The sequence below is a fragment of the Centroberyx affinis genome, unplaced genomic scaffold, assembly GCF_046629955.1.
Source record: "Centroberyx affinis isolate AG114_WGS23_722 - 3 ecotype Tasmania unplaced genomic scaffold, CSIRO-AGI_Caff_v1 ptg000171l_1, whole genome shotgun sequence".
Taxonomy (NCBI): domain Eukaryota; kingdom Metazoa; phylum Chordata; class Actinopteri; order Beryciformes; family Berycidae; genus Centroberyx; species Centroberyx affinis.
The window spans coordinates 960,874-1,105,052 of NW_027278868.1; the positions used below are offsets into that span (position 1 = coordinate 960,874).

At 43.0% G+C, this 144,179-nt stretch overlaps 5 protein-coding genes across 8 annotated transcripts; 3 read left to right on the top strand and 2 right to left on the bottom strand.

Annotated features, from left to right (window-relative positions):
• Nucleotides 1-370: 370 nt before the first annotated feature.
• Nucleotides 371-16,007, bottom strand: nid1a (nidogen 1a). Its single transcript, XM_071534502.1, has 20 exons — nt 15,759-16,007; nt 13,223-13,525; nt 12,790-13,016; nt 12,400-12,710; nt 12,084-12,224; nt 11,466-11,717; nt 10,941-11,141; nt 10,379-10,612; nt 10,008-10,145; nt 9,239-9,367; nt 8,146-8,289; nt 7,457-7,576; nt 6,696-6,917; nt 5,379-5,551; nt 4,348-4,474; nt 4,039-4,210; nt 3,571-3,728; nt 3,368-3,491; nt 2,204-2,316; nt 371-949 (listed from the first exon to the last, which is right to left on the bottom strand). The coding sequence occupies exons 1-20, from the start codon at nt 15,960-15,962 to the stop codon at nt 819-821; spliced, it is 3,624 nt and encodes a 1,207-aa protein (XP_071390603.1). The 5' UTR covers nt 15,963-16,007; the 3' UTR covers nt 371-818.
• A 3,448-nt stretch (nt 16,008-19,455) lies between these two features.
• On the top strand, nt 19,456-23,987 carry gpr137ba (G protein-coupled receptor 137Ba). Its single transcript, XM_071534826.1, has 7 exons — nt 19,456-20,108; nt 21,025-21,074; nt 21,702-21,924; nt 22,472-22,618; nt 22,939-23,067; nt 23,208-23,329; nt 23,466-23,987. The coding sequence occupies exons 1-7, from the start codon at nt 19,722-19,724 to the stop codon at nt 23,578-23,580; spliced, it is 1,173 nt and encodes a 390-aa protein (XP_071390927.1). The 5' UTR covers nt 19,456-19,721; the 3' UTR covers nt 23,581-23,987.
• Nucleotides 23,988-28,065: 4,078 nt separating this feature from the next.
• egln1a (egl-9 family hypoxia-inducible factor 1a) lies at nt 28,066-44,019 on the bottom strand. Of its 4 annotated transcripts, none has more exons than XM_071534558.1 (6): nt 43,526-44,019; nt 43,026-43,396; nt 32,888-33,007; nt 28,984-29,120; nt 28,826-28,893; nt 28,067-28,636 (listed from the first exon to the last, which is right to left on the bottom strand). In XM_071534558.1, the coding sequence occupies exons 1-6, from the start codon at nt 43,734-43,736 to the stop codon at nt 28,581-28,583; spliced, it is 963 nt and encodes a 320-aa protein (XP_071390659.1). In that variant the 5' UTR covers nt 43,737-44,019; the 3' UTR covers nt 28,067-28,580. The 4 variants fall into 4 exon arrangements, with proteins under 4 accessions (XP_071390645.1, XP_071390659.1, XP_071390652.1 ...); XM_071534551.1 differs by having other exon boundaries at nt 43,026-43,402; nt 43,508-44,019; XM_071534537.1 differs by having other exon boundaries at nt 43,026-44,019.
• Nucleotides 44,020-46,248: 2,229 nt separating this feature from the next.
• Nucleotides 46,249-54,249, top strand: tsnax (translin-associated factor X). Its single transcript, XM_071534951.1, has 6 exons — nt 46,249-46,570; nt 47,086-47,175; nt 47,290-47,404; nt 48,206-48,336; nt 52,495-52,616; nt 53,184-54,249. Exons 1-6 carry the CDS (start codon nt 46,555-46,557, stop codon nt 53,562-53,564), a joined length of 855 nt encoding a protein of 284 aa, XP_071391052.1. The 5' UTR covers nt 46,249-46,554; the 3' UTR covers nt 53,565-54,249.
• Nucleotides 54,250-57,907: 3,658 nt separating this feature from the next.
• disc1 (DISC1 scaffold protein) lies at nt 57,908-100,274 on the top strand. The gene is made up of 14 exons (XM_071534814.1): nt 57,908-58,397; nt 62,486-63,510; nt 65,673-65,742; nt 67,926-68,082; nt 69,098-69,194; nt 69,728-69,960; nt 72,589-72,643; nt 75,097-75,199; nt 75,391-75,579; nt 82,579-82,639; nt 89,000-89,243; nt 92,936-92,980; nt 96,599-96,722; nt 98,842-100,274. The coding sequence occupies exons 1-14, from the start codon at nt 58,328-58,330 to the stop codon at nt 99,054-99,056; spliced, it is 2,688 nt and encodes an 895-aa protein (XP_071390915.1). The 5' UTR covers nt 57,908-58,327; the 3' UTR covers nt 99,057-100,274.
• The last annotated feature ends 43,905 nt before the right edge of the window (nt 100,275-144,179 follow it).

Below are 144,179 nucleotides of genomic sequence, written 5' to 3' on the forward strand. Positions count from 1 at the left end.
TAATATTCCCTGTACTAACCATCCCCTTCGCATCAACATATGATACCACAGTGACCCACTGTTAAACAAAAATTAAAATAAGCTTAGAATTTTAGACGAAATAGATCATTATTTATACCTGCAAACTAATCCTACAAATCCGAATCTTAATTTTACGGCGTGTCCAGAGTGAATAATGTCTCATTGGAATGTAAATAGAGAGTAAATAGAGAGTATCATAATGCCACTGACTGAACTACAGTTTGGGATGCAGTGTAAAGTAATCCAATGGCGACATCTAGCGCAAAACAGCGCCAAAGCTGTATTTGTAATACACCCTAATAAACACATGATGGCGCTATTATTACAGCCACAGACACATCACACAAGCTTGTTATAAAAAACTTTTATTCATTCGTTGCCCAGCATGTAAACTCATCCCAGCGGCTTATACAGACACGTTTTAGTCATATTCCTCTATAATACTTCCATGGGATAGCCTATGGGATAATCCGAACATGCCACAGTGTAACAAACTGACACGAGATGATGTAATTCATTGCTGTGATGAATTTCACATTAAATTATTTATCCCTTGAGTTTTTTTTTCTCAGTGTATGTGCACTCGGGAAACAAAAAAAAAGTGTTTATATTTACAATTCAGAAAGGCGATTGTGAATTTATAAAGGAAGTTTAAAAGAATAGATAACACTGAGCAATAAAAAAAAAAGGCACAGCAATTCACCTCTGGGGTTTCAGTGGCATGTTCAACAGCTACAGTTTAGTACGCTGAGTGGCTCCTAGTTGGCCGTCGGACATTAAAGCGGTGTCACCTCCTCTCAGTACCTGCTGTCCCTCTCCACGCAGCTCACACCCACCGCGTTGTCGGGACACTTGCAGGAGCGGCCGGTGGGCGTGGCTAAACAGAGGTGAGTGCAGCCCCCGTTGTTCACAGCGCAGTAGTTTTGTCCTGGCGGGGGAAAACAACACACATTAACTCTCTTTCAAACAATAGGCTACATCCAGTAAATTATAATACTAGCATTTTGCGAAATTAAAGGGAATATGTGTAATTTCTGGTTCAATGCTGGCCTATCGTTCAGCGTTGTCATTGCAACAACATCATCAGATCATCATTAGCATGGTGACGCCGGTTGGACTGTTTCAGAATCAACAACAATGAACGTTATATCATGTTTTACCGAGATGGCACATTTTTTGTTCAATGGGGGCTTGCCATGATTAGGATACTGACATTACCAAGATTCCTGTTGTCTGGATATTTGGAACATATCCAAGGTAAGGAGAAATGGGCTGGTCCAAAATTCAAGCTGTTTGGATTATTATATACATGCCGAATTTACCAGAACACCCTACCAATTAGCAGTGAAGTCTCAAATTATGTTTTCCTATGTGTGTTGTTTGCGATACGTAAGGCAAAAACAATTGCCAGATTTTTGATTGGAGCTTGGCATGGCAGGGGGGCCTTCAAACAACAACAAAAACACACAGCCTCAGCCCGCGCCTGTGTTTTTGAATGCAGAAATCTCCGCAGCACGTGCGCTGTGGCTGTTCACTGTTTCACTCACTACCATTCGGGGAACCTCTGATGATACTCAGCCTACTAGTCATATTGTGCTTCAGTAAAGCAGAAATATTACACATAGACCCTTTAAACAGCACCAGAATTCAGACAGGCTCTCTCTTGTCTATTAACCTTAGAATTGAGGGAAACACTTAGCAAACTCCAGATGTCGGAGGCCCCCTTCCCTCGGCTCCACATTCCCTGGCTTTATGCAATCTTATCTAGGGGGAGGATGAGGCCTGCTGCTGCTATATGCAGTAACCTCAATCATCCCTTCACTTCATGATGAATACGAGCTGGGGAATTCCTCCTATCAGGAGCGCATCAGCAATCTCTCCGCTTACTGGGATACTGGGCTTCAGTTGCACTACCTGGTACTAAAGAGGAATGGGAATAGGTAATAAGTCTGACTCAGAGGTAACCCCCAAATATGCGAGGGTCACGCCATTTCTAAGAATTGCTTTTTAGTGGGGCCGCCCATCAGTGCTAGATGCAATACGATTCTTTAAGATGACAACAGGCATGAAAAGACCAAGCGCGTTCACTCAGCATGCCCTGGGTGAATTAAAGGTTCGAAACATTTTCAAAACTTTGAAAGCACACAGACAGGACTAGGAAGGCAACAAGTGGAGTGTTTACCGGACGGACACTGGGCGTAGGCTGTAGTGATGCCGTATAGTTTGGTGCGTTTCTGTGGCTGGAACTCATCTGTCTCTCTTCCGGCATAGTGGTCCACTGCAACCACTGCGTCCCTGTTGTAAACACAATCGACACAAGTTGTTGAGCAATCTGGGGCCGTCCCACATTGAGAAATAGTTAGCTGCTAGCCCCCGTGTTTTGTCTAAAGTCAGGGTTTCGACGATGGGAGTGAGAAGAGGTTCAGTTAGGCTTCTTAATCGTACTGACATAGTTTCTTGTACTTAAACTGCCCAAGTGTCTACCCTCCCCACTCCTCCACCTCCCGACCTTCTCTAGACAGGCTGCATCCCTGGTGAGATCAGAGGGAGGCCCCGGACAGGTCACTCACACATGCTCAAGACGATGAGAAATTGCAAGCAGCTGTCACTTTTTAAGTAGCCTCCTTGACTCCCCATCCCTGTTCAGGAGTGAACATACGTAGACTGAATCAGGCACATGGGGAGGGAACTCCACACTCTGCAGAGCGGGAGTGTCAGAGCCTGGGAGAACATCAAGGCTTAATGCTTTTCAGTGTGGTGTTGAAGTCTGAGGAGCTGTTTGACCTCTGACCCGGCCTCTCCCTCCTCTAAAGTGACACCTTGACAGATCCGGATTCCTACACTACACAGCGGACCGTACATAAAGGCTGCATTCTGCCCCTGATGCTGTAACACCCTTGGGCCTCATTTATTTAAAAAATGTCTTTGATTCTTTGACTTTGTTCTTCATTCCACCTTGTGATGATTTCAAAGTATTCGATATTTTAAAAATCCAGTAATGACATTCTTACCTTGGGTAATGATGGAAATTACTGGCTTCTATTTCGGAAAATTGGAGAATGTCAATGTATCCCACTTATTATGACATAAAGATAAATTTTTCTTAGACCTCTGGCTAAACCCCAAAAATAAAATGTTATACCTTTTATAAATGAGGCACCACAAGCCTAAAAAATACCAATTTATCTAAACATTACACCTACATAAATATTAATTTATTGGAATAATAAAAAAAGTAGTCCAGCTTGTACATTCCATTTTTCTTTTATGTACACCCCATCGCACGGGCTAAAAAGTTGGATTTCAAAAACACTTGTAATCATAAGACTAATACGATGAGCCATACCTCCTCCAGTCAGTGTAGTAGATGTTCTTCCCATGAGATGTAATTCCAAAAGGATACTGGACCCCCTCCATAACCTTTCTGCGGTCGCCCCGGCCGGGATTCATGCACTCCATTTTGTGTGTGCCTACAGGCAAGAGATCACACCCAGTTCTGATTACAAGGTAGACATCACCTCTTAGGCGAGTCGTCGGTATGAAACCTACCTGCGTCTGCCCAGCAAAGCAGAGAGCTGTGGGGGTCGTAGGTCAAGCCATTGGGTAGGCCGAGATCGTCCTTGACCAGCACCCTTCTGTTGGAACCATCCATGTAAGACGTCTCGATCTTGGGGGCGTCTCGGTTCCAGTCGGACCAGTACAGGTTTCTGTTGAAGGGACAGGAGTGCAATTAGCTCACTGTTAAATTGAGCAACAAACCATGAGAGGCTGGGAGAGATTTTAGAGCAGCCAAGAGGCATTGTTGTGTCTCAGCCAATCAGAACTGAGGATGAGCACAATCCGTATTATATATTTGCTTTGACAACAATATACTATGAACCTTAAAAGGACACTTAGAGAGTGATACGCTGGTAGTTACAGAAGCTTCAAGGGTTCACTCTTATGGTATCTCACTCTGTTAGTTCCAGCAACCACCCTGTGTCAAAGCTAAACAGTTTCAGATCACACATTACACACCCATTGGGGGGGTCAGTGATAATAGCGCGGGGGTTCACAAGGTCCGAGTCTATAATGACGCGTCGCTGAGAGCCGTCCAGAGAGGCCACCTCAATGCGATCCTTCACAGAGTCTGTCCAGAACATCGTTCGGCCCAGGTGGTCGATGGCAATGCCTTCTGGGCTGTCCAGATCTGTTGAGTGGTTGAATGATACATGTCAGTTATTTTCCTTCCTCTGATTTTACACATGACTGAAAATGAAAGTGAGTGAGCTAGTGACATGAACAACAGATGTGAAGGTGTGAAAGTGAAAGGAACAGTGACCCTACCTGATTTAATGACTGCGATGGGCTCTCCCCCCTGGATGTTGGCCTTGCTGATGGAGGGAGATGTGATTTCCGTCCAGTACACCATTTTCTCCACACAGTCGTAGGCCACACCGATGATTACCTTCTCCTGCGGAAAGGTCAGCAACCAACAATCTTTGAAGTGCAGTTTGTTCGAAGAAGAACGCTTCAAGGCAAAAACGCTCAACAGATGGGACTGTGGGTTTCCCGACATTAACGTCTAGACATAAATTCAAACAAACAGAGTGGTCCTAAAACCACACAGAGCGTGAGCAGCTCCACCAAACCTCAGGCCAGCTGCTTTGGAAATCGCCGTAACAAGAAAATGCAGTTTGCAATTCCAAAGATGTTGCACTGATGTTAGCAATTAGTGTGAATGTCACCATGTGCCTCTTATAAAGACCGAGCCTCCAATGCACGAGGGAGATGGGGAAATCTCAGAGGTAGAGTGCAAAGGGAATGGAATGGAGTGAGATGCTGAGCTGCTGGTGTTTACACCAGTTAGAAATCCCACATAGTGTCCTGGCTGTGAGGGATTGGATTGTTTTGTCCAGCATAATCTGAATGGTCACACATACCAAACTGTCCTGGCTTGACATTGTGTTTGAGATAGATATAATTTAGTGTTATAGTATTCTTAAACTCGCAGCTGCAGTGCAAAATACATTTCCTCCGAGGAGTAAAGTGCTTATTGTCCAGTTATGGTTTTAAATGCAACATATTTTCTAGGCCAGAATGGGACAAAAACAGACCAAACTACAGCAAAATATTCCCAGACAAACTCGCAGTACTCGGGAATTCCTACATTCTTACAAAGGAAATACGGATCATACAGAAGCAATGCCACAATCCTGCAAGCCATTAAAACCACTTGAGAGCAGTCTCAACCAACTGAAACCACATAAAGGATCTACGACCAAAATAAGATAAATTCAGATCGCATGAACTCTCTCAAACCAACCACAGGAATTCCTCTGCACAGGATGTGTTGCAGTGCATGTAGAGAAGCTTACAGGTAGGTGGAGGACAGCCTTGGCCTCGTTCTTCTTCATGTCATAGCCTTCCAGGGGGACGTACTCTATCCTGCCGCTCTGGGCGAACATCAGGTGTGTTCCTGGAGGCAGGGGGTGGACATCAGGTCGGGGGGTGGGTCCCACCGGCGGTCGCACCCCATCGTGGTCAATACCTAGTAAACACCAACAGAATCAGGGATGTAGTGTAAATTCATTGTATAAGTGATAATAAGTCATACAAAACTGATATATGAAGATAGTGTCTTTTATGGGACAAAAATGAATGTTTTCCTGAATCCCTTCCTTGTTTGCTGATTGGTCATAGATAATCTGCCTTTTAACTCACTCTAACACCGCATCAATGAAACGAATGGTAGAGCATGACTTAAAAACACATGAGTCCACTCAAGAAGGTCTTAAATATGGAACTTAGTTTATCACCTTTAATAGTACTTCTTGGAGATTACTCCAATCTCCAGTTTAACTCAGTACATTCAGCTGATTTCTTTGGGTTGGCCACGACGGCAGCAAAAAAGTGTATTTTGTCTAAATGGATTGCTGAGGACCCCCCTACTCACTCACAGTGGGTAAACAAACTCAACTACTGTATGCCCTTAGAAAAGATTACGTATAATGTAAGAGGTAACCCACAGAGATTTCTAAAAACATGGCAAGCCTGGATTGACTTCCTAGAAATATAATTTGGTAAACCTGTACTGCTTCACCACTTTGCTCCCTCTTTTATTATTATCATTATTTTTATTTTATTTTATTTTATTTTTTACTTATTTTCCTTTTTATACTGACACTGCAATCTTCCTGCAGACTATAAGACGCTCATGTGTATATGTATATGAGGTTACACGTATTCGAGTATGTGTGTGTATGTACAGTATGTATGTGTTTGTGTTTGCTTGTGTGCATGTGATTACCTACTTGGTCACCCGCCAGTATTTATCTGTATATACGAATTAGCAGAAATGTGTAACTGAATGGAAGATGTGAATTACAGGCTGCATGTGCTTCGTGAATTGTAGACTGTATGTTGTAACACAGGTTAAATGGAATGCATCTGTCTGTACCGAATATAGAACGCATCCTTGATGTTTGAGAGAGTAGTCCGTTATACCGCATGTACCAAGTAATAGAATTTGGAAGATATGCTGTAACTAAGTTGAATCCATTATTCTTATTTTACTTTTCCTTCATTTTATTTGTAATTATTTTTTTGTTAACGTGTATAACGTGAAATGCTCAATAAAAACAATGTTAAAAAAAAACCAAAACACATGAGTCTTTCAATGGGGAGTCACTCACACATCGGTCTGCTGCCAGGACCGGAGCGAGTCCCGTGGATCTCCTGCCCATTTCGGTCCACACACCAGCAGTATCCAGTGCTGCCGTGGCACTGCATGGGCTCATAGGCCCCTTGCTCATCACAGGTAGGGATGAATGCACCGACGGGGGGCCGGGGCCCCCGCGGCACGGACTCACCCAGGACACTCTCCCTGTGGCTCTCACACTGTGTTTTTGTCCTCTCTGAAGAGGAGAAATAAAAAAACATAAGCTAAGAAATTATACATCCCCAGACCTGAAACAATACTCTGATCATATTTATAAGCTAATTCATTTGTTATATACTGTATATATATGACACTTTATGTTTGCTGCTGCTTTCAATTTGGCCACACAAAGCCCATGTAAGGCTTGACAAATTCCTATCGCTATCCAAAAAAAAAAGAAGACAGGTTCCAGCTGGCACCAATAGACGCTGGCAGGGAACTCAATTCCAAAGAAAACTCCTGCCCAAAATGGTGGAATAATCAATGCTGAGCCTGAAAATTATATCTTTTCTTTTTTTTTTTCTTCTATTTTCTTAAGTCTAGAACTAGATCAAAGAAAACAATTACTATCAAACTGCAGTCGAAACTGCAGTGATAGACATCTAAACTTGCAAATTTGTAGCAACCCAGACTGACTGTTACCAGACTGAATACTAAATCAAGCCAACTGACAACAGTGTACTGATGGATGCCGGCTTCACTTGTCAAGAAGTCATGGCATTCCAGTGGACTTACCTGAGGAGCAGTAGAAGCCGTCACCATAGTAACCTGGCCTGCACTGGCAGGTAAAGGATCCCTGAGTGTTGTAACAGACGGCGTCCTGATGGCACCTGCCTGGCTGGCACTCATCTATGTCTTCAGGCAGGAGCAAGAGAAATACAGGGAAGAGTCAGCCATCTACTGTACAAGCTAAAATATTTGGTGCATGTTTAAGTGGTCATGTCCTTCTTTGGCTCTGGATCTCCAGTATTATCCAGATCAGCCTATGCCCAAAACTGGCCTCTGAGTGCAGAACATGCAGCAAAGGTGTGGAGGGAATGGAAACTATGAATGAGTGCTACTGGGGACCGGCCAAGTCAACTATACGCCGACTCAAACTGCCCATCTGCTTTTCATGTCTCACTGTTCAATCAGTCCAGATGTATTGCCTAACTACCTTCACCTCCCCCACTGAGCAGATGGTTTACCAATTATTGTCCATGTAGTGGAATGTACAAGCTGAACTACTTGTATTACGTCAAATGTCACAATAATAAATAGTAAAGTTAAGTGTTTAAAGGAATTATCTATAATGTACACTGCTACATTTCATTCAGTGTGAATTATCTGCAAATACCTTCTCATATAGTTAATGCTGCAGATTCTGTAACCATTGAGTGAAGCTCGTTTTTTTAAATACACTAGTCTCTTAGCGTAATCTCTACCTTGACAGACTCGGCCATCCCCTATGAACCCTGGCAGACAGGAGCAGATGTAGCCCGAGCCTCCAGTGTAGCTGCACTGAGCGCGCTCAGGAATGTCACAGTTATGGGAGCCCCCTTCACAGTGATCCACAGGTCGGTTTACCTCTGGAGAGAAGAGACAGGGCTATCGTTATAGTAACATCATAACAACATAAATAATAACACTGTATTACTTTCATCTGTAAATTGTTTGGGTACAGTAAGCAGGTGGAGATCTACATGAGAACCTGTATAAATGATCAGACATCACATCATCAATTTTAACAGTTTTACATCTAGTGTTTAACCAAGACATAAACAGTTCAAGGCAAAGAGTACACATGCAGACAGTTTGTGTGGGTTCCTGGTAAATGTCTTTCTGAGTAAGAAACAACTGAGTCAGAGGGAAGAAACTGCTCATGCGCATTTGTGAAATCACTGTGTCCGGTTGTGCAGGCCACTCATGGGCCAAATAGTATGTGCAAATGGTTTTCTTCATTTTGTTTTAATGTACTTAGGTGCCAAATAGGTAGGGTTGCCTCACAGGACAACATGATGACCAGAAAAGTCAGAAAATTATTCAAAAAGTATTTGCTAAAATCAATCTGGTATACTTTTTTGTGATTAACAATTTACTGGACTGAACTGTCCTGATGTGGTAAATTCCACCCATCTTGTGCTTCAAACAAATGCTACATATTATTTTCAAATACTATTTGGCCAAGGCCTGGTGCACATGTACACACACAGACACACACGCACACACACACACGCACACACACACACTGTGGACCTGAACACTTTTTACACTTACACACAATTACACTTTCTACAGTATAATCTCTCAAATTATAATATCACTATGCCACGGTAGGTTCTATGTGGTCTGCATGTACTTAAATAAGTATACATGTGTTTGTCTTGTACACCCACTGTCTACTTTATATTCTAATGTGTTTTATTATAGTTTATGTTCCTGTGTTTACTTTTGTATGTCTGAACTTGTACATCCCAACCACCAGGTGAGATTTCTGGAGCATGTAATTGTACTTGGCAACACACAAATACCACTTACCAACACAGGTCTGCCCATCACTGGCGAACTGGTAGCCATCCACACATTCACAGCGGAAAGTCCCGGGCTGGTTATTGCAGATGGCATGGGAGCCGCAGGTCTGAGGAGTCTCTCTGCACTCATCAATGTCTGATAAGGATATGTACAAAATGTCATTGGCTTTTAAAATGTCAGGAGCTTTGAAGTCTTGATTTCTTAATTAAATGTCCTTTATTATCAGATGTCCAAAGATCATAGAGGAGAGCTCAATCAGATTTCCTAATTACAAATGTTTCTAGATAGAATCTTTTCTGTGTCTGAAAGACATCCTTCCCTTTTCTACTGTATGTAGCCTGGAGCTCTTCCTGTCTGGCCCCTAGCCCAAAAAAACTCTGGATGTATAGAGACTGGGCTGGGAATGGAGACCAAACTGGATATGTTAACCTTTGATTGAATGTTTGGTCTGGGACCCTGGGACCCTGGGACCCTGGCTCTGTTTACAGCGGGGGGCTCCCTGTGCTAATTGGCAAGATTGCCCAGTTCCCCAGGAAGGAAGGCGTTACAAATTATTCAGATGAGAAATTAAATGATGGCTCTGAACAGACACAGAAACATTTTTCTCTCATTTACTTTCAAGTAGGACAGAGCAAACTGGGTCACAGGAAAAAATATCAATCATCAAAATCAAGAGGCTAATGCTGTCCATACTATGCCCGCTTTGTCTCCCAAAAAAAATCATGCATTTATGTATTTACTATGGACCTTCTTCGTATCAATGCCTCAGTCATACCATAACATGTGCGACCGTCGCCGTTGAATCCGGCAGCACACTCGCAGGTGAACTGAGTTCCCTGTCCAGGTCGGCAAACAGCGTTGGTGTCACAGCCATGTCTCCCAGTAAAGCACGGGTTCTCCTCTGGCTGTCCTCCTGAGCAGGGCATGTATATTTTAGGATACTGTCAGCAAAACGTTGGTGCGTCATCATGATCGTCATACAACTTGCGTAATGTGATGAGAAACACTGCTACCATTCAACAAACACCCTTTCTATCAGTATAACAGAGAGTCTGAGAGGATGTGATATGTTGTAAACCAGGAAGGATGTGAAGTCAGACCAAAACAGGAAGACTAATAAGACAAGAATAACCTCCATGACCTTACCGTTGACATCCCCGATCTTGTTGCTCATGGCGAAGCGGATGAGTTGATTGTTGGCGTCGTACATGACAAAGACCTGGTCCACGGTGAGCATCTGGGTGGGTTGTGTGGCTCTGGAGGCCTCGTCGTGCTGGCAGCTCTGGAAGGTGATGGTCTGGCGCCACTGATATTTCCTGGTGTCAGTGGAGCCGTCGGGGAAGCTCACCACGTAGTCCCGGGTGGAGGACGAGGTGATCACTGGGAGGTATGGTAGACAGGTCAGAAACAAGCAGATGAGTCTGTAATGATTCCTCTATATCCACCCAGCCTAGGGGTTTAGCTATGACTATGAAAACAGAGACTTGGACATCACTTAGGATGACAATCCAAAACGCACCAATAGATACACATGAAGAGGTACTAGCAAGGTACACACATTCCCATCCAAACCACAAATTTTTAGACCTTAATGGACCAAATCAGAACCATCTATTTTGTATTTTCGTTGGTCTGTCATGATGTTAAGTTGAAGTTCCCACAAATGTTTAGTGTGAAGACTCGATTCTCCGTTCGGGCTGTGTCTTACAGTTGTGGCTGTACTGGTAGATCTCGGAGTAGCGGTCAATCTGCACGGTGGAGCCGCGGGGCACCTCGGGGACCCGGCCTTCCAGGGAGGTGCTCACCGCCAGGTGGTCGTGTTCGTCGATGCCTTTGAACTCTTGCCTGATGGTCAGCTTCTCGTTCCCTGGCAGAAAGGTCACCTCAGCCTGCCGCGTGAACTCTCCCCCTACAGAGGACGGAGAAGAGGAGGTTAATGTGAAGACAAACATACGGTGGCCCTGAGTGAACTTTGGCCCGCTGTCCTCTCTCTCAGCTGAGGTAATGTGAGGGGAATTCAGCTGGACAGAGTAAGTGGAACTGCAGCTGGACGGTGTCTGTGGCTGCAGCAGCGCTAACAGTTGTGTACCGAGAGTTAGGCTCATAAAACATAATCCATCATCGCGGTCATCACCGTAAAAACTAGAATGAAACATGAAAAACTGAAATGATAACTCAATGGACCTCACATTGTCATGATTTGTCTGTCCAATTGCAGAAATCGTTCCCTCACCTATAATACTGAAGCCATTCTTGAAGCCAGGCTGCTCCAGAGCGAACGCCCACCCGATCACGCCGCCAAGGCCCGACAGTGGCTGAAGGGAGGGGCCAAGGCTGTCGGGGATGTCGCTGATGGCCACGTAGGAACGCCCGTCATTAACCACTACGTACGAGTGTAGATCGTTGCTGGTGAACTCCACTGGAGAGGGAGAGTTGCCCACATGCACCTTTCCATGCACTTTACCATTCATCCTCTGGGGCTTCCCTGCAAAAATCAAAATAACTTTAAAGCACTAGGCAAGATTTTTTATGTAAAAATACATCACAAAGTAGGGCTGCAACAGAGAAGAGTGCCCCATCCCTACTGATTGAGACCCCATAGATTTGCTCTATTTGCTCTAATAAATTTCAGGTGTCAGGTATGGACACTGGTAGGAAATGTTTTTACATGTTTCCTGGGTAATGAAGTACATTAAAAACATCAAACAGTAATTTCCTGCTGCCACCTGGGGCCGCCAATGTTCGAATTTGCCTAGTGAAGCTTTAGTTATGTCACTCAACAGTGTCAATCCTGCAGCAGACTTCGATGTAACTACTTAAAGCGGGGGGGGGGGGGGGGGGGCACACGTACCTTCTGCCACACACTGGAATCCATTGCCATAGAAACCAGGCCTGCAGTGACAACAGTATCCACTAGAGTAGTCCTTGCAGTCAGCGAAGGTGGAGCACTTCTTTCCACTGTTCGCACACGTCCCAAAGTTGTATGAGTACACTGTAAGGAGAGAAAACAGGCATGGTAAGACTATGATTGGAGTAGCTAATTGATTTAATAACCAGCACTCATGAGAAAAGCAGCATTTTTAAATTGGATTCCAAAGGTGTGGTGAGAAATCTACCACAAACAGCTGGGAAAAGACATTGTCAGTTCTTTGCTCCTGTGGACCCACCATCTACATTTATGTCTCCGCCGTCCACCACCACCACTTCAGGGTTCACGGGCTGAAAGTCCACCTGTTGTGGCTGGAACTGAACCGGGTGGACTAAGATCTGGCCCTCTGGCTCATAGGAAGGGTACTCCACTTGCTGTCCGCCAGGATACACAGGCATCTCTGGTTCAGCGTCCTCGTAGCCCTCTGGGACCCTCTGCTGCGAGGCTTCAGTAGGCAGGTCAGTGACCTCACCTGGAGCCACGTTGGTAAAGTAGGGAGAAGTTCCAATCTCGTACACCCATACCCCCCGCAGCCCAGAGTTGGTCTCCCTAGAAAGGGAAAGATGCTGATTTAGTGATCTTGAAATTTTATCTAGCCAACAACACTGGTCAGGAAACGGTCACTTACTCTGTTAAAGCCCTGACGGATGCCTCGTCGTCAGTGGTGATGCGGTAGTACGGTCCCTGACTGGAAAACAGGAAACCATTGACCAGGCCCTTACTGAAGCCAGCCTGCACGATCACACTTCCATCCCCTACTGGCGTGGAAGAAAACTGCATCCCATCTCTTGGGTAAAGCACAATGGCATATGAGGCAGTCTCCAGGGATGCAATCACCAGCTGGAAGGTGTTTCTCTGTGAAATATAACATTAAAGGATGTACATGACCAATTAGAATTAAAAAAGTGTGCCCCCAGATCACTGACTAGCAATGTGATGCTCACCTATGATGCATAACACCATGCTCACCTATGATGCATAACACATGTATCGTATCGTATCGTATCGTATCGTATCGTATCGTATCGTATCGTATCGTATCGTATCGTATCGTATCGTACCTTCTTGTCAACGCCATCTCCTCTGCTTTGAGGTTCATGGGTGGCGACATCTACCCAGGTGATCACCACAGCATGGGTGGGATCTACTTCATCATCCTCGGGGAAAGCCCTGTTGATGTGGTCGGCTGCCTGTCGCCGGGCAGCGGGACTGTTGTCCTGACGGAAGAAAACTTTCCCCACACCATCGCTTGTGTCCAGGTCTCCTTGCAGAGCTGCAATCATGGCAAACTTTGGGGGCATTTTGCCAAGATATGTCGACTCACTTGATGGCTGTGTTGTGGCAACAAAGCCATTGGTGTTGATCTGAAATTAAAAACTCAAGTTAGTAATGGGAATAACAAGAGCTCAGATGACCATAACACCGTATGACTTTTACAGATTCTTTACAACGAAACTAGGATAACACATGCAAGGACTCTTCCACCGCAGAGGCAAACACTGTCAGGTTTGACCCACTTTGATCTCTATTCCAAACTCATTAGACTAATGATCCGAGTCAGCTGCTCTGTCCCACAAAAGCACTAATGAACAAACAAGATGTCATTTAATACGGCATTTTACACACTTAGAGAGTTTAACGTGAGCACATGCAGGGCTTGTAAAAAAAAAAAAAGAAAAAGCTAGAAAACACACACACTGCACACACACTACACAAGGGGCTCCTCCACTTCCTGACCAGCCGGGGGAAAACAAGCGCACTATTCCTGGCCAGGGCCACACAGTTTCCTGTCCTTGCCCCTGACGTTCCAGCCCCAGAGAGCCCAAAGATTACACACTAATCTTCATTACAGAAACTTCCTGCCGAAATGCAAGATAGAGCTGGGAAAATGATCAGGGATCCCGATCTCACTGAACTATTGCAGTCACTATGAGAGATCTGAAACGTTAATGTATCGCTGTTCATACCAGGATTTGATAGAATCTGAATCACATTCAGGAGGAGACAATGAAACCGAGAAGCCTTCCTGATTATTAGAGAAAGTCTTTTTTCCTATAAACATGTCTGGCCTAAAAAAGCATTACTGTTCCCCCACAGGGCATAGACAGTTCAGGGCAGGCACCGACTGTCTCATATTGAGCTTCATGAATGAAAAGATTCTGCAGGCCATCTTGACGCCACTAGAGAAATATGTTTGTGGTAGGTGATGCAGGCCTAATTTGGACCTAGTCTGCAAAGGGAAAAACCCCTAGTCTGCCTGTCATAATAAAGAATTAAATGTTTCTTCTCAAACTCAGGCTCATGCTTTAACCATGAGTCTCATGACTCCACAGTTCTCTGATAGGAGCTGAGACTCAGAATATGAAAGGCCTTTCTCTACAAGGCAAAACTGAGTCTATTAAAGCTGCATGACTGACAATAGTAATGAGTAAAGATTCTGGAATCAAAGATGAAATTATCTACTATCTATCTATCTATCAAAGCATTGTTATGATTGGCCAATCTTGCGCTGGTAGTAAATTAATGTTTTTCAGACCTTTATAGATAAAATCCTTTGTAAAATAGAAATAGGATTTATTGCTTAAATGCATAAATATTAAGAGAACTACAGGAAAATCTGATAGACTATGATATTGGCCTCTTTTTCAAAATACATGGACAAAGCTGAGGCAAATGTTCAGTGCTTAATTTAAAAATATCTTTTGTATGAAATTACTCTGATAGCATAATCTACAACGCAATTGAAACAAGGATGCGGCATTTTTCTTTGAAAAGGAGATTCAGAGCGGATAAAGGCCTATTTGTCTGTCCAACACAATAGTGCAGCTTTGAGCCAAATGTTGCTATTGCTCTTTTTCCAAGTCTATTAAACACTCCACCCGGTAACTACAAACAGCAAGAGGTAGCCTACTGTTTCTTTATCATGACAAAAATATTTGCCTGTGGACAAACATTTCATCATTTTGCTTAGTTTAGAATAATTATTTAGAGATTATTTAGGCCATATCCTCCTAAAAGTATGAACATGAACATTGAGATAAACTGAGCAACAACTATCATACTCAAAATCTCAACGTGCCATTTCAGCCTAACATAACAATGAAGTACATATTTGGTTCACAGTATGTCTGTGACCACACTCCCCCGCTGAGGGGTATGTGAGGGGTCATAAGTGTATGTATTTGGGATGGATTGCAAAATAAGGTCCTTTCAGTACTTTGGCCCTGGGTCAACAGTAAAACGATAACCTCGGGGGAAGCTGTAAGAATGCGCGACCACATGCATTCCACAAGGTATTGCAGCCACTATGATAAACAAATCAGAATTTCCAAATGCCCAGGAGTGAAAAAAACTGCATACTCAGTCCCAGGTGCGTTTCGCAACTTCCAGACCTAATCTGAAGATGAATGAACAGGCTGAAATGAGAAACTCCTTCTCCTTTCTGTGTATCAGGGTCCCTGGGTCACTACTGTATGCGCAATTGCGCAAGATGGATATTCTCACTGTTTCCAGTTTACCCAAGCGTACACCGCGTGCGTTTACATCAGAATGACCATGGCTGATGAATCTAGCGTAGCAAGTTTGGGGTGAACTTACAAAGATGTTGTCGAAAGTGCCATCATAAAACAAGACTGGCTTGTCCAATGAAAGTTGGTGCGTCTGGTCGTTCCCTGGTTCCAGTATCTGGTCTCTTGCGCTTGGACCGAACGGGAAAAGCTCTCCCCGTGTTACACTGTGCACCGACACCACAAGTCCCAGAAGAGTCACACAGACAAGCCGTCCTTGCTCCTGCCAACCCATTGCCGGTGTTTTCGAGAGCGTTGGGCAGTCGTAAGGTTTCTCGAAGCCAGGTTAAAGGGAGAGTGACGCACGGGCTCTTCTACGGAGGGAGATAGTCCAGTAGGGCTGGAGAGACATGGGCGGAGCGTTGCTTCCAGAGAACAACCAACACACTCCTAGAAAGAGGAATGAGAGGTATACAGTCCCTTTCTTGTTGTTTCTAACTCACACTCGTGATTTGATGTGATATGATCTTGATTCTACATGGGCCTGATCGAGTTTAGTTTATTGAGTAATAACCAGAAGTATGCTGTGATGGCGTTTAGGCCCACTTTGGAAAAAAAAAAAAAAAGCAGAGCATGACAAGAGTTGTAGGGGCTGGTTCAAAGGTGCAGAGGATAGAGGCAGACACTTGGAGGCACGGGAGTCAGTTTCACCTCAAATCCCTTGTTTTAAACTCTAACTTGCAACATGGGAATAATGAGGGCAAGAAAGAACAGCCGAGCCAGTGTTGCCTACACAGTGCAGGCCGGCCATCTGAGTGTGGACGGTCAGGTATTATAATACAGGGGCCAGTGTGTGGGATTGAGGTTCCAAAGTGTCTCCAGAAGGACAACACTGGAGCTGTGTCTGTGTTGGGAGATTTGGACGCGGGCCAAGAGGCCATCAGAGCATAGACATCAGAGCATGGACCAGTTCCTGGCAACAGAGCCCCCATGGCCAATTTGATTGAAACATTATATAAAGGACAATATCACAGAGCACTGTACCATACACTAATCATTTGAGGCATGCCGCAGTGGCTATCAAACCCCACCCCAGCTGGGATAATGAGGGGCATGCTGGTAATGTGGATGCTTGGACTTGGGGTTGTTTTGGCTTTGTTGTCTGATAAAACATAAGGCATGAACAGCCACAGTAGGTATTTTGCTGCTCTCTGCCCCCCAAATATTGGAATTCTCTGGACTGTTGGAGAGTCCAGAGTCTGTCAGTTGAACCCAACACACCTCAGTCTGCTGTTAGCAGTCATCTGAGCCAATGGTTCTCAAGTGGTTTCATGTTACAGACCCTCAAATAGATACACATAAGGCCACCAACCCCCATTTGATCAGATTTTATGTATGAGAGGGTTCTGCTGCTGTTGATTTTGTATTGAGTTGTGCGAGTGTCTACACGGTGGAGATAACAGTGGTGAGAGTGAAACCTGTGATTAGAATAGTCATCCTCACACATTCTCTAAAAGGGATCATTTCTGGAGAATTTAATTATAGTGACATTAAACTATTGCTCATTTTGCTTGAGGCTTCCCCTCACCCCCACCCCCACCCCTCCCCTCCCAATGACTCCCAGGGGTCCCAAGACTATGACAGACACTGGTCTAGAGTAGTGGTTCCCAAAGTGCTTCACTATTATGTCACAGATTGTGTATAAGGATGGCTGTTTTGTTCATAGGTTTCACTCTCCATCCTACTGGTATGACCTCACCCACTGTATATACAGTTAAATAATTCTGCACCAAGTCATATCTAATACCAAAAATCTTCTCAGATGGCGTTCCATAGGAGAGAATCTTAAATCTTATTAATTGGGATGTGTGGTCTGATGTGGATGAATTTGCGGTGTCCTTGGTATGAAGAAGTTTGGTAGTGCCTAGCTCAAATTTAGCCACAATCAAGACTTCACACACACTGTAGCCTCCACAGCCTCTCCAGTCTGAATACAGTTTAAAGGTGCCACCTGCTGGTCACTTTGTGGAATCTGCATCTCTTGTTTCAAAATTGACTTTCTCCACCAACTAAAATAAAAAAAAAAAAAACATTTCCTGAGATGAATATAAACAGATATTGGTAGATTCCGATCACTAATATAAGCATTTAGCTATTCTATACTTCAACAAAATATTCCAAGGCTAATTTTCAAGCATTTGAAATACTGTGGAACACAAAAACCCCCCCAAAAAAACCATAAATTAATCACATGACTTGCCAATGGTGCTATTATGTGTGACACTGGTATTATAAAATGACAGCAGTTCATCCACTATTTAAACTAATACTGTCCTCAATATGATAACATTGTTGGGCTACACATAGGGCCCCTGTTCCCAGTGGCTGATGGGATATTTACCCTGGGCCCTGTGATGTCATTAGCTGTGACCTGTTAGTGTTTGAGTGAGTCTGTTTTCTCTGACCATGTTGCCTGGGAACCAGTGGACTGTGATCTAATGGGACCATGGTAGGAAACTGTGAACACACGAGTTTTGATGGCAGAGTGGCTGTCTAATTATTTTGTATCACATTCATTCATTCATTCATTCATTCATTCAGTCTTTTTTCCAAATCTTTTGTTTCTTTTATTCGAAAACGCTTGTGATGACTCAACTCCATACTATACTAGATCCCCCTCATTTTCTATTTCTTCCACTTCAGTTCTCTCTTTTTGGTCAGACTGTTCATTTTGAAAAGGATTAACTAAAAACACAGTGTGCACTTAGGTTTTAGAAGAAAACAAAGCTCGTCTTAAGCGCAAAACACATTTCTGAGGGGCTGAACAAAATATTTTATCTAAAAAAAACCCAAAGCTTTTCTATTCAAAGTGTAATCTCGCAGACAAGAGGAAAGTAGGCTAGCTGACAACGTCCTTTTTTGGGGTGGGTGGTGGCGGCGGCGGGTGCAGAATGACTGATGTATTGGTGGAGTCAAAGGTGAGGTAGAGTGACCTCCATCCTTGGCTTTCCTCGTGTTCACATGCCCCCGTCCTGCAAAACAACAAAACCCCACTACTACCAACCATAATAAACTCCGCTGAGCTTTGTGTGTAGATTAGCAGCTTCTTTCTGGATCCTAAACCAAGTTCTGCTGGGAGCCGACTCTCATCTGCCCTGAAGTTGTCTATTTGAGCATAATTTGTAGCTGTTTTCACCCATAACACTTGAATGTTATGTTTGCGCTCTTCTTTCACAGCATAGTAACTCAGTGATACCATACATAGTAGCTTTTTCACTGATATTATTTATGCCGTTTTGCTTTTGCCGTTGCCAAGTTGTAGTTTAATAATTAAATACATCAACTTTATTTATAATATGTTTGATGTGTTGCATTGATTATTGCACACCAACTTTACAGTGTTGAGTGGTGAAATAAGAGAGTTGAGAAATAAAACATGTGGAGGTTATTTTGTATATGATGGTTTTTTCATGTTTAAAATGCCATGTTAATAGAATGGAAGTAAATAAAAGCAGCATCTCTAGGGAACTGAGCTGTGGTGGGAAGCCCCAGCAGAGGGTTAAAGGTACAGTAGCATGCGTCAGCTGGTGCGTAGCGTAGCGTAAGGGACGGGGGGGCGGGGGGGGCGGTGGGCAGTATGAGGGGAGGTGGTCCTTGCACCGAGCTCCCAGCTACAGCTACAGCTACAGCGCAGCTTCCTGCACTGCTCCTGACAAACGGCTCATTCTCGACACTGATCATGTGCCTCGGCCTCTGGCTCGCGCAGCGCTGCAGCAGGAAGTCAGCCTTGTTCTCTCCCCCCCTGCCTCTCTCCTCTCCCTGCTCCTGACACCCCCCCTCCCTCCGATTTCACACCCTCTCTCTCCCTCCTCATCCTCTTTCTCTCTCTCTCTCTCTCTGCCGGGCGTGAGAGCAGCCTGTGCGTGCAGAGCTGTAGTCGAGGCAGACGGGGAGGGAGGGGGGAAGAGACAAGGGAATCAGCCACGAACACCGCAGAGGAGAGGAGAGGCCCCCTGCTTTTGCTTCCTTCTCTCCGGCGCAGGGAGAGCTAGACATGGAGGCCCTGGTTAGGGAGAGGGAGAAGGAGCAGCCGCCGGAGGACGAGTCCCTGCCTCCCCCCACCCTCAGCCCGGCCGTGCCCCCCTACGTCACGCTGGGCCTGACGGTGGTGTACACCGTCTTCTACTCTCTGCTCTTCGTCTTCATCTACGTCCAGCTCTGGCTGGTCCTGCGCTACCGACACAAGCGCTTCAGCTACCAGACCGTGTTCCTGTTCCTGTGCCTGCTGTGGTCGGCCCTGCGCACCGTGCTCTTCTCCTTCTACTTCAGGAACTTTGTGACGGCCAACACTCTGGGTCCCTTTCCATTCTGGCTGCTCTACTGCTTTCCTGTCTGCCTGCAGTTCTTCACCCTCAGCCTCATGAACCTTTACTTTGCACAGGTGAGTGGGCTTGAACAGGGAGTGGGTTTCATGTGTATACAGTGTGTCACTTTTTTGCACCTGTAGCTTTGTCCTGGCAAGTATGGTATTCTGAGAATTGAGTCTGAAGAGATCGGTAGAGATTCGGGAACCACTGCTTTACTGATTTCAGCTCACACAGAACTGCCTGTCCGGTAAGTGAGACCATTAACACTTCATGTGAACCAGAGGCTGGAACTTTTTGACACTGGGGGGCATTGGCCAAAATGTAAGGCAGTTGTGGGTTGCCAGCAATAAAATAGTATTATACATTGATTATTTAGAGATAGAACAATTAACTTAAAGCTTGTTGAGTCTTATATCTTCAAAATCACACTTCCTGCTTTACCTGAGAGTTCCACTTGGAAAAAGCCCTGCAAGGTTTACCATTTACCATAACGCTCTTATCGTCACCAATATTACGACACCTGACAGCAAGAAGAAGTTTGCCTTCCAAAGACTGTCTGGTAAACACTGTGCATTGTTTCAATATTGTAATAAAAGTATGTACCAGTATAATACACTCACATTCACATCAGCTACAAAGTGCAGTGTAATGCATCATTGCTTTATCTGTTTATGTAATCCAAACAGCAGATCATACTGATCTCTGCTTTAGCCTCTACCTAATGCTTATTTTAGCATAACCCTGCTGTGCTGATTTGAGTAACAGTTGCGGGTGACAAGTGGTAAGTGAGATACAAAGCCTTACGTGTGGCACTGTGATGTCTGGCAACTGCGTATCTGCACTTCAAACTAGGCTATTTTGAATAGACAGGTTCCTGTTTCAGAAGAATGTCTTGGTTCTCCTGAGGAGCCAGAATACAGAAGTGAAAACGGACTGATGCATTTGCATAGTGCAATGAAATTATTTTTAAAAATGATTTTCTCCTGACAGGTTGTTTTCAAGGCAAAGTCAAAATATGCACCAGAGCTTGTGAGATACAGGTAAGACCAATCACTGGAAAATCTCTGCAACACTTTATTTGGATAGTCCAGTGTTGGTACTCAACTATCAGGTGACAAAAAGTAGAAGTTCAACAAAATATCACATGCTTATTTGGTACATCTCTAACCCTGACCTTAGCCTAACCCTAACCCCATTCTAAACCTAAACCCAACCCTAACCTGACACCATTTCTAACATTAACCCCAACCCTAAGATTAACCCTAGCCCAGACACTGAATATCTATAGACTACTTTTCACTTGAAACTCAGTTGACTTTTTAGTGACATATTATAGTCACTTGATATGAGTATCAACATTGAACTATCCAAATAAAGTGTGACCAAAATCTTTAGTGGAAAATTTGCATGAATCAATCTCATATTCCAAATTATATGCCAATCGGAAGAATTACCGTTTGTTTTGTAATTCATTTATGGAAGACTTTGAATGATATTTTACTATAATTTTGGCGGAAAACACTATGGAGGAACAAAATTATGTGAAATGTATTGACTAAAGTAGATCAAAGTGAAAATAATAGCTGAAGTGTGCATTATAATAACTTCTGCAATGCATAAGTGTGTAATAACACTGAGTTCCTCTATTCTCATGACCTGATCCCCAGGCTGCCGCTGTACCTGCTCTTCCTGTCCATCAGCCTGGTGTTTCTGGTAGTGAACCTGGCGTGTGCCCTGCTGGTGAGGATGTCCTCCGCAGAGGCCCAGACCGTTGTGCTAGTGAGGGTCGCCATCAACGACACACTCTTTGTGCTGTGCGCCGTCTCGCTCTCCCTGTGCCTTTACAAGATCGCCAAGATGTCACTGGCCAACATTTACCTGGAGTCCAAGGTTGGCAACACAGTGAACATTTGAAAAAGTAGAGGAAAATCAAATAAGAGAGGCTGTGGATACGCTTTCTGAAATCACAACAAAAATGGTTCCTGAAATCAAACACTATTGTAGGCTACATATAGCACATTTGTATGAAGATGCACTTTTCTACATAATTTATGCTTTGCACATAGTGAGTGTTCCCTAGCAACGCAGTGTCTTTCTTATGCATGACTGAGTATACTGTGTGCATGTGTAAGCTTGAAGAACAGCACAGGTGGGCGGCCATTTTTGGGTGATGTAATTTCACAGTCACCAGCAGCATGATGGACAGGTATTGAGATAAAGAAAAGCATCTTTAAATGAAGGCTTTCATTCCAGTTACCAACCATCAACTATTTTGAGAAAGAACTGTCACCGGAAACTCATGACTCATTCCTTGAAAAAATACAGTCAATCCTATCCTTAGATTCCACTGAGGTTTTCTTTCATTTAGCTAATTCTTCCTTAAAGTGGATGTGTCGTTGATATCTGACTTTGCATTGAAACTCTTATATGTGTGCAGGGGACGTCAGTGTGCCAGGTGACAGTCATAGGAGCCACCGTCATCCTCTTGTACGCTTCGAGGGCCTGCTACAATCTGGTCGTCCTGGGTCTCTCCAACAAGAGTATTAACTCCTTTGACTACGACTGGTACAATGTTTCAGACCAGGTAAACCACCAAAGGTCAAATGCCTTAAATTTACTGAAAAATAATGTGAAAAGGATGTGCCTTTTTCCAAAGCAAAGTTCAGACCAATACCAACTTGAACATAACTTGGACATAACTTTTTTGATGTAGATTTATAGTATAGCCTACACCAGCGTAAGTGGTACCAAATTACATAACTTAAGGTCTTTTAAGGAAAAAGCAGAAATTAACACTTTTGAAAATATTACAGATTTTTGTATATATTAGTGGTTGTTTGCCTTGTGATGATCACAGACTAGTACTTTACCCACCTTTTCATTCTCCACTGCATTTCCTCTCAGGCAGACTTGCGGTCGACTCTGGGTGATGCTGGCTACATTGTCTTCGGGGTGATCTTGTTTGTATGGGAGCTGCTCCCCACTTCTCTGGTAGTTTTCTTCTTCAGAGTCCGGCGGCCCAGCCAAGACAGGGTGAGCTGAGGAATTACCTTGTCTTATTTGCCATAAACAAGTGGGTTTTGTATTGCCATCAATTCCCATCATATTCCACGACATATCTTCCTAAATGCTGCATATCTAATGCTTAATGTTATGTCCGGCTTGGCCTGCAGAGTGGCTCGGGGCTCCCAGGTCACGTCTTCTCCTCCAGGGCTTATTTCTTCGACAACCCACGCCGCTACGACAGTGACGACGACCTGGCGTGGAGCATCATCCCCCAGAACATCCAAGCCAGGTGACACCGCTACAAAACCCTGATATGATCCCCAAAACAGTGCACGGGTTATAGGAATACGGTAAAGGGTAGAAGGGTTAAAGGGCGTGCTTTCAACAACAGGATTTAATGGATGTGTGTCTTGTTTTCATCCCAGTTTGGCGGCTGACAGTTACGAGTGGGGGAGCCGGAGCAGCAGCATCACTGCCTACATCGGAGGGGAAGACGCTCTCCACCTCCCTCCGCCTCCAGAGGAGCTCAACCCTTACTGACTGAAGCTCCCAGCGGCTCCCTTTGACCTGTGGCTTGTTTTTTTGCACACTCTTCCCCTCTGATGATGACTTCAGAGGCTGACAGACTGAGGCACACGGGGCTCGACGTCCCCCCCACCCCCACCCCCCCCCCACCCGACTCGATACATTCTATTTTACATTTTCTATTTTGTCTAGAAAACAGAGTTAACAGACTTTTCCCATGGCCAGTACCAGTATATGAAGGTCCTCTTCCAGGGAATTAATTTGCACACTCTTTGTACAAAACTATTATCTTATTCTGACTACTCCTAAAAGTTTTTCACTGTATAGTTTATGAGAACACTGCTTAATATATTTCTGAATCTTTTTATGTAATATGTGCTGTGTTATTATTTTAATGTATTGCATATGGACACATGTACTCTTTCATACAAATTTGTTTATATAGATGAGAGATTCATTAAATTCCTGATAAATACAGTTTATATGCTGTGACAAAATCAGTTCATTTTCAGTATCACAAATAATTTAGTGATAGTTTCAGAGAGATCAACTAGATCGAGGTGCTGCCCATTAAAGGATAAGGCCGGTGTTTTTTAATGCATTGATTACCGTCAACAAATCCTATGAAAATAACAAAATCAGCAATGATTTTGTTTCGTCAACAAATCTCGTCCATGTAGCCGGTGCCCAATGAAGCCATGTCCCAGCAGCCATAGAACTCCATTGTATTAAAAAAACGATTAAAAACCCGTCAAAGAGCCATGCCGTTGCTCTGGGCAGCATATTTCATCATTGCCATGCACCGGGCCGACCGACTTTTTCCTCAAACAACTTAATAAGCCGGCTGTAAACACGTTTGCGATCTCAGGAAAGTAGTTCCGTAGCACCGAAAATAGTCCCCGGCGTAATGAAGAATTTGTTCCCATTTGAATTTGATTTAGTAATGACTACAACAGCCTGACTTTTCGTGGTAACAGTTAGCGATTTTTAAAATGTAAACTATGTCTTTGTGAGCTGTATTTCAAGGTTTTTAGCTTACAATTGGAGCCAATGACTTCCAGGTTGACAGCTAAAAATGGTACGTGGGAAGTCAGAAAGTAATGGGAGTAGAGCAAACGCATTGTTGATTTTGTTATTTTCATGGGATTTGTTGACGGTAAACAATGCATTAAAAAATACCAGCCTTATCCTTTAAACTGTCAGTGAAGAGAACAAAAAAGTTAGGTGCAATGCTCGCTCAGTAGAAAAATATAGACTATTTATTGCACTAAAAGCAATAAATGGAGTGCAATAAATGAAGTGATAATGTCATGCATTAAATAGAGTGATAGTTTCAGAAGAAGGCAATTCTCTAGCATAGCAACATGTCTAACCAGCAAGTCACATGGAATATTCTAGTGCATTACATTGTAAAGATGCCTCGTCACAGCTCTACGTCAGTAAGTCAATATGTAAACAAAGTAAGTGGTGGGGTGACAGTGTTTCAACAGAGGGCGCCATACCACAATCAACATTACTCCTGGGGTGATTGGAGCCACTTGTGTCACCCTGTTGGAAAGAAATGCTCACACAAACACTAAATGTCATAGATTAACAGAAAAACTACCCATCAGTTAGACTGTTAACATGAAAATGACAAGCTTTCAGTATCTCTTCCACCTCTGTCAGACAGCAGGCACAGCATCACACTATATACTGTAGACAATTTTTACATAATAGGCTGTGCTTGTTTATAGGATTTTTAAACTGTGACATACATTTCTTTAAATATAAAGGTGGGTAAACTATGATGATCATCATAAGCCGATAAACCAGCAATACGGGCAAAAAACAATGACATTGACAGAATAGTATCAATAGTATAAATTTATGTTCTATTTTCACTCTCAAAAGTACAAGCATACAAGCTATAACTTCCATAAGCAAAGAAGGAAGTTGTTTTGAATCTGTTATAATTTTTGTAAACAAATAACACTCCACGGTATAAATGAGCAGGATTGCCAGCCTAATTCTAGGGTGCTGCTGGTTCCATATATCAGGGAAGATATTGTCCAAAGGTTAGATAATGACAGAAAAGTCTAACTTCTCCATGCACTCAGTGGCCACTTGGCTCTAGGCACACCTCTACGTTTATGCAAACAGCTCTCTTAAAGGGTGTTTCAGCCCTCAACGCTGTCTTACAGGTGACAGGCGGGGCCAAGGATAACTTGGTAACTCCTCCTAATGTAATACTCCCATGCTCCTCCCACAAAACATGTTCTACATCAGTGATTCCCAACCTTTTTCATATCAAGGACCCCTAATTTAGTCCATATTAGGGCCACAAACCCCCATTTGATGAGATTTTGTCTCTCGGACCCAAATCTGACAATATCTTTTATTGCTAGATATGATTTTGTCCAGAATTCCATGACTATCTGTATTGTAGGTAGAGAGATAACAATGAAACTATGATCAAAACAGTCATTCTTCTACATTCTCTAATTGTGTAAATGAAATAATGGTGAAGTTTAACAATTCATCAATTTGCTGAGGATCCCCTGGAACCCCCTCAAGGACCCCTGGTGGTCCCCGGACCCCTTGTTGAGAACCACTGTTCTACATCATCTAAGGCTGGAGGCTGGAGATACATTAGAAAACTTTTTAAATGCTAAAGCATTGCATCATACATAACAGCTGATTTTACAAATTGGTTGGTCTCTCCGTGGTAGATAAGATAGCACTAAAAGATTAGGCATGCACGGGTATCACAAATTTAACAATAAAACAGATTATCCTGCTGACTCCTGATATGTCACTGAGGTCAGGACCTCTAATCTCAAATGAACTTGTGTGATCCAACATGAATTAATATGTATTAATATGTGCCTGAATGCAACATGCATTAATATGCACTGAAAAAAACAAACAGAATTTGGGTAAAGCTGTGTGGCTAGAGAGAATCAACATGGGCTGTGGTGAGTCGGCTTTATCAGGAAAAAGTAAAGTAATCTAGGTTAGTAACTGACATTAAATGTAGGACACACATTCCCAAAGCTTTTAATTTTGCGCACCTTACATAGGTACCCATTACTATCATGAATATAATTTTTTAATATTTTAACTTTTTGGCCTCCTTTCACTGTAAACTGGCTCTCACTGGCTAATAGCAGTCTCCACTGACACTACAGGACTTGTTCAGGACCCTGCAGATGTTGGGTTATAAATATCATACATGTTGGATATTTTCGGGGCGGTTCAGATCAGTCTGCAAATCAGTCGTGTGATTAAGATTGAATCTGTAAACCCCTCACACTACCAGATCATCTGTGCCGGCCATCCTCCGATTCATCACAAACAAAGCATCCGATCAGGATTTCCTCTCCTGTTGTTAGGATGTCCCGACAGCTGCAGTCCCGAGGGTGAAAATGCTGAAAACAAGAGGAGCCAGAGGAGAATGGCAAGACTCGTTCAAGCTAACTGGGGTGTCACAGCTCTGCAGATAACATCTCAGTACAACAGTGGTGTGCAGAAGGGCATCTCTGACCACACATCTAGTTGAACCTACAGCAGCTGAAGACCACGCCAACTTCCACTCCAGGGTCAAGCTTTTTTTTTTTTTCTTAATAGCTTTAATCTGATACAATTCATTGGAATGGAGAACAGTTGAAACTGTAGTCCAGAATTTGACATGAAAGCTGAAGCATCTTCCTCATAAAAGAACATTTCTTACCATTTCAGCAAAGGCAGATCAACCTAACCCTAACCCATACATTTTGCCATTCTCCCCAGTTTTTTTGACAAGAGCTGTTTCACTTCCAAGTTGAGTGAATTCTGAATGTATATATTTACCCCTGAAATTTATAGTAACTTGTCCTTTATCATATGATTAAGGGCGTACAGTATGTATAATACATAATGTATAAACATTCATGTTTCATATGAAAAACAGATTTTGAAGGAAAATAATTTTCTCATTGGTGAGGAGTGCTTAATCATGTTTAGAGTTTGCCTTGAAAGAGCAAACCCACAACATGCTTATAAACTGGATTTTTGTATAGAATTGATTTTCTGAGGAAATCAAATTTTGTGTTTTTTTAATAGCATACTTATTGGAGGACAAGAATACTCTTATGTTTCTGAAAGGCAACACAGTCTGCTAATGTGTAAGAGTATGTGATTTGTCAATGCTCTAAAATTCAGCAATACTACTAGGTGCACTGCTAGTAAACCTCCTGCAGAGGACAGTGTGAAACAACAAATGGTGCCAAGACGACACCAGGCAAGGCAATATGTACATATGGATTGTGAACTCTAACCACAAGCCTGAGAGTCTAGTTTTTTCCTCTAGAAGTTTAATAGAGTCCATGGTCATAATACTGATTACACTTCTGTAAGCTAGAACTTGGTACTGATCCAAATAGTTTATGTGAATGACAGGAGAGAGGGAGTAGGGAGAGCGAGACCACAAATGGCACGGATAGCATTCTGAAGTCTTGCAAATGAACTCAAACTAAAGCCAGAAGTACTTTCAGAAAAAGGTGTTTTTAATTCAGATCACTCCTCATGTTATCAAAAACTCGAGCACATTTTACCATAGCTTATAACAGCTTATTCCATGTGAAAAGCATTAACACATCAAGCATATGCAGAACACTGTACCTTAAGGAATTAACTGCAAAAACCAATATGCGAAAGAATGAAGAGTCTTTCTGAGCTTGGTTTCTGTCTTGAGTTATTTTCTAAAAATGTCAGCTTTAACAGAAGCGTTCCTCACCAAAAAGGCGAAAGGAAAAAAACGGACAGTCCCTTGCAGCACAATGTCATGACATTCAAGGTCAGCTGGGTTGCCCAGGTTTGTCGAAAAGTGAGTAGAAATCACTGTATTTGTTTTCCTTTCTCCACACGCATTGATCTTCCACCCACACTAGCAGAGTCTGCTGTTCAGCCATGTACACACGCACACGCTCACTATATAGGCCACTTTCTCAGGACAGAGCACTTAATGGCTGTTTGTAGAGGACTTGGGCTTCCCACTAGCTGGGATCTGATGGTTTGTTGAGTTCCACCTTTACTCCTTTTTCTCCAGCACCTGGACACACAAAGAGGAGAAAGAAAAGAAAAGCCACCCACTTGTGTTGTAATTGTGCGCTACATGGAAGTGGATAATGTCAACAAACACACAAAACGATGGCGTAAAAAAGCGTAGAGAAAAAAAACACATAGTGTAAGGCTGAGATAACAGGAACAGGATGAGATGGTTTTGCACATCAAAGCCTACCTGTTAAGTATTTCTCTTTAGCTCTGGCTCGCTCGTCTGCGTCAAAATACCACACTGTGATGGCATACCTGCGGAGACAGAGAAGACGGTCAGAGGGAGGAGGAGAGATCAGCGTGTCACATGTGTTCGACATGCACAGGCCGGTGCGGGGCGCTGACCTGGTGGCGTAGGCGGGCTGGACCTCGTGAGGGTTTCGTCTGTCCGACCAGAAGAACAGCAGCCGGTCAAATTTGGGCTCAATGTCGGCAAACTGGGCCTTTCCTTCTGGGAAGATTCGAAGAAGGCCGCCGTGTTCCTGGAAGACCAGAACAAGAAGAAACAATCTCATTGTGTATACAAATCAGGACAAAGCAATAGCAGGAAGGTAAGGAGAAACTGTAGGAAGCAGACACTAAGTGGAGCCTTTGCAATGGAGCTCACCATGTTTTGGGATTTGATTCCCATAGTGGTCACCCACATTCAGAAATAGGTAAGCATTCAGGGTAAAGGGTAAGTAAGCAAATAAAAGTACCCTCTAAAAACTGCATATATGCATGCATATATGAAATATATTACAGAGACGCCATTCAACTACACAGCATATATGAGGCTTGTTAAATTATAAACATAGGACGACAATGTTAAGGAAAAGGGTTGTCCAGCTCCAAGGACTAGGAGGAAAGCTCAGGATAGGAAGCAGCAGCGGGGGACGGCTTTCCTGTGGAGGGATGGGAAGAATAACCCACAGGAAAAGTGTGCTGGCTGGATAAAGGACCTGGAGAGTGAAAAAGCAGATTGCAGCAAGTGTGGTGGTTAAACTCTCACATGGCCGATATGATAGGCCCCTCTCTTCACACGCATACGAGCAGAGGAAAAAGGTTCACACCCTTTATCAGAGTAATGCGATCCCAACATTTACAGTACATTGAATGAGGTGAATGCCAATGGTGGAACAAGACTAAAGAAAAAGGACTGTAGTTTTTCTGATTGCCAATGAATGTGTCGTTGATTTTTGGCAGTTGCTTGAATGCCATGTATAGCCAAGTCGGTTGTAACATTCGGTGTGCAGGCCTGCAAGTGCAGTCCTATGGATTAGAGTAAACACAGGACAGCCTTGGCCCGCTGGCTGTCCTGTAACCCTTTGACCTACATCAGCTGAATGACACTGGTGTTGAATGACACACTCTGACCTACAACACATACAACCTGAAGATGTGACATACTTTTAAACTTGGGATGGGTCGAATAGTCAATGACCCAAAATTGGACGTTGACATTTTTTTTAAATTTAGAAAGTAAAATGCACAATAATTAACTTCAGTCTACTAAAAAACAAAGTCCTGCCCAAAATACACTTGAAAAACTGGTCTGTTTTTCAGCTAATGATTTTGATCTGTTGTGTAGGCAGTGCAGTCAGTTGGGTAGAAACTGATTTGTATGAGAGGGTAACTGATCTGGAGCAGCTGTCGGTGAGAATGCCGCAGCAAATCATTAACAATTTTTTGGGAGATCGCTGTGTTATGGATGCAGAGCAAAATGAGATAGAACTCTGCTTATAAAAGCCATGCGTCTCGCTCAACCAAAATCCACTCCAATGGTGGCAGAGGAACAAAAACCCTTTCAAGAGACTCGGTGTCCTTGCCAAACAGTATCTTGCCATTCCTGCCACCTCCATACCCACTGAGTGAGTGTTTTCCACCGCGCAGTAACAGGCTTTAGTCGTTGCCCAATTCAGATGGACCAGTAATGGGAATCATGTACTGTAACTTGCTCATGCTGTGAGATGTTGGTGTGACTATGTATAAAAAGTGTCTGGTTTAAAAGAAAGTACCTCCAAATGAGATGATGATCCACTTTTAGGAACTTCCACATTCAGACTGGGGAGAAGGTTTTCCCTCTCTAAGTTTGGGTTGATCCATTATTTTCCACTATTATGTTTGCCCGTCACTACATTTTTCCATAGATGGTCTATGTAAGGTTTCTCTCTTTCTTTCCCACTGGAGCTTCCTGCTTCTCCATTTTAACTTTCATTTTGGTCACATGATGTACGTTGCGCATTCAAAGGTTGTGATTGGTCACACGTAATGGAAGCACTTAATATACACACTAGGACTTTCAGGAGAACTGAAAATATAACAAACACTTCAGTGTCGCTAAATTACACATTGTGGAAACATAAAATTGTGATATGCGATTACCTACAATTAATTGTGCGGCCCTAGTATTTATTTTGGGAAAGCAATTAAATGCCCATCCCTCATTTACAATCCCCATACTCAACAGTTAAAACCTGCATTTCGCAGTTTTAGGATAGAATTGAAATTGAAGAAATGTTCTTCACATCTCATTGAAAACTGTGGGTAAATAACTGGAACAACTGAACATGAACATTCCAAAGCCATCTCATTCTCTCATGAAGCCTCGGTATCCAGGCAACCAAGTTCTATAAAAGAGAGCTCACCGCACGCCTGATGAAACAGCCAATCAGAGACCAGATAGCAATTAACATATTCACGTCAGGGTGTCAGAACATGGCTCATTTGAATAATTAAGGCCAGCCAGTGAACATAACAATACAGATCATGGAAGAGCTTGGTTGATCAAAATAAGGACGGCAGGACCCACCTGAAGCAAACCGTTACAAATCTAAACAGGGAAATATTTCGTATACATACAAAGAAACAGCTGCCAAAACTGTGACTGTGTGATTTGTGGAAAAATCATAAGAAATTACCCATTAGCTGTGGTTCTTGGGCAAAAGTGCTAACATTGCAGATGGCAGGTCCCCTAACAACCATGTGTTCATTCAACTTCTCTTACTGCTTGGAATTCCCCGTGATGCTAGCTAATGACCAGCCTCTGTTTAGCGGCACTCAACGCCAGCAGAGAGAATTAGGCCTAGCCTGCATTCTACCACGCACTATCTTCCACAGGCAAAACAGAGTTTCCTGTAATTAGATAATTCCCTGAGCAGGTCTGGAGGTCGAGTGTCTGAGGGAGGCTGGACCACAATCTCTCCCGCACCTACGTGTCTTTTTTCCTGTCACCAGCAACTCAGACAAACACTGAAAACAATCCTTCCATTTTACAGTTGTTGCTTTCTGTTAGTAAGAACTATCGTTCTTTCCTGATGTGCAGCATCCTGTTTTTCCGCCTATATTCAAGGGGTGAGTTCCTGCCCTACTCAGCCAGTGACCTTTGACTCAAAAGGCATCGTGTAGCCTAGATCTTATTTTATCCAGGAATGTGACAAACACGTTATAAAATTGTGGCTAAGGGCAGGCCTGTGTTGTGCGTGCTTGCGTCTGTGTCCCAGTCAGACCTGGGATAGGCAGTAGCTTGGAGCACCAGATGGGTAGGGTTTGCCAGATAAGACAATACAATGAGTGCCAGAAAAGCTCATAGGCTATTTGAAAGTCAATTTATCATACCTTTCTGTGATAAACACTTATCTGAATATATATCTGAATTGTCCTGTTGCACCAACACCCACCCATCTAATGCTCCAATTCCATCAAAACACAAAAAAAATGTGCAAATGGTGTCTGACCCAGGTCTGGTCTACATGCAAATTTTCTAGGAATGATATGTTCCTAATAAAGTACAACAGGAACACCTCATTCACTTCCACCTGTCTGCACACTAAACCTGCTTCCTGGGGGAGGATGATGGATGTGTGGAAGGCAGTGTGGGAGCGCTCTTCCCCCTGCTCGGGTGTGGCTGGATTAGCAGGATCCCTGCGTTTTAATGGGATTACAAGCAAGGAGAGTGGCCGAACAGCACGTACTGACACACAACCTCTATCACTCCACCAGGGGTAAATCAAGGTGCAAGGTCACGGCTCCGCCCTAGAGACAAGGACTGCCATAGGAAGACCAGAAACAACACCATTTGTTTACCTAATTCTTTTCTGTTTGGTGATTATATCAACTTATATCAATTTCAACATAAGTTATAATCACAATTAAATCAATATTTGCAACAAATGAAGAAAAAAGAGAATTTGACATATAGAACCCAATGAACCTAATAATGATCGTCTGGTACTGAGGAACATTATTTTCTCCCACACCATTCACATACCTTGGCATCCCAATCCTTATTAAGGTAATATATGCATGTGACACATCGCCCATCACCATTGGGGTTATCCACATGGCGTACGTATCCTGTCCCATTTCCTGGGTAACAAGCCACCATTGCCTGAAAACAGAAGAGGAAAAAATAGAAAAGACAGATTATAAGACATGTTTAGATCTCAGTCAGGGTCATGAGAAGTGTGTTTGAGTGTGTAGGTGCAAATGTAAGCGTCAGTTGAACAGAGGGAGTCGGAGAGAGTCAGAACAAGGGCAGGGGAAGTGGCTGAGTTTGCCTTTGTTGACACATCAGGTGGATGCAGCAGACTGCCTTGGCATAGCCAGATTGTATTGTCCTTGGCCCACCTGCGCCAAGGGCGGTGCAAGCGGCGGCCTGCAGGCTCATTTACAACCCGGCCGCCACATTATAAACTTGAAACCAGCGGGAAAATAAACCGGAGATATCGCGCTGCGTGTCAACTTCCCCTTGCCATTTCCTGCTCTAATACGACTTGCATGATCTGCTTGGGTGTTGGCAGTGAACCCCTATGAGTTCTCGTAAACTTCTTGGTGTAAACAGCGGGCGGACACACTCAAACAGCACACAAAGTCCCTCAGGAATAAGACACAAGTGGGGACTCGCGCACTCTGCCAGGAGCATTGTGACAGAAACCCTTCTATTTCCTGCTCGCCAGAAATAAAACTTCCAGTGAAGACTTAATGCAGCTGTGCAAAAAAAGAAGAAAAAAAATACATTCGCCATCATCTTGAACTACTTTTTGTGTGTTCTTACGCTGGCCAAATGTTTGTCTTTAACTGTCTATCATATCAGACCGGACACAGCATATCAGCATATCAGACCAGTATGAGTCACTTGAGCATAGGTGACAGGACCAACACTTCTGAGAGACTAGGCACCAGTCAAGGTTCTCGGACTCGAAGCTCCAGGAGCCGAGCCGAGGACTGCAAGAGCCAGAATGTTCCTGAACGTGCACAAACGCAGAGGGCAGGTTCAGCCCCCATACATCGTGTCGAAGCAGTGATATGAAAAACAAAGGGCGAGTTCCACCACATTCTTCCACGCACTTGGATCAACATAAACCATAGCAACATTATTATAAACACTCACAGCAGACTAAACTCCTTCACTTGGTCCAGTGCCAAGCGAAATAATGTCAGACTTTCTCTGGTTGATTTTCGAAAAGCTATCGTGTCCGCAGAGAAATGATACGTTATATTTCAAAATATTTTGCCTGCGAGGAATTGAATAAACTTATTGAATTAAGACAGTTCTATATAAGCTGTACTGTTCACACTTCAAACCTCATAATCCTTTTGTGAAGCCATTGTACTATATACTTTATATAAGTGCCCCACTGTATAATTGCATTCTGAAACATTTACATAAATCCACTGTTCATGCACAATCTTCACAAGTATTGTTATGATCAGTGGGAGGAAGAAAATCCTGCACATCACACATCTGTCTGAATCTTTTTTCCTTGCGTATTTGATCGTAGTTGTTTGCGTCAGTTGCTTGCGTCAGTCTACACTTTGCTTGCATCTTTCCAACGATGCAGGTTACCACCGGAATGCACCGTATCAGGGCCTTCAAAGCCGACTACAAAACACCTACATCCAGTTGGGGTGCAAGTCCTGCTCCAGTGACACTGGCTGACAAAACTACTAACACCCCCCCCCCCCCCGAAAAAAAAAAGAAGGGCGGGGCGCACAAGGAGGGGCTGCCTGCCGCTCCAGGGGTTCGAGGCGGGTGAGGGGCACGCCAACTGACAAAGGGCTTCCTGTCAGAAAGACTCGCTGTTTTGTGTGTGTGTGTGTGCATGTGTGTGTGTGCAAGAGAGAAAAAGAGGGAGAGAGAAAGAGAGAGGCACAGACAGAGAAAGGGGAGGGGTGGGGCTAGCGCAGAAGAGAGTGAGTGAACTGATGTAAACTTTGACTCCTGGCCTCCCTCCAGAGGGAGCAGTATTTTAATGGTCTTGCTACGTGCAGAGCGTGAGGAAGGTTGGCTGATCCTCGGCTAGTGACACCCCGCCCCCCTCCTCCCTCCTCCCTCCCCCCTCCCCCGTCCGTACTGCTCGACTCACACTGGAAAGCCTGGGATGGGTAAATACATTAGTTGCTGTCGGGAAAGTGTGTGTGTGGATGAGATGTGTGAGCCAGGGAGGTCAGTTGGGTTGAAGGTGTGAGAGCCTTGATACTTGGCAAAAACCCAGAGGCAGCAACGTCCCCTTCCACCGGACAGCAAGCTCCATAGGGCAGCTTCGTCCACTACAGGAAACACTCCAGCACATGCTTAATTATGGACCTGTGAGCTTGCCAGGCAGGGGGTTGTACTAAAATATAGCTGACAAAAGCAAAAGATTAGTTTCCTGATAACTAGGCCTCCTGACCCACTGTACAGCACACCAACACTAACTAGCACTTGGACAGAATTGGGATGTGACACAAAAGCAAGGTCTAAATTTAGCAACATTGGAATGCTATTCTAAGTAGGAGCAAGTGGTTTATGGGAAATACCATTTATAAATAAGAAAAAAAAATTTTTATTGGAGCCTCTTGGAGCCAAAAAATTTCCAAGAAATATGTGAACTAAAAATGAAATTTACATATCACACTGAATACACAGAGGAAAGTGTATACACATTATCCACAGAAAACACATGTAAATGGAAAGCAGTTTACTAAATCCAGTTTAGCCAATATCTGCTTATTTCTATGTCAGCCTCTTATGAAGTGTTCTTTAACTCCTGTCCGCCTTTCATGTGATCCAGTCATGCCCATGGCCTCCTAAGCTATGCAGCTTAGGAACAGGCTAGCTGAAACATGGTCCAAGACACTATTTTTGATCAAATCCTCCTTGAAGAAAGCTATGAATAGCTTTGAGGCCTAAGAGAGAGATTGATTTAAAAATGTGACGTATGAATGGTATACAGACAGCATCAGCGTTCACAGATCACCTTTTTTTACACAATGAAAAGACATGCATTATGCACAATGCAAGTTAATCTCCAATAACTCCTTCCTCTGACTACACAAAAGTAATAGGTCAAAGTCATGAGAAGGCTAAAACGTATTCCTTTACTTTTCATGCCACTCCTAAAACCGCAAGAACCGCTGACACGAATATTGATACGACCTGCTCTGAAGAAACTACGACCGCCTGAGAGGTTCTGATTAATTTCTCCATCCTGAGATGTAAACCTTGAAGCCATTTGAAGATTTCCTCCTGTGCCATCTTCACCTCTGACCTTTCTTCCTATCTGAGCCTCCTTTCCTCTCAGTCACTCATGCTTCCGCGTTCCTCTGTGGCCCTCATTAGGAGGCTGACCCCGCTCGCCATGCCGTTTGTTTACATTCCACAGGCACAGCTTCAGAGGCCGACTGGCATTCACTCACAGAGAGAGACACACAGAGAGAGAGCGAGAGAGAGAGAAAGAGAGAGAGAGAGAGGTCATACTACTAGCTAGCTAAGGCCTTTAGTTAGGGCAACCAAAAGGAAAACCTTCTGCCACAAATACCTGTATCACATTGACCGAGTATGTGCCTCAAGGCAAAAATCTAACTCTTCAACTTGCCAAATGGTAATGATTGATTACCAGGCTTCATTAAGATTCTCTTAATTGTCAGCATACAAGTCTAACAACCACAATGCTAGACTGCTCTGCTGTCATAATTTAGCAGCAAAGAGTACAAGAATTTCTCTACCCTACTCCACCCTAGTGATTTATTTATTTAGACACACCTTCGATCAGGGTCCAAAAGAACACCCGCCAAGCGCCGAATGTGGGTAAAATTTGTCTGTCTGTGGTGGATAAATCAATAACCACACTGGCCAGTAACTTTCTGACACGCTAACATTTGAATGTCTTGGTTAAATATAGTCTTGGGTCTTTGCCTGTTTTTAAACTTTGTCCCCGCTGACCACCATACACTCTCTCTGCCTGCGAGCCAATTAAATCAAAGCAAAAACAATGGCTCTGTATCATGTATCTGTATGTTATGCTGGCTCTACCCAAAGCGTCTAAACTTCTAACTTTTGTTTCTCTGCTGGCTGGATGGTTAACTAGCTTAATGTTGATTGAGAATTAACATCAAAATTTGAAACAGTAACTTCATACTTCAAAAAGGTCTTCATAATTTGAATTCTGTTGCACTTCATGATGAATTACAAACATGATTAATTGTATAGGTGAGTTTAAGGTTTAAATTAACTCACAGCACCTGATTCTATACACTAATTAGCAGTGACAACAGGTAGGCTGATACATTTCTATCAAAAATGTATATGAACTACTTTGGCCAGTAAAAATTATTACTGGCAGGTACATTAGTTTAACAGCCCTTGGCAGGTGAAATGAAAAGCTAATTTCGGACATTGCCTTCAATGATGATATGTTTACATTGAGACATCCTCACTGTTGATGTTGTTCAGGTTCATTTAACGGCTTCATATTATCACCAAGACCATTTGGGGGGCATCTCCAATAATTCAATGACAGTAATATTGGGCTTGATCCCATTTTTATAGAGGGGGAGTGAGGAACTTCAACAGAGACCAAATCTGTCCCGGGCTCGGCTTGTGCTGATGTTTATTTTTCTTCCTCATTCTCAATTAGCCTCAGACAACAAAATCAAACCTCAAACAAATCAAGCTTCCATTGGAGGAAATGGGGGAGCACAAGCAAGACTAATATGGTTTATCCAAGGACAGACTTACTGAATTAGGCCAAATTAAAATACCAGACATATGCTCTTCCAAATACTGGCTAGTACTTCCATGCATCCCCAGTGTGTTTAGTTATGGGATATTTTTTGCATTCTATTCAGTTCTGTTTCTAAGGCAATATTAAGAATATTCTGTTAATTCAGGTATACAGTGAGAAGTTGCATATAAACACATGATCTCAAACATAACCTTAGTCGAGATCTAACCTCGTAACTGCAATATTCTGCACGTGAACACATTTGATGAGGCATTTTCCTCATACTCTCCACTGGTGATATGGGGTTTTGACAGAGGGCAGTTGGCTGGAGCCATTGCTCAAACAGCTCCAGCCCAACACAACATTAAAGAACTCTCACTCTGCGCTGACCCGATCACCTCTGGATATTTCTGACATGAGCGATGCGATCAGTTGGTGCGCGTATTGATGTGAGCCATGAATGGGGCTGGAGCAGAGGGGAAAGCCGCGAGGGGTCTGCTCGCTTAACGGAAAAGATGCTTATCCAAACACGAATACAAACAGTTGGGATGGAGACCCTGTAGTGTAGGGGAGTGTGGGAAACATGACAGTTTGGGCCCCGGCCTGGGATAGCTCACTGTTTTATCAGTCAGACAGTGGTGCAGCCCAGAGAGGAAATCCCTGTTTAAAGTTTTGACCTAGTTTATTCTTTTCTCTTTACTGTAGACTAAGAACAATAGAAGGACATATACAGCGCCGGCACTACCTTTAACCCTTGCCACATCACAGGGAAATCATTGCGTAAATTATCTGGAAGGGATTGTGTAAAGTTCTAGGCCTTGCGCATTTCGGTGCACTCCACTGATGTCTCCCATTGACAAACAAAAGATAAAGGCATAGGCTGAACTCTGTGTGAGCTGCTTAAAGCATCCTTTGGAATGAGCTAAAAAGTGAGATCCCCTCAGATAAAGAAGCCTATTGCTTCCACTCTCGGACTGGGTCATGTCAAGAAATCACATGGGACAGGCGCGCTTATCGCAACCAAAGAGAGGGCCGATTCATCTTCAACATTCTCCAACGTTCAGTCAGGTGGTGTTGTATTCATAAGTAAACACTGACGGAGGAGCTATCTGCTATATCTGCTTTGTTCTGTAACTTCGTAGCGAGAGCAGAGCCTGATTGTATGGCTCCATCCCTGCTTGTGTGAGTGCCAAGTGAGCTCATTCTGTAATAGGATCAGTCACTGATACTTTCTCGTTGCCAGTGATAGAAGATTTAGCACAGCAAGAAACATCACTGGAAAACTGAACACATGTAGGCCGCTCTGAGTCAGCGTTCAAGAGCGTTGGGTAAGCAAAGAGAGGAGGCGTTGCTATACGGCTGCTTTGTGCAGAGTACCGACTGGTTGGTTAGAGACAGGTAATCTCGGCCCTATATCAGCTGTTAGCTTACAGCTCCCTCCTGATTCTTCCCTGTCTTCTTTCACTGAACTCTACAGCTGCAAGCAGTCAAAACAGGAGACCTCTTTCTCAAGACTCCACCTGGAACGTGGCCAGGCACTGCTAAGACAGTCACGGCATAGTAAACAGAGAGATAATCATGTGCTCAAATTTAGTAGAAAGTCTAGTAGAACTTAAACCTAATTCCATTAAACCCCTCAGTTTTACGAGTGATCCAACTTCACATTATGGCTACATTAGAATATTTTAAAAATTACAACCACGCATCCCACATTAAATGACCAGTCTTGATTGATTTCTAGTATATATGCTCCTCAGAAAGTGCAACAGTACATAATAATCATTAGATTTGATTAGAGATTAGGGATGGGTTAAAAACAATTTTGGGAAAGGACTGACAGCAAAGCTATCCCCACTTGACTGAGGATGATGGGTGCACAAAACAAGCAGACACTGACTGAGCCTCTGATCTATCAGACTACAAAATCATGACTTTTACAAAGTGGAAAGGAGTGGCAGACGGGGTGCTGCCTCTGACATGAAGGCGGGAGGAACGACTGACTCATAGAGCCTATAGGACACTATCACCACATGACTTCCTCCAGCATGCTTACATTGTGAGTACAAAGATCTAGGTCAAGGGTCAGCTCCCTTAAGAAAGCAGAAATCTCCAGTCAATCACACATGACACTGAAGGGAAACGTTGACATTATGAATTTCAGTTGTTCATTACTTAACACTAACATTGGGCGAAAGGTATCTTCGGTTCAGTTTTGTTCAGTTTAGCTTAAATGTCTTGTTAGCATTACTCACTGAAACCGAGAGACACGGCTGCGAGCTAGCTTCCTGAGTAACAAAACCAAGGATAAGAAATCACAATCGTATTAACTTAGGTCCAAACAAAAGTCATAACTAACATAACTAACTTGCTTACATCTAAATACAAATTTTGATTTCTTGTGCAACAACATGCTAGACATAGTTATCAAGTTACATGTAGGCCTACAACACACCGTATATGAATTAGCCTACAGCCTGGGTGCACTACTAAAGAAAATATTTCCATAATACAGCCTTATCTTAGTAAATCGCTACTTTTTTCACACGTTAGACAAACTAACCTTCACTGGGGAACAAACAACCAATGACAGGACAACCAAGTTGCTGCTACAAATTCAAATTTCCTTGTAGGTTTTCTTTTTTATGAGGGTGTAATGCCATTAGAAAGCATTTCAACATGCTGGAGTTGGAGAGAAACAAACAAGTCCTGCTGCCTGCTACTTCCCACAATGTTATCAAGGGAAAAGGGGAAGTGGTAACAATGACATTAAATAACTATTTGGGCAAAGTCTTTTTCCTCTATCTGTCCCTATGCGAATTGTGCTTGCATTGTGTTGTATCCCTTTGAGCCATTGATACTGGCGGCCTTCCATTTGTGCAAGTCATGCTGGTTTTCCCTGGTCCCCGTCCAGGCGTGAGTTTGCCAAGGCAACTAGGGCAGTAGGTAAGGAAGTCAAGTTCTCAACAATGTATGAATTGGTGGCCAGCTGCATGGCTGCACAGCACAATCTGATCACTCACTTTTGACCCCTGCAATATGTGTTTTCTGGTAAACATCTCCTGTCAACAACATGATGACTGCTGAGAACGAGACAGGGAAAAAATACACACACGGACACAAGGAGCAGCCTAAAAAAACATACAGCTAAACAGAACAGACCTCTGTGTCACTACAGAAAGGCAAGGATCTTAAGTAAGCAATGGCCACTGGGTCCAGTCCAACATGTGAATTATTCCAGTGTTCTTCCACTACCAGATGAGACACAGTCCTAAATCCCTTACATACAGGTAATGTGGTAATGTAATATGCTAATGTAAGGTGACAGAAGTAACACACCTACTACTCTGAGTGAGTTTAGCTCAGTGTTCCAGAATAACATTTTTTGATGTGATAATCCTAATCCTTTTAGGGCCTGACCTGCATGCCAAACTTCCTCTACCCCCATGCCCCAAGGTCAAAAACATGGCCATCTTCAGAAACTGCTTACCTCATGGTGTCTGCAAGTTTCAGAGTTTTTAGGATCCTTTAATGAGAGTTGGAATTAAATATAAGACCAGTTTAGCAATTGAAATAAATGTGAAAACAAAAACTGTAGCCCTAAAATAAAAACAGGCCTACAGATCAGGCAAGTCTGGGCTGACTGCTCGCTGGAAAAACCAGCGCACCATGAAACCACCTTTTTAAGATCTCTAAAACTGAATGCTTGACTCAAAATGCGTCTAGCATTTAACCCTACTCAAGACCTTCTGAGGCATCTGAGTACTAGATTTTCAATATATTGATAACATATTTTCAGACTTTTTAAGATGTTTTCAGGACCTGCAGATACCCTATACATCACCTATCAGATTATGGACATCATGTCCACTAAGACATCAATCCTCCAGGGTTGAATCTTCAGTAAAAGATCCTAACATACTAAGACAGCTCCAGGCGGGGAAATGTTTTTTTAAAGGAACATTGGAAAAGCCATTAGGCCTGACCTGTATTCAATGCAATAGTGACAGTCTGCTGCAGAGCATTCTGCCAGGGGAGGAGGGGGAGGGGAGGCTGAGAGCAGCTCATCCCCTCCTGGGTCAGTCTCAGGCCGCAAGGTCATGATGTCCAGATCTGGTTGAACTAGAACCGCAAAGAACACAGGTCACACGCAAGTCAACAGCCTAGTCGGAGCGAGTCTGAGACTGCTTTATGCTGACACAGGCTGCAGGTTTGACACAGCCGACTACAATAAAAAAAAAACAACAACTTAAAACCATATTCCCATTGGAAACTGCTAAAAGGATGTTAAGACACGACTTGTTACAGTAATCAAAGTTTTGTTGTACTGTTGCTATTCATAATTGTGTAAAAGGAGCCCACTTGGAAATGCGGTTACTCATATCCGTTAATTTCCGAGAAAATGTGTCTCAGTAAAACAGAAGTCTGCCCACAGCTTCCTTTCCTTGTCCATGCCAGCCAAGACAGACACATGCAGCTCTTCCTCTGAAGAACAGAATGCTGTCTCAAGCCGAGACTATATCACAATATGAGAGTGTGTGATACTGAACTGATCTCTGCATGGAAATTCACTTGTGGCTTGCTCCCCCTCCACAGGGAGGTCAGAGGTCAGGGTCAGTTACAGAGCGGCAGGGCTGGAGGTGGTAGGGACTCAGCGTCTTGCTCAAGGACACTTCAGCAGGGCGGATGCTTGCTGACACAGGGGGGCTTGAACCCAAGTCCTGGTTGAAGGACTGTCCCCCATCTTGTCACATCACCCTGCTGCCCCAATTACTCATGAAAAATGCCTGTGAATCTCATGCTGTAATCAAAGCTAAACTGATAAATTCACTATTATACTGCCTCAAGACTCAAGACTGTATGATGCCAACACTGGCCTAAAATCTGTTTGTCCAATTGCCTGAGAAACAGCGGCAGCTCCTTATCATGTCTGGTTGTTTGACCACGATAAGAAGGAAAGAGCGAATGATTTTAATAAGTGTCATGAAATGTGAATATCTTGCAGTGCGGGCAGGGAGTCTCCCTAGTTCCCTCTTATCAGTGTCCATGGACAAGAAGTGCTTTGTAGTGAGAAATGAATCCACCTCACTGACTCAGAGGACTGGCCATGCTTGAACCTGGGACTGGAGATGACTTAGGGAGGGACTTATTGGCCTCTTAAATTTAGGAGGTGTGTTGTAGGATGTAACGCATAGCTCTTAAAGGAAATTGTGCCTGAGTGACAGAGCGGATGTGTCCTAGTGCTCCGGATTTGGCTTGGTGGCCTATTCATGACTTCCAATAAATGATGCAAAACCTTCACATACCTGCAGAACATCCTTTTCCCCCTATAGGCATACACATAACGCCCCAATAAGGAGATCTGCCTCTGATCAAATTCAGAGAACTGATGTTGTTTTTTTTTCCACTTGCTGTAATACTTACTTTTGTCCTTCCATTTATTGTGTAGTTTCCCAGTTTCCCGTTACAATGTCTGACCAGGTCGTCCATGCGACTCATTAGAAAGCGGATCTTCTCGCAGCCGGGCTCCCTCCCCTCTATCCACGTTATTTTGTCCCCTCGGATGTCTTTAGTTGAGTCGCTTTTTTGACTGACCAGCTGGCCATCTGTGAATTTGCCTGTTTTATGAAGGGCCTTAACATCCTCCAAAATACACATCCCAGTCTCTGCTCCGAGAAAGTTGTCCACTACACAGATGCCGTGCTTGTTCATACACGGGACTATGTACTCCGTGGCAAGTTTCTGAGGGGAGGATCTAGTTTGTCCGTTAGATTTGGCGTTATTCGACCCGTCCTCTCCCGGTTTGTCACCGACCTCAGGTCCTTCTGCGTTCGTGATAAACCCTTTCATGCTTTCGCCGCTCGGAGATGCACTGTCCGCCTGTTCTGCGCTTTTCTTTTGTTGATATTTCTCCTCTGTCTTGCCGTCCCCAGACGGCTGTGTGGGTTCAGGCTTCTGTTTTGAAACCTGCGCCTTGTCTGCCTCTTTGCAAATGAGCTTGTGTTTTTTCCAGTGCTGTTTCTGATGCTCCTTGCTGCAGTAGAAGGAGTTTCGGCACCTACCGCACTTGAGGAGGTTCTCCATTTTCCCACAAAGTTCACAGTACTGTCGGTCGATTGCGCTCTGCTTCTCCATGTCTGCGGTTTGAATGGGTGTACTGTGCCTTTAATTCCAATCCTTCACACGCGCCCTGTTAACCGACAACTTTGGAAACGATCCACTGCCTGTGCCACGCTACACCGAGTGAAACGGAAAATAACCTCCCCCGCAACTTATAACCTAACAATTTCATTACACGTACTGCGTCATCACCTCGCGTATTAGTGCAATAAAATACCAATATGAGCGTTCTGTCGCACCTTTCGGTGTGGGTCGCAATCTTCAGGAGACATTTTCGGGCTCGCAGTCGGTCCGAGTGTACTGCATGGCGCCGCTCTGTGTGCTCTGAGCCCGTGTTCCCTCCCACGGTGACGTCGACTCACTAACACCGTCCCTCGTGCTGCCTTCCCGTGCAGCTGGAAAAATCGTAATTACGACAACGTTGTATATAGAACTAATTGTCGTGATGTCATGACAACAGAACAAGGCAGCCGTAGCCTAAACATGTCGTCCCCCATGAATGATGAGTCAAACTCTGGTCCAGTCAGTAACAAATATGTCACCTTTACAGAACCTGAATTCTTGCGCCTCCCTTGGGTCAGTTAGTGTAGGCTAATTTTGAAAATATGCAGTGGTGAGATGCATCATTTCCTTAAAATCTGATCACTGGTGTTTTAGATCTTGTGCGTGACACATGGACGAACAATCACATGATGTAGGCTAGTGACCACTTGGGCCAATCAGCAGAAATTTGGAGATGGCACAAGTCAGCGGTGAGATCCATAATTTCCCCAAGATTCTTCAAAATCCAATCTGAGATCTAGAGTGTGACATATGGACGGATGGATAAATGCATGATGAAGCCCCGTCCTTCAGCTAATCAGTGAAATTTTGAAAATGCTGGAATGCACTGATGAGATGCATCATTCCCCCAAGTTTTTTTCAAAAAGGCTATACAATCAGCAGTGTAGACAAAAACAGACAAGGACTCATCATGAGGGACAAAGATAACTTCTGGATAGATAAAGCAAAGGTAGCACTATCTATTTAAAGATATTTCAGTGAGGTATAGAAACAGGGATAAATATGTTATTCTGTAAAAAATCATTAGTAACAATAATAAAAGTGCTGACTAAATAGGCTACACATCCCCAAACGAAACAAGATTTTGACATTATGTTGTCTTTCTCTCCTCTATTTGTGTGTTGCACTTGCTACTTCATCCAGGTTTTTCAAATCTTCTACCAGGAACTTTTGTAGTAAATATTATTTTGATCTCCATGACTGAGAGAACTGGAACTTTCTATGCCACCCAAATGCTGAGATGTGACTTTTAGGAAGCATGTCTTAAGGGAAAAATGGTGGTGAGTATGGAAGTCGCACCAACAGCTGATGGTAAAAGTGATGTGTTATACAATAAGTTTTGAATAATAAAGTAATTAAAACATCAATGGCATGCTTGATTCCTGAAATAAAACAACAGCTAGTAGCGGCGCTCGGAAGTACGAGCTTACGAGCAGCGCTTGAAGGCAGCATTAGACGTCAAACCCTATGTGTAGAGCGGGCTGCATTTTTCCCTTCATTCCTGCCTTGCACATGTGAAATTCCATTCACTCAACAAAAGAATATTTTGCATATACATTTTCATGCTTTTGTGATTAATTAATTGATTGATATTTGTGATCGAGGATGACTTCCATCGCTCATTGAGATTATATGTTTATTGTAATTAAATGTTTAATTGGCTCCTGATGGGGTTGGATCAATCTTGTGTTCAAATGAATATGCTATATTATGTAGAGCTGGAGCCTACATGAGAGCCACATGTGAAATCAGTTTCTGCATGAATGCGAGTGTGCTGGCCAGCGGCAAACCACAAGCAAGCTGGCACCAGGCGTGTGGCACGTACACAGTTGGCAGCAGTCCCTCGAGGAAGAGTTCCTGGAGAGATGCAAGTAATCTGATCTAGAAAGGTTGGACGAAACATACTTTAATAACAACCAATAACAGAGTATACAACTGGGATGGAAGTGTTGGGGTGACAGGGTGCTCAGTTATTGGTCTGTAACTGGAAAAAGAAAGTTGTTTGTTTTTAGTGACAACTGCTTATGTCACTGACTAATGAATGATATATCTGCAACATCTGCAACAATTAACGTTGCTTTGCAATGAATGCTTTTTGAATTTTACATAGTGTCATCTACAAGAAGCGTGTACATACTTCAAAATGAGATGAATATAGGCTAAATATCGCCTAAAATATAGTCCTATGGTTCTGGCCTGGCTATATATATATATATATATATATATATATATATATTTTATCTTATTCGTTATTATTTCAAATTATTTTTAAATAAAAAATATATATAATCAGCAAAAGTACGATTGTACTAAGCCATAGATTAGATGTTGGACATCGCTATAATAAAGACATTACAAGCTCAAATTCCAACCAAAGGGAGACAGTCTGCTGTGGTACTACATCTCCCAAGATGCACTGTTTTCCCTCAACTTCCTTCTACGCATGTAAACAGCGCAAAAGCCCTTTACAGAGTGAGGTCCACATGGATGCCTGTCATTAAAATCGCGTAAAAAGTATTTCCTTCGTATTGTAGAATATTTAGGTTTTGCTTCCTTCTGTTTCTGGTCTGTCGGAGATATTCACGTCTTCTTAACAAGCGTACTTGTTTTCTCTGTTAACCGTTTTAAGTCCTGAGAGCTGTAAGGCGCTCGGCTTGGTTACATCTGGTTGGCAGCTTTGACTTTAGGTTTTCAGCGGCTAAAGCACTTCGTGTACAACCAACCTTCAAATAGTTCATTTCATTAAAAATAAAACTGCAACAAGGAAGGTATGAGTAAGCGAGAAGGTAGGTCCTGCATTTGAGGTTGAACCAAAGTTGAACTAAGAATAACAACGTTTTTATGCAAGTTGACGCTTGCTGTTGTTGCCATCAGCATGTGATAGCAAGCCTTACTAGCTATGTAATTAACGATAATGATATTCAAGCTAAACTGTTGTAATAAAGGATTATTGTATTATTACTTCGGCTGTCTGTCTATCCAGTTTTAATCATGAAAGTAATGCAATTTCAAAACATACCTTAAATTGGCTAAATAGCAGAGACAGAAAGGCTTTATTATTATCAGTAGTACTAGTAGTAGGCTAGTAGTAGTGGTGGTAGCAGCAGCAGTAGGCTAATAGTATAGATACTATTAATAATCCAGTTGTTTTTAAGATACATTTCACTCCCTAATTTGTTCTCCGAAATGTATTTAGTGAAACTGGTCAGCAGCAGCTGGTGCTACAGAGGCATTTTGCATGAAACACCCACCTGCGCTAAGCTACTTTACTCAATGCAACATCACCTGACTTTTTCCTCAGGTGAAGGATGTCCACGAAAAAAGCCTGATGTCTTGCAGGACCGTGATATGAGTGCCAACCCATCCTCACCTGTCATTGCTGTCTTCAAAGGTACCATAACTGCAGCCCCTGTATTTTGATTGCACTTAGCTATTCATTTGTGTGGTTGCTGTCTTTTCTGTTGTTGAGACACCAGTTTGTAGTCTAACTTCAAACATTTTCAAGTTTTCCAGCAGGAGCTTGACACCAAACATGACAAGTACGAGCGTCTTGTTAAAATCAGTCGAGATGTCACCATTGAAAGCAAGAGGACAATTTTTCTTTTGCACCGAGTGACGAGGTATGTGCTATTTCAGAAAGACATGTATGATTGACTAACTTAGGATTTATGAGGGAATGCCACTCATTCTGAGAATTTACATGATATTCCAATAACTTCAGGCTACATTTGTCTTTCTACATTGTCTTTTTGGACTGAGCTGCACATTTTTATGGCTTTCCCAGCCAAACACTCCTCTTTTGTTTCTGGCAACAGTGTTTCATGAATACAAACTGAGTTCTCCAAGGGTATAAGCAGTAATAGCAAGGATACTTAAGGCACTATCTGTTAATCTGTTGTTTTTGTCTTAACTTGAGTAAAAATTTTATTTCATCATCAGTACCTTGAAAATTTTCACATATGGCTCAAACCAACTCAGCTTTCAGCTATATTGTTTTGGAAGTTGGATGATGGTGTCAAAGGGTAGTTATGTTATTAAATTCAAATCACTTGAATAATAAGTAATGTGGAGCTAAAGTTATTATTGTGTTAATGTGCTGTTTGCAAATTGAGATTTAAATAATACTCAAAAAGTTAGCAAAAAGACAACTAGTAAAGTAACAACTAACTTGATATATCTGACTAGATTTGGTTGTTTCGAATGAACATTTACACAAGAATAGCCCAAAATAGCTGATCAACTTTATACAGTTATTTATCCTTGATTCTGAAATTCCAGGACCATTAAGTCAACAAGTCATGTATAATTTCTCTGTTGTGCTGTGTTGATTACATTGAGATCCTTTGAGATAGACATGATTAAGAAACTTGCCCACATGACATTCCTAACATTGATTCTGTCCATTGTCTTTGGCTTGGCAGTGTACCAGATGTAGAGGAAGTTCTGAAGGAGTCGGATGTAAAACTGGATGGAGTGAGGCAGAAGATCGGCCTGATCGCTGAAGACCTGAGAGGAGAAGACATCTACCAATTTCACAGAGCTTTCACCCCAGGTGGGACTTCATACAAACCCCAAATCATCTTGGATTCATATGTCGCTGTTTCATCGTTTCACAATATCACAAGTGTGCTTTTAAGTGCATGTGACAAGTTCAAGGATGGGTTGTAATAGTAAAAATAATTATCCTAAGATAAAATTGATGTAAAAAAAACAAACAAAAAAAACCCTAACTAAAAAATCTGAATATCTGAGTAGCAAGATTAACAATGGAAATGTACAATCTGGGAATTATGCTTGGGGTCAGATCCTTGTTATCTTTGCTCATTTTCTTTTGCTTGTTCATTAAGCAATGAAACATTATGAATTTTAGAACAAATATGACATTTTATAACTGCCATATCACTGATGTGATTGATGCATTTTAAAGTAATGTTGCAGAAATATGAGGGATTCTACAATTGTCAGGCAGTGAATTGCAAATGACCAGCATTATAAGTACAGCATATTAACCTTTAAGGCATGCAATGTGATGAAAGAGCCATTGATTAATTTTTTGTTTTCTCTCCAGTTGTGTACACAGCAAATATTTATTCTAGAAAAATATTTACAGCACATTGTGAATAATATTTCAGCTCTCAGTCAGAACCTAAAATGGGTCATGGGCCTGTATATTATCCTCTTTTTCCAGATTTATTTACTAAGATTTATTATTAATTTATTTGGTTCCCAGGATACAAAGTTGAAAAATCCCTGTCATAGTGCTTTGGAGCAAAAATGTATTACCTTAATATAATTGTGTTGATTTGCTAATTCAGATTGATCAATCTGATATCCCATCAAATGTTCCACTGAGTGTGTATTTGTGTGCATTTACCTGCACATTCATATTCTGATATTATTTGAGATATTAAGTTATACTGTGTGATTTGGCTCATGTCATTTACAATATTCCTGATTAGTTCATATCCCTTTTAAATTATGAGTAACCTGAATATTATAGCATGGATATGCTGATATTAGCCAGGATACCAAGCTAACATATCCAATTTACTGTTTATTTGGTATGTGGTAGATCCATTTGTTTAGTGATATTTTAAATATCCTGTTTATTATTGTAAACAAGGATATTTGTGATCAGGGTATGTAGATACATCTAAACAACTCAACCTGAATCTGATCTTATTATTTGAGAGTGAGTGTCTGTAATAATTTGTACATATAAACAAAAGTATTCTTGTTATTCTGGAGCAAGAATCCCTCAATGCACAATGAACAGAATCCATTTTCTGCTCACTGTGGTTTCCGCGTTGCTTTCAGGTAATTATTTGGATACCTGGCAGTGAATCTCAGGATTTTAATTAATGCTGTCAGCAGAAACTATACCATATATTTATTGAAACTGATTGTTATTAATGTTGACAGTCATTGTTTATTGAAAACCACTTAGGTTGCCCTCATTCCTTGATGTCACAGAGCATCACATAAGCTTTGATTAAAGGGTTATTTTGTGATATTGTAACAATAAATCCTTGCAATTGGTTGGTCTGTAGACAATGCAAAATAGAGGTGTGACTAAGGACATGAGTCAAAAAGTTAATTACACTGGTGTTTGCTTTAAAATATTATCTTTACTGCGCTGAGACCCTCCTCAAGGTCTTTACTTTCTGTTCTATCAAATAGAAAATCCATTTTGTGCTTTAGATTTACTGTCAAGTCACTGATTGGCCTGACTGGTGTGTGAGAGTGACCTTGATCCAGGCCTGGATATGACAGACACACCCTCTGATAAAGTTGTTTTCCCGCAAGAATCAAGAATATCAGTTTTTGTAAGAGTAGCCAAAATGTCTGCAAAGTTTGGAGGAAAACATTAGTGGGAGTTAGGGTTAGCTGTTATCTAGCAGCTGGGGAAGTCATTTTTAGATTGTGGTCACTCAGGAATCACTGCTGCATCCCCCGCGACGTGACCAGTGGCAGTTCCCACCAATTAGATGTTTTATTTTTTTTCATTTTTATCGTCTTTATTAGATTGAGACAGAGCTCGCTGTGCAGGCTCTCTCGCCCTGCAGCTGATAATCTTGGCTGGACTAGAAGTCTCCAGGCATGTTTAATGGCTTTGCTTTTTTTTAACAAGGACCATTAAAGATATTGTGGGCTAAATTTGAACCTAATTGCCGGCGATAACAGGGCAGTGCGGCACTTTGATAAGCTGTTTAGCTTGAGCCAGCTAGCAGCTATCTGTCGCCTCTATGAGACAGAGGTCTGCAGAGCTGTGCAGATACCACTGGTGGGGCTTTTCCCAGAGTTCAACTTCAACTGAATGCACTGCTCTGCGTTGCAGGTCACACATGCATTTGGTCAAACGTAAAAGCATGCATCTCCAAAATGTCAACTTGAAATGCAGCCTCGTTTTTTGGCCTTTTGAGTTTATCCAACCGTTTTCAATTTGAATCTTCTCAACCCATAGAGGAGCATGTAATCCTTCAATTGAAAACATGAAAATTGGCACAACTGGAGTTACGAGGTTTCCACATGACCGCAGTGATATGTTGACCCTGACCAAGACTGCTCATTGACATGTGCTATTTATTATTCTCCACACAAGGCTCTGGAATATGACTGTGTGTGGAATCATCACCATCTAAACCTCCAGCATGTATACTAGCTCTCAAAACACAAGTTGTATTGTAGCAGTCAGACCAGGTCAGGCCTCGGCCATGGCCTTGGTGTTGTTTACCTGCCCAGCCCTCCACTTTTCCAAGGGCCGTGCCAGTAGATCCTCTCTAATTTCCTCTCTCTGCGCAGTTGGTTTTTCCCTGAGTCATTGTTTGGACATTGTCTCATTTTTCTGTTTTTCTGTGGCTGTTTGACCAAAGGTAACGCTGCTACTTCAGAGTAAATAACATGAATAGCTCCTGGCAGTAAACTCAGGAACTGAACTCCGCCTGCCTGCCTCAAAGCCTGTGTAACCTTTTCATGTCATATCCTGTCCGCCTGAGACGGGGTTGTGTTCTCCAGGCCAGTGTCATAGCTATCTAGCCATCGGCAATGTTTAGATCTGTGTGTTGTTTTATGTTCATAAACTTTATGAAAAAACAGCCAAATCAGGGCTGAGGGCTAAGCTAAGGTCTTTCATAATGAGTAAACTAAAGGTTTATTTAAACTAATAGGAAAGTTGTATCTTATAATTAACCTCTAAAGACATATTTGAATGTTTCTGTGTGTATGTGTGTGTGTGGGGGGGTCTACTTTTCTTTCATAATTTGATTTGATAATTTGATTGATAATTTGGTTGATAATCACTTCCTATGCACCAGACAAGAGAGGTTTAGGGTTTAAGAGAAGGCCAACAAGCCACCAATTGAAGGGGTAAATGTAATTGTAACTCCATATCCTATTTCCTGTTTCCCATTTGTGATTTAGACAGTCTGACAACACTGGTTTATACAGAAAGTGGGTCTAGGAAAGGACACGGAGGGACATTGTGAAATCTGAGATATTTAAATTCTAAAATTCAAAACCGCAGTCAACTGACCACAGCTTGGCTCTCCTATTGTTAAGCTGGGGCTTACAGCAAACTGTTTGGGGTGTGATGGATTTGGCCCATTTCAGTGGTGCGATTGGATCGAAGAGAAAATGACAAGTGCAGTGAAAGTCGGTCGTGGAGCGGGTGTAGTGGGGATGAGCCACATCCTCCTTCCGGCTCCGTGTTGTGCACTGTGGTTAGCGACAGCGAGATAGCAGGCGCTTTGATGTTCAATTGCCGCTCCGAAAGTAAACTACAGACACAAAGTCTTCCGTCCTGTGATTATTGGGTTGTTGTTTACACGGGGGCAGAAAACAAATGAGGGGTCATCTCAGCCGGCCACTGTGGTTCAATCAAAAGACTAGAGTAGGATTTGCATCATTATCTACATCCGTGATATACCATGCACACTTTATGTAATGCACATGCACACTTTGCATATTATGCTTAGTTGTTATACATACTAGACATTATCTTTTTAGAATACTTTGCGTTTTTAGTAAATCAAGTAAGTCATACATTATACACAGAAAAATGCAACATACAAACAGACAAACAATAGAGAGAATAAGGAAATCCACCCCACCCCGATTCTTGGAACAATCACATTTTAGTGTGTACATTCCAGTGTCAATCATTTTCTTATCTGTGTTGATTCATGCATTTTCATATCATTGAATGTATTAGGGGTCCAGGAGTATGTGGAGGCTGTGTCTTTCCAGCACTATATCCGTCATCGCACCCTTATCAGCCTGGAGGAGATCAATGCCAGACTGGTGTTCATGAAAACAGAAAAGGTGGATCCTAAGGTAATTTGAAACGGGGCTTTCTTGTTAAACTGTATACAGTGTTTCTGCTGGGATTTCATATTGCACAACCATCTGTTTTAGTTCAAGCCATGGTTCTAGAGCAGGCTGTGGTGCTAAAAATGTTTTCTTTGGATGCTTAGATATATTACAAATATTGATACTGAACAATGGAACTGCGCATTTTTGTGTCGTAAAGGGACATTAAACTAAATTATATTATATATATTTCCTTATCTAGCAGTGGTGGAGGTGCACCACTGCTCAGTGAATACAGGGGAAACAGTGTGTTATTATGTATTTATTATATTATAATAAGAATTATGTATGTATGTATTTGTGGCCCAGCCTTGCCTATGACATAAATGGGTGCACAACATAAAACATTGTTGACACCATAAATCTTTTGTGTAACACCTCCTTAGATAAGAATTTCTATCAAAGCCTGGTGCAAAAATGTTGAAAACGTCTCAAAGCACCTTCAAAAGCTCATTTTGAGGCTTACGCGACAAAATCCTTGATATGCATGACTGGTAATTGTATCCTCTTTTTGTTCTCTCATGCATGAAGTCCCAGGGTTCAGCTGAAGGCCTGCCAGCGGGAGCTCAGGTCCTGACCTTCCAGGTGACGCCCTCGGACTACCTGCTGGGCGTGGCCGATCTGACCGGCGAGCTGATGCGGATGTGCATCAGCAGCGTGGGCAACGGCGACATCGACACGCCCTTCCAGCTCAGCCAGTTCCTGCGGCAGATCCACGACGGCTTCTCCTACATCGGCAACACGGGGCCCTACGAGGTTTCCAAGAAGCTGCACACGCTGCGCCAGAGCCTGGGCAAGGTGGAGGACGCCTGCTACACCCTGCGCGTCCGCGGCTCCGAGATCCCTAAGCACATGCTGGCCGACGTGTTCTCCAGCAGGGCTCTCATCGACCACGACGAAGGCGTGGCCTAGAGCCCCGGCACCTTCAGCACACTGCAACAAATGTCCATCCTAACAAGTCATTTAGTCTCATATTCAGCCTTCAAATCTTATTTTTCTTAAAACAAGAAGAATTCTGCGAATGGGGTGAGATAACTCTGAATTTTCTAGAAAGGAGTGTCAGTATCTTAAAACAAGTCAGAAAAAGGCAGATCACTTTACTACTAGCAAGAAAATGACACCTGATTCTACAAAATTCTTGAAACTAGTTGATTTGCATTGGAAACAAGTGAAATTATCTAACTCTATTTTTCATTTGTTTTAAGAAAATTGAGATTTTAGGGCTCAATAGACTAAAATGACTGGAGATTTTTTGCAGTGCATGCATAACCTCGGTTATGTTCTGTACGGTGCAGTTGTCACTCTCAGTTTCGCAGTGGTTTGATGTTTGTATGTATTTTTTTATCAGATTCGACTGTTGTTTGATATGTTTTACGAGACGCTTGTTAATTTTGTTGGACACAGTTTCCGCCGTGGCAAAAGTTATTGCAGGACGTCCCGATGTCAGCCAAGGAGAGAGATGTTCTTCAACAAAGCCTTCAATGCTACAGTATTTCAACAGACAAGGTTTTTTTTCTTTTGTTTTTGATAGAGATCTGATGACTCAGTTGTTTTGCATTGAAATTGGAAACCATGAATAAAAGTTTTGTGCTTCTAATATGACACGCTCTTCAAGTCTTTAAGCTGCTTTGATGGTATGAGTGTGTGTGTGTGTGTGTGTGTGTGTGTGTTAGTTTATTTTTCTCTCTCTGCCCTCCCCCGCCTTCCCCTTCTCTATCACACACAGATAATCTAAGGTAGAACCATTGGTTGTCTGCGCTGCACTGTGGAGGAAACGTGACCTTTGTACACTGTACGTGCCTATTCTCTGGCAGGCTCCCTGGCACACACACACACACACACACACACACACACCCCTTGCCTCCTCCCTCTACCCACCTTAAGCAATCTTTGCTAGGCTGGAATGGAAGCAAATTCAAAATAAGGTTTGGCAAACCGCTTGCCTCATTCACCATGGCATGCCCCACCATATTCCTGGCAGGGAACTTGTATGCTTTCGCTGTTTCCTGACCACCTGATTGTGTCAGTTAACAGTATCCAGATGGATTTTTAAGGCATAGAGAAAACAATTCTGCCTTGTTCGTGGATGGGCATGGAGTAAGGGCTGTATAATTTGTTGATAGTAGAAACTTGTATTCCTGTTTGGGAGAGTAAGAATTCATTGTCAGATTTAGAGACTAAGAGAAAGCATGATTTGTGAGGCTGATTATTCAAACCACAACAAGACTCCCTCTATGAAGGGTTTCCAGTGTTTCCCTCCATAGACAGCAGCTGTTGTTCTCTGTTGGCCCGGATCGCTTCACACTGAGAACTTCTTATGGAGCTTTAGGGTGAGGTTTATGAAATGTAATGCATCCAAGACACATTCTGCTTTATGCATAAGTGGAGGGCATTTAGTGTTCTGTTGGTATATCTGTTAGTTTACCTAGGATGATGCTTGTGCTGTTCCCTCCATAGACTAAAAGAAAGTTAGGCTTTCAATGTTAGCTAAGTGTGCCCCGCTGTGGCCAATAGTAGTATTTCATGTATGTGGACAACTTGCATGCTTTCTTCTCCTATGATTTGGAGGGGATGTACTACCATGAAATATGGAATAGACTACCAGCATTATTATATTGTATTAAGCTGAAGCAAAACAATCTCAATGTAATTAAATTTAATACTACAAATAATGACTATGCATCGCTATGAAAAAGTATTCACTCCCTGTTTGATTTTCTGCCTTTTTGCACATTTTTCATTGAATTTGGTCAGATCTTTTCTTGGGTTGTTGTAGTTTATAGAGGGAAACATTACACCACAGTTTGGTGCCTTTCTCTTGTTTGGTGTGAAAGGTAATCACTCCCCCTAGTTAATTCAGCCAAATTAAAAAGATAATTAAGGCACTGTGTCTGAATATTTTGGCTAACAGTCAAGCCTGGTTTTGACCAGCCATGCCCAATATAAATCTGACAAACTGTCTTCTTATGCCAGGTTCCTTTAATACATCTAAGTGGGATTTTAGGATGTAGGGTTTACACAGTGGTGGATTCTGGGTGGTGTCTCCTATGGTTTGCATTTGACTCCATCTCCTGCAGTTTCAAATTAGAACAGATTAAACTCCTTCCATCACCATATATGAAGGTACAGATGCTGCACCTTTCAGCAGGTTTTGTTGTTGTTGTTTCAGTTTTGTTGACTTCCGTAGTATGAGATGGTAGAAGTTATGGAAGGGTCAAAGTGCACCTTATGTGTTTCAGGATGCTGTGGTTTGACTTTAAATGAGATGCTGAGTGGGTACTTTTTTTTGGTACAATAATGTTCAGACAGAGTGTTAATTCTTGCTATTCACCAGATTTTTCAACCAAATATATGACCAAAGGGGTCTCATTTGGGCATGTCTAGTTCTTCTTCATATAGTCATAGTTTTAACATAAAACAAACTTTTATAAGTCAAGGGATTGTTAAGTATCAGACCTCTTCTGTCAAAAGAAAACAGTTATAAAGCTAAAAAATAAAATCTGTGGGTTAATGCCCCCACACCCCAGACTTTTTCTGAGTTCCACCCTGCCACCCTGAAATCTGCATGTTGCTGTTTCATACTCTAATCATTTTGATGAGTCCATAGCCTTCTGTTTTGTACAACCATCCTGACATCTTGACAACAAAGATTAGGGAACAAGGACTAGGAGTTTGAGGAAACTTTCTCTATACAAATATGTATACATGTCATGATATTTGTATAGAGGTTTGATGCTTCTTTGGGTGCAGTGGAAGAGGCCAAAATCTGACAGGATTTCTGGGAAAGATTGGCTTATGGCTTTCTGTGAATGAGCAGGGAGAAACGCACATTTCTGGCCGTTATCATTTGACACTTCACAGTGAAACAGGCGCCAACCTTGTCCTGAAGCTGACATTGAGATAGACTAGTAAAAGGCTTTTTCTGGAACCGACCGGTGTTAATTATTAAGCATGAGGAAGCGTTCTGCGGTCATGAGTTGTGGTCTAGTGATCAGGCAGTTGGTTGATTTGTTTGCCAAAGGACATTAAGTGCCTCTAATCTTTAATGCCGGGCAGGTGATCTCACAAGACATGCGATGCAGCACAGCCCATCCCTTCTCTCCTCTCCTCCACAGCTCTTTATTCTCCAGAGCCGCAGTAGTAGAGGCAACAATAAGGGCTGGACTCGGCCGTGTCGGCTGAACGGAGCTTTTCATCATCAGTCTTGTCCATCAGTCTTCAGCCCGGCCAAGCTGAGTGAAAGGAGGGAGGGATGGGTGGGAAGCAGGATGAAAAGACTCTGCTCTGTGTGGGGTCTCTAGGGGGTTTTCCCATGCATTCCCATACTGCAAAAAGAAAGAAAAACACATACCTCAGAGTATGTTGAGGGACATGTTTCAAAATATGCAAATAAACTGTCAGAAAATGTTTTTTTTATTTACATGTAGATAATCATTCTAATTACATTTTGAACGGCCAAAATATATTTTGGATATACTTGCAGAAAAATAAGGATTTCCACTGTCTAAGATGTATTTTGATTGATTTGATTTTATATGGGAAATAAGAAAATCCATCTTAAAAAATTAAATATTCATGTATGTTTGATTTCAGAGGATAGCACAAGAAACTGTTGCTTAGCATGCAATAACATAACATACAACACAGTGAATATCATCATCATGTCATGTACAAATACAGTTTTTGGCCAGTTGAGTGTGATGTTAATTTATTGGATTGGTCAAGCACTGTACCATGTAAACTCTTTTAAAAAGTGATATGTATTCTTCTTCTTCTTCTTCTTCTTCTTCTTCTTCTTCTTCTCTCTAAGCATGTTCCTACATGTCAACTTTTTCTTTCTTTCTTTCTTTCTTTCTGTCTTTTTTTTTTTTAAATGTATTTTCCCTAGTATGAGTTAATGTGACTTGTCTAATAGAGTTGAAGGCAGTCAGGCAGAGGGTTATTGCCATAATATTCCTCTGTAGGCCATGTATTCCAATATACCACCTACAGCACTGCAAATCAAAATGACACAAAAAAACAAACATAAACACAACCATAGAGCCGTGGTGTATGTTATGTTAATACAGCGCTGTGTCTGCTGCTGCCAGGGCTTTCATAGGCTGCCTGGCTGTCATCATGAGGCGGGCTGGAGGAGTCTGGAGTCAAATTCCTGAACACGTAGGAGCTGCTCACGTTGCTCCAACACGACGCGTAAAGGCGCAGCACATAGCGGATTACTGGGGAACTGATTAATGTTCAGAGATAGACAGAGATCTATTTAGGGATAATATATCTACTGTTACAGCCTGTCATCGGATTTTCTTCGCCTTTTTCCTCAGGGAAAGACCATATAAAGACCATCTTTTCCTCTCCAGACCATCTGTTCATGCGCAGCCGGAGCCACTTGTTTGCCGCAGAAGAGAAATGTAGACCTCTATATTTTTAATCAATACCGCTATCGGGGAAAAAAAATGTTTGTTATGGACACAGGAGCGCCTGCAAGAGCCAGTTTCACACACTGTTCCGAAGTGGGGGGGATAATAGCGGTCCGGCTCACTTTTCAACAGCGGAAATGAGATCAGGCGCAGTGGCTGGCTCCACTTCTTCTACAACATGGTCGTTTTGACTCCCATGTAGTCCCGGGGTTTTATATTCTTTCACACAGGGGCGAGATAGAGGCCGTTCATGAGAAGATGTTTGCTGGACTGATGGGGCTGGAATGTCACGGTAACTCTCTGCTTCACCGCTGCGAAGTCATGGAAGGTAAAGTAGAATCTGTTTTACTATCATCTACCCTGCAGTTTCTTCACATTAAACATAACATCAGTTGGAGATAAATAGATCTATTCCAGGGATGAAGATGATGGTGATAAGGATGATGATAGGGATGATGATGATGGTTGATGATGATGGTGATGATAGTGATGAAGGGTGTTATGATTTTTCACCATGAGCTTCACATTACATTAAAATCCAAAAATATCTAAGAAGTAAGAAGTCTGTGGTAATAAGGGAGGAAGGGGGTTATTGGAAAGATGATGATGTTGGGGTGGTGATGAGAAAGAAAAGGAGGAGAAGAAGAAGAAGAAGATCTACAATAACAACAACAGCAGCAGGGCCTACTCTACCTTACCCATGAGAGTTTGCATTGGGTTTAGATGGGATAACACAGACTGGGTATAGGATAAACCATACTGCTGTGACCCATCCAAAACAAGACCTGCCTGCAAGCCTACATGGACTTTTACATCTGGATTGCATTACGTTGCGACCTTTTCTATTAGCGAAAACGCAGTCTGACTTCACACTGACATCCAAGTCAAAATGTCTGCTGCATTCATCACCAATGAGATGAACTCACATTTTTCCAAAAGACAGGAAGTGTGGCACATGCTTTTCAGAGCAAATATTATTCCTATCTATGCAGACATCACTGGATTCTGAAATCAAATCAATTATCATATATGAAATTAAAGCTAAAACATGCGCCTAATTTTGTTGGTTTAAGCTTGTGAAAGAGGATTGGAGGTAGCCATTATTTGATGACACTAAATGCTATATAAATAAACTTGAACTTGAACTAAATACAGTTACTGTATAAACTACTACTGTAAATGTGGATTGATTACTTTTCTACTGAGAGTAAGCATGTTGGGTGTGTGTGACAGGCCAATATCTAAAGGGGTCACTAGTTTTGTGCCTGAAGCATATTGTCAGTGGAATTTTGTATCTCCAATGTCCCAGTCAATTTTTCAGGAATTGAAAAGGACTGGATGAATTAGCCAGTGACACGTACACATTTTTTGGAATTTCCCAATACGATCTCACAGAAAAGGCTTAGTTCTAGGGCCATGAATAATATTCTACAAACAAAATATCAAAACTGCAAAGGGCAATAATGATATGGACATTTCAAGTGACCTAAATAGGCCTACTTGACAGTTATCCACTACCTATGATGGACCTTTTTTTCTCCTTCTAGGAAATAGCTTTTTCCCAGTGTATGAAGTAAAATCGGCCCACAGCTGGTTTTGTGTGCTGTACTGGTCGTTGCTATATAGTGTATCGCTCTCTGTATTCATAGTGAACGTCACTATCCCACTAATAAAACAGCAGCTCCTCAGCCCCATTACATCCAGCTGGTTTATGTTCCTCATGTGACCATGCAGGAAGTGCGTGGCTGTCGGAGCCAAATCTGCTTTCCCATAGAAACTGCAGCTTTTGGAATGTCATACATTATCATTGCTATTCAGCTACTATATAAGCTACTTGACAACCATTATAAACACTGAAATATAACTCCTTACCTGATAGAAAGATACTAAAGAAACTAAATTCAATTCTAGGTTATCCCAGAAATGTTATGTTTGTTGTGTTTTTGGTCAAAGGAGAAACACTTTTCATCACTCATAGATGACTTTCACTTCCCCTATTCTGGTGCTGCAGTCAGTCACAAGTGGCGAAGTGCTGAACATCTGCCAGCAGTGCTGATTCTCAGGAGGCTGCTGACAGGCAGATCTGCTGGTGTGTGTGTGTGTGTGTGTGTGTGTGTGTGTGTGTGTGTGTGTGTGTGTGTGTGTGTGTGTGCATGTGTGAGACTGCTGAGCTTGTTCCTCAAACGTTTGTGTTTTTATGAGATCCTCCACATTCCTCTGCTCTTTGGCTGAAGCGCTTTCATCAGCCAATGGGATGCAGTGTTTAACATAAGGGGTTTGAGGAGGGCCTCTTTAATCTCCTAAGGTAAATAATCAGCCTCCTCTGACTGGGACAGCGCATTTTCTCAGAACTGAGTGCTGTCAAAGTGTTTGTGCTCACTTTTGTCCAGATGTCCATTAACATTAGTAACCAGATTACAGGTTAGGTGTGTGTATTAAAAAGTTATGATGAGCTGCTGTTAGTGGAATTAGGTCGTTTTGTTTAACCGGCACGAATCTCGGAATTCCTGGCAAACTATTTTAGCACACAGCCAGGCAGGAAGCGGCAAACGACATGCCTAAGTGCTTCGGCCATGATGTAGATGAACATTCCCCCTCCTTCCACCCTCACACACACACACACACACACACACACACACACAATGGGTCGTGAGGCGTTTCCTTCCCCTTTACTGGGAAGAGCCGTCTTTGTGTAATCTAAGCGCGGTAGAGGATATACAGCAGCGTCCCTATCATCAAGCCTTTCGCTTTTGGACTCGATGACTCTGGAGTGGCCGCTATACTATACTTGACCATACCAGATGGTGGATGGTGTGTGCGGTCGTATTGAATACCTAGAAAGAGTGTCAGGTTTCTTAGATTGGTTATGGAACAGTGGCCACGTCTGCAGAAAAGACACTAATGGAGCTGTATGTAACCTGAACACTAGTGCGGTGGTCTCTGCGGACACACACAGGCTCTTATTAAAGGCTTGATCAATAGACCATCCTCTACACTACACCACACACACACACACACACACACAGACCAGGTGAAACAGGAACACCCTTTTGTCACTCTCCCTTCCAAATCCCGTCTCCCTGTCTCCTACCTCATATCCCCTCTCGCTCTTAAGTGGTCTCCTCTTTGTCTCTGTTACTCTCCAATCACATGGCATGGTTTAGGAATGACATCACTGCAGGTCATGGAGGGTTGAGCAGCGGTCTGTGGTTGCTTTGTAGTGGCCGTAGATTGTTTGACGCCTTGCATTCCTGTCTTGATATAAGGCTGCAGTCACAGAAACATAACGATTGTGTTGCTGTTGCACAAAACAAAATATCATTTAAAAAAGAAGATATCTAAATTGATAGCTGTGTGATTTATAATTCTTACTATTGAGAAATGTACGTGTCTTTTTATTAAATGACACAGTCTAAAGATGATTGACGAGTCTCGTTTAGCTCTTTCTAACTGTCTCACAGGGCTTTTACAATGGCAGTAGTAGTGAATGCTCCCACTGTGCTTCAGCACAAAAGTGTATGTGTCTGTGTGTCTGTGTGCCTGTGTGCCTGTCTGTGTGTGTGTGATTGTGTGCTTGAGTGGGAAGAGAAAATTGAGAGCGAGAAGCGAAAGAGAGAGCAGCACAGCTGTACACAAAGGAGCTGTTGATTCTCTGCATCTCGGTTCCTTTTCCTTCTCTGGATCTACAGATTCTTTGTATTAACCTTGCAGAGACACGGAGCAGGTGCCCAGCCATGCACACTAACTGGCTTTCATCATGGAGTTCTTCTTTCACACTGCTAGTTCATCACTTCTCACTGCACTTCTCACTGCTTGGGTTGGCGATGTCTTTCGAGGGCATTTCGAGTCCTACGGCAATACGGCTGTGTTTTCTACTGTAAACCAATTCAAATGTAACTCAAAACCCTGCAGTCCCTACAGCTGTCCTTCAGGAGACAGTATTGATTTACACCACTCTTGTGCTGAAAGGCGTGTCCCAACTGAGGATGACTATGAAGCTTTGGTATTTCCCCACAGCTGGGGCCAACCCCTGGGAAATGTCACACAACTGCCCAAGAAGCTAATTGAGTTGGCCACGCTAGCTTTAGGGGAAGACTGGTGTGTGTGGGTGTGTGTGTGTGGGTGGGTTAAGTCATTTTGGGTAGGTTATATGGTGTGCATTGTATTATAATACGTTGGTACTTTTTGGATGTCTCAAGATTAAAACCAAACGTTGGACTGAAATAGAGACACTTTGAGTCTTTATGCATAATTACACATTTACTACACTTTATTACATTTTCCTATTGTAATGTTGTGCACATGATTGTATTGATATATATATTTCATTTTAGTTCTCCTGCCACTTGTATGAGCTCACTGTTTCTGTCTGGTGAGCCTGCTGCCCAGCTTAATGGCTAATCTGTGCATCGACAGGTGGCAGAGCATCAGGGACAGCTGGCAGCTCCGGTCGTAAGAGGCTCCACCGCAGACCAGGCTACATGAGGGGAGAGCAGTCCAGGCTGCAGAGCGCTCGTCCTGGGGAGGAGCAAGAGCAGGAGGAGGAGGAGGAGAGGACCATTAGGAATGGAGAATCTGGATGTCCTGGCAGGGAGGGTCACGTTGACATCACCGAGCCACCCAGTACCCTGAGGGAGAGTGTAGCACCTGCTGTCAAAGTGTCCTTACTGAACTCCCAGCAGCCTGATAAACATACATCTCGCTCCTGGCAGAGCAAGAGCTTTCTCTCCTCTCTTCCCCCTCCTCTTCCCCCTGTGGACTGCAGCGTTGTCGAGTGCACATCCGGCCGTCAGGGTCAGTCCTCCAGACCACACAGTGAGCTCAGGTTGAGCCCGAGCCCGACTGCAGAGGCGAGGCTGACTCCCATGGGAGACTCCTTCAACTCCAGCTTCAGTTTCATCCAGCAGTCACTCAACTCCAGCCAGAAAACAAACTCTTCCACTGACACACCTGCCCAGGAAGCAGAACCACTTGATCAGTCATCACAGAAACATTTAACCTCTAACTCTGCTTCTGGGCCCGAATTAATTTCCCTTGATTATCTGTCAGCCAAAGTACCAAGCTCTTCCCAAACAAAAGCAGCAACCATGCTCCTTGAGCAATCTGTCCCAAAACTGCTAACTCCTGTCCAATCGCAGCCTTCCTCTGCCCTAGCCGGCCAATCAGAGAGAGCGGAGCTGTCATTAGGTGGAAAGTTTTGGCAGGAATGTCTGTGGGCTGGCAGGGAGGCTACGTCCGGCCCGCCCGACTGTGACTCCTGCTCCCTGGACACAGAGGTCACCTCCTCTCTGTCCGTGGACTCGGACACCGCCTCCGCCTCCTCTGTCACCTCCGGGTACGAGAGCGCCACGCCCGCCTCCGACCAAGGCTGGGACAACCTGGTGAAGAAGTATGAGGGCGTCCTGCAAGTCTGCCTTCAGAACAACCGCACTAACACCAAGGTGGGTATGACTGACTCCTGCTGTGAGGGTGAATGCAGGGCTGCGGTCAAGAGCACCTTAGCTGGGTCAAGACCAGGTTCAAAGGGGGTCGAGACCAAGCCAAGACCGAGACCAGAGCAAACTGAGTCCTATTCAAGACCAAGAGCAAAATAGGCAATAAACAGTTTACATATGTAATAATAATGCTCAAGGAGTTTCTGAAGGATCAGCAGAGATGTAGATCTATCGCAAGAACTCCGTACTATAGCCTTCAATGTCCAACTAATCAACACATAGGATTTGGACTAATCAATGCACAGATGTTTGAGGACCATTATATTGTATACACAGGTGTAATCCATTAAATTGTTTTGTTGTTTTGTTTTGTGCTCAGGAGAAAATAAACAAAGGTAGACCAGGTGCAGACAAACGTATCTAAACGTTTAGATAGACGGGAAAAAGTCCTAAAAAAAATCTTAAAATGGCTGAGATCAAGACAAGTCTCTCTCTCTCTCTCTCTCTCTCTCTCTCTCTCTCTCTCTATATATATATATATATATATATATATATATATATATATACATACACATATACACATATACATACATACATACATATATACATATATATATACATATATATATGTGTGTGTGTGTGTGTGTGTGTATATATATATATAAACATCGCACAAAAAGTTCGGAACTTTGTGTTTGGTAGATTATTTCTCTGTTGTAACAATGCTTCTTGGCAATACATTTTATACCGTTGGAAAGCCTGTTTATTTCCCTTTTAAATGGTGCCTCATTTGTAAGGAACATGCATTTGTGGGATGAGCAGCACAGCTGAGTATGTGGGTTGCGCTCATGTAAAATTTGCCAAATCTTCTCTGCCAATGCCAGACAGCTTATTCTGCTGTTGCTATTGACTCTTGTTTGGTGTTGTTTGGTGGATTGGATGATTGAAGTCTATCAGTAACAAGGAAGAAACAAGACATATTGGCAATTTTACAATTTATTCATTTAACAAACAGTCAGGAGCCTCAGTAGCGTGTGGAAGAACCATACACAACCACAACAGCCTGGCACCTCCTCCTCATGCTGGTCACCAGCCTGGTCACACACTGCTGTGGGATGGCATTCCACTCCTCAACCAGGATTTGTCGCAAGTCAGCCAACGTGGTTGTGTCGGTCACTCTAGCACGAACAGCATGCCCAAGCTGATCCCATAAGTGTTCAATTGGGTTGAGGTCAGGACTGTTGGCAGGCCATTCCATTCTCTCTACTCCCAAATTCTGGAGGTAGTCTCTGATAAACCCCGCTCTGTGGGGGCGAGCGTTGTCATCTTGGAGGATGGAGTTCGGTCCCAGACTGTGGAGATATGGGATTGCCAGTGGTTGCAGAATCTCATCTCGATATCTCTCTGCATTGAGATTGCCTCCAATGATGACAAGCCTCGTTTTTCCAGTGATGGAGATGCCGCCCCACACCATCACACTGCCTCCACCAAAACGTGTTACTCTATCAGTGCAGCAATCAGCATAACGTTCTCCCCGTCTTCTCCACACTTTGACCCTATGATCCAACTTCCGTAGGCAGAATCTGGACTCATCGCTGAACATAACATTCCTCCACATGTTCAGGTTCCAGTGCAGGTGCCAATCAGGTACCTGATTGTCAGCACCTGGGGGTACCGGAAGCTCAAAACAAGAGTCAATAGCAACAGCAGAGTAAGCTGTTTGGCATTGGCAGAGAAGATTTGGCAAATTTTTCATGAGCGCAACCCACATACTCAGCTGTGCTGCTCATCCCACAAATGCATGTTCCTTACAAATGGGGCACCATTTAAAAGGGAAATAAACAGGCTTTCCAACGGTATAAAATGTATTGCCAAGAAGCATTGTTACAACAGAGAAATAATCTACCAAACACAAAGTTCCAAACTTTTTGTTCGATGTTTATATATATATGTATACTATATATCTAAATGTCTTCATAATAATGAATTCTGAGTTTAGTTCTCATCTGCTGTTCTCAACCTGCTGACATGGTATCACTTTGAGACTGACGGTCAATGCACCCACACATTTTTTGCCTGTGGTGTCAGTTAAAAAAAAAAAAAAAGCCTTGCCCTCTGGACTGTTGGGTAACGTGTTTGCTCTTCTGTCCATCGTGTCTCTCTCTCAGATCGAGTCCATGATGTTGAAGCTGCAGAGACTCCAGCAGAAAGCCATTTTGGATGATGACTATGACACAGGTGAACTAAGATTTTTACATTGAGCTCTTGCCTTAATATGTAGGTCACTTCAGAGGTTTCTCCAGCTTTTGTGGACGGAGATAGTTTTTGTTTGATTGTATGAGAAAGAGGAGGGAGTTTCCTTTGTTAATCACACTTAAAACCTCTGTGGGTGGTAAACACCAAAGTCAGATATATCATAAGAAGAAACTTACATTTTCTTTGTATTGTCTTTCTGAGATTTCCACAAATCTAATATTTATATAAGAAATTTGAGAGTCATTTTTATTTGATATAGTATAATGGAAAGAGGGCAGTATACAGTGTAGACACTGTAGATTGAGTGGGCAGATAGTTGCAGCAGCATAGCACAAGCTGGGATTTGATCCCATGGAGTCGTTTATATGGACTGAGCACTAACTTGTTCAACCGCAGGATACGCTTCCAGATATTATGCTTATCTGTTTGGAGCCTATGTAAAGACACCCTATGTAAAGATTTCATGCTAATAGAATTAGTTGTGGATCATACAGTGATGTTTGTTTGAAAAAGCATGTGAGGACATAAGAAGTGGTTTGTTGTTTACTGACCCTGACATAGATTCCACATTAATTAATAAGATAGGCTTGATCTCATGTACTGGATATTTGACACAGTGACCTACTCACTGAGCAATAGATGTCATTTCAGTGTTGTGTCTATGCTTTAGCTCTCATGTAGCCCAGGATCTCTTTGGCTATCTATAGCCGAGTTTTAGACCAAGCAGTACATATATTATTACATATTCAAACAATGCATAAACAGCTGTAACTATCACACAAATGCACCAGAGAAGTGTATATTCATTAGATAATGCTTTAGTATAGCTCCATACTTTAATTTATCATCATGTCATCTCTCTCTAAGGATGAGCTTGCTAGTTGAGTTGACTATGATCTTAGTAGTTGAGTCTCTGCAGTATAAGCTAAACAGCTGAACGAACTCTGTCTGGTCTTCCTTATGCCTGGATGATCTTGCATGGGGCGTTATCCTGCTGTGCCCAGCCTATCAGATAAAAACAGCTCATTGTAAAACTATTGAAGGTAGCGCATATAGTAGGCAAATTTGTATGAGAGGGAAAATTTACAATCACTCATCAGTAATTTACAGTCTTGTTTCATGAGCCTAAACTCACGTTTGTTAGCCTTTATTCACCTGATGGGTCTAAATTTGAAGACTGCATGGCAGAGCACAAATTGAATTTGGACTTTGTGTCAAAACATCATGCATTCATTTAAGACTCTGTCTGACCTGAATATACTTTTTGGCTGGCTTGAGGAAAGTTTAATTGATTTCAAGATGAGGCCTTTATTCTGACCCACTTTCTGGAACTTGTGACAGACGTAAATCTGGGCATCTGCTTTTGATCTCCTGTAGACCTTGAACTGTTTAGGTGCAGTGATTTTGTGGGTCAGCATGACTTGTCAGGTTTGCTCTTTGCCTGTGGCTTCAGTCGGGTTTGGGCTAATCTTGATATTGTGCATCGGAAACCTCTCACTGCCCTTTTAGCTCTGCCAAGGAGGTTATGCTTTCACCCCTATAAGTTAGTTTGTCTGTCTGTCAGCAGGATATCTTAAATTAAGTATCTTAAAAATATTTGGTGGACAGGAACAACAGGAACAATTGAGTACATTTTTTTGGTGATCTGGGATTTCCTCCATTAGACGATTATCATTTTCTTTTAGCCATAACTATGAAACTAACAGAGATAGAGACTTGATTCCAAGTCTTAAGGGTATGTTTGCATTGTCAAGAAATTTAACTTAAAATTTAAATCATGTCTTTGGGTGTAACAGCAAGTTAGAGAATTGTTCAGCATTGGTGGAGGTTTACACTCTCCAAGTGCCTTCTAGTTAAGGAATAGTTTGGCAATTGGTGTAGACTAAATGCTGAGTAATATATGTGTTGGCATGTTATTTTAGTGAATGTAGGCTACATAGCAGTTATGACCTTCAACTGGAGGAGTGTTTTTATTTTCCCTTCAATGCAGTGCAACATCATGGACGGCAGTAGCTGCACTGACATCTTGACTTTACCCAGTGACCTACTGACCTGAAGACTGAACTGGTCCTAGAGGGGATAGGGGAGGGAGATCTCCTCTCTTACAGAAGAATATCTAATGTGTGTGTGTGTGTGTGTGTGTGTGTGTGTGTGTGTGTTTGCAGCTGAGCGTTTCGGTAAAAAGCTGGAGGAGCTGTGTAGGGAGCGAGGGGCTCTGAAGCTTGGTTTGCCCTCCAGACAGCCCAGTGTGGCTCTGTTCCTGGAGCGGCTCAGACAGGCGGTGCACAGCGCCCTCCAGAGGGCCGACCACAGTCAGCGCAGGTCAGTGACACTACCAACAATACCAACAGGTCAATACTGTCTGTTATCCTGATGCATTATTAGTTTATGCATCACTCACACTGTACTGCTGTCACACCTAGCAGAAAGGAACTTCTTCCTCTCGCATTGCTTATTCTCATGCGTCCTATCATAAAATTTACTTTTAGGGCTGTTATGGACAAAATGAATATCACGACAATCATATGCAATTATTTTGACATCGATATGTAAGGATATCTGTTAATGCAAAATCACATGTTAAAAATTCATGGTAATATAAAGTATGATGAAACTGTAATTTTCAAATAAAATTCACTATTTTGTTTCAGATCTCATTTTTTGAGAGACTTTAATAAGTACTTTCTCTCTATCATTAATTTAGACAATAGGATTATGTATTACGATAACTCAATATTGTTATACGATCATGATGTGATTCTAATGAAAGACAATAAACAACAATATTGAATTATTGCCCAGCCCTACTGGGTTTCTAATATTGAGACACATTGTTCAGCTCTCTGTGAAATTTGTATTTTCATGACTTAACATAGTTAAACAGTTTATAAGGTTTGTCTCATGGTCATGATCATGCTCTCTCCTCTCCCTCATAATGCTGTAGGTTAGTGTACAGAGCAGTGAGGCAGAGCTTTCAGAAATAGCCTTTGTAACAGGAAGGAAACCAGGTGGGGCCTCTGCAGTGTGTATCCTGATGGAATGCAGCTATAGTCTAAAACTCCAAAACAAAAGTTACGCTGTATTATTGTGTTTTCCATGCCTGCCTCAGAGCCTCCCTCAATGTGTAAATGTGTACTATACCATACTATATGTCAGTCAGAAAGTAACAGTTTAAGTTAATTTCTTACCCTGCTATATATGATTATAAACTGTCCACTGTATATCCATTGTAAAGAATTCATTTTTGAATTTTGTAGGTCCTAATAAAAATGCTAACACCATTGCAAAGAGCCTTATGGAGTCAGAAAGTGAATGTTTTTCTATGGGTGGTTTGCAGGGACGGCTCAGAGCCTGATGCAGGGGAGCGGTCAGACTCAGCGCAGGGTCCGCTGCATCGAAGAGACCGTCTGATCCAAGAGAAACGCCTGGTAGAGGTAAGCTCCGCTCAGCTCATGTCATACAGGCTTACAGTGGTCACTTCTGGAGATTTATCTTGTCTAGTACTAGTGTTTTTTCTTACTTCATGTCTATAATATTCCTACAATATTCTTGTAGGGACTTTTAGTGTGTCTGTGGTACTCAATAGTTAGTGTATAATAACCTTATCATACAGTATGTAATGTCACTTTCTATCCCCTATGGTATGCCTGTAATACTGATATATGCTGATATAATACTAATAATTTCTATAGGGACTTCTAGTTGTGCTGTGACATTTGTATAGCAGCTGTCTCATTAAAATGTATTATAGGATTAGGATAAATGTTTTTCTAAGCGTTATGTATTTGCATACTGTCCCAAATAAATTTCCCAAGCTCTGCTGCTGCCACCATTACCACAATTTGTACTAAGATATGAAGAAACCATTAATTGGTTTGACCAATATACATGCACAGTACAGCACAATATCTCCATTTGACGAGTCAAACCTGAACATGAAATAATGAACATGCTGGACCCCGTGCAGGCAGAGATAGCTGAGCTGCAGCAGAGGCTGGCGGAGCTGAAGGACCGCAGTCGCTGCCTGCAGCAGCAGATCCAGCAGGAGGAGCAGCAGGTGGAGACGGAGGAGCTGGAGGGCTCCGTGCTGAGGAGCTGCAGCCTGGCCCAGCTCCGGGACATGAGCCGCGCCCTGCAGGACCTGGTCAGCTCCGAGAACCGCACCCACATCTCCGTCTCCCCGCCACCCTCCATGCTCAGGTCAGCAGAATATTTTACCCTCCCCAGTTGCTTCTTATTGAATAGTCCAAATGATTCTGTTTACGTGAACGGCAAACAAAGTGATCTGATAAGATGTGGGTTGCATGCACCAAAGTGTGCAATCAGAATAGATCTTAAGAATGTTTTCGAATGTTTGAGACATTCCGTGCGCAGAAAAAATATTACAGCCAAATTAAGTCGTCGATTTAAGCAGTTACATGGCGACTAGCCATCAATATTCTCCTACTGAACAGACAATCAAAGGTTTATACCTCTGCTTTCATACTGAACAACAGCAATTTCATTTGGAATATTCCCATTAATGTGGTTGCATGAGGCATTTTTACTGCCTGGTCTATTACTGATTGGTCTATTATTCTGATTATTAATGCAATATTAGGCTCCATTTCCACTGAACTCCTCTGCAATTCCAACCAAACACTACACCAGCTTTTTTCACTAGTTAGTTCCTTCCTGTCTCGTTAAAGGTGTGCTAATTAGTGAAATCAGCTGTAGTGTTTGGTTGGAATTCAAATCTGCATATTATTCCATGGCACAGGACTGGACACTGCTCCTGTCTGATACTCTGTAGCTGCAGTACCGCCTGTCACCATGTGGTGCTGCTGGAGAGCTGTGAGTTGTAGTGACACTCAGGCATCAGACAATGAATGAGAGGAAAAGGTTCTGTAAAAAAAAAAAAAAAAAAAGGTTCTGTTTCCCTGTATTATGTCACGTATTTCCTTGTCAATCAATTGGTTTGGATGAGGATGTGTCAGTTATTGTTCATATCTAAAAGGCTCCTTCTATTTGTACCTTTTCTCTTAACATTTTACCACCAGCTTTATTCATCCACTGGCAAATGGTTTTGAATAAATCCTAGAGCAGGACTGTCTTATCTTTTGCCAAGAAAATATGATTGAGTCAAAATCTCACGCTCATGTTTTTCTACCCAAATACCTTCTTAAAGACCTTCTTATAGAGGAGACTGGTGTATAGGGGGAAAGAAGAAGACAGATGGCACATTTTAGGGCATTACACACACCCAAAATCTAAAAAAATCATCAAAGATTTACGAGGAATACTTCAAGTGTTTATTTTCAGTTTCAGAGAGGATATATCAAGCAGCCGTAACTCTTCTCTGCTTTTTTCTTTAATCCCTGCATCCCCTGTGCCCCCAATCCTCTTCACTCCCACCTGCTTGAACCTGTTTTGAATTTTAATGGTTTTTCTCAGATGCAAATTAATACTTTGCATCATATCTTCTGAAGTTAATAGCTTGTGCACGGGCACTACGGAGAGCCTCTCTCTCTTGCCACTGGTTAGAAAGACATGTAAATTGTACTTATCGCCTTCTCAGTGGCGTGACCTACCATCTGTGGCATAATTTGATATCTGACATATCCTCACCCCGACTGGAACGCATTAGCAAGCCTTTCTGATTGAAATTGCAGCCTTAGATTGGATATTCAGCCCCATATCTCCAGGTGTCGCGCATTCGGTCACCATGATGATTGTGTTGCAGTTCCCTTTCCAAACAACATATAACACTTCTCTCTCATATCAAGGTGTAATTCCTGATTGGTATTAGAACAAAGCACTATCCACAGCTGCTGTGTCCCTACGCACGGCTAAAAAAAGGGTGCTGTAACAGTAATGTTCACAGACAACACGTTTCTATGACTCACTGTGAACATCGGCTTGAACAACATGAAAAGGACACACTGATTTTTGGGATATGAGACCATTAGGTGCGCTCAAGGTGACTGTTTCGGATCGAGTGTGAAGGATTTCATGCTCCATTTTTCCATTTACTAATGAATTTATTTCTCTGTCACCAAATAATGCGACCTTAATGGTGCTTCTTGTTTACATGTTTGTGTAATTACATTCTTTAATAGCTGCCTCTGCCCTTTCTAAGGTTATAGATAGCATCTGATATGACTTTTACCTTTGATATATAAAATATTCATCAACACAGCTAATGTGGTTCAGTCAACAAAATTATATATTGGATTTGTATCATGGTAAGTTCTTCACTAGTCTCCATCAATTGTAAGAACTAATAAAGCATTCAGAAAAATAAACAAGCCACAGATCAATTTGAAATGACATAGATTGAAGTGACTTGAAACTAATCATGTCACAGCTTAATTTCTAGTCTATTTGGCTTTTGGATTTTAATCCACTTGTTTTCAAGATGAGAATAAATTGAAATTGAGATCCCTCTCCTATGCCTATATTTACCTGTTTCCTGGCTTGGTGATTTTATTCTGTTTATTCTGCCTTTTATGGCTGAAATTCATTCCAGACTTAATACATTTTAGGTTTGCCCAAATAGATTCTTGAACATTTTGACTTATACACAAAAAATAAGCTTTTTGCAGCTTTCATAATCCATCATAACTCAAAATACAAGTCTATTTTACTTCCATGATTGCACACCTTACCAATCTAAACAAACCCATTACAGCTTCAGCTATAAAGTATGTTCAACACATCTTTACTCCAAAGTAAATTGGTGGAATGTTCATTTTCTCAACGTTGTCTATTGACTTCACTTGAAGTACCCAAGAGAAAGGGATCACTTAGTGTTGTATTGTAATATTCTTTTATTCTCTCTTTTTCCAGACTGCAGGAGCAGGAGCAGGCGTTGAATCTGTCCATCAAGGAAGCTACTGCTAAAGTAAGGCACTGTACTGTGACCTGATCTTTTCCATGGCAACGCAGCGCTCCTCTTGGCATGCCAACAATGGCTGAATGTTAATGAATATCTAATGATGGGTAGCAAGTCAAAATAGAAAGTATGTACTGGGTGCCAGCTTCAGTGTGTTAATTATGCATACTAATTGTCAGTGTCTGTATGTATGTGTGTATTTCTATGTGACGATGCTGTGAGCTAACCTGGGTTGAGTCAATAGCAGGGGAGCGATGCCGCTTTGAATCATTTTAAGGAAAAATCCCCACTAAAACACAGTTAAAAAACAGCTACTGCCAATGTACCTTACCTTTCTGGGTCCATTTTGTTTTTTAGTGTATTTTTATTATTTCCGTAGATAACTGGCCAAATTTATTTGGTGTAGTTTTGGTGTCAGTCCCTCAGTATAAAGAGCGAGGGCTTCTTTCTAGACTCACCATTTTACACAGACGTTCAATAATCATACAGGGAAAAATCCATCGTAGAAGAGGAAGGGAGACCAATTTTTCCACCGACAGTAGCCTCAACAGACCAGAATGCAATGCAGCCACAAGACGTGTTGTGTTGTGGTTGAGTTGAGCCTCAACAGGCGGAGCAAAAGTTAACTGACTGGCAAACATGAATGTCAAAGAAGGAACTCTGATCAAAACGTATATCAGAAAATATAAATGGCTCTGTCTTCTTATTTTTGTTCATTCATGACCATGCATTCAAAGGTCAGCAGGCCAGCTAACTTTTCAGTCAGTAGCAGCAGCTCTAGGCTTCATAATATTAAGGCTTCCTCCTCTCTTACCTCTTCGCCTTTTTCACTGGGCTTCAGTCTAATGTTAGCTACTGTGGTTCTTTCAGTCAGGTGCAACACTGCAGCTATATTAGAAATCCTGGAGCTGTGTGAGCATCAGAAAATTTCCACTTTAGCTGCCGTTGGCCTGAGGCATTCTCACTATATGTGTGTGTATGTGCGTCTGTGTGTGCACGCTTGTGTGTGTGTGTTTGCGTGTGTGCGCCATGCGTCTCTATGTAATGTTTGTTGATACAGTAGGCTATGGCTTGGTGTGTATTGTTATGTGTGTCAGTAATGGTATTCCAGTGTGAATGGCTTCTTAGGAGTTCTCTGCTTTTCAGGAGGGCAGTTTTCCCTCACAGTGATCTCTATACCTCAGTGTGTGCAGTTAGAAAGAGCCAGGAGCAGCATCAGTGTGTAAGAAGTGGAGATGGAGGGACAGAGGGAGGGAGGGAGGTACCACAGGGGACCGGGGACCCTGGGAGGACCTTTTTACTGTCACTGTGTCCTCCACAAACCCATCATCAAATGGCTGGTTGATGCTGAGTCTGACTGCAGCTCAAAGAAATCTGTGCTCTCCAGGAAGAGACTCTATTTCTATACAATCACAAGGTTTTCCATTGCCAAGTTTAAATGAAGAGTTTCAGGCCAAGATATTCACTGTGTGAAAAATTGGACACCTACTGTGAAGAAATGACTGCAGGCATGAACGTAAAATTCACTATTGAATGTTATTAAAGTTTTAAGCTACCCTCAGCCCTTTTTTAATAGAAAACAGTAACATTTTAGAGGATATAATTTCTCTGTTTGTTTGTTTTTTTAGATATTTAGAAAAAATGTTTTGGAATTAAATCACCAATGTCAGATTATTCTACAATTTGGAAAGCACTTTCATGTAATGCAGTGAAATGAAATTATGCAAGGGTGTTTAAAAAAGAAAAATTTTCTTCTTTTTTTTTTTGCTGTGAAGAAAACTCCCTTGAGGTCGGCTGCATCTGAAATACTCACCTATTTGACATTCTTTTCAAAGCGCAGCACAAAACTGCGTCAGATTCAGAAGGATCCGGCTCCACATCTCTTTGAACGGGGGAGAATAGTTCCTCAAAACAAGGAAGTGCATCATGGGAATTGTATCTGGCTGTAATTCAAAGTGAATACATTCAAAAGAACACAGGTTTAAAGGGCAGAGCCGGGGCAGTTGGAGGCTAGACAGGCTGTATCTGAAGCCATCAGCCCCTCAGTGAATGCTGGGGCGCTGAGATGCAGCATCCCCATCAGGCCCATGACATTCAGGGCCTTTTTCCTCTCTGACATTCTAATGGCATCTTTTATGGAGATTTCACATTTCCCTGTCTGGCCACGTGAAAGGAGACGCTCTCTTTCTCTCGAAAGGTTACGGACAAGGTAACACATCAGCGCCGATGCTCTGCTGTGTATTCAGAGCAGAGGGAGCGCAGGGCGACGGACGGAAATGAATCTGGGAGGTCTTGTAAGAATGAGTGTCGAAAAAAAACAAATGAAAGCGGAATTGAAAATGAGCCGCGCATCCTGTGGGATCCATGTGTCTGAAAGGTTCTGTTAGTTCCGGGAAGCTTACCTCTCTCCTCTCCCTCCGCTCTCTCCTCTCCCCTCTTCTTCTTCCTCTCCTTCTCCCCAGGTGGTCATGAGTCAGAGGCTGGGCGGCAGCCTGAGGAGGAAAGTCAGCGAAACTGAAACTCAGCTCTTGGCGCTGCATGAAGCCAAACTGGCAGCCATTTCAGGTGACTCTCCAACACCCCCCCTACCCCCTCCCACCCCGCCTCACCCCTTCCTACATTTCACTTCCCTTATTTACTTCATTTACTCGATTCACTTCCCATTAGCCGCAGTTAATTAAGCCATTAATGATGGAGACGCTCATTAATGGGCGGCGTAAGTGTAAATGTCCTCCTCCTGTGGTGCGGCGGTGCAGGTAATGACTTCGGCAGTGCCAAGGAGCTGAAGGCAGAGATGAAGGCGGTGTACCTGGAGAGGGACCGGCTGGAGGGCCTGGCCAAGAGGCTGCACAGCCTCAGCGCGGGGAACAGCCAGGAGCTGGCCAGGATGAAGGAGCAGCAGCAGCAGCTCAGGCAGGAGCTGGAGCAGAGAGAGGCGCAGCACGGTGAGCAGAGGCCAGGCTCAGCCAAGGCTTTGGAACGAGATAACATGAACCTTTCTCTTCCCCGAGGAGAAACTGGGTCACTGCAGCAGCGAGGGAATAGGATGTAAATACAAAAAATAGATTAAGTGCAAGAGCATTAATGCAGGATACGCACATGTGCATTATTGGTTATTCATATTATCAGTTTTATAGATGGCTATACTATATATAGATAATTATTTATTGTTGTTGGTCAACATATTTATAGCTCTACTCCAGATCTAATTCTCAATCCAAATGGTAAAGAACATTATAATGTAATTTATCATTGGATTTTATTTATAATTGCTATTTCTTCTCAAAGGTTTAGCATGTGGTAAATGTGAACATCTTGAAAAACGTCCCCTCAGGATGGGAATCTGGGAATACTGCAGTAATGTAATGTGTCCCACAATGCACTGCTGCCTGAAACAACACTGCTGCGTTTTCACAATTCACACCACCTTTCTCTTGCTCGTAGGCCACATCATGCCTATTGAGTCGAGAAAACGTTTGTTGTATTTCTAAAAGGTGCCGCTCTGTCTTTGAAAACACCTTTGAAATATCAACTCAAATGTGAATGATGAGAGCTCTTTGAAAAAGAAATCCTCCGTCGATGTTACTCCACGCTGAGCGGACATCAATGAACGGTGACTTTTTCTCCCAAATGAAGGAAAAGAGACCGGCTGTCAACGGGGACTCGGCATCAAATGAGTTACCAGCAGGATTGGCAGTTGTGAGGGGGAGGGGGGGCCGGAGGAAATGAGCTTGAGATTGTGTGAAGTAGCAAATTACCTCCAAGCCAGCACAAAGAACGCTCGCTCCGGAGACGATGTATCTGCGCTCAGGTTCACACACTCTCCCACTAGAGGGAATCTGAATACTGCTTAAAAAAGTGTCCTTTTTTGGGGGGGTGAGGGGGGGGTGGGGGCTCTAGATCTCTAGATTGGTTTGGCCTCCTGGCATTGGCTGAGAGATAAATGGATTTTGACAGCACCAGCTGCAGTGCTACTCTCCCCAGTCCATCAGTCACAGGGAGATTTCTAAAAAAGGTCACTTCGCTCTCTGAGGCAGCGAGACGGGAGGGGAGGGAGGGAGGGGAACCGTGAAGTGACGAGGCCGGGATGTCGGAGCGAAGGGTTGGAGACGCCGGTCTGGATAGGGCTGCTGCTGCAACCCCAAGGCTCGCTGGCAGTGACCTGACAATCTTCTGTTATCTAGATCATTAAGGCCAGTGGCGGCGTCATTAGTGTCCACCCATTGTCTTGTGTTCAATGCACAGTCTGCTGTCACTAGGGGGCAGCCTTTCATTAGTACAGGTGGAGTGTTGGGGTTATCCAGACGGTGGATGGTATACTGCTTCTACTTGGTATGTTTTTATATGGTCCATAGTTTTATATTATATTATTATATTTTATGATTGAAACCCATTCTTTTTCTTAGTCTCTTTTTCTTGTCATATTGAAAACAAGGGATCAGTGTGTTCTGGTAATTAATCTTTCTCAGCTACTATTTCTGTTCCTTAAACCCCTGTGCATTAAACCCAGTTTCCTGCCTGATCTTAGTTGCTGAAATACCATGCTGAACACCTTGACTTGCTAAACAGCCAGGGATCGTATTAATCTCTCACCTGACAAGGACCAAAGGCACGCTCAAGTTCACCTCGGTATCCTAAATACACTCCGTAGCTCAGGCAGAATAATGCAGCTCCCAGGGACACCGAGGCAGGGGAGCCAGTGACACGCACGCGCTCCGGCTAAACAAAGGAATCAGGTGGGCAACGCGTCACTGTGTGGGAAGACATAGCAAGTTAATGATTGGTTGTGTGCCTTGCTCAAGTGCTCAAGTGGGCGAAACCAATACGGCAGGCACGATTTCACAATGTCTGGCTGACACCAAGCAAGGGTCTCATTAAACTGTCATCCCATTTGGTAATAAGGGGCTGGCACACACTAACTGGAAACTGATAGCCCACAAACAGCACATTACCATTTCTTAAGCTGGGAGGGATGAGAAATTCCTGTCTACTTCAAAGACAAGATGGTTGCCTCTGTGGTTTTTGAGGCATTTCTTGCATATGCTTATGACACCCATGTCTTCATATAACAAGAAAACCATCTGCATTCTCCTGAAAAGGCCTATTGTCCTGGCATCAATTCCAGCGCTACATATTCACCAGGAGCTACGAAGAAGTCTGCTCTAAAGCAATACATTTCAGTTGATCTGTGCATATCCATTCAGTCGAACTCCACAGATCCAGCTTGTTGAACATCAGCGTTCTGGGCGGTGTGGGGGTTGTTGGCCTGGGAGTCATTACGTCCTAAATTGCCATTGGCATGAGTGCTGATGAATACCAAAGCCATTAAAGCAGGAGGTTTGATTCCCTGCTGAGAGTGTAATTTTGTCCCCAAGAGAGATCTCAAGTGAGACTAAATTTACAAATAAATAATTGAACAGCTGAAGAAGACGAGTAAATGACCCCCAGGAGTGAGGACATTCAGATGTGGAGGCAACACCAGAATATATCTCTCTCGGTGCAGCTGTGTTGATTTATCCAAGTAAAGTATATTTAATGCTTATATTAGTATGCAGGCAGTGTATTGTTCTGTAGCAGTCAGGTAATATCTGTCAGGCAGATAGTACGCTGTCTTCTCCACATGGCTCCAACTGAACATATTTAATCAATGTTACCTTGATACTTTCGGTCTTGGCACATGTGTTTTGAAAGAAAATGTTGACTTGGTGCTGGAATTACACCATCCCCTCTTCCTTCTATGCAGCTCCCACTGCAATGTCACCTCTGTGCTGTGGTGCATGATGGGAAAGGTATTTATTTTTTGGTCCTTGGCAGGTTTTGGGAGCCTGTCCAGGCCACACTCTACTGAGCATGCCAGTCCAAAAGCTCTTTGGTGCCAGCAGAAGTGCACATCAAAACACTGTCACTCCATGTAATTAAACAAATGCAATTTCCCCTTAATGGAGTCCAGATAGTAAAGCAGAGGACATATATGATTTATTCATGACTCGGCCTCTTTCGGGGTACTTCTGTTGAGAACATGATGGGACGTATGACAGCTCTTCTCCTGAAGGGTGTCTGAATGATTGAGATCAGTGTAGTGGTTAAGTGGACCCGGGAGAATGTTTCCTGGTTTTTGTCTCTGAAGTTTTGGCAGTTTTCATTTTTCCTCTGATTCAGCAGAGGATATTATTCCATTATGAAGTTGTCAGAAGTATTATAGCGTCCATACCCATAAGGATTACTACTAAAACAAAGCGAGGTTGACTGAGCTACTACAACTCTAGCTGCCACTATATCCTCTGGAGAAGATGTACATGTAAAAAAAAGATATTTCTTTTCTTCAAATCCATGCCACACAGTAGGAGGTTGCTTTTCATATTTCTGGTTATATCAATCCTACTGGCAAAACTAAAAATACCACTGCAAATGGAGTAAAGCCTAGTCTTACTGAGTAGCCCAAAAACAGACGTATTTACTGTCATCTGCTTTATTAAACAGAAGAGGGAGGTGACGAATTCAGCAGCTAATGTCATGGAGATATTGTGGAGTCAAGAGCTTTTTGTGGAAAATGTATCAGCCTGGTGGCTGGTGGAGTTTTCCAAAGGACTCAGAGGATATAATAAGATGGGAGTTAAATGGAGCAGGGGAAGTGAGCAGGGGAAGTGGCGAGAGAGTCGTCGAGAGGCAGAGCTTTTAGGACTATGCATTTTGGGAGAGAGTTCTTCTTCGGTGTGTCTCTTAGTGTCTGCCCAGATTCAATCATCAGAGAAAATGTTATTTTGCAGCCCACGGCAAAGTAACTTTAGAGGCTCCTTTTAAACAAACTCAGTTTGGCGAGTTAGGTTTCAGTCATAACAACAGTGAGCGTGTCTACCATTTCAGCCTGAGCATTTCAAAGTCCAATACTGAAATATATATCCACCCAGGCACAGGTTTTGTAAACACAGCCAATTTTTTGTCAAATGATTCCTTTTGCTGTGTATTAGTGCATAGCCGCGCAATATGTCATGCTGTGCTAGCTGCAATCTGTGTACTGCTATGCTTTGTGATCCCAGAGCCTTAAAGCATCATGGGTTATTGAGTGTCTGTCTGAGATATCAGTCTGTCTCTCCCTCCATTAGCCATGCTGCTGGGCTGCTGTTAAGTGCAGATATATTCCTACAATATGAGTGTCTGCAAATGCTGACTGTGTGTTTGTGTTACCTGCAGTGCCGTTGCACTGAAGCAGCCTGGGCTGGGCTTAAAGACATTAATCACAGTCAGTGCCTTCAACTCAATTACAAAGACACACAATTTCTCTTCTGCCTTATTATGCCGACCCTTTCATAGCACGCGCTTCGGTGGTGCTGCGTTTGCATGCCGTCCGCCTCTAATTTGTTTGACAACATGGAGGCCTCACAGATGTTGGGTGCTTTCATTGTTACAAGGCAATGAAGAAATTACTGCATTATTCACTTTCAATTAGAGAGCCGTACAAATGCCCATAATGCAGCAGCAAATGCAAACACCTTGCTATCGTTAACTTCTACAGGCTCATTAAAGCACATAACTTCATCATCGGGAATTATGCATCCCTGCGCTGTATGTCCGCTCCATTTGCTCTGTCTAAACCACTGATTATAATCATTAGCTTCATAATTTATCGTCAACTTTGAATATACTTAACCGAAGTAATTATTTTTTAATTAGAATAATGAATTCGAATTTTGGCCTATGAAGAGAATGACCCTTTTGCATTAAAGTCAAGTAACACATTATCATCCTCTCTCAATAGTGTCTCAGTGCTGCACTTGTATTATGAATGAGTAGCCTCTTCGATTTTGGCCAGGGTCGTTGGCAGCAATCAGCAATGTTTAGTGCATGCTGGGTTCACTGGTGTGAAGGGAAACAGAGCTCATGAATTTGCTAATGCTGGATCTGTGACTGCCTTTGTGAGACTTCTTAAACACCAAATATACTGCCGCGTGTATCGTGGAAGAGAGCCACTAAATGAGTGGCTCTCTTCTTCGTAGGCTTTTTAGTGCAGATTTTATTCGCATGGCCTGCCAATGACAGCCGCCTCCCACAGACTTACAGGAAGTGGTAATATCACCCGGCGCTCTGGTTCCACTCCGCACAGGGGGAGGCTCGCTGTGTCTTCCTGCTTGATGTCTTGTCCCAGTGCCATGCCTCAGACATCACACTATAAAGAAAAGATTATTTTCATCTGTCACGCCAGAAGAGACAGAAATGTTGCCATTTTTGCCAATGGTTGGCTCGTGTGAATGGCAGCATGGCACTGTGGCACTTCTAGGTTTATTCGCTAATAGTATCAGCGTGGAAAGAAATATTATTTCAGAACCAGCAGAGAGGCTGATTATTGTTTTGAACGTTGGATGGATTCATGTCTATATCTTACGTTTTCATCTGCCCTTTCTATTGACTGTTTCCAATCCTTACAGTATATTTCTAAATCCGGCTCTTGTTCCTGTTCAAGCCTTAGCCCACTTTGTCATCTCGCATCCGTACATGCTCTTTGCCATTGACAGTCGGGCTTAATGCCCCCATGTATTATTCAGTGGCTATCTCCTTGCATGCTACTTAATGGAGCTGGCATGAATGGAAGTTGACATGGGAGGCTCTGTCAGGTGGGATAGGATCTCACATGGCAATTAGAGGGGCGGTAAGTGAGCTGTCTGGTCCATATACACCAGATATGTACACTAGATATGTGATATCTATTCCACCAGCCTCCCCCTATCCTCTGATGAACATATTTGGCCACTTTGAATCGAAATGACACTCAAGCAAGATCTCTCTCTCTCTCTCTATCTCTCTCTCTCTCTCTCTGTCTCTCTCTCTCTCTCTCTCTCTCTCTCTCCCCCCGCTCCCTCTTTCACTCTCTGACACACATACGCAACCCCCATAAATAGACTGACTATCTTCATCTCATTTCTTCCCCTACACTATGGACAGGAATGTGTGTGTGTGTGTGTATGCGTGTGTGTGTCAGAGTCACTTTCACTCAGACGTAACAATTGAATCCCCATTCAGGCCATTTTTCCTTTCCTCCTGCTGTGCCAACCCCCGGCTTGTCTCATCCCGGAGCCGATGCTGTCTAATAACCACCATCAGAGACAATGATACAAATTAGATTTCAAAACCTCAGTGTGATTCTCATTTCAATCAGGGCACCCAATTAGGTTACTCTCTCTCAGTGTGAGCTCCGCTGAATGTGAGAGAGTCATTGCATGAGAGTGTTTGGGAAAGCACTGAATCAGAATGGCTATTGAATTGTACAGATGTTGAAATGGGCAGATTCCTAAGGCCGGCTTTGGGAATGTGTGTGTGTATTAGGGGTGGGTTGTATGAGAGTTAGCTTGTGTGCGTGTATGATGTGGTTCGATTTGATATAAGTGCATTCTATTGTGTTCAGGGGTTTGCTGCTGCGGGGGGCCTATTCTCATGTTTCATACATGAGCTCATTAACAGCGCTCAGATTGCCCTCCTCTCCATCCTGACTGCAGCTCACCCAGCCTGCGTCTGCCTCCTCAGGCACAGCACACTGCTGGCAGAAGCGGGCAGAATGCAACATAAGCTATGCATCCAACTTCATGCCCTGCAGAAAATCTGGCACCATATGAAGACCTATATGCCATGATAAAATCTCCTTTTATCCCTGGGCCTACTCTGATTGTATCCCCTCTTGGAGCAGAGAGAGCGCTCTTGCACCATTCTATGTTTGCCTTCAGAGAGAGACAGCTGGGCTTCTCTGCTGTTGCAGTTTCTCAGCGCAACGCCAGCACCGACTGTGATGACTACCTCTCCTTAAAAGCCGCCATGTACAGTATAGATAATGACCCAGTCGGTTTTAATGGCATTGGGGTAATTTGTTGCTAGGATACCCCCATTCACGGCTAATAGAAGTGGTAAAAGAAATGTAAGTAACTGGCTGTTCTCTTTGTGGTTCTCTCTCCATACAGAAGGCAGACTGAAAGAGAACACCAGCAAGTACATTGAGCTACTGGAGGACAGATTGCACAGGTAAGAGTGTTTTCTGTTCTCTTTCTTCTCCTCTCGACTGCCCCCCCCCCCCCCCACCCACCCACCCCTCAGCCTCTTATGCTATTTTTTAGTTTCTCTTTATTATTTGTGCAAACTAAGGACATCAAGAATAGATATTTTACTGGATGATTGAGTGAAAAGGGGAAGAGGGATAAACAGAGCACCAATCTCCAAGGAATTCCTTCTCACCTTGGCTCTTTTGTCCTCTAACCATAGCGCCCTCTCCCCCCACTCCCCCTTCTCATCACCTCACCCACCACCTCATATACCCACACACCCTTTCTCCTGTGCTGTCGTCTCCCAGAGCCCCCTTCCACTCCCCATTCCCTCTCACATTTCATTCTGTCTCTCACTTACGCAATTTGTCTCCCCCCCCCCCCCCCCCGGCTCTGTCACAATCTTTCTTTCACTTACCTCTCCCTTACACTTTCTGTTTTTATACCTCCATCCGCTCAGTTCCCCTCTTATATCTCTCCTCCCTCCCTTCCACAAACCATTTTGGACAAAGCAATATCTTTTTCTGTGCCTTATCCCCTTCTATCTGCGTCTCAGTCCCCTAAATTGCCGAGGACGGGTCTCTGTTTGTGGGGATGGTCCACAGACTGACATTTACTGAGCGTGATTGTGATGTGCTGAATGGGTGAATTTTCGAGCAGAGGGTCTGGAGCTGAGTCGACTGTCAACACCATGCGCCTGTTTACTCTTCCTTATGGAGATCAGAGATGCTTAGCTCATCTCCTCATCAGACAGACAGCACCGAGCAGCTGGGATGCGATCGGGTCTTATTTCTCAGTGTTTTAGAAACATTGTGTTTTACAGATGGATGAACGGAGCTGATAAAAGGGACAGGGAATATTGTTTTTCTCTATATACGCCAAATGAGCATTGCTTCCTTCCTCTCTCTTGCTCTCACTCTCTATTGATTTCTCGTACTCAGTTTCTGTGCGGTGTGTTGCCATTACAGAAGCAAAAGGCCCATGCATTGAGCAGGGAAGAGAGTACTTTTGGAGTGTGTGAGGGAGGGAAGGTAGGATGCAAAAGAGGACTGTGGCAAAGATAACAGTTGTGTTACCTTGGGTCCTGAAAAGCCCCTGTTCTGCTTGTCCTCGTCCGTCCGCTCTTCAGCCCACCGCCACTGACTGTAGTGTGTTGGGAGAGCGGGCATCCTTGGAGGAGTGGGGTCACCTGTCTGGATGGGAGCCAGGCCTCAGTCACATGGGGCTGTGTGTTGTCGAGGGAGACACAGGCCGGGGTCTGGGTGGTCAAGGAGCAACATGGCTCCAGTCTCAACGCCCAGCAGGGAAGGACGCCTTCGGACCTTTTCTGTCAACTGGGCAGATGGCCGCTTTTTGTTCTTTTTTTCTATTTCAGACAGAACTCGTCTGCGCCTTGTATCTAACAACATCTCCGCCGTACCCATAATCACAGTGAAGAATCCCCCAGTGTTATTGCTATAATAACACATTGTAAACTAATTGTCCTGCTCTCCATCTCATCCTATATTAATTGTCTGGCATGGCTCAGCTTTCATAACTAGAGGCAGTCCAGATCACATCAGAAATAAATAGAGAGCTGGCTTTAGGCGAGTACCAGGAGTGATCTTACACCAATTCCAGTTTGGCACAGTGGCACATATTTGGGCTGATTGAACGGCTGCCTGATTGTCCCTCATGTACACACAAGCAAGCGCACACACACACACACACACACACCAATCTTCTACTGTGGATTTTATCAGTCACAAACGACATCCTTCAGCTGTAATGTACAGGACCATTGATAGAGCATTGTGGTGAAGGGAGGGGAGGAGAGAAGGAGGGGGAAGGGAGGAGAGAGGGAGATTAGTACTGGTGAGATGTCTGGTCTCCGTGGAGACGGATGGTGTTGAAAAAACCAATTATCTCTTCCTTGCTAAAGACTAGAACAGGATGTTAGAGCACATGCATATGCTGTAAGTGTGTCACCCAACAAAAACATTTTACTGAGATTAACAGCGCTACAGTTGTTTAATGCATTATGTAGATGTTTTATGAGGAACTGCCTCCCACATGTTCCTTACATTTATACATTTTCTATTGGGATTTTGGGGTCTTTTATCATACTTTCAGCGATGCAATGCAACGAGTGTAGAAGTCGTTAAAATACTCTCACAGGCCAGACCTGCAGTAGATAGTTCAGTCTAGTGTACATGCCAATGCTTTATACAGTATGTTGTAATTGTAGACTAGCATCCTACAAGTGTGAAAATCAGAACTTTAAGGTTTATAAAAGTAATTATATTCCTTAATTTTAATGACATGCATCTAAACCTGCCAGGATTATTTAGGGGATTGGTAAAATATACATAAAAATTGACAAAAAAAATATACTTTCAATGACAGAAGACCTCTCTTCTCACAAGACTTAGCTAAAGTTTTTTGTGCTGTTGATTCTTAACTGATGATGTAGATTGAGATTTTGTTGTCAGAAGTTATGAATCTACAGGCCATATATAAACCAATACTAAAAGGTATATCTTCATACTTTGCTAGTATAATGCTAGTCGCCTGCACTTACTTAATATGCTAAAGCGTTAGCATGTGCAGAGCTATCTACCAAAGACACAGAGATAATTTTGGTGCCAATCCTCTTGTCAGATATTGGGTAAGACAACCAATGGACCAAACTCCCAAAACGTCTGTGTAGTCCTTTAACCCCCAATTTCCACAGTGGAGCTGCTCAGTGGCCAACAGTAGAAGACAGTGGTTGTAATGGGCAGCTGTGAGGCTTCAATGTGAAGTTGGTAACTGTGTGAGTATGAAGCTGGGGAGGCACTGGAAAAGAGCATGTGTGCTCAGTCAGTCTTCCCCGGATAAATAAAGCTCAAAAACATGAAAGGCTTCATGCCAGACCGAGGGGCATGTTGTCCAGCGCAGCGTGAAACCTTTGTTGCTCAGCTAGCTAGAGCAGAAATCTCCCCAGACACCAAACCAACCATCTCACACACACTTTAGTTCATCCACCACCCATTTCACCTCAGTAAATAGTCATCACACTGTATTTCACCTTATTATTAGCACCTCTTCTCAGTCCATGTTACCTGAGATGTTATCACACAATTAAGGTGAAACATTTCCATCTCCCTTTTCCTTTTTAATGTGTGAATTCTTGTTATGTGTATGACTTTTGGGGATCATCTACGTCAGAGGCACGGACACGAGACTCTTGGAGGGAGTGGCATTTATATTGTGATCTTATTCAAGATACTCATGTATTTCATTTGAGAGTTGGTGCTTACAAGCATCATATCCTACTTACATAGCCACAATACATTCATATCCTGATTCCTAGATAGCTGAATATGATAGCTGTGGTGTCAGATAGTAGCTGGGATACTGAGACATGCAGGCACCTTATCCTTTAACCCTTATTCATAGTCTAATATTATTTCCATGGTAACATTGAGAATATTCTGTTTATTCATGTATACAGAAATATTCATGATTGGGATCTGAAGATACACAGAAGCGTCTTATCTTGAATACGACCTAAAGGGGGGTATGAGCTAGTGTCCAGAGTATATTCTGTGCCCAGAAGGTGTGTAAAGTCACCATGTGTGTTCACCTATGCACTCTGGAGAGGTCTAACTAAATGGACTGGTAGTGTGACCAGACGGCTACACCACACCACCCTTCCATAGCTATATTTCTAGTCCTTCCTCTGTGGCTGTGTGTGTACGTATGTAACGCCTGGAGGAGAAAGAGCAGTCCTGTCAGTCACCAGTCCCACGGGGGGGGCAGGAAGACTGTAGAAGGAGTGTGCCTGCCTGTCTCTCCTTCTTATTACTAAGCCATCAGCAGAACAGCACGCCTACACCCTGCTGCTGTCAGGCGGCGGGCCGGCCGGCTGCCACCAATTAACCCCGGGCAAGGAGTTCATACCGCCGGGCACCGGGACGGCACCGTCACAGGGACGCCGAGGAGTTGACACGTTGTCTGAAATTTTCTGTGTACGGAAACCTAACGCCGATGCAAGTTATTTGTAATGAATTGTGGTTGTCATTGAAGAGAAGCTTTTGTGATAGACGAGGCTGGCTTTGACATTTTTAGAGGAATTTATTATTGTACACCACAGAATCCCCACAGAGAGTGATTTACAGGTGTGTGTGTGTGTGTGTGTGTGTGTGTGTGTAAGTGCACACGTGTGTGCCCACCCGTATCTGCGTGTGTGTCCTCTCCCACTTCAGAAGAGACGAATAACAATGGCATGGCTCACTGGGTGCCTCCCCCACTATAGCAGAATTCAAAAGTAGGGGTGTTGAGCACTGAATTGGCGAGGGCAGGGGGATGGGCAGAGCCATTTTTCCATTGTCTGTGTGCCAAATGAAGGTTAGAGAATGGTTGAGAGGAAAGCATTGGCAGGGTACAGAGGTTGGCAGCCTTTTCAGGCAGGAGATGGGCTGGAAAACAACTGGCATTCAATTTTCGGGGGGCCTCATCGCCACAAGAGAGGAAAGGAGAGGGGGAGAGATTCACACAACATTGTCTGGGTGCATTTTGCCTTTAAATTTGTTTATATACTGTGGAAAATGAACAATCGCTCAAGTGTAAATTCCCTGCAGGGATGCACATCTTAGGAGAAAATCTAAAAATATATTATACAGGCTTATTGGTCAGTGTGTTCGTTCTTGGAATATAAAATGGTTGTTTTTATCTTTCTGTTTGTGCTAAATCACTCAATGTGAGAATTAGTGTTTGTGACAGGGACTGTCCTCCTGGGCTGGAGTCAGGCACAGATAGAGACAGGCAGGCATTTCTTCCTTTAAGATGTTTGATGCATCTCATACGCGTAAAAAACACATCTTCATCCCCACATCCTGACTGAACAAGTATATTTTTGTTACTGACAAATAAAGTAAAAGCAGAAATATTTTGATTTTGAAACTATATTTATGCTCTTTCAAGTGGCAGCTTCATATTTTTGGGGTTTGTCTTATATTAGAAGTGGAATTTTTAACAAGATCGATGAATTTGCCTCCTAAAATGTCACCTGGGACCATAATTATTTTGGGACGATTTGTTATGTAAAGGTCACGGAAAGAAGAAAAAAGGAATAAATATGAATATTTAAAAGGTCAAAGGTCTCACATGTGAACCAGTCAAGGAGTTTTTCATTTTACGTAAAAGGATAACCTTTCCCACCTGCTTTTCACAAAAACACCCACTCATAATTCAACATAAATGCTATCACTGTATTTCAGACAATAAAACTACCAGATACCATAAAGTGTGTCGGTATTTGCAATTTCGAAATTGATACATTATGTCTTTGACCCTTTTGCACACCAATCTGTCTGCTGCTACTGTAAAGCAAAATTATCAAAATATACCTAGAGCCCACGTGCTAGATAGAGAGGAGAAGACCAGAGAGCTCCATTGATGAGTGACTGTACTGCTGAGTATCTGGAGTATATGTGGAGATGCTTAAATTGTTCTCTTCCTTGTTTGTAGTCAGAGCGTGCATCTGGGATGTCAGGGGGTCAGGGTGAAGGAGAGTGAGGGAGGATGACTAATTGTAACTCAGTGAGTAGATAAACAAAACACAGTGTCTCTTGTTGTCCTCACCCTGAACTCCCGCTCAGCGACCCCAGCAGAGACGAACCCATCGGGGGTCTCTCTTCTCTTTCTGCTGCAGCTCTTTGAAGAAAAGGCCAATCTCTCCTAGGAGGAAGTCCACTTTCTTTAAAGTGTGTCAATGGAATTACAACCTTTGGAAGTCTCATTTTTTCCCAATCATTCTTTTTGTCAATGCTGTATTATTGCAATTCACAATGTTATTAGAGATGTTTTTGGTGAGCCTGTACAACTACTATGCCCAGTTTTTTGACATGTTCTATTGTACTGGTATGTGTGCGATAATGATGTCTACATGCCACAACACTTTCTGTACATATGTGTGGCCTCCTGTAGACTTGTTAATGTTAACACAAGGCACATTTGCACCGCATGTACAGCCTATTGCTGGAAATTCACATACGTATGTGCTTCCTCAGTCTCACACATTATGTTTATACTGACACTTTCATAATGGTTCCACTATTTCATACTGTGTACAGATTGATATTTTTATATTTTTATATACTTCTATTGCTGATTTCTATATTTGAGTTGTGTGCTTATATTCTGTTTCCTCTTCCCTGCTGATGCTGCTCTAACAACCAAATTTCCCCACAGGGATCAATAGTTCAATAGTAGATCAAATCAAATAGTAGATCAAAAGTTTAATTGTATCGCATTGTGTTGTATCTTATCATATAATATTGTATCATATCTTATATGACTGGTGTGTCCTTCCCTGTAGTTGTGGCTGTCCAGCCTTGGAGCGGGTGTGGGAAGCAGACCTAGAGGCTTGTCATCTCTTCTTGCGAGGCCTGCAGCTCCGAACCCCCAGCTGCAGCGGGGCCGACATCGAAGACCTCCCCACCCCCGTGGTTTACCCCCAAACCCAGCCATGCACCAAAGAGGAAGAGGACTGTGCCATGCTGACTGCTCTAGGGGGGCGCTGGTGTCCCGAGGCCAACTTACAGAACTCCGAGTTCACTAAGGTAACACGACACCAAGGGCTCTATTTTCATCAATCAAAGGCGCATCAAAGGGTGTGGCGACTTATTTTGGGTATTTTTGTGGCCAGAGGCACGTGGCGTACCTGCATCACAGTTGGGAACGGGGTTGGATTAGGAGGAAATTGATTGGCATCATCATGACCAATCAAATCACCTCTTTTCTTTCCTTATGAAGCAGTTTGCTGACAATTTTGCGATGGAGAGAACAGTCCAGAGTGAATCTGCCACAAAAGCTTCTCCCAAGCGGAAACTGTTGTCTTTGTGCAGGAGGTGCAGAATCGCCACGAGCGAAATAATGCCACCTTAAATTGAATTAGCTTGGGTGCAGATAACACATTTGGTTACCATGTTGCTCTGGTCCTTGGAGAACTGTTGCCCGATGGGAAACGGCTCAATGTTATTTGGCAAAGAGCCAAATATCAGAAGTTGGTGGTGAACCACAGAGACAGTTTGGCTATGGGAGGGGGGCATCCATCAGCCAGTACAGGACATCTATAGAGGATGCAGCTGCTCCAATCCTCAGTCTGTGCGTCATGGCGCATACTGACAGTTCTATGTTGGATGACAATCATTCAAACCACAGCCACATATGTGTGAATTTAGAGTGAAAAATGTATGTTTTTCCTGCATAAGGGAATTATATCAGAAGTCAAATTGGCCAATATTTCACCACAAATAGGGTTGGTAAGCTTTTGAATAGGATCCGTTCATGCGCACATCGCTTGGTAAAGCCGCAAAATAGCAGAGAGTGCGACTGCGCCTTGCAGCATGCGCTTTTGACCTGGTCCGAGCAGGCGGGTAACACAAGCACAAATCCCTGTTATCCTTGACACCAACACTGCACTGCACTGCTTGATCGGCACTATCACACCCCCTTACTGCACCAAGTTCTCGCCAAAATACTAAACGGGTGCAGGTGAGAAAAAAACCTGTGTGCGCCTGACAAACATGCCGCTTCCCTGCTATCCGCCTTATGCTGTCATAAGAATAGAGCCTCAAATGCCTTGTTAACAACACACAATGCATTATTTAGCTAATGCTTATGCATGCATGCTAGATTGTGTGACAAACTGGATGTTTGTAGTTTGTGATTTATAGATTCTGAATATAAAAGATGCCCCTTTGAAGCATTTGCAACTCTCATGTGCTGCGGCTGCATCCAGAGGTCTGGGTCAATTATTTATTGTTATATATTTTCAGCATATAGCCTAGCTTTCCCCCTACAAGGTCACATGAGGAGAGCTTGGTTTCACATGCAATCGCTTTCTTACTGTTGCATGAAACCTGACCTCAGAGAAACTCTGCATATTCAGCCGTAACCCTCGACCGAAAAGGACACACTCAGACCAAACATTCAGCTGCTGTCGGGATATACAAGTCTGTTAACTACAGCGAGATGAGCAGTAGTCTATTACTGTGTTTGCTCGGAGGTATTTCTAAACAAGGAGAACGTGTGGGTGAGGGAGGCAACCACTTGGAAACATTTAGGCTTTCTCAAAGAGTTTCATTCTACGGAGTGCAGAGAGTCTGTTTCTGCATGATTGCATGCATTTTGTGTGAATGCATGTGTGTGTACTTGCATGTTGTGTGTGTGTGTGTGTGTGTGTGTGTGTGTATGTGTGCTTGTGCGTGTGTGTGTGAGTGCTCTGTGCTGGTCTCTCCCACAGTGATTTGAGGTCCGCAGCCTCAGGGCCGAACCCGACTCATTCTCTCCTTTCCTCACACCCACATAGTCTGACAGGCTTGTCTGACATGGGAAGAAAGCCAACAGACCGAACATTAATACAAAAAAAAAAATACAAAAAAAAAAACTGGAGAGTGCATTTGCCCAACACATTTTTGTAGGACTGTATTTTGTTATTTTGGCTCACAGACAGTGATTATACATAATGTTTGCTGTTTTTGAGCTGCAGTCGATACTCAAAATTTTCCATTTATTCATTTTCTATCACCTCTCGATCTGCAATATGGATACACTGGATGGTGGCCATAAGCAAATGGTTGTCAATGATTCCCCGTAAGCTGGTGTATCTTTACTGGTGTCATTGGCAGAATTTCCACTGCCATTTATTTTCAAATTGGGAGCTGTGGATTTTCATTCTGATGGTTGATTTTCCTACTGTTGTTATCTCTGCCTTTTTCTCTTTAATTTTCCCTTTAACAACCACAAACAAACACTTGCACTGATGGTTTCCTGTTTCCTTTTCCCTCCTCTGCCTGACCTCACTGCATGGATCTATTTTCTACTCTCTCTTTCTTTTCCCTCTTCTTTTCTTTCTCCCCTTAAAGCCTGGCCTCTCCTTCTAACATTTCTCCGGGAAGTAACAGGTGAGACAGCCAACCACTTCTCTCTCCTGTCTTCTGCCTGCTGTGCCCTCTAAGATAGAAACACTGGGGCTCATTTATAAAAATGTTCTTTGACGTCGACCTAGATTTCATCATATGATTAATTTCAAAGAGTGCAATGATAAACATAAGTTTTAGATTTTCATATATCCCTGAAAAGTTACGAAAATCAGTGCAACCGGCTGACTTTTTCATATTTCACAACTTTTTCTTTGATCGTAAGCCCAAAATCTGTGCGAGAGAATCTTTTACAAATGAGGCCCCATGATAGAGAAGAAACCACTGTATGATCTAGATATCCCCAGTGTGACCACAACTCTCATTTTATTCACTAATGTATCACAATGTAAATGCTGTGTGCAACATTCGACCTGAATCCAGCGATAAGACTGAAACACTGACACCCCAGCTAAACTAGCTAATAGGTTTTTCACAAGATCAAGCTCCTCGTTATCTGTTACAGAATGAGAGATAAGAGATGGCGAGCGGGGAGCCGGAGTGCTCTTCTAAATGAAAGGACTTTTGAAGGACCATTTTTTAACATGTGGCTCTGGCTTTGCTTGGTAGGAGTATACCAGAGAAAACTGTTGGGCATCTTTTCGCCTTATTGAGATATTTAATAGCGGTTTATTGCTGGTTCCTCACTGCCATTGGCGTCCTGTGTATTCAAAAATGTATGAGGAACCACGTGTGAAAAATGTCCTTTAAGTTCAAGGCTAGTTAGGTTGATAGACTAAGGTTGCGTGTGACCTTACATGCCTTTTAGATGATAGAAGGAGTGTTATGTGGGTTGGGTGTTAGAAAACTGTATGTGACAGATTATGAATGCAGTTGGAGAAAGACAATAGAGTTATAGGGGGTCACTGGGTCATTGGGATACACAAATCTCTCTATTTAAACCCCATGGTATAACTTCACTTGTGTTAACTTGACAGCAAAGCAATGGAGGTCATTGCAAGTTACATGATTTTTAATTAAAAAATAATAATTAAAACTTTGTTGATTATTATTTGTTTTTTGCCGTGCATTTTTTGTGTACTTACCCTAAAGCCACAAACAATATGTTAGCCTCCAATAGGTACAGTAATTACTTCCTTCTTTAGCAAAGAATGTACAATTACACACTCTGAATACTAACAAAGGAACCTACAGATGAGCCAGTTAATCTATTTTCTCCTTGTCAGTTTTGGTGATGAATAATTACAACCCCGTCTCATTATGATGATGCTGCACACATACAGTACACAGCCAACATAATTGCATTTTCAATAATTCATGAGCAGGTTTATGACTGTGTGGCCTCAACAAATGTTTCCCCTTTGTTGCAGAAATTGGAGGAGTTTTTGTTCTGCATGGAGGATAATCACCCAGAGGTAGGATTGGACCTAATACTAATTCTCCTACTACTGTATATGGCTGAGTGATACCAGTATGATTGAAGAGGAGGAATGCTTTTACACTGACACTGGGCTGACTGGGACACAGAGGCATCCTTTACCTGACCTCAACTTAAACATGACCTCTCTGACTGGCCGATCAATATACATCTACATGAAGAGCCTTGGTTGCCGTCCCAGACAGTGTCTGAGCTTGATCCCTTTTTAAAACCTTTATTTATCCAGGGGACGGTTTTGCTGAGCACGTATTTCCTTTTTTTGGCACCGTCCTGCTTTACATTCATACATTTATAGACATTCACACCTGGTGGCTTCACAGCACAAAGGGACCTGTAGTTGTCAAGGGAGGGGAGAGCGCTCATTTTCACAAGCAGGTCCAGGGTTTCGAATCAGCGGTCTTCAGGGGTTTTATTTTTTCCAATTTTGAAGGAGTATTGGTCAGAACCAACAAAAGACAGGAGATTCAGTTGATCTAACTTCTAAATTCACCACTGGGGTAGATTGGGAGTTTAAGAGTCAAACCTTCATGCAAAGATCCTAATTTATAGTCGTGCACAAAGTGGGTAGGATAGTGATTTGTATATGTGAACCATGTGACTTTTCATCACATTGGAATATTGATAAACTAGTTAACATCCTGTGGTTCAGTTGGAATAAAGTATGATGCATCACCCAGGCGAATGGTATGATAGCTCCTTAATGGTATTGGTATCTCTCTGTTGATAGTGTTGATAGTATTATGGAGGAGCGGTGTGGACAGGCTTCTCTGCCTCGCACTGTGTCTGACCTCGTTCTCCTCTCCATAATGACTTTAAGTAAATGATTTCCACTTAGCTGCTGCCTAGCCACCCTGCTGCCACAAAGGAGATTGATTGGTGTGTGTGTGTGTATGTGTGTGTGCTGGTGTGTGTGTTTTAGCACCACTCTGTCTATTTTCTCCTAATCCCTGCTAATTGTTCTTTTACCCTTTCAAGGTCCTTACAATCCCCTCTTCATATTGACCCAAAGAAAAAAAGAGACTGTTGGTGTGTTACAGGCTTTTACCATATTTCATAAGCAGGTACTTCTGAATATGCCTGTGTCCAAGAAGTGATTTTACACGGACATTATTTCACGATAACATCATGATAATGTGATGAGATTTTCACACCTGTCCTAATATCACTACATTCATAGAAGCGCTGATACCAGGTGTCTTATTATTTTTTTGTAAAAATTTATTGGCAAGAGCAATTGACATCAAATTCCCTGCTTGAATCTAATTGTGTCACTGCATGTATTTTTATATTATCAGTATTAGGTGCGTGTAGCAGACACTTGAACAGTGATAAGTGTTGTATACTGTCGACACACTAACTAGTAACTGCATGTTGCCCTGGATACCAATGATAACAAAGGGACTCGTTAATCATAAGCTAGTTAACTTCATTTTGAGTAAAAAATGAAATTAACTAGCTTATTGCTTGTAAAAGCAATCATGACCTTGAGTGCAATATTGGTGCAATATTGTTGGCTGGTATTGCCCACCGGTGCAAAGTGTCAGGCCTGACAGCACCCGTGGGAACACTGCACAATTACCCACTGCCTCTCGGTCATTATGGCTTAAATAACCATACCACTGCATACATGAGTCTAAATATTGAATTTCTATATAATTTGCTCAGGTTCATGGTTCTGTAATCTGCTTTGTTGTCTTTTGGCCGAACAACATTAGCACTAATACGCATCAAGAGTCAAAACGTCAATACGTGCATGCATGGGATTCTATTATGTAAATCATCATATTATTGAAATCTCATTTCCCATGTTTCCTTGCTTGTGAAAGGCAGAGGTACCAGAGAAAGCAATTTGTGTTGTTTTCATCACACCCAAAAGCAAAATAACAGATCGTTTTCTGGGGATTCAAGTGATGTGTAAAAAGTTGCTGATGTAATGTCAAGGACGTCTCCAACAGTGTCATTCAGCAAAGGGACGCATGCACTTTAGTTCTGTTCTGTATGTCAGGTTTGCATTGACGTTGGTGAGGCTGACTGCAGGCTGTAAAGCACAGGATCAATCACCTACACAAGCAGCGGCCATATCCGCTAAAGAATCCCTTAGCGAAGCAACTAACCTTAGCTGCTTAAAAACAAACAGCTCATTGACTTTATGGATTGAGTGTCTTCCCTGGAGAAGGGAGGATTGGGATTCCCAGCATCACATTATGGGATGTAGGGTAACGCCCCAGGGCAGAGCAGCGCTAACTTGTGGTGATTGTTTGTTCACCACACTGCCTCACACAGACAAAATCAGGACATTTTCTTTTGTCCTGTGGGCTGTTCTGGCTTTGAGCCTTACTTAATGACTTAATTGCATTAGGGATGACTAGTACATATTGTGATGCCTCAGGCCTGTTGCTGTTGTACATTTCTGTTGGAGTGTTACATCACCTATAAAAGTAGTGCTGTTCCAGGGCGGGGACCACAGCAGAGACCGACTTTCCAGTGATTGTTTTGACACTGTTAGGCTGTAGGGAGCTGGTCTTTTCTACCTGCAGCTATGAGTCAGGTTACACTTCATCTGTGTCTGTTTGCTTGTGTGTGTGTGTATGTGTGTGTGTGTGTGTGTGTGTGTGTGTGTGTGTCCCTCTGTGCTTGATAAGTGTGAAGAAACTAGGACACGGTGTCTGCAAAGGGGCCTGTTCTAATTATGGCCCGCTCTGCCCTCTGTATATATGCATTGCCCTACTGCACTCTGCTCCTCTAGCCAGCTGCCCTACTCACCATCCTCTGATACACACACACACACACACACACAGCCTTACAGCATCCTCCTCAGGTGGTTTGCAGCTACACAGATGTTGAATGCTGCACAGATAACCACCTGGTGGGCGTTGTGTGCATTATGACTTTGGCCCTTTGCCAAACAAACATTTTTTTGGCTACCTCTAGTTTTTGGCTGTGCTATTTTCCACACATTTCTACACTGCGTCCACTTCAGATTTGTTTATGGTTAAATCCAGGTAATATCAATATTGCTTACCTGTAATGAGCTGGACACAAGAGCCTTTGACAGATTCCTGGCCTTTGGTTCATACAATATTACACACATCTTAAATGATCTTGACTTATTTTTCTCAAAACAAGCAGGATTATTTTAGATTTTCACATTGAAGGTCTGGTACAGAGATTTTCGACTTCACTACAAGCAGGAACATGTGGTGCCCATAGTAAAATTGACAGTCAGTATAATACTCCCAACCTTTTTTGGCAGATGACAGCAAACTGTTGAGTATTCCTGTTATACCAGTATGAAAAACACATGAAAACTGTCTCTTTTGCCTGGTAGGTTACTCCTTATTAACTGTCTGACAGAATGCAAAAACAAGGTGCCTCATTTGGTTTTTGATACTTCATCACTTTCAAAGTCAGCAGACCCAGATATTACAGTCTTTTCAGTTTCGCTGTGAATTCTTCTGTGGAGCCGAGTTTCATACGAGAGGAGCCCAAATGAGGCCCTGATGCCAGGACTGAGAGCCAGCGTATCGTTTGATTTACCGACCCTCTCTTCCTTCCCCTCCTCATCTCCTCATCCCTTGTTTCCTGCTCCTTCCAGGACGAGTGCAGCGAGGCCGAGGCTGCAGACCTCACAGAGCGATGTGAGCTGATCAGCGACAGACTAATGACCTTGGAAGACGAATTGCAGACGGCCATGCTCAACCGAGATCAGGCCCTCACCCATATCCTTTCACTGCAGTCTCAATATACCTATACCTATACTGTACAGTGTGTATGTGTGTGTCTCTGTCCATCTGTCTTGGAGACCTAGTTTTGTAGAAGCCTTGCAACTCCCAAAAGTACACATCCAAAATACCTTTAGGCTGACTGATGTTAGAAGCCGGTGACTTTACCTTTTCCGAAAAAAAAAGAAAAAAACATTCTCAACTTGTCTTATCTGACATTATGGGTCCATTCAGGGAGGGAATTGAAGATAAACTAGGATCAGAGGATTTTCTTGACAGGCTGGACCCCCCCCCCCCCCCCCCCCTCTCTCTCTCTCTCTATCTCCCTCTCTCTCTCTCTCTGGGACGACTAGAAAATGAAAGTGGTAAAAAGTCCAAGCAAGGTTATTAGAGGGCTGTTGATGCGGGCTGCCAGTCACCATGGGCTGAGATTAAAGTAGGCAGACAGGGCCAGCACTGTGGCAGATAGTGGAATGTCACTGTAATGACTCCGCTCCCATCATATCTTAATGTCCATCCTCCCGCCGACCTCTCCCCCCTCCTCTCTCCCCCCTCCCCCGCCCCCCCTCCCGCCTGCCCACGTCCACTCGCCGGATCTGGCTCGGAGGAAATTACAATATCCATGATAATGACTCAAATGAAACTGTTGGAGCTGATTACAGGTCACAATGCATCATTTTCCGTGCTAATTAGAAAGCTGATTGGAAATAGATTAGTGTGTTTTCCTCGCTCCACTTTTTCCCCCCGTCTGCACCGTGGGTTTATTAAGCGAGATAGAAAAAGGCAATATTTCAAAAAAGTGCCACACAACCTGGTGCTACTTTCTGTCACGACTCATCTCTTTTCTTTGAACAGCAACTGCCAAAACTGCTTTCGCAATCTGTCCGAAATGATGCAGTGCATGATTTAGTTCTAGACTTGTGGATCTTTAAAAGCGCAGTGTTCCACAGCGTGTCCTTCGCTCTCTGTTGAAGTGTCCCAATACTGTTTTCACATCTGATTAGAGATTCATGTCCCCTGCTGGGCTGTCAGGGGTCAGCGCAGCCTCCTCTGCCGCCTGCATGATATCACCCCAAAGGAGCCTGGCATTCGGAGATAGACACAGATTGGCCGGCTTCTCTCCACCTCTCTGTTTCAGTGTCCTTACCTGTCACTCATCTCAGCTTTTCAAGTACATGTGCTTATGTAAACGCATTGTGGACATCTGAGGACGCCGAGGATTCAGGACAATATTGTGGGTTTTTTTGTTACCGTTTTCTGAACTCTGACTCAGAGGTAGTTGTGTGGGATGATGCAACGGTTGCCATGGCGACACTAAGGTCGAACCTCTCCTCTCCAAAGGTCTGAATTGAGTCTGTGCTCTGGACGCGTGGCGTGGGTGAATGACGACCACAGAGACGGGGACTGAAAAAGAGAGACAGATAGATAGGAACATTTTGCCAACCCTCATGGTCAGTTTTGAGGTCTTAAAGATGGGACTGAACTTTATCAGCCCATTTGGCCCAATGTCGCCTCAGAAGTCTCTTTGAACCTTCTGCAGTATTCATGAAAAGCTCTTTAACGGCCTGTTAATTATGAATGAGGACAATCTGTGTCCATTCAGAGAGCAAAACGAGCCATCGGGTCCCATCTGCCATCAAAGGCATCCCTTTGATTTGCCACTTAAGCCGGACACTCACACGATTAATTTGAGTCTCTAAGCAGGTTAAACAATCCCCCTTTGACGAGAGCCTCTATCCCGTTTCATTGACGGCCTATGAATAATTTAGCTGGGCAGTCTGTTTGCTTGGGCCCCCACACTGCCACCCAGCTTCACAGATGAGATGAGCTCATGAATAGTGAATTTGATGAGGTTAAATTGAGTATGACTTGATGATCTGACCCAATAATCAGAGTTTGGTGGCCAAGTGGGGGGAGATTGATGACTTCATCAGGTTACCGCCGCCCTCTGCTATTATCATTAACCACCGAGGGCCACAACTGTCACATTTACCCTAGTATTTGTCTGCTGGCATGCCTGTTATTTACATATTGATGTATGTGTGGGTGTGATTCTCAGTTTAGTGGCATCAGATTTCTGACCTTTTTGGGGGTTATTCCTTAACTCTCACTGCACAGTCCTTAGAAAAGGAGGTTCGGGAGGTGAAAGCCACTTTACAAAGCATGCTGGCACAGCTCAAAGAGGAAGAGCAGGACGAGGCGGAAGCGAGCGAGACGCAAGACGGTGACCTCATGGAAAACGGGATGGAGGAAGAGGAGGTGGAGGAGGAGGAGGAGGGAGAGGAGGAAGAAGAAGAAGACCAGTACTTCAGTGACAGCTGGGACATTTGACACGGGAGTCGGCGGCGTTTTATAACCACTCGCACACAGACGGGCTCTCTGCGGCGGCTGACCCCCCCCCCCGCCACCCGCTGAGAGCCTGACCTCGGCTTTGCAGCGGAAGCGACCCCATATCCATTTACTGTAAGCCCGCCCTCACTCCCCTTTACTACCAGCCTCTGTGGCATTGTCGAAAGAGAGAGACACTTGAGTTTAAAGCCTTCGAAATTCTATGTAGCATTTATGAATACAACCAGCAGTGGTAAAACACATATGAAGGGTTTTTATATATGATATCTTAGACCTGGAGACACTTTAATACAAACCATGTGGATTCCAGTTATCTTGCCAGCCTAAGTTTACCCAGGAAACACAGTGCCTTAGGCCACTGAGTCAACATAGAGTTTATTTTTTATTTCCATGAATCTGTGTTAGATACAGATTCATGTCTTCACGTCGTGTCTTACCATGTATTTGAATTTTTACAGAGGACCAAGAGGACAATCGAAATACCTTTTACTGTTACAGTCTTGCACATGAACAGAATATTATATGCTTAGTTCTTCGCTTATCTTGCCTCTCTTTTGTGTTTCTTCTCAATACGATTGGACTTCAATTAAATGTAATTCCGTCCATGAAATAACTTCATTGTGGTGCTACAGAGTGTGAGCTAACTTGAACGCTTTATCAGTTTTGCGTGCGGAAAATGCAATATTTAGATGTCTTTTCTCCCCAGTCTTTTTACAGCAGTGTTCCAAGACTGGAGAAAATGTTAGGAGAGATGCTATGCATTTTGAGTTATATCTGTTTCAGTAGTCATACTAATTGTGTCATATGCATATATAAAATATTGAAGGGTAAAATTGTCAGGGGGCACAGAAAAAGTGTTTGTAACTGCTGTTTGTTTTTTGTTTGTCGAAAACGCACTTTGATGTTTATTTGTCACTGATTACTTTTAATGAAGGATTGTTGATTTTTTTTTTTTTATTATTGAAGAGACAGTGTCAACTCTGAATATTCATGTTCATTCCACTGGGTATCACTTGACTGTTCTCTTGCTACAGTACAACCCAAACTGTTTGGGATTTTAACCTATTAATGAGCTATTTTTTTTATTTTTTTTTATTTACTGTGCGGCTTGAAACCACTGTGTTCTGTATTTCATATTTATTCCTTATAACGTCTCACTAATTACAGCATGTACCATTCAGCTTCAGACTGCGTCCCGCTGTTTTCTTCTTGTATTGAGTTGCAGCCCCTCCAGCGATTTTCACTCATATAAAAAGTGCGGGCGCACTGCCAGGCAAGTGCAGGCGGCGCCGACGTCTAGGAGACATCAATAAGGTAATAAAGGTCCTCTAGTGAGGTCTTTCGGGGATACACGGGCTGCTATTGTTATCTCACCTCTGCAGCGGCCGTGCGGCTAATGGGGAGACACAGCTCTACAAAGGCTCAGAGGAGGCGGCGGGGTAGGTGGGATGCTGCTGCTTTGCTCCTGTCCTGTGTTTTAGGAGTGGAGGGATGCACTAAAGGCGTGTCTGGAGTCTCGTGCTCCGGGTTGTAAACACAGCTGAGTGCTAAGGGTTTTCCACTCCCGCACAATGGGCCTTTTCTCACATTACTGCCAGGTTTCGAACCGCCTGCCAGGCCAGGAGACTCTGCATCTATCAGCTTCAGACAGCTTACACACACACACACACACACACACACAGATCCTGGCACACGCACCGGCCTGCCAAGCACCCCCACCTCATAATTGAATCTGTGCTTGCACCATACTGTGCCCTGCATGGCAGCTTTTGTTCATGAAATGGCCACTGGAAAAAAACAGATGGTTTTTAAGGGGGTAAATGTAGCAGTGAGTTGCATCCTGATGCAAGATGAGGCGCTGGGCAGCACAAAAGATCTTTTATCATTTCTAAATCCCTCACATTTGGTCCTTAAAATATCTCACAACACATAACATATTTCATAAATTTAATTTTCCATACAATCCCATCAATCCTTGTGAGAGATAATGACTGTGATGGTTATGAGGGTCGTCCATACTACAAACAAGTACAATTTGGTCTCTGTAAAAAATATCTGTCCTAATAAGTCATGTCTTAAAATCTTTGTTTTCTCAAAACAAGTGAAAACAAATCTGTCAGTGGAAGGAGATAACTCAACTTGCTTCTAATTCAAATTAACTTGTTTCAAGAATTTTCTTGAAGCAAGTCTCATTTTCTTGACTCTAGTGGAGTGATCTGTCAACTTCTGCCTGGCTTCAACATGAGGAATTTGATGAAATTCCTGAAACAAGTGAAACCCCACTGTAAGGATTTTTCACTTGTTTTAAGAAAAATACGATTTTATGACTGAAATTAATATGAGAATAAATGGCTTGTAAAGATGGCTATTCTTAGCAGTGTAGCTACATCTCGGGCTGTGCCAGGACTCCTTTGGATTTGTTTATCTGATGCTTTGGAGAGTTGTTATGTTGTATGACAGGTACATGTACAAACTCTCTGAGCCGTGGGAGCAGCGCAGATCGTATTGTAGATTTCGCTCTCACATCTTCAGCGCTCCACTTCAGCCAGCGTCACCAGCGCCACTAATGAATGCAAATGTATCTGTTTTAGGATTCATGCATTTCACATCCTCAGAGGATTTTTCATGTTTTGAAACTGACACCTCTGTAATGTGTGAGTGACTGCATGTCAGTTCAGGTCAGTGAGGCTGTGAAGTCAGTTCTCCTGAGAGGCGTGTTGGTATGGCAGCTGGGTACGGAGGAAAAGATCAGAAAAGTTCACAGATCAGCCGGACGCTGAGCTCATCGTTGTTTTGCAAGTGGCCTTTTATCTGACTGTTTGCACTGGATTTAGACCCTAATTCAAATTCATTGTGCACTTTATTCAACTGTTGAATAATGTCAGCTAGGCAATTAATTAGGGAGGAAATTCCCTCAGAATTAATAAGCATCTCAAATCATTGTCAGTCTCCCTATCTGCATATTTCTCTGTCAAATCTAAAATGGAGAGAAGACACAGATGAACAACAGAGGACACCAAGCAGAGAGAACAGGAAATAGCTCGCCTTATTCTTTTTTTTTTTCCTGTGTTCTGATCCTGACGTTGGAAATCACACTTAATTATATACACCGTACCACTGGGAGCTAAGCAGTCGCTTCAGAAACAGACCCATTTTCTGTCATTTATGGCTGTATGAGAAATCACAGGATGGGAGGAAATGATGGAAGCATTCAAAGGCTGGAGGCAAGCACATGTCTATTTTCATGTTCATTTTGAAATGTCTAATTTCCTTACTGGCCCTTTCAGAAATTATTCATGGAAAACTGAAAGCACTTCTGAGGAAACTGCATTTGGGGAGAAAAGAAGTGGAAGCTGGGTATGCACCATGTACTGTATTGTGAAAGTGCGGAGAGCAGCTTACTGATCCTGTAATCAGAAATATCACATATGTACATATTTACTCATCATTCAGAACGCACTTGGAATGGTTAGCCTGCATTTGCTTTATCTGGACTTTAAGACCCCAAGGAAGAAAAATGAATCAAAAGCTCAAACTCCTATTAAACAGATATTAAAATCTCTAATGATTCAACCGGAGGGATCTAATAATATGAACTCTGATATCACTAACAATCACCGGGGCAATCTGATATGCTGTAATAATACTATTGTGCCTGTAAGTGATGGAAACCATTGGGACTAGGCTGATACTGGAAGTGTGTATGTGGATAATGTTGTTTTGACTGGAAGGCCACTGAAGAGCAGGAGTGTTTTAAAGTGCAGCTAACTGCACCAGTGACAACAATAAGCCCTTATAGCACTGAGTTTTATACCATTTTCATACAATTAGTTTTGCCACTCTGCTGATTGATGGCAGATAGCAGATGACACACTAGTGATTCAACCTATAGCCAGTTCATGAAATCTGTTACGTTTTCTGTGCTAAATACCCAGTTTCTGGTAGACCTTTCCAGGAAAAAAAATAATGTTAAGTGATGTGTTTTATGATTACAGCGGCAGCAACAGTTTGCTTGGATTACGTAAATAGAAGAACTGGGTAGTTAGCATGGGCAGCGATAGCCACCATGGCTGAACAGACAAAGAAAAGAGCAGAAACTCAAACTGCATCAACAGAAAATGCAAGATTGACAGGATTGACAGGTGATCTCTGGGAAGTGCAGTGTAGAAACACCACAGCAATGACCGCTTAGCACTAAAGATGTCTCAAAACACCCCCCAAAAAACTCATGGATTAACTAGTTTCTCTTTTTTGCTATCCCACTGTGTCCAGTCCTCAAATTGTGACAGCATAGAACAAGCCAAATTCAAACCAATGCAAAAAAAAGGGGCAAAAAGGGGGTTTCCCAGATGAGTGTGTGAGTCCCTTACTACACTTATGTTACTGTAATGTCAGGCACTCAGATGGATAAAAGTGTGCATCAAAATGTTATGTCACTAAAGCAATCTGTCCAACCTGCAGGTATATTATACTGCCTGATTTCACTCATGCACTCATTCACTCTCAAACATGCAAAACAGTACATACTAAATGATCAGAACACACACCTAAACTGATCTAATTTACTCTGACCTCTGCTGAAATCAACCCCGAATAAATATATTGAATGAATATTGGATTATTTTGGTTGCATGACAAATTGTTGAATCGTATCATGTAATGTGTATATAATCCCAGTTTGAAGTACAACAAATGCTCATGTCAGACTGTTCTAAAAGGGTTTTCTCAAAGGCAATCGCTTTAAAAGCTTAACCATGCTTCTTCCCAAAAAACCATCAGAATAATCAGATCAATGTCAAGTGGAACTCTATATGACAGACCATCAAATCTCTTTAAAAAGATTTACAGTAACCATGGATTTTTGTGAAACATCAATGTCTAACCGGAGACGGCAGTTATGATAGAGCACTCTAGTTTTAAAAAATGGGTTTTGTTTTGAACTAAAATACATTTGTGCTGCTATCACACACATAATATGAAGAATGAGGAATGGGATATCCTTATAATAAGAAATTGTGTTTTTTTGTTTTTCACAAACAGTGTGAACAGTAGCAGTAGCAATGGAAAATTGATCATCACTTTGAGGTCCGAGCAGGAAAAACAGTGATTCCTCCAGGGAGGGCGCCTTCATTTAGATCTACACAGCAACACTTCCTCCAAAAACATCCCAGCCACTGATTCACCTTGTAGCATCCCTAGGGGACATGGCTGTCACTGGAAAGCTGAAATATCATGCCAGCTCTGCCATCCTTCCCACTTAGCCTCAAAAACAGACAGGTACCACACCAGGAGGAGACGGGATCGATAGGGCTGATGGATGGAGCTGGCTGCCTTTGGGTGGGAGGAGGAGGGGTGGGTGCTGCTGTAATGAGAGCTCCTGTGACTGATGGGAAGGTTTATACCACGGGAGGCTGGGCGCATGGCCCTCTTCCTCTCCGCTGAGCTGCCAGTTTGGCCTAATGAGATTTAGAAGAGCCCCTGTCCTGCAGCAGGGAGGTGGTGAGTGGATGCTGCCTCTCAGCAGCTGTCTGTCTAGCCTGGCCTGTTCAGAGCATGGCATCACATGATATGACACACCAGTACAGTATGTTAAGTGCTTCATGGTATGGTCTAGGGTTCGACTGAAAAAAAAAAGACTGTTTTTGGATAGATTTTTGTAGGCCAATACCAATACCGCTTAACTGTTTTAGACTGAAGTCGTAGATAGCCGGTACTGCCTTCAGACATTGAACCCCTCAATAGAAACCCCCATAAAAATTTTAGACGATATTTTAAGTGCTCGTTGGACTGCCTATATCCAATAATTGCAGTCCAGCATCTATGTAGTCGCCTTTTTCGGCTGGGATTCTGCTAGGACCTATTTTTCATTAGCTCCATGTGTGGCTGCAGCTAGGACTAACAGGCCGAGATGAGTGTGGGCATCTAGTGGTAGGAATCAAATGGATGTTTTATTTACTTCTCTGTCTGGTGAGGGGGTCGATTGTGATGAGCGCACACTAACCCTAACTGGCACAAGCACCAGAAGCTAACATGGGCATGGCTAACGTTAGCTAACTAACACAGCCAGCACTCTAGAAAAGTTAGCCAAGTTCGTAGCATGCATAATCTGTCACTCACCCCGGGACAGGCTGAAGCTAGAGAACAGCTCAATATCTGTAAAATTGATCCCCCGACACTTTACGGTCTGGTCTGTATGGAATGTAAGCTGCTGTCCTGTTTAAATGTACCATTGAAATGGCAATAAAGAAAATAAATATGGTCAAATTACATGAATTATTGTCCAGTTACACCCACTTCACATTAAAGGTCCGGTAGGCCCTACTATGTAAATACATATGAACGCAAATATGTTGTTATCTTTTGCTAATGAATAGTTCATAGGTTGTTAGTAATTAACAGTGCACTTACTAAATGTTAAGTTAGTCCAGTAACATCATTTAAAGCTACACTAAGCATTTTTTTCTGACCACTAGAGGGTGACAGAAACCGCAGCACATTTTGTAAACACACAGCAAGGCTACTTGGCGATGGAAGCCCTTAAGGACAAACGTGCATAAAGGTTAATGGCTAAAATAAACTTAGCTATGGAGAAACATCGCTGGTTACCAGTCTCGCTTTGCCAGATTTTTCTCCTGCTGAAGGTTACATGTCCCGCAATGACAAGTGAAGAGGTAGGTAGCAAGGTTACTAGCTGAAAACATTTACTCGCTCTCTTCATCGATTCCGCCATTACTCGGGCCGACTTTGACAACAAGCTTTAGGAAAGAGGTGAAAACAACAACACAGCTGGCCCGGTGTGTGGCTGTTTGTTTATATTGTTACGTCTCACAGAAATCTCCACGTAGCACACATTAGTTTCAGGATTGGTTACAGGGTCTGAAATTGCTTATTGCAGGTTTAAGATCAAATAACGCAGCCATGTTACTGTGTAAACGTTTTTTTTGTTAACGTCTAATTGGGAATAGTTCATATGTTGTTAGGCACCTGTAAAATGAAGGGTTACGGACTATTTTTGTTGACTCCTAGATCTAAACTAGAGAAAGGCTACAAGTTCTTCGCCTAAAGTTACCTCTTCGAAAAAATACATTTGCCACAGGAAGTTGTAATGCACCGGTTTCTCAATATGGAAGCTGTTACCATGACAGCATGAAAAGGGCCTATTGCCCATCGGCTAAACCCAGCTCCATACTGTCTGAAAAAATGACAGATAAAATCCACAGTTGTAAGTATCCTTGATGTCTCTCTCATTCTGTATTCAACTTTCTTCATCTTTCTTTGCTTTGCTTCATTGATGTGAGCTGTGAGCTACATGATCATGGCCTAACCCAAGTCGCAAAAGCATAAATGTCCGACAGTAACGCACAGACACACATCAATTTAAAACATTTCTTTTAGGCGCTACCTCCTAGGTCCTGCCTCCATGAGGAGACGGGGCTCATTAGGGAACACAGATTAATTACACATTAATCTGAACTTTGTGAAACGTTTCCATGTGGAGGGAAAGGAGATATCGCCACACTTAAAACGTCCGGGTGCTGTCCTTCCTGGGGGAGGGCTCCTTTGGCAAGGTTGCCAAGTGCACCAACATAAGCAGCAAGGAGACTGTGGCTATAAAGATCATGAAAAATCACCCGGATGTGATGCGTGCAGCTGAGCAAGAGGTGGATTTTGATTGATTGATTTTATTTTATTAGGTGCCCTGCATCTATAACATGACCAGTCCTCATGAGCTTACAGACACTATTTGCAAAAATACTGTGTTGCTGTGTCAAACTGATATAAAAAAGAAACATGAAAAACAGCTGTAAAAATCTCTCCCTGACCTCCCATATATTCCCCAGGTTTCCATCCTTATGCAGCTGAGAGCCTTGGACCCAGACACATGTAACCTTGTGCAATGGGACAACAGTTTTGTCCACAGAGGTTAAATGTGTCTGAAGTTTGAACTCCTGGACATCAGTCTTAGAGACTTCATGAGGCAGAGAAGTTTCCAACCTCTGCCTCTGAAGGAGATCAGACCTATCCTTCACCAGGTATGGTGCACTTTCTTCCTCTCTATGCTCATACACTGTTTGAAAATGGATACAGATGGAATTTACCTTCTCATGACTTTGATGACTTTTCAGTTGCCTACGGCGCTGAAGCACCTGAAGACCATCAGGATTATTCATGCAGACCTGAAGCCGGAAAATATAATGATGGTAGACCATCTACGGCAGCCTCACAGAGTCAAAATAATAGATTTTAGCTTAGCCTGTGATATGTCAGCAATCAGGTTTGGTTCTTATATTCAGTCACTCATTTCTTATTGTAGTTTTCATATCTTCAAACCCAGCGGTATAGGTGAGTCACATAACTGATCTCTTATTGTAGTTTTCGCTGATGTAATAATTCTTGTTGGTCTCCTCTCAGGTCTCCAGAGATCATGTTGGGCCTCCCCTTTACGGAGGCCATTGATTTGTGGTCTCTAGTCTGCGTGGCTGCAGAGCTGTTCCTGGGCTTCCCATTCTACCCCGGCACATGTGAATATGACATGGTCAGCATTATACTGAAGTCTGCTTTAACCTCTCCATGTGTCCTGATAGGCTTTTGATTTCACATTTTAATGAAAGAATTGTCATCATCTGCTGATTTATAATGACAGGATAAATAATGGCTAGAGAAAATATTCACCCCACTGATTTTTGTGCAATTTGTGCAAGTCTTTTTCATTATGCAGTCATGTGTGATTTTTTCTCTGTTCTAAAAAATGTAGAAATGTATTTTCATTTACTGAATAACAGCAAAATCTAGCTTGCATAAGTATACAACCATTTTGCTTCAGTTGAGCTAAATTGCCAGACTAGCTAGCCTAGCAGTCAGATGTAATCTTTATTTTGGAGGTTTGAACAGTACTTTGCTTTCAAAATTGCATTCATTCTGTCTGTATTGGTAACAAACTCAGGTCAGGTCACAGTGTATTGTGGATTTTCTATCACAGTACTGAAGCACAGTATGGAATATGTGGTTCATTCATAGATATTATTCTAGTCCAAATACTCAGGTTTCAAAGAAAAGTCACTTTTTAAAATACAGAAAACTGTGATTTCAGTGTATTTTTCCTGGCTAATTTTTATTATGGAAGTGAATGGAGAAATGAGACAGGAAAATCTCACTGAGATTCTCATTGAATCTCAGTGAGGCCCTGCCACTGCTGCAACTGCAGGTCCTCACTATTTGACAGGGTGGGCAGTGTTTTTATAGAGGTGGCAAAAACACTGCGTCTCACCGCAAGCCTTAACAGGAAGAAATTATTCACAGTTCCACCCTCAGTCACCCCAGGCTGTAGAGTTACCGCTTGTACCACTACTTAAAAGGGATGCTAGTGTGGCTGACTGGCACTGGAAAAACTTCAAAAAAAGATGTCGGTGTGCTGAAGAAGGGAGTCATGAGGCAGAGGTATAATGCAAAAGAGGTTGTGGTTTTATTAACCAAAAAATGATAAGCAAAAATCAGGAAACATAAAGATGCAGCCCCGGGATGCTACAAATATCAACTTAAATCATAAACACTTCCACAGCCTCACAGCAAGCTATTACTCTCTCTCTCTACCAAGGTCAGAATGACCAGCTTATATACCTTCCTCTGCCCTGCCTTGATTGGACTGAACTGTTATCACAGGTAAACACAGGGTAGGCTATACAAGAGGAGGTATCATAAATGTTCTTAAGATGTAAATGAAAAATACGTTTTCAAACATTATATAGGTTGACAATCTAAATAAAGCAATAAACAGTCACCATTCTATGTGGGCAATTTAACTTCCACATTACACTTTAGCCAGGGTAACTCCCTCCCTCATTGACTTGGTATGGCCCAGGCCACACCTTAAATACAGGGATGCAGCCACACGCTCTCCCTTTTACTCTAACCAGCCCAAGGAACAGGTAAGACTGCACAGGTAAAGTGACAGATTAGATTAGAATGCAGTAATTTGGGGGAAATATGGTCAGGTGAAAAGGTAGGGGAGAAGCCGGCATTCCCCAGGAAGTAGTCACAGACCAGGGTACAGCCTTTCTATCTCAGACCTTACGTCAGGTGTATAGTTTGCTAGGGATTAAGGGTATTAGCCTTACCACCCACAAACTGATGGATTGGTGGAACGATATAACCAAACCCTGAAGGGCATGCTGAAGAAGTTTGTGGCTGAAAATGGAAAAGACTGGGATCGTTGGCTGCCATACTTGCTGTTCTCTTACAGAGAGGTGCCCCAAGCTTCAACCGGCTATTCACCATTCAAACTCTTATATGGAAGGCAAGTGAGGGGACCCCTTGATGTACTGAGAGACACCTGGGAGAAGCCGAAGACCTCACAGTGTCAGGGTTTTGACTTTTGCCCTGTCTAGATTTTGTATTTCTTTGTATGTTTTCCCTGTCTAGTTCTCTTAGTTCTACGTGTACCTTGTTTTCTGTCTGCCCCAGCTGTGTCTCATTTGTAATCACCCCATGTGTACATTAGTCTTGTTCCCCAGTCAGTCTTGGTCGGTTCATTGTTCTGTTACTTGTGTCTGTTTGTGTGAAGAGTTCTTGTTTTGGTTTCCTGTGTCACCTGTTGTATGTTCAGTAAACACCCAGTCTTGGGGTTTTCATCATCACCTGCCTCGCTGTCCTGCGTTTGGGTCCTCACCACACCTACCCGTGACACACAGCCTATCTCTGTCCTTCAGTGCATCCTACAGATGAGAGAGAAAATGGAGCGGATGTCAGAGCTGGTACGTGGGAACATGGAACAAGCACAGAAAAGGCAAAAAGACTGTTTTGACAAGAAAGCCAAGAACAGAACCTTCCAGCCACGACAAGAGGTCCTGTTGCTCCTCCCTACCTCAGAGAGCAAACTGTTAGCCTGATGGCAGGGGCCCTTTAAAGTCCTAAGAAAGATGGGGCCTACCACTTATGAGATCGACACACCTCAGCACCGAAAGAAAAAACAGACTTTTCATGTGAACTTACTTAAAGAATGGAAGTCCACAGCTGACCTAGCCAGTCAACAGCTCTTGGTGAGATCGGTTAAGACGGAGGAAGACCAAACTGACCAGTTCTTTCCCACCAAGGCAAGCAACACTCCTATCCACCTAGACCTGTCCCATTTGTCCCCAGAGATGCAGAGAGAGTTGCTGGCCATTGTTCCTCCAGATTTATGCCAAGACAAACCAGGTTATACCACCTTAGTGGAGCATCACATCCCACTCAAAGATCCTACTCCAGTTCACCAAAGAATGTACAGGATCCCTGAGCGGCTGCTTCCTGCTCTGAAAGAGGAGCTGGAGCTTATGAAGTCTCTGGGAATCATCGAAAGGTCACACAGTGAGTGGAATAATCCGGTAGTCCTTGTACTTAAGGATGGCAGCATCTGATTTTGCATAGACATCCGGAAGGTTAAGTCCCAGTCAAGTTCGATGCCTATCCCACTCCCAGACTCAACGACCTTATCGAACGGGTTGGCAAGGCCCAGTACATCAGCACTCTAGACTTATGTAAAGGGTATTGGCCGGTACCCCTAGCTCCCGAAGCCAAGCAGTGCACCGCCTTTCGAACTCCTCAAGGCCTGTTCCAGTTTACAGTTATGCCTTTTGGTCTGCAGGGCGCACCAGCCACTTTCCAAAGACTTATGGATCAGGTCCTAGAAGGCATGGAGGCCTTTTCACCGGCGTACCTAGATGATATCGTCATCTACAGTCTCACTTGGGAAGATCACCTTCAGCATCTTAGAGAAGTTCTACAGCGCCTTCATCAGGCAGGTCTGACTGTCCAGCCCAAGAAGTGTCCCCTGACTAAGCAGGAGACAAGGTATTTGGGCTATCTACTGGGCCGTGGAGTGATACGGCCCCAACAGGACAAAGTACAGGCAGTGAGGGACTGTCCTCGTCCCCGCACTAAGTCAAAGCTCAAGTCCTTCCTTGGTCTTGCTGGGTGGTACTGAAGATTTGTCCCCCATTTTGCCACACGCGCTGCGGCTTTGACTGATCTGACCTGGAAATCAGCGCCCAACAAGTTGCCATGGAATGAAGAGCATGAAAATGCATTCCTTGACTTGAAAAGGGCTCTCTGTAATGATCCAGTGGTGCAGAGCCCAGACTTTGACAAACCTTTTACCGTGCAGACAGATGCCTCAGGGGTGGGCCTGGGGGCTGTCAGGGTGAAGAAGATGACCAGAAAACAGTGGCGTATGTTAGTCGGAAGTTATGGCCACGGGAGACCCGCTATTCTGCCGTCGAGTTGGAATGCTTGGCGGTGAAGTGGGCCTTAGAGACCTTCAAGTACTACCTACTGGGCAAAGACTTCGTCCTGGAAACAGACCACCAGGGTCTGCAATGGCAAGATGGGAGACAGTTGAATCTCCAGATGGGTGCTTGAGATGCAGCCATTCCGGTTCCAGGTCCGGTATCAAGCCTGCAAAATTAACACTGTGGCTGACTTCCTGTCTCGAGCTTTCAGGGGAGGGGGAAATGTGAAAAGGCTTCTCCCCTACCTTTTCACCTGACCCTATTTCCCCCAAATGACTGCATTCAAATCTAATATGTCACCTTAACTGTGCAGAGTCTTACCTGTTCCTTGGGCTGGTTAGAGTGAAAGGGAGAGCGTGTGGCTGCATCCCTGTATTTAAGGTGTGGCCTGGGCCATACCAAGTCAATGAGGGAGGGAGTTACCCTGGCTAAAGTGTAATGTGGAAGTTAAATTGCCCACATAGAATGGTGACTGTTTATTGCTTTATTTAGATAGTCAACCTATATAATGTTTGAAAACGTATTTTTCATTTACATCTTAAGAACATTTATGATACCTCCTCTTGTATAGCCTACCCTGTGTTTACCTGTGATAATAGTTCAGTCCAATCAAGGTAGGGCTTAGGAAGGTATATAAGCTGGTCATTCTGACCTTGGTAGAGAGAGAGAGTAATAGCTTGCTGTAGAAGTGTTTATGATTTAAGTTGATATTTGTAGCATCCCGGGGCTGCATCTTTGTTTCCTGATTTCTGCTTATCATTTTTTGGTTAATAAAATACCTCTGCCTCATGACTCCCTTCTTCAGCACACCGACATCTCTTTTTGAAGTTTTTCCAGTGCCAGTCAGCCACACTAGCATCCCTTTTAAGTAGTGGTACAAGCAGTAACCATTGAATCATGGGAAGCTCATAGCTGCGGTCCACCATCATCACCTCCAGCTCCACCACCAGATGGAGGAGAATATTCAAACTCTTCAAACAGCACAAAAACCTTGTTAGCCTGATAATGGAAACAATGGTCCTGCACACTAAATGGTCACCTCCTTGCCATGACATATGCAGAAGGGTCATCAAACTGTGTGCTAAAACTAATGCTAACCCAAGGCATTAAACCACACAGCTCCTGCCCAAGACAAACCCTCTCAGTATCACAGAAAGTCAGCTGTGAGGACATAAATCAAATAAAATCTTCATCTGAACCCCCAAGTAAACTGATGTGTTTCAAAGCCCTCAATCCACTTGATTTCATTTCTTGGTTGTTTTGACTTCTTATATGGAAAGAAGCAGAATGAAATAGTGGATTAGTTATATCAGCAAGTGAACAAACTGCACAAAAATACAGGAATAGGTATATTTCACTGTTCTCAGCAAGGCTTAGTTAACTTTGGCTTCGCTGCCACTGCAGCATGCAGTGAGCCCGCTCATTGTTGTGCTAACAACTACTGCTATCTGCTGAAAGGTATTGTTGGTACATTTAAGGAGCATTAATGTTCATTAACAAACAGCGGGTTAACTATCAACCAAGTTTAGGTGTCGCTGCCAAGGGAGAACACTTCAAAAAACTAAAGTAGCCTATGGGCTTCAGAATTTGTCTCCAACAAACACTTGCGTACATAGCTCTGACAATTATCTTTCCATAGCTACTAAGTTTGCTAGCCAGGTTTCTTAAATGTCCCCTCTGGCTTCCACAACTATCAGACCCATGTCAGATTTCTAGATTATACACTAAATAGCACAGGCGTTACCTGTACCAAGATGTCAACCTGGCCTCCTGAAATTTTGTGAAACGAGCATGATGTTTTAAAATGTAAACATGTGCTCTGTGGACAAAAAGTGCAAGAAATGCGCCTCCCCACCATGAAAGGATTACATCAAGGAGACACAATTAGAAACAGCTTGACACTGAATTAATACAGAGGAAAGTGAGCATGGAGGTCAGGGTGGTGGATGGGTGTGCACATTGGTCAATTAGGACTATCCAGGTTCAATTCTCAGCTCATGCCAATAAGTGAAGTTTTTATTTTTAGCCAAACTTTTGGCTAAAAATAAAAACTTCTTTTTTAACTATGACCAAAAACTTCCTAACCCTAACCACATTGTTTTAGTTGCCTAACCTTACCAAAGTTTTACTTTCCAAAAACCTAACCCTAACCTTAACCCACGCTGTTTTACTTGCCTAAACCTAACCATTAGCAAACCTTTTCATCTGACGGACATGCAAAAATAGTGTATTCAATGCATTATGCAATATGTGGTATTATCAGATAATCCAATTTGTGATGGAGGAATGTTATGTTCACATAATTTAGATTTAATAAATATATATTATTATATTATATATAATCTGCGTTTCAGAACTCTTCATTGTTTTGACCCAAAATGCATTAAATGTGCATCATTTTCAAAATCCATGAATGTAATTGTCACTCAAAATCAACCACCACCAAAATTATGCATATCTGCAGCACCTTTTGCTAAACTCTACATACTGTGTGGAAGCGTTGAATTTATAGTCAAGCCCATAACATATAAACTTAAAGTTGACAGCAGTTTGCTAAATAAAAATACTACGTAATATAGTCTAAATGATGATAATGAAATAGATATTCAGAGACCAGAGACAGAGTGGCACGTTGTTTACATTATGCAGCAGTGGATGTCAGGATATATCAGCAGAAGATTGCCTGGGTGGATCAGGTATGCAGGAAGATTCTTTCCCCGGTGTATAGTGAGAGAGACATACAGTAATGCGAGGTAATTTTGCATAATAACTTAATGCATTCACCCTGGGCTTGTGTTTGACCTGGTTTATTCCGCATAAGTTTATCCCAGCTAAAAGGGGTCATAGTGTCTGGGTCACGCTGATCTGACATTAAAGCAATACAATGTCTTGACAGTAACAATATTGCCTAGGTATGAATGAAGGTTTATAATTAAAGTTGAATTGATCTCATTTGAGGTTTCCCCATTGACATTAAGTGTAGATATCCATAAGTCTCTATCACTGGATAGTCATTAGTAGAGGGAAGTTATGTCGACCCATACCACACACACACACGCACGCAAATGCACATGCAGACACCAACCTCAATGTATTTCAAAAGAGGCCATCTCACTTTTTAGAGCAATTGGCCTTGAGATGTACAAGATTATAATAAATGTGTCAAGAGCGGTTATGTGCGCCCTCTTAAACACAACAACCGAGGATGAAGAGCAGCCAGAGGACACTAGTGCCATTTGCAATTTAAAAGGCCAGAAGAGGAAAGAAGAAGAAAAAGAGAAGAAGAGAGGCAGAACGGCAGGGAAAACATATAGCAATGCTGGTGTTCCTATAGCGGAGAAATTAAAAAAAAGGAGAGATGTGTATCTGTAAAAGATGCAGGCTGTAAGACACATCTGAGAGTTAGATGATAGTTAGAATATCTCCTCCATGTGTCGCCGGTTCACTGGCATGTTTGTCCCTTGATATATCATTAATTATTTTGTACAACTAGAAATGTTTGGAATTACAGCAGCATTACTGCATCTGCGTGATAATCATCAGGCATGAATTATCCAAATGGAATGGAAGGGGTAAACCTAAGATAAGCAGGCCAGCTACAGGAGAAATATCAATATCTGTCATATATAGAGCATATACTGTTAGAAGAGAGTGGATTGAAACCTCACATTGTGTCATGAAACTAAGAAAAGCACAGTAGTCAAGCTGAAATCTGGTTTGCTGAGAGATTGCGCTGGACAGAGGATTTCTTTAATTGATTTAATTGACTGACCTGTGTGAGCTATGGAGAAATAACTGTATCTTATATCGGGCATTGACATAAGGGTTTGTACCTTAAGCACAGTGAGACAGAGTCCCAGCAACTTTGGTTGATAAGGCAATAAATCTTCATGTTCAATGAATCTTCAGCACTGAGTTTTGGTTGAAGGTCAAGCTTTTTTTCCTTTGAGTATGAAAAGAACTTGTTAAATCCAAATTGGTGCTGGCAAAGTAGAGGAAAATCCATTTAAGATAGTACAAAATGAACAAACATCTAACCCCTAAAACCAGGATTATTTATCCAATTTAGAAGATTTTAATTTCATCATCATGATCATTTTATTTTGTCCTGCGGTGGTTCTCAACCTCCTATTCAGCTTCATCTATGTTCCAGTTTGCTCCAATGGTCTCCACAAGTCAAGGTAAAAATGGCCAAAGGGACTCTGATGCGACGAGTCAGATTGAAATCAAAAAAGATTAGAAACCACTGACTGTTGGCAATATTCTGATAAAACTGTGACAGGTGGAAGCCTTTTCAATCAACCAGCAGAGCAGATACATGCCTATATTAGTTGATTGGAGTGGCACTTGATGGATTAATACAAACACCCTAACCCATGACCAATGCCCTAATCCATAACCCATGTCATTATAATCTGAACTAACTCCACTTTAACCTCAGGGTCACCTATATTGTGTGTGGTCATGACCCGGCTGCATGTCATGCCTCAGTATTAATCCGTCTGTATTTATGGATAAGCTGCATTTTGTCATATTGCCAAGGTCAATATCAAGCTTCCATGTATCAGAGAGGTACTATACAGGAAATGAGTGAAATCCCTTTGCTGTTCATCCACACACATTGGAGGTGGTGTGGTGTTATCCCCCTTTCCCACACACACTCATGTCAGCAGGCGGTGAAGTGGAGCTCGGTGTCGATCTCAGCACATAAACATCAACAAGCTGCTTAGCATCATTGCGTGCGTGTGTGTGTGTGTGTGTGTGTGTATGTGCGTCTAGTTCATGAAGTCTATTTTTGTACAAATGCACATTTGTACATCACAAAAGTATATGAGAAAAACAGAAGGCTATAGGATAATGATAAGCATCGTGCAAAATATAGAGAATTATACAAATTTGTTTTTGTCTTTTCTGGGAAAATGAACATTTTCACTGAAATTAATATATTGGATTCTAAAAATGCTAATTAGTAGGTTTGTCTTCATATCGGTGACAAGGCAGTGACCAGCCTTCAGTAATTTATTAGAAGACAGAAAAGAGAATGAGCCAGCAGATTCATATGTCAAGGGCAGCCCCATGATACTTTAAATTGTCAGCAAACACTGTCCTGTTCTTATTGAGTGGAAAGAAAGAGCAGAAGGTAATCAGGTTATGTTGATCCTATTGAGAATCCTATCGGTTACATCCCAACAAGCAAATACATTCCTCTCATTTTATTTCCATGTTGTTCTCACAAAAGCAAAGGTTTGTAGCTCCAACCAATAAAGCCTAGTGGAACTCTTCATGACAGGGAACAAAATCCTTTTAAAAAGACCTGAGCGTGACCTCTCAAAATATCTCTACCGGAAATCTTGGACTGTTGTTAAGAAATGGAAACCGCATTTTTGTCCCCCGAACCTACAGACCTTGTTTAGCCTGGAACAATATAGCGTTATGAAGTAAGGCCACTGCAATTTCAAGGGCGAACCAAGAAAACGGTAAACATGCAGCGGCTCGGAGAGCTGAGGGTCTTTCAGGGTTATTAATATACAGCTGGCAGAGGGACAGCGGAGGGAGCTGCCACATCCTGCTCTGCAGCCAATCCACTGCGGAGCTGTGAGGTCACTTTGTTGTGTCTCCCCGGGAGGTTTCCTGAAAGAAGCCGCTCCTCCTGCAGCGTAAGGAAGTGAACTTCAGGACCCCTTTGTAAACACCCAGGGGAATGTGTCTCTGCGCTGACCCCGGGGTCACGGACACACTGGGACCAGCTCTGTTTGAACCTGCCTCCGTCTGGAATACGGGTTTTCACTTTCTTCTGTTTTCTTCTTTTACTTATTATCCTTTACTTTTAGCTTGGACTGTATATCTTCCATTGGGCTTTATTTGTAACAAAGTGAAAAGTGGAAAAGCCCATTTTAATTGAGTAAAAATGTAGCGACTATTTCAGGGGAAAACACACACATAGATTAGGTTCATTTTTTCCCAGCAGAATCTAATTAATTTTTGCATCCAAATGCGGTTGTATCTGATTTGGGAATTATCAGCATTGGGAGAAATGGGCAAATTGTGGCTTCTGTGCCTGTTTCTCTCATTTATTCTTACAGCACATGCACAAATACTGTATAGAAATCAATTGACCTCTCCAACATGAATGAACTGTCAGCTCCAATGAACATCTTGCTATTAATGATAAGGGAAGCCCAGGGAAACAACATGAACAATAGCCCCGGGAGTCTTAGCTACGCTGCCCTCCCTCGCTGTTGTTGCCATGGCACTGGCACATCCATTCCCCACATTTCTCCATAGCATTTCACAGTCCGGATAGTGTTACTATTACTCACACTCTGTAAGACATCCCCTCAGCATGTCCCTGTGCAATCTCCAGCACACTAGAGTGCCCCATCAGCACCACCGTGCCATCTGCAGGCACAAAGCATAGAGCAAACCCACTGGGTTTATCTGTCACTGAGCAGACTGCAGGACAGGTGAGGTGGCAAGGTGAAAAATCACCTTCTGGCAGGCTGCTTCCAAGGTGCTCCAAGAGCCAAAAAAAAATGAGGAACCCTCATGAGTAAAGAGAATGAATTGAAAAGGAGAGGCATATCATTGTTCTTCTTTTGATGGGTGCCCTCATTTCAACAGCTTGCTGCTCATGTGTGTAATGTTTTTGACAAAGCAATCAGGGAAACTATAATAGCTCATTGTGTGAAAGCTCCCTGGCTCGGTCAACAATAGGACTCTGTGATCTCTGATACTGATACCATGTGTTTCAGATCTGCTGAGAAAACGACACTAATAGTACATCACTCAGTTGTGTCTTTTTCTCTGACATACTGGATTCATGCATAAATGCATTGAATACCATTATGAGGACAGCACCTGTAAGGTGAAATTTGATGAGAAAATGGTTTGCTGCTATAAAGGTGCCACGTTACTAGCATCCACATCCATAGCAGTTTTGCCAAAAATAGTCTTGTCGTCTCCTCCCATCCATCACTGATGTGGTTGACTGCTTCGCTATAAGCAATTACCGCTCCAATTGGGCTTAATGACACTGTGAGGGAGGCGGATCTGCAGCTTGGGGAGCAGCTAGGTGCTATTTATAGATCTTTTGAAAAGACACCTGACGCTGCTCCATCAAAGCGGTAGAGCTCCAGTGAGAGTATTATGATCCTGTTTGCCAGGCAGTGATTGGCTCAGGTGTTTGTCTACCCCGTCATGACCTACTTCCGTAGCTGGCAAGCCCAAAAGTGCGTGGAGTCGGCCAAGGGGAGCGCTGCGTCCGGATGACGTTGTTTACTACTGCAGCGGTTATCATCGTCATCATTATTATCCTCAGCATCACTCTGAAAATCCTTTCTCTGTCATACGGAAGTAATCTGGGCTCAGAGAGGAGGACACTCCACTCCAGCTCCTCTCTGGTTTCCCAGGTAATGAAAGAGGACAGCTCTTTTTTAAACACTTCTCCTGCATCCCATATCTACCAAATTTAGATCCATCCAACTTCCAGCCCTGCTTGAATTCCATTTGGCCAATTATGCTAATGTGGAGGATATTCCATGCGGTGGAATGTGTTATCCATCTTTGTCCGTCACAGCTCACTCCAGGACGGTGGCACATGACAGCTTCAGCGCGAATACCCACCGACTGATTGATATCTCCATTGGCACCCTCACTCAGGGCTAATGGAAATGAATGACAGCACATGCATAACATCTCTCAGGCTCTCCATGCTACATTAGCTACTATCTGTCAAGGTTTCGCCAGAAGCGCAACTCCTCTTCCTCTAACACACACTGTCCCACAGCACACACTTTGGCAGTTACAGTACCTTTAACAAGACCACAGTGGCTCAGAATACACACTTTTACTTGCCAGGGAAGTGGATGCTTTCGGTAAAAATACACTTGATGGGGGGTGTTGTGATGACTCAGCGGGCTGGGGTCTGAACAGTGTGCTGGTAATGTTGTGGGTTCGAGTCTTGACCTTTCTGGCATGTCATCCCCTCTCGCTCTCTCCCTTCTGTCATGACACCAAACTAATCTAAACCCTCCAATCCATCTATTTTATTTCCACACTGTTATAGGGTATTGTGGTTTCTTGAGGAAACATTTGAATGCTGATGATTTATTGCATCCATGATATGCACAGCAATGATATTATTCTAGTATGTTCCTTTTCAGTCGTTCAACATGGGAAAAATATTGGGTGTTTCAAAAGTAGGTATACAATGTTTAAATACAATGTTTAATTATAACAATAATGAAAAACAAAGCTGCATAATATTAGTCATTTTTAACATACTTGGTCAATCGGCAAATTTCCAGCCCTGACCTAAAGTTTACCTGGAAACAGGAAAAATATTGAATAATACAGTGAGTAATAATAATGTCTATAACAATGTATACTTACTTTATATTCACTATTCCAGACAATTCCCAGAGGTCAGGAGTAATCCACCTTTGGAAGGACTTATTCCAGTTGGCAAAAGCTGTCAACAATCTGTGACCCTTTACATACAGTATCTGTCCAGTCTGGTAATCATCCCACATGAATAACAGCAGCAACAGCGAGACAAGAACTACAGTATTTCCCGTTTATCATAGGTGATGATTGTAGTGGTTGAGAGCGTGTCCAAAGACAGCATGAGAACATAGTTCCCACAACTTTAATACAATGAGACCAATGTTTTTTTGCACATCTAAATCATTATAATGCTGGGCAAATCAAGACTTTTGCTAGACCATTACCACCATGGCTGATTGCAGATTGCAGATTTTCCAATATGCTCGCAGGACTAGTGATTGTCTTTCACACTTTATTCCAATTCACCATGCCAATTACACATCGCATTTCACCCACACCCACTGTCTTGAACCAACTGCCAGCCGTTCACACTGCAGTGTTGTAAGGCCAGTGTGTTTCGTCTAAATCCAGTCACATTTAGTACAGTGGCATGAGACACATGATTTGGGAAGCCTGTTCTGTGAAATACCAGAAGGTTGACAGCGTGGCATTTAGCCAGAAAGATGAGTGTAGCACTGGAAAGCCTGCAGTTGTCTAGTTGGCCTGAGCCATCAGGACAATAAGAGCAGTAATAACAACATCTGATTGGTCATAAAGACATCGCAGGGAGGGAATAGGAAGTAAAGTGACTGTTTACAAATGTCAGGCTGGTCCTGCCACACTTGTAAAAGATAACATTGCCGAGCTCAAAGAACACCCGACTCCCACGATTGGAAGATAATGGGAGGTGACTTTTTCAAATGTGAAGAGGTGGCCTTTTCGGAAAACATTTCATCAAGCGCAGCCATGGCTACGCTGATTGCCCGAGCCACTAGTGCATGTCAGATGCCACTTTTTTCTATCTAGAGGCCAAATGGCTTTGCCAGTAATCAATACAGAATAAGAGTGATATTCATAGCGTGATTCTCTCTCTCTATACCAAATGGGCTGCACTGAACTATATGGTACTAGATGTCTGTCTTTTCACAGCGAACCACTGGATACTGGATATAATAGTAGTATCTTTTTGAACAGACTGAAAATACACTCTACATTTTGTACAGGCGTTATTTCAGGCATGTCTCTAGCACAGAACACTAGGGTGTGCTTGTATAGTCCTTATCTCAGTATAGTGCCTCTGGACTGAGACCATACAATGAAATCCTCAGCATTTTGCAAGTGGTTGATGGGTTTGCATGTGGAGTGGAGTGGAATAAACAATATAGGCACAATCTTGTTTTTTTTTACCAAGATCAAAATGCCTAGCTTAGAAAAGAAGTTTCCTCCAACATGTCTCTCCATCTAACCTCATTCTTGGCTCCCTCTGCATTGCAGACGTAGAGAAAAACAGTCACTAATGCACTGACCCCTCAACCTCTGTTCCTGCAGACCATTGAGAGAGTGAGGCAGATGAACCACATTCTGCCCCCCGGATACAGTGCTGGATGGAACAATCCTCTATACGGCTTAAAAAAAAAAAAAGCCTTCTTTCAGTGGAAGAGCATGACTATACATAGGAAGGATCACTTTTTTCTGGCTGAGTGAATCATTTCCAAGCTCCACTGGGAGTTGGTCATTCTGGTGAGCACGCAGTCTGAGGTTTGCTGAAGGACACACTCGAGTCACGATTGGATTAGGTTGAACACGGATAGGGAGTTAGCGTGACACCAGATGCTAAGAAAGTGCTAGAAATGGGGAAAAGGCATTTGATTTGATTGATGTGAATGCTTAGTTGGTATGTTCTTTCCCTCTCCGTTGGGCTGTTTAGGTTGGGTGGATTAAACCTGAGGCAGTAGCTGTTCTACGTCTGACCTGCTAACGTCACAGAAGGTCAACGCTCCTCTGGTGGCTGCAGCAACACTTACGTATTGTTGCTGTACACTTTCCCTGGGGCAGGTAGGCACGAAGAAAGCCGGCTGCATGATATATAGGCTCTCCTGGTTCTGCTGACAACTCGGGATGTTTGTCCCATAATATATATGTGTGTTTCTCCCACAAGGCAGCATGTCTCGCACTCATTACAGCGTGCTCTCTGGAGTGAGCCGCACTCTTTGGATTTAAAGCTGCCATGTGCAAATTCTCTTCAATTCCATAGACAGTGGCTAAACAAACACCAAAACAACCACTTGCATTCTGAATTCAATCGACTAAACCCCATCTTTATCCAGAGTCCTACTCATAACAATAACTAACAGACATTTTGCTGGTAGGAGGAGGTTAAAGTGACAGACAGCTCAAATGAGCCAGCAAATGTCATGTCTTTTCCAGACAGGCTGAAGATTCCTGCAGATGGTCTCTGTAAGTATGTGTACACCCACTCTAACTGTATTCACCAGCTTTCTGCACAGTGGTATATGACTGTTTTTTTTCAGGCTGAGTGTGTGTGATGTTGAAATTCAGCAGCCACCAGACGAAGGTTTTTAAAAACCATGAACCTGATTTTAACCTTGGGAAGCAAATGAGCAGCGTTCACATCCCTCAGTGACAAGAGGGGCTTTTGAAGCAGGTTTGAGCTCAATTCATCGCTAATGTGACCTATTCAAATTTTATTCACAATTCAAAAACTGGAAATCTTTTGCCATGACAGACTTGTTCCATTCAATCTGTCAAGACACAGTTGAGAAAGAGGGCTCTATTATCACTATGTGAGACACAGTGTCAATTTAGATTTTGAATGGAGTGAATTGAAAGTCAGTTAACCGAAGCCTTGTTTAAAGGCTTGGTGATAATTATGTCTATTGGTATTTATATGAATGCTACAGGTGACATACAAGGAAAGACAAAGAAGGCAAAGGAGACAGGGACACCTTTTCAAACGGCTCCACTGTTATTGAATACCTATTTTTCATACATAGTTGAGTCTAATTTAAGTGACATTCATCACATGGGACTTCATGTTCTGGACTACTGTGGGATGTTTTGACCAGATAATACCTCATCAAATGTCACTCACACCCACAAATGCCCTTTCATGCCATGTTCAAGTGATTTCTCTGGTCCGGCGCGTTAAAGACTACGGTCGTCATCAGGAGGAGCAGGCAGGCGTTGCACATCATGGCGGGATATCCCTCCATTTTCTGCTTAGACACATCTGCTCTTCATGTATAATGCGGTCCTGCTCTGTTAACCATGAGACAATTGATCACAGTTGGTGCAGCCACATCACTTCCTCATTTCCGGCCGTGGATCTTTCAAGACCACCAGGCTGAACTGGAAAGATGTTATTTATGCACAGATTTATTTCATCTAGTCCCAGCATCTTGATGGTGACAGCATATTCGCACCAGCACTGCATACTGTAGTGTTGCTGTTCTATATGCAGTGGGCCTAAAATAAGTTTGTGTTTATTCTGAACTGCGTATTCGAAGTATGCACATATAGATATGCAAGATGTGTAACTTACAAGAACCCTACTGCTCAGTTCTTCTGGGATTACAAAAGACCAACAAGCGCCGTGGGAAGATAGAGTGGGGGACGCATTGAGCGAGAGGACCTGAAGGGAAGCAGGTGAAGAAAACGGAGCGGGACAAAAAAGTGGTATGGGGTGCAATTAAAGGGAAAATAGCTGACAGGGTTTGTTTAGTTTCATTGTGCTCTGTCAGGGTTTTTCTTGCTACAGTAGGTGCCCGGTCTTCTGGGTTTGGGGGCAGACTTGCTTCTGGCTGATGGGACGGCACTGGAGGAAAGCAGATGGAGGATTATAGCTGGCCTAATTGCCTCTGCCCCGCTAACACACCCCATCTGCCGAAAGGGGATCCTTGAGGCTTTCTCCTCCTCAGCATAAGCCAACGCTCTCCAGTGCTGCCATTGTCTGGATATGACTGATGCATCCATCTCTGACCTTCACCTGTTATGGATTGAGTCAGTATTGCTCCATTCTAAGCCATAGATTTGCTTGCCATCGCAGAATAATTTATTTCAACATCCTAATGGAGCACAAGACATACAGACTCAATATACACTACCAGTCAAAAGTTTGGACACATGCATCAAAACTATGAAATAACACAAATGGAATTATGCAGTGAACAGAAAAGTGTTAAACAAATCAAAACTATCTTAAATTTTAGATTCTTTAAAGTAGTTGCCCTTTGCCTTGATGGAAATAAATTCATACATAGGATCAACTATTTATATTTGTCTAAGAAACACATTTCAAACATTTAAGCATAAGCCTTTAGATCAAAATAGCTATAAGAGAATGAAAAACATCAGTTGTGTCCAAACCTTTGACTGACTGTGACTGTGTAAATGTTTTAATATTTAATATTACGTTTGCCGTCACACAATAAGGCTTAGGTTATGAAGGGAAGACTGAGACAAAGAGGTTTGGGTGTTGCATTTTGGGTAGAGGGAGGTCTTTAAAGGGAGAATGTGTCAGTGTTTATGGGCTCTCTGGGCCGCTGGGCTGAGACATTCAGAGAGACAGCGGATCCCCTCTGCTATAATTCTGACAAACATGGCTGACTTTGGGGGATTTCCTCCCTCCCTCACCCCCGGAAAAACATCAACATAATGACTCACTGTTGCTGGCAGGATCCATGGCCTAAACCGCTCAGAGTTACCAGCTACGATGATGTTGCATCTCTATTCTTACATACTCAAATCTGCTTTTTCCATTGATTATTTTTACCTATTTGGGGGCGTGCACATTAATGATTACCAACTGGAATTGATTTGACTTGAGTTTCCTGAATTGCACGAAAGTAACCTGATTTCGTATGCCTTCAGAGGAAGCAGCGCACCTGAACCATGAACACCGAGCTCTCCTCTGTGAGCAGCAGTCTGTCCATGTTGGCCCACGGCTCTGTCTTCTCATAAGTGTCAGTGTCACACAAAAGGCTTTCATCAGTAAAGCCTGTCTGCTGAGAGAAATCCAGGGCTTTCCTCCTCTCCGAGCCCTGTGGGCCTCACTCTCTCTCTCTCACACACACACACACACATACACATACAGAGAAGGGGAGAGAGACACACACTAGCCTGAATCGATTTCCTTCCCTCTTCATCTGATCTGATTTCTTCTCCAGAAGGTACAGCAGGGGCAGAAGTGGGCTGTGTGTGTATGTTTGTGTGTGTGTGTGTGTGTGTGTGTGTGTGTGTGTGTGTGTGTGTGTGTGTGTGTGACCGTGCACGTCTCAGGGAAAACTATTATTAAAAACCCTTTGAGAAACATATGGTGCTCCAATTTTGCTACAGATACCTCCTGCTCTTGTTCCGTATGGTGATTTGCCTCGGGGCTTAACAGTAGCAACACTATTGTCCTGCGAAATTGCTGAAGGCATCTGATTTAGAGGTGATTAGTGGTGCCTTGGGTAAGGGGATTGCATGGTGTTCTACCCTCTGGACATACAGGTTTCACAGGGAAAAACAGCCTCGGGGGAGGATTTGGAGCCATACTTCATCTATTTTGAAATAAAGGCAACAATTAAGATTCTACAATTCTGCAGTGCTGAAGGATCCTGATGACCGAAATCTAAGGCTGTTTGAGGCGGAGGCTGTTTTGCATGGTTTATTGTATTGAATAAAAAAGCCACTGCTCACTGACATAACTGTACTATTGCTCCAGTTTGGACAGTAGATTTTCTGCGGGGGGCACAAGGGTCGAATGAGATTATAGACTGATGCACAATGGACCGTTTCACTGAATGCCAAACCATGCAGAAACAGTCTGGTGTGGATGAGGAGAGGAGAGGAGAGGAGAGGAGGAACAAAGGAGCGTCCCTCTTCGACCCACTTGTAGCCTGGAGTCCCTCTGCTGCAGCACTCCAAAAGTTTCACATGAGACAGCACTTTAACTGAACTACACAGGAACAACTACACACAGACTGACCTACATACAAGAAACAGCTATTATCTGAATAAACACTCTTATTCTCAGCGGGGCAAATTCAATCGACGATCCCGTAAAGCAAATGTTCTCTTCCTCTCCGTTTTGGTCCCCAGCACATTGGCGAATTAGTGTCATGACTGGCAGAGCTACAGTAGAAGTAAGTTGTTTGCTGTTGTGCAAACTGAATGTCCTATTTACCATGAATGGAAGAGCATGCTAATTTGAATAAGCAGGACATGGGAGTGGTGATCACTGCAGGAAGATTGTATTCTCGATAATCCGGTACATGGCGGCTGTTCCACCGATAGTGATCTGACTCACAGGAGGATAGCTCTGGTTCACAGGCCGGCATCTCCGGGGAGAAAGGGAGGATGCCATCGGTTTCACTCCTGATGAGTCTCAGAATGGACCTAGATGGGCTTTGACGCGTTGACACCAGCCCGCTAATCTCCATGTGTCAGTAGCATCAAAGGAGGGAGTGCCGGGTTATTCTGAGGGAGCTGTGGCTGACATGGGCTAAAGGCTATGGTTTTGTCCGACATGCTCTCCACCATGACATACTGCGTCATGAAAGTGAGATGAAGAGGATTTGTCAGTCTGAAGTGTCAGTATTGTCCCCCCTAGGATTAATGCCAGACAAGGTCTCACACAGTGACAATGGTATTATATCACATCCACTGCATACACATTTCACACAAACACAAACTACATGTACGGATTTCAGACACCGGACAATATAACTCTATCAAGACACAGGACATTCCTCTTTAATGAAAAGGTGAGCATCACATGGGGAATTTCAACACTGTCCTCAATAGAAGGTCAATAGAATTCTACCCAGTAAAATTAGATTTTCACAGTACATTGATGATGCTCATTGAGAAAGAGAAAACCACCAAAGAGTAGTGTATAATCAGCAAATGTCAGATATCAGATCACCCAACGTTAAACAATGAAATAAGGCACTAAGAAGTAGTAGATTAAATGATTTAACATACACATATCATAATGGAATGACATTTAAAGTTAATTTCAGCATTAGGTGCCCACTTAACATCCACTAAAAATCCATTATTCTTCACTAACTCTCCCATGTGCTTTTTTCTTTTGAAATTTGAGCTTTCTCCACCGACACTGCAGTTACACCGACAGTCTACCGCGACTACTGCAAGTTAAAATATTAATATTTTACATGAAAAAATTCATTTGTGAAACTCGACGATCTCAGATGGCTCGTTATGAAACTGAACATGAACGGGATTCAAAGATTCAAGGCCTGAAGAAATGCACAGAGTGAGAGACTGAAGCGTACAAAGGGAACTTCTGAGACGACTCTGAGGTTATTTATGATGTTGATTTGGTTGACATCCTTGCCGCACCAAGGCTTTGATCTTGCTAAGCTTGGTGATAGAGTGAGGGAATAAATTCAGTGCAGAATATACGACTGAGTCAGACTGGGAGCGATGGGTGCAGTGTCCACTTAGTAGAGTAGCAACTGTGCTGGGCATCAGACCAGAAGGGGTCACTCTGCCACCATCACTTAACTGTTGCTTCCCTCTTTCTACATTTTAGGCAGACTACAACCATACAAACACTGAATAGGCTTGAAGTTATACGGTTCTATCTGCACACAGGGTAGGTTTGAAGTCTTGAGCGTTAACCTTTTTACATCCCATAGAATATGAATGCTTTTAAATGTTCACTTTTTCCCCTATAAGCTACATGTAAATACCCATCTGTAGATCCACATTATATGAATAACTCAGTTTTGATCAAAATGTCAGATGGAGTCTCATAATTCAAAGGTCTGGCCAGTGGCTTTACTGGAACACACAGTGAGGCTCACGTAAAGCCGATTGACATTAACGCAGGTGTCAGTAGCAAAACTGGAGCACCATATGTTTCTCCAAGGTTTTTTGATAATAGTTTTCCATATCTACTCTCTCTGATCTCTCTCTCTCTCTCTCTCTCTCTCTCTCTCTCTCTCTCACACACACACACACACACATTGTCAAGCACAAAAACACTCACTCACTCATATTCCAATCATCTCTCTTCCGATTGCTCTCCACTTGGCTGCACCTGCTCCAGTGTCCTCTCTCCCTTTCCTACCTAGGGGAAGGTGAATGACAAGACTCGGGCAGAGAAGAAGGCTCTGATTTGTATTAATTTGCTGCTGATCTCTGGGGAGAGAGAGCAAACCGTGTGCTCCCTCACCCCTCAGCCTCCCCCATCACGGCCAGCTATACAGAAACAGGAACCATCCAATCAATCCAACTCTCCCCAAAGGCTTGTCCAATCAGCCCAAGACCTGACACGGAAATTAATCACTGCTCCGTCTCTAACAAATGATGGCACCAAAAGGAAGCACGGCAAGTCGAGCATGGTGCTTTCAAAGGAAACACACATCGAGAGGCACATGCATGAGAGCAAACCCCCCCCCCCACACACACACCCACACCCACACACACACACACACACACACACAAACATATGCAACATATGTACAAAATTGGAAATTTGAAATTCTATTTAATTTGACATCCTCTGGACAAATTTGTCAATAGCAATGCTGAAAAAACAAAGCCCCACAATGGACAATACAAAGGAAAAGCTTTCTAGTACCAAAATGCACTCACCGCTGGCTTAGCCTAGATAGTGCAGTTACCTGTGGCACTTTCTTTGGAAGACCGTCAATAAGAGATAATACACTGTCAGGTTTTCCTAAATTCTCTGGAGGAGTGGAGTTGCCATTTCATCTACCTCGATAAATACAGATCTTCAAAGGGTCTTTGATCCCAGTGTGGTCTTTTCCAACGGGGACGGAGGATAAAGGGTAGTGTTACTAACTCAGTAGTATGCCCACCCCCCTCCCTCCTCCCCCTCCCCACCCCACACACACCCACACACAAGCTACCACAGACCACTCCATACATTATTGCAATACCATGTGTTGCTGTGCTAAGGACTGAGGGTAATTGTGCTTGGGAACAGCTTAAAGGGTAATTGCGCGTGGTGTGCTGGGTGTTTGCAGACGGCCCCGTAAGCACTTCGGGGGGTAGGGGGGTCGGGTGTGGGCGGGGGGGGGGGGGGGGGGATGATTGATCAGAGCTTTGAAGCTGCTTCAGATCCCCTCCTCCTCCATCCTCCTCCTCCTCTTCACCACCACACCCCACTGGCATTTGACAGTCCGCGAATCTGGACATTGACCTGCTCCAAATCTTCCTCGCACTCTTTTTTGGCGGCGAGGATCTTTGGATTCATTAATCTAAGACTCCCCCCCCCCCCCCATCTCCTGTAATAGCGGCATTCCAGTTCACTGTTACCGCGTGGCAGGTGTGAAGCTATTTGCTCTTAACATAATTCGGTTAGTAAGGCCGGCGGTCGCGGGTGACATCAGCTCTGGACTCAGATGAAAGCCTGATGAGAAGCGGGAGCTAAATCTGTCCGTGTGAGGGATTAGCCTTCTGACAGGGGGACTCAGTTACACCCTCTCAGCATCAACATGGAGGGCGATCCGGGTGTAGGTGTCTCCCTCCGTAATCCAATGGCATGCTGTTGCTGATTTTCTGACCTACATGCATAGATAAGTCTCACAGAGTTCTACGATCTACATGCACTTTACATGAGTCCGAAACACGTTTGCCCTTGCTCCCACTGACTGATGGTCTGATTGCACCTGCCGTCTCTCAGGCATCAGTGTGTGTGGGTGGACAGCAGTCAATTTTGATGCGAGCACTTGTAATAACGGCCTCTTCCTCTCCTTTCTGTTCTCCTCCACCTTGCGAGAAAATCTCTTGGCTTTTCGGAAAGTGCATTTCCAAAAGCCTCTTTAAAGATGGATCAGGAGAGAATCCTTCTGAGGGAAAAGCTAAAAATACATGCTACTCTTCAGTTTAGTTTGATTCTCCTTTGAAAGGATGGAGATGAATCACAAAGCTTGCGAGGAGACACAAATCGGTCATTGTGGACACAGACAAACAAAACCACACGCTGCATTTCCCGAGGCATCCCAAGATATTAATGACAGAATTACAATGACAGATGGCTCTAAAAGGGACGTTTGTGGTGCTACAAGGGTTTCTTTGATGTCCAGGTGCTGAAACAATGAAGACATCAGTTGTTTCTATGGACTCTGTGTCAGCTCTCAATGGATCAGATTTACTACAGTTGATTTTGCTGCCAAACGAAGAATCAATCCATTGATATCTATCGGCAATGGACACTTGGACAACAGGGTCATACATTAAAGATGAAATAAACAACAACAATGATAAATAACAAAATAAAAAGACAAATACACAAACAAAGCCTTCATTAAATGAATAAATGGTGATATTTTCATGTCACTTATGCAACTCTCTATCACTGATTGATATAACACAATAGTGATTCAACCTATACCAGTTTATGAAAGTTTACATTTGCTGTTCTAAACACCCGGTGTTGGGTAAGTCTTTCCAAGGACAAACCTTCTGGTGCACAGGATGTGATGCGTTTTATGTTTCCTGATGCAGGAACAGCGGTTTGTTTGGAATAAACAGAAGAAGAACTGGGAAGTTAGCATGAGCAGCGATAGCCACCGTCTCTAAACAGACACGGTGGCAACTCAAGCATCATCAACAGAAAATGGAAAAAGACGTGACAGTACTGGACACACTGTTTGATTGACAGGTGATCTCTGAAAGTGCAGTGTAGAAAACCACAGCAATGAGCGCTGAGCACCAAAGATGTCGCCAAAATAAAAAAAACATGACCTTGTGGATTACCACTTTAACTAACAACATTATCTAACAGATGTCTGGCATAAACACAATCTCTTAATTGCCGAGCCTTTGTCTAGCCCCAGGCGTGACGAGCTAAACTGCCTTTCCCAGCGGCAGTGACAGCGGATAGATTCTAAGGCGGCCAAAACAGGAGATGATGAGGGAATGACAGGAGCATCTAGCTCCGGCTCCACAAGCCGTCTGGCTGACAGCCCCAAGGGCTTTACTGCCAAACCTCAGGCTGCCCAACCAACCTCAACCACTCACACCCCCCTACCACACCCCAGTGGTGCCCCTGTGAATGGGTGGTGCCCATGGTGGCCTAGGGCTGACCCTGCTGTCTCTCCCTCTCTCCCTCTGAAAGCAGCACAGTCTGCCCTCGTCCTCAGTCAGTGTGCCAAGGGACACATGGGTATGGCTGCAGCACTTAAGACCTGAATAAGTCAACAAATGATGGCCACATATAGGTTTACGCTGACAGATAGATAAGCTGCCTTCAGCATGGAAAACACAGGGGTGCCTTTCCTTTCCAATACTTCCTTGATCGACATCATCCGGATGATGTCATGCTTCTGGATATTCAGCTTCCACCGCTGACTGAACTGAATTTAATTGTCAGTTTCATATTTAATAAGAACAGCTCCCCCGAAGCAGACAGAACAGTGCTGTATATTAAAAACAGAAAATGTCTGAATAACACAAAAGAGCCCTAAGGCTTATTTCCATTGTGGTCCTCTCAGAAGGGGCGGGGCCTTTTGTCAGCTCCAGTTGCCTAGCAGTACCAACCAACTATTTAGATGCTAGATAGATAACAGTGGGCGTGGATAGGAATAAGTAACAACTTTGTTTTCCCTCACAAGTTGGCCAATGCAGACACATGCACATACGCACCCAGAGGAATCAAGAGATGTTCTTTTGCTCGTGGCTACTGACCTGATGTGCTGATGCGTCTCCTGAACCTTTCCAACCTAAATGAGAAGTGACAGAAAGGCGAGTGCACCGTACCTATGGGCCTCTTCTGCCATTTCTGTCTGAAACAAGAAACAACTGACAACTCACAAAAAACAATTTACAAGCTGCATACACACAACAATTCAACCACTTTGGAGATAGAAACAGCAATAGGATTGTGACAGTATGATAAATAGGTCAATTTTCCTCTTTTATCTATTTGTTATCCATCAATCACCTCCCTAAATGGTGATAGAAATATTCCTCCCTGTCCCCCTGAACTGCGATATGCATGCTGGTAGATACTTCTCATATAAAGGTTGCCTTTTATTCATCAAGGGCCTGTGGCAAAATGGCTGCCGTCTAGAAATATCACCAACAATAACAGGGCAGGAAGGCTACCTTGATTGCTATTTACAATTCTCCAACCGACTCCTCTTCCTTCCTTCCGCTCTCTCCATCGCTCTGTTCTCGCTGCTTTGACTTTCCCTCGCTGGTTCAAGAGCGCACAAGACCCGGGGTCCTTGTGTTTGTGCAGACATCAGCTGATTTCTGCTTCGCCTCGGGCAGGGAAAGGAACTAGGAGAGAGAGAAAGACGCGGAGAGATAAAGAGAGCAAAGTCATCCACCTAAAACTAAACTGGAGGAGAGTTTGAATGCTTCCCTCTCTTCCCAGCGTCCTTGAGTGGATGTCCGCTCCCTCTCCTCTCCTCTCCTCTCCTCTCCTCTCCCTCCTCCGCCACCTCTGTCAGGCTCTTTGTGGGATTCGGCTGTGGAGGGGAAGTGCCTGTGATGCCTGATCATAACATGACACTGCTGAACATCGACTGCTCTTTCCAACTGTCTGCATGAGTTATCCTTGCTCTCCTCCTCCCTCGTTCTGCAGACCCGGTAGTGTCCGAGGCGGCCGACTCCAAAGTCATTTAAAAAGGAGTTTGAGATGGGTGGACCGCTTTATCGGCCGGCCGCCCTCCATTTTTGATCTCATTAGATCATGGTACCTATTATGTCAACTCATTATGTCAGTATGGAGAAATGGAGGCCTACTCATTTATTGAGGAATTATCTCTCAGAGGATCGTCAAACAAAAAACCCTGACAATCTCTTTTAATAGTTTGACAAATTTTACTGAGCAGCAGTCACAATATCCCCATCAGCTTTTCAACATTAGATTCTGTACTAATTCTAGTTTCTGTTACTGAGGTGCAATTACCAAACATAACCATCTAAATAGTTACTGTCCAAGGACTCATGTCTTTCATCAAACTAAGCTAAGGAATGTGACTTTCCCTGTAACTTTAATCTGTTTTATCTCAGCATTGTGCGCTGGTTAGTTGCGAGTTCAATAAAGCAAAGACCGCACAGCTCTCAAATTCCTCCATTTGCCTTGATTTGAAAGGTTTGACAGAGAGAGAGAGAGAGAGAGAGAGGGAGAGGGAGAGAGAGAGAGACTGAGTTCCCCAGCTGTAATCAGATCAGTTACACAGTAATGCAGGCTAATTCTCTTGCCTTCACACAGATGCTTAAAATGTAACAAAGCCCCCATGAGAAACCTGCACCAAATAGATAGTAAGATATAATGTTAATCAGCCAACCACAATTAAATCAGGATTATCCTGGCAGAGGTATATAGCTTACACACTAATATTTTGCTGAACGTATTTGGAAAAATGCCCAAATATGAGCAATCACCTCTAAACCCATTGCTCAGAAGTGACGTTAAGCCAGCAGAAGAATTTGCTAATAGGTCTGCGAGGAAGGGCTCAGACTTACTGCAAAGCAGCTGCCAGAGACCAAGTAGTCAAGACGACTCATGTAACCATAACCACATTAAATCAGCAGCAGGCTCTTACACAAAGACAATAAGCAGTTCATTAGAGCCACTGTTGAGCCAGCGGTTTGAAAACAAAAACAGTCCCACACCCATGAGAGGAAGCAAGTAAACTATGAGATTTCTGTTCGTTGTTTCTATTACTGGACTTCAGTTAGAGTTGGTTCAAAATTGTCTCTTGTGTTGTAAAGAATAGATATAATCTGTATACATGCTGCAGAATATATACATACAGTAAGATATAATATGAGAGAGAGAGAAAGCCCATGTTCACTTTGTAACCCTACTGTGAGATAATGCTAACACTGATAGCACTACCTCAACTACTACAACTATTAATAGTTATAACAATAACAGCAATCACAATAATACCAATAATAATCAGCGTCATCCTAATCACACTGATCATAATTCTTATAATCACAATGATGATTATGATGATCGTCATAACACTTACAATCACGATAATGATCATAATCGTTAGGATGATGATACTGTAATGATCATCCTCTTAGAGTTGAGATGTACAAAGCTTTTCCAAATGCCACACACATCAAATGCCACAAAATGCTTTAGAGTCAACATTGAAGTGAAAATTAGAACGGATATAAAAAGAAATACAAAAAATTCATACAAAAAACATACAAAATTGGGGATTTTAAGACGATGCTGACTTAATCTGGTTGCTCCAAAACTGAGGCTCTGTGATGCTGATGACCCTTCCACCTTTAGTTTTCAGTCTATACTTTGGAAAGACTAAAAGGGCCTGAGGAGTGGTGGAAGCTGTGCTCTGGATTGTAGGAATTTACAACATGGATGAGTGTGTGTGTGTGTGTATTGATTTGTATGGTGTTGCTAACCAGACATGCCTCTCTGTACGGACAGAAGACAAAGAAATATGAAACAGAATGGCCACTCGTACTGTACAGCCTGACTAGCGGGCGCATTTCACACCTCGGTCGCCGTGGAAACCCAGCATCGGCTGAGCCTGCAGGGTGGCAACAAACCCATATCAGAGACGGGAGTTCATTTATGCCCTGGCAGCAGGGTAGGTAGACAAAAAGAGACCTTTCCATTCTGCCGCCACAAAAACCTCCCACTACAGTAATTCTTCAGCTGACAGCTCTTTCAGTGTGAAAGTCCGACAAGCACAAAACAAGCACGAATAGTCTGGATCTGAAGATTATTTGCCTCTCTGCGCTTGTTTTTTAATGAGAGATGCCATTCACATGCCATTCACACCTTTCAATTGCTATTCATTTCTGCTATCGCTCACATCTCCTCTCCACAATGCACTGTCTTTGTGTGCTGAATTAGACCCATTGTATGTGCAAACCTTCAGCAGCCCGTATCATGATCTCTCATCGCTCTGCCTTTATGCACACAGAAAAATTCATTTTAGTTCTTTTATTAGGGTACAGCCAGGCATTGCCATTACCTGCCCCTTTTGATACAGCAGAATGGAATAAATGAGTATTTAGTAGCACCATAAATATGTTAACACAAAGCTGACACAAAGACAAACATAAGCCCTTGATTAGAAACACTCCTGTTTTGTAGCAGCAATACCGGGCTTATGTTTGATTTCCCAGACAAATAACTTGATAGTAACTCATAGATTAAAACAATATTGGATGTAACTCTTTAAAGCTGTGCTGAGAGCCAGCATTTGAAACCTAGCACTTACTGCCATTACGAATATGTATTTTAGTGGTAATGCCACTTGGGAGCTTGTTTCTCTGAGTTGCCCGTGCGGAGCAGAAGCCCAGGTCTGTTGTAGTGCCAGATGGTGGTTCATTAGATCCTGTGTGTGTTGTGTGTTTGGTGTGAAGCGTAGGAGGAGCAGGGCGGATGTTTGTTCCCATCCACAACCAGACTTTAAGTCTGGCTTCGTCCTCAGAGTGTCTGAGTGCCTGGCGAGGAAAGTGTTACTGGACTGGAGTCTCACAAGAGGAGACGTGCATGGAAGCATCTCCTCTCCTCGTGTTTTGTTCTTGCTTCTTGCTCATTTAAAGAGGAATAACTTTGAATGCAAGAATTCATATGTTTAAATCCTTCGACCCAGGATAGATAGTGCAGTCAGTATAGGTAAACATGAGCAAAGCTGCGAGCCGCAGACCTGGGAGCATAATCTGACATTTAAGTATAGAGTCTGGATGTGTGCCATTGAACAGAAGACTCAATTTGTGGACTCTGAATGTTTGTTTGAGCGTTTTGCGCTATGTAAACTTTAATCTATAGAAGAGTTATGTGAACTAAATGAGAAATGCGCTCTTATCCTCCCAAGGCTGTCCTGGGAAATTCACATCAAAACACCTTTTCCAGCTCTGCCAGTTGTCAGTACAGCTGTAAATTAGCATGACCTCAAAGATTAGGAAAGAAAACAAACACTGTTTTCTTGTTATGGCTGTAGAAGACAGTGGAGGATGTTATTCTTTTTTTTTTTTTTTAGAATTATCTACGCTGATAAGAATGTATTCTTTAACAGCTGATATTTCATGGTATTTTCAGTAAAGCTGAGTTCGGATAACAGACATGTTTTTTTTTTATCTACATAGCCTTGTATTCCAGCAACATGACATGAAAAGAGTGGATACAGAAGGTGTGACTGCCAATGCTCTCAAGGTAAAAATATATCCAGAAAACTTGGCATAAAGAGAAGTGATAGAATGTTACTGGAAGTTGAATCTTGGCTTCACCACAGCCGTCTTTACAGGGCCATGGGACATATGGTATATATAGAAATTGGTGTAGAGGAAAATGAGAATAATTAAAGCAACACAGAAATAATTCAAATATCTGAAAACTTTCCTGATCCACATTTCCCCTCACTAAACCAGGCAAAAGCATACTAAACTGACCTGTGCTGTTAGCTGTGCAATACACCAGAGAAAGAGACTGACAGGAAGAAATATGGTGGGAAACAACAGGATGATTCTTATTCATGCTCATAAATATTACTGCCTTTCTGCTCTGCTGTAGTATCTCAAATACTCAACGGAACATATTCATCAAAGCCCAGTATGCAGTATACAGTATACAGTATGCAGACTCAAAAGCAGGCAATCTGAACTTTTAGAAAAGAGTTCTGGACTAGGATGAACATGACCTGCAATAGAGTAAGGTCTCCCAAAATAGGGCATGTGGGCCGTATTTGGTCCTCCACAAAATGCATAAAAGACATAAGAGTTAGGAAACTAGTTACATATCTAAATACTTTGTGTCACATAGTTTGGCCGGTGGCCCAGCCACCTCGTTACATTCAAACCATTGGCCCTCCATGACTCCGGCATTGTGCAACCCTGCATCAGTGTGTTGTGATGCTGGGGGTTGGTGTGACAGAAACCCGACCTCACCCCTTACAGATGTTATTGTGGTTTGAGCCCCTCCAGCTGCGCACCAGCATACAAACTGCCATGAGGTTCACACACTAACATCGGGCTGTAATATGAGTCTGTAATGTGACACATTGTCATATGGTCTGCAGACAGAGGGGGGTGATTAGAAGCCGCATGAGGAAGGGAACAATTACAGGAACCATGAGATGAGAAAAAAACGGTAGTGCCAGAAAAAAGAAGTTGATCACATGAAGCTAGTTTTTATCTCTGCTTGTCAGTGTGTGTGCTTGGCTGGAGAGTACGTAACATTCAGTGCAGTTTGTCCAGGCGAGATGCCGCTCACAGAGGAATGCAGCGGGGGGAGGCAGACTGGTACCCGGCTTTGTTGATAAGCCCAGCATTACAAGGGAGGGAGGAACAAAAAAAAATCTCTCTCTCCATCCCCATCCCCTCTCAATCCCTTTCTCTCCTGTTCCTCACATCATGGTCAGTTATCTGAAAAGCCGCCCCCCGCTCCTGTCTTTGCACAAAAGGTAGCCTTACATCCACAAACGCCAAAGGCTCTGTTAGTGTGTTTTTACAAGGTTTTTTACAGTACCTTAAAAAAAAGACCAATACAACTGCAGTCCTCAGCCCTTCAGCTGCACCTGAATAAGTGCTCAGACTAGCAATCAGAAAGACTGGGTTCTTTCTGCATCATGTCATTCTCTTGATAGCGCATGGCATATTCTGATTGTAAGCGTTTTGTTGAGAACAACTGAACACTGTGAAGCAAATATGCCATGCCAGGTTTGTGCAAAATGCAACCCGAAATACTCTCCAAAAAACATGCTTTCCAAAGTTTGATCTCCAAATGGCACATTCCATCTAGCAATATGAACTGGAGTGAGGTACAAGGATGAAGGATGGTATGAAAAAAAGATGATGAGCGAAGATGCTAATATGATGGAAGCAACAGCGCTGTATAAATGATGAGCTGGAGAGATGAGAGCATCTCTCCAGCTGAGGGTCATCTCTCATACCTTAGGGACCTGCAGGCTGAAGCTTTACTGTTCACTGGCTTCTCTTTGAGGTATAGATCACCAGTGGGTTGCGCTTCTGTTATTACACACATAAATTACACATAGCTGTACATCTGAGAATTCGAGCTCATTGTGATTTTATTTTTTAAGAGATCAGAGGTCCTTCATTTTGAGAGAAGTCATTACAAAGTCTATTTTATGCAAATACATTCAACTTTATTATGCCATAGATTATACCGTCCCGCCCAACCTTAAACGTCTTGCCCATAAATGTAATAACCACTCCACTTACTTCTGTTCAGCTGAAGATTTCTGCAAATGAAGCACTTCACAATGAATAGAAAAAAAAGTAATGAATTCACCGGATATCTCATCATCTTGTCTTGCAGATTAGTGGCTTTACATTTAATCAAGACTGGAGTACATTTTCCCCTCCCTCTGTATCTCACACTAATTTGTATACTACAAAGTTTCCATGTATGAGGACACATCATGCATTCAATAGAAGATTTACAATTTATTCATATTATATTACTACTACTAAATATAGTTTAGGAGAGTGTACAAATGAATGCTCTTGAAGTTGGACAGGTTGACATGGTGAAGATGTTGTAGTTTTGGACAATGAGTTAAAATAGTAGTTCCAAAATGTGCTGTCAATACAAAATGGGACCATATGGCAGAGGGATCGATTTCACCACCATCCTGCAGCATTCAGCATGATTGTAAACAAACAATCTGTTATAAGCCATTCCCATTCATGCTGAAAGGTATTAGCTTCTCTGGGTTTATCTGGGCTTTATCAGTGATCTGCTAAATATCATGTATCACCTTGCTTTTATTTGGAAAGAGTGGAGGGGACATGGCCACATCTCATACTGATGGCAAATTCAGCTATGTAAAATAAGCCAAACTATCATTTTACTGATAAACCGATCCTTCATTATTATGGGATGTAATAGTGGAGATTTGTTTGCAGATCATAAACAAAGATGTCACTGAGGAAAGAAGATGTGAACATTAATTTGTATTTATTGAACCAGTTAATGAACTATTCAGGAAAATACCAATATTCTCTGTTTGCTCCATTGCTCCTGGTGAATATAAAGCCATGCTATAAAGTAGGCTAATTAAAATCACAAATCAAAGTCTTATGGTTTTTAATTTTTATTAGGGTTCATAGATGAGCCTTTATTACTTTTGCTGACGCGAAAAGAAGACAGAAGACCGCGCCGCTGAATAAAGATGCGTGAATGTCAACATCTGGCACATGAAGCAGGAGACACTTCAAACAAACAAGCCACTAATCACTGATCAGCTCCGCTGTGAGGCGACAATGGCACCCAGACACAAACACACAAACCACAAATGAGGAATAAGGCTTTGTCATGTGAGACTCACAAGACAAGCGGTTGGAAATAAACACTCATGCAAAAAAATGTAGATAAACACTGACAGTTGACTTTGCCTAATGCAGAGGAGTTTCTGACCAGTGTTAATGTGTACGGGAAGGGGGGAAATGGATCAGGGGCAGAAAGATAGTGGCCTCCCGGTTTGATATCAGTCCCTCAGTGCAAAGTGTCCAAACATCGACATCTGCTCTTCCCACTCTATATGGAGAGCTGGAGAAAAAGCTGGGTGTGAATTGCATTATGGGATGGCTAGAAAACCAGAATGTCATGAATTTAGTTTTCTGCCTCCTCTATGCACCTGATCCACATTTCAGGCACATTTCAAAAAATCACCCATATTTTACTGCTGAAAATAAGCTAAAATCAAGTGCAAATTACCCCAAAAATAAAAATGGGATTACCAAGATGGATAAGAAGCAGATTTTCAACCATGAATGACGGCTGCTGATAGGAGCTCTGCTGTTTATCTGTTGCATATGGACACAGCATGCAGTTTTTCAAGGCTTTGAAGTGAGTGTGGCAGGCTGGAGGTAAACGCACTCCAGCATGGCTCATTCCTGAGCTCACCGGGCCGAGGATAAAGGCTGCAACGCAGTTTGTGTTTGACCTTCCAGTGTCTGTGTATCTCCTCCTCTCACACAGAGAATCGATCGCAGCTCCAGTTAAGCTTTTATTGCTGATGATGGGTCAGTGGGGGTTGTTTGTGATTCGGTGCTATACACCCCTACACACACACACCTACCACCACCCTCCAGACGTCAATATTCCCATGACCCCTCTGCAACGACCCCTCCGCTCAGCTACACAGGCCAGGCCAGACTAATACAATTCTGCATAATCAATATCTTTTTTTTTTTCCCAAGTCCAGATCGCCGTACAGATCTGGGTCTGAACACCTCCCAGCCACCACCCACCCGCCCACCCACCCGCCCACCCACCCGCTTTGCCCCTTGAATGCCTCCTCACAGCCGGGGGTGTTTACACTGGTAGCAGCCCATTGAGAATCGATAGCAGCGCTCATTGCTCCGAGGCTGAAAAGGACAACAGACAAGGACATCTTGGCAAATGAAGATAATTCGGCAGCCTTGTCTTATCTATTTGTTCCTGTCTCTGTATCTAATTTGGCAGTGATACAATACCCAGGGAATACAAGGGACCGGTCTGCTTTTATTCCCACACCTACAGCAGAATAACTTCTCAGAATTTTTTTTTTTGTTTTTCCCCCTGGATGTTGTGAGCCTTCAAAAACCTGGAGCTTCTCTGCCTGCACTGACCTTTGTGAAAAATCATCTTTTTACTTTTTTTTTTCTTTTTTTTTCATTTCTGTTGAGGCCAGGCAGGCAAGCGGCTTATGAGATGCTGCCCTTCACTAGGCTCCGCTAAGAGGGTGGTCACCTGTGACTTGACTGACAGATAGTGACGGCCCATGGGGGACTGGGGAGGGAGTTGGGAGGGGAACGGCGGTCTGCTGGGTTGGAGGGCCTTCCCTTCCCCTGTCCGCCCCCCCCCACCCCCCAACCCCCCACCCCTTCCTCTGCTCTTTGTGTTGTGTGTGAGATGCAGCTCCCCAGTGTGCGAGAGGGAATTTCAAAGCGCCTGCGGTGGAGAGATGAGCTCCACAGATAAACAGTCCAGGTGAGAGAGCTAATCCTGCCGTCACGCCTCGCAGGCACACCGCACAATTGAGATTTCTTAACTGTCTGGCAAGACAGAAGGCAAGACTGTTGACTTATAGTTTTTCACCAGCCTCCAGGTTTAATACCTGTCTAGCGGTCCAAAATATACTGTATATATACATCTAATTTTCCAGTAAAACTGGATAGATTTGACTATTGCATGGACTGAACTGTCTATGTTGTGTGAATCATTTCATGCTATCCTAAAGTTTTTTTTTTACAGTAATCATTGAAAGTCCAACAGAAAAATAATCTCATCATTCTTACTAAGGAAGCAAATTCCATTACTGATATTTGATATTATGCAAGCAAAAAAAAATAGAACTGTTGCGTGAAAATGGAAGAATAACAATAACTGACCCACACACAGTACACACACACACACACACACACACACACACACACACACACACACACACAGGTCTCCCTCCCTCTTCCTGGGCCTGTGTGCCAGCTGTGCTTTGGGCACACTGAGCCCTATTCTGGGTAACATGATCCTGGCTAGGGTGGCATCCACAGCAGGGGAGCATCTGGTCTGGGACTGTGCAGGCAGGACAACTGTGTTCCAGTCACATGCTATTATATGTGATGAACAACCAATCTCTGTTGCGGCGGATCGCCCTCACTCCCGAGCAAAGGAGAAACACCGAGTCTTCATATCCAGCCGGCCTCATTCCTTTATCTGCTGACACAATCAAATACTTGACAGAAATCGATATGGTTTGTGTGACTGGAAGCCACAGCATCTGGTTAGTGTGGATTTTCAACCTACTGGGCTGCGGCTAACTTAACACTTGTCAGCATATTTCGCAAGATAATAAACCGCGCCAACGTGGCTTCGGCTTGGCCAGGTGCATCTTTAGTGAAATGCTGCAGCTTTCAGTTCCTGCTGCTGACCTGCTCGCCCACACTGGGCCTCTGTCCACCCATTGTCCTGACGCCAAAGCCATTTGGCACCTTGTCTTTTAGACGCTGGTCAAACTCCTGATCTTTCTCTCCGCTACACACCCTGGAAGCCGCCCTTCTCTGAAACAGGCAACACTTGCGCCTTTTCCCAGTGTGAGCGCCCATCTGCTGTTCTGGCACTGCCCACGCGCACGGAGATTAGCTACTTCATCTCGCTGCATGCTGCTCCTGGCCAAACTCAGAGCTAGCACCCCCCCCCCCCCCTCCCTCTGCACGCACACACACACACATTACTGTCCAGGCATGTTTATAGGCTGCTCTGGTGTGGATCGGCCTGCTGGGAAGGTCAGACAGAGAGACGGAGAGAGAGAGAGGGTGGCAAGACATACACAAATGACCAGAGTCCAATTACAATTTACTGAGATAAATAGAGACTTCAACACTACATACTGTGCACCCCAGATCTCTCACACAGACCTGCATGAAACCAAAGTAAGTTGTAGAGAAACAGTCAGAGTGCATGATTTATGACCATCTCTGCTAACCACCATACAGAAAGAACTGAGCCTTCCTAGTGTGTCTGTGGGGTCAAAGGTCAGTATGGGTGTGTTGGGTGTAATATTCCACCTCCATCCATTAAGTGGTCAGACTGTTTTGACAAAGATGAAACCATTTCCTTCTACTGCAGCTTCTTCATAAACTCAGGCTCTGCTGTTCACTTTCGCTGACACCAGGCATTGCCTATAATAAACGTTACATTTCAAATATAGTAGCCACAATTGGCTCCAAGTCCCTCACAGGTGAGCTTAATGAAAAAAAGTTATCCAGATATCCACAAATGGCATGCCACAGTCCTGCTCTACCCATCATGCAATGCAGCTGCTTACCCACCAGTCCCTACAGGGCATGATAGATTGGACCACACTCCACCAGCTGGGACGGAGGTTTTTGTAGGAAGTAGCAAACAAATTTAATTGTTTTTTTCTCTCTCCCCCCACTATAAAAAGACTCATAATTAATTATTCAGTGACTTTTTTTTTGCCGTCCCTGTGGTGAAAGCAACATCTGTCATTTAGTTAAAGCACACAAACTCACGGAGAATCAAGTCACAAACGCATTATTGTTTTATGTTTTCGTTCTTAAGTCTCAAGACACCTGCTGTATACAAAATACAGCATGAAAGTTTGCATAGAAAAGTTTATTATCTTAGTTTTCAAATGCCCCTTCATCCCTTCACCCAAGCCAAGACAACGGATATCAAATAGCTGGACAGGATCAAGGAGATTATGCTTATAAACCATCTCACCTTCAATAAAGAGGTTTGACATTTTAGTGCCTCTCAGTGACATACAAACATCTTCGCTGATCATGGCAAAAAAGTCCTGGATGTCGGCTAGTGGGAACATACTGCTCTCCTACACAGCGAGCTGTCGGTCCATCTTGCTGCCACATGTGCTGGATGGAAGCGTTTCCATACCATTCCCACCAGCAGATCAGGGCTTTTCTCTGGAAGACTTCCTCTCCAGACAAAACTGCTTCCTCACACTCATCTGGCTCATCTTTCTAGCCGCACTTCACTTAACAAGCAGCCTTAGATGTTGATGCATTTTATTTATGAAGTTTAAATGGAATCTTATATTTCGTCCGATTCTGGTTCTTCCGTTGACGCACTTGGAAATATACAGTATTTTTCTCTGTTGTCATCATCCTACAGTGTCATGCACATGAATGGTAGATGTATGTGATAATGGCAATGTGCAGACTAATGTAGAGAAAGCTAAACATGAGCAGAAAATCCTTCTGTAAGATTTCATGTCAGTGCTTTGGGTTAGAAATGCTGGCCACAGAAGCCATAATAAAAACCACAGAAAACACTTCTTTTTAGAACTACATTTATTAAAAAAACAAAACAAAAACAAAAACAAAAAAAAAACATAACAAAAACAAAAAGCAACCAATGCCCCATCTGGGATGAGACAGTTTACGGAGAGAGACATTTTGTAAAAGCATACAAACCAGCAAACTGTAATCTAGCAGCATCCAAATGTTGGAATCTCCAAAACAAATCATCATTTATATATTTAAATATATAGTTTTGCCCTGGCAAGCTACGCACTTTACAACATACACAGAGCTTTTCCTCTCCTTAGTGCAGAAAAAAAAAGAAAAAAAAAAAGAAAAAAAACAAAATAAACAAATACCCTTAATAAAATAAACAACTTTAGGTTAAATAAGCTTAAATAATAGTGTTAAATACAAGACACTTCTGTGGCAGATCTGTACAGAAATAAACACATTTGGCATTGTAAGTGTGGTTCACTGGCGCTTGCTCTAATGCTCTAGAAACCACTGCATAAGAACACATTTTGCTGTGATAAACTACACACACACACACACATGCACGCACGCACACGCACACACACACACACACACGCACACACACACACGGTTTGTATATCAGTGAGCCACAGACAAGGCATGTGTTTATGAAAGAGAACTAAAAGCAAAGAGAAACAATCCATTTACACCCAAGAGTTTTTAGGCACAGTCTCTTCCTGTTTTATAAATACATGTCAAATACAACTGCGTCTTGACAGGAACTGTTCACGTTTGTGCTAAACTTATT

Excerpts from the sequence above, each read along its gene's own strand:
- nid1a (XM_071534502.1), bottom strand. The coding sequence starts at position 15,962 with ATGGGTTGGCAGGAGCAAGGACGGCTTGTCTGTGTGACTCTTCTGGGA. Across the intron at positions 12,225-12,399 it reads CGGAGACATAAATGTAGATG|TGTACTCATACAACTTTGGG; the intron begins GTGGGTCCACAG and ends CTCTCCTTACAG. Across the intron at positions 950-2,203 it reads CTACGCCCAGTGTCCGTCCG|GACAAAACTACTGCGCTGTG; the intron begins GTAAACACTCCA and ends TTCCCCCGCCAG.
- gpr137ba (XM_071534826.1), top strand. The coding sequence starts at position 19,722 with ATGGAGGCCCTGGTTAGGGAGAGGGAGAAGGAGCAGCCGCCGGAGGAC. Across the intron at positions 21,075-21,701 it reads CCAGAGCTTGTGAGATACAG|GCTGCCGCTGTACCTGCTCT; the intron begins GTAAGACCAATC and ends CCTGATCCCCAG. Across the intron at positions 21,925-22,471 it reads ACATTTACCTGGAGTCCAAG|GGGACGTCAGTGTGCCAGGT; the intron begins GTTGGCAACACA and ends ATATGTGTGCAG.
- egln1a (XM_071534537.1), bottom strand. The coding sequence starts at position 43,736 with ATGGAGAAGCAGAGCGCAATCGACCGACAGTACTGTGAACTTTGTGGG. Across the intron at positions 33,008-43,025 it reads CAATAAATGGAAGGACAAAA|GCAATGGTGGCTTGTTACCC; the intron begins GTAAGTATTACA and ends TTCTGTTTTCAG. Across the intron at positions 29,121-32,887 it reads ATAAGGATTGGGATGCCAAG|GAACACGGCGGCCTTCTTCG; the intron begins GTATGTGAATGG and ends CTGGTCTTCCAG.
- tsnax (XM_071534951.1), top strand. Across the intron at positions 47,405-48,205 it reads CTTTTGCACCGAGTGACGAG|TGTACCAGATGTAGAGGAAG; the intron begins GTATGTGCTATT and ends TTGGCTTGGCAG. Across the intron at positions 48,337-52,494 it reads TCACAGAGCTTTCACCCCAG|GGGTCCAGGAGTATGTGGAG; the intron begins GTGGGACTTCAT and ends TGAATGTATTAG.
- disc1 (XM_071534814.1), top strand. The coding sequence starts at position 58,328 with ATGTTTGCTGGACTGATGGGGCTGGAATGTCACGGTAACTCTCTGCTT. Across the intron at positions 68,083-69,097 it reads GCCGACCACAGTCAGCGCAG|GGACGGCTCAGAGCCTGATG; the intron begins GTCAGTGACACT and ends GGTGGTTTGCAG. Across the intron at positions 92,981-96,598 it reads TGGAGGATAATCACCCAGAG|GACGAGTGCAGCGAGGCCGA; the intron begins GTAGGATTGGAC and ends TGCTCCTTCCAG.